Genomic DNA, 123,841 nt, shown 5'->3' on the forward strand with positions numbered 1-123,841 from the left:
CCTCGAGCAAAACTAATATTGAAAATAAAATCCTAACTCACTAGGTGTCCCTAGTGACCGAGTTAATCTCGGGAGGGTTTACCAGAGGTGTACCCACAAAACCAATACTCCAGACCCTAGCTATCTACAACGAACCTTGGAAGGAACTAAAGAATCTCCTTGGTTGGCATACTTATTGACTACAAGAGGAAGTACCCTGATGCGAAATTCCAATTGATGTACACGAGTTTGCACTCAAGCATACTAAAATTCATATATAAGTGATAGAGCTCTACTCAGATAGTTGCACTATGGACATCATATTCGGATTCAAACTAATCACATGGAAAGATTAAGAGATGGATATAGAAAAACATAGATGGTTTTGATGTTTACTAAGTGAACGGCGTTTCCCATATCTGTCTGAAGGCCTCTGCCAAAATGAACCTATCCTAATGGATTGAGATACTAGTCTGACTAATATCAACACACTGGCATATACAAGGGAACCAGTGGTCGACAACCTAACTCTAGGTCAACACAACTGGCATATACAAGGGTACCAGTGGTCGACTTTATTGAATTTTCCTTTTGGTCGAATGGTCTGGTCTCAATTTTTTTTTTTTTCAATTTTTTTTTTCAACTTTTTTTTTCTTTTTTTTTTTCATGGTATCTCAATCACTCTAATTCACCCTAGCATTGGTAACAACTTGAATCGTGGGCCCCACCTATCACTTATAGAAACATGGTTTAAAAAATAAAAAAAGAAGTGAAAAGGACTCAACGAGATATGGTGAAACTATCATGTTATTTATAACACCTGAGCTCTGTGCTTTTATGAATAAACTTCATAGATGTTTCCATCTAATCAGATTGGTTCAACTCCTACAACCAAGATGCTTCCATCCACTTAGATTAGTTAGTGCAAACCTTAATATGCATAAATTTCTAGGCTCTGGAGTTTAATAATTGCAACTAAAAAGTTTCTCCCATAGCCCCAAACTTAAATCTAACATTGTCCTCAATGTTCTAAAGATGAAATTAAAAGCATGAACAAGGAGAAACTGTTACTATTTGAAGCAAAAGAGTTAAGGAAGGATATTACCGTGTTGCATGAGATTGGGTTACCTCCCAAGAAGTGCTAAGTTTAAAGTATTCAGCCAGACTTAGAAAAGGATTGGTCAACTCGAACCATAAAGTAACATTCGAAATAACTGTGGGTCTTCAAAACCAAATAGAGCTGACCATAGGAAACTGCAGTGAACCAAGAAAATGGACAAGAATAGCATGCCCTTACCTAGTTTCCTGAAAACTATCGCTAATTGCGGTTCAGGTTCAGGTTCTATGAAAGGGTCTAAATAGAATATTTTCATTGGCTGCGTTTCTTTATAGATGGGATCCGAATCACTAGGTCTTAGAGTCTGTAAAAACTCAAATACGAACTTAGAATCACGAAGTAATAACCTAAATAATTGCGGATCCTCTAAGTCAATCAGATATGACTTACATAGTTGACCACAGTGAGAGTAGTGGTCATTCTTAGGAAAATGTGTCGATTCTATTAACCGAAAGTAATTAGGCTTAGTCTCAGAACTTAATATTCGACTCATTTGAAACGTTCCCACAGTTGGAAGAAAACTATTTGGTGGGAAAACAAAGTCAATATGGGTATCATAGCCTGGGGAAACCACATCAACCAGAGGATGGGTTTCTAATAACTGAACTCCTTCATGGACATCATTAGGCTCGGGAAAACGAGTATGAAGGTAATCTTGTAAAATGGTCGAGGCACAGATATCAAGTCCTAAGTGTGGGGACTTTCTGAGAGTTAAAGGTAAGGCACTAGGGAAGTGATAATCACCCCCAAACTTAGAGTTTTCAGTGTCTCTAGATAGACCTCTAATTATTTCTTGAATTTCCGTATCTTCAAAGTCCTTAAAATATTCAAGAGATTCTTCTAAGTTATTATCAGGTAGTGCATCTTTACTCATCTCTACGGGTCTATCTTCTTCTTCCAAGACTATTGTTTCTAAGTCGCTAGACTCTAAAACAGTATTTTCGAAATGAACCCGTTCCTCTAACCCACTATCGGCTTCGTAATCAAAAGGAAAAACTACATCGTCTAAAACGGTGGTATCCCTAATCAAATCCTCGTCCTTTTGAATAGGTGAATAATCATAAAAATTATTTGGATTTGAACTAGAAATAACATAATCACTATACAACTCAATTGGATTACTAGACTCCTTATTACTATGCCTACATATTTCAGATTCTTCATTATTGCCATCCTCATCATCATAGTACGAAGATGATTGAACCTTATCTAAATAAGTAGTGTATTTTATTCTAACCTCGTCCTCTAAATTAGGCAAATATTCTCTATTCACATCAAGGGTAAAATTGGAAACACTATTTTGGAAATTTAGATCTTTTAGAGAAGTTCTATTCTGGGTCTCTAACAAAAGCTTTTGGGACGACTCACATGAATTCCTGACGTAATCTAGGAAATCAGGTAAAGAAAGTTCACTCATTGCATTATTTTCGTCCATAACTAAGTTATTCATTTCACCGAACTTACGTGATGTTTCAGCTAACTTACGTGTCGACTCAAGTAAAGAGGAATTAACAGAATTTTTCTCGTATGACTGATGGTTGTGAGGATAGTGATTGGGCTCACCATGGTATGAACCATAACCTTGAAAAGTTTGGCGTTCCCAACCACTATTCCCAACATGGTAATAAAACTGATGATGTTCATATTCAAATTCAGGTCGATATTCATTGTATTGGCTTCTATCATACCATCTTGACATTCTTAATTGCAAGGGAATTCTACACAATCACAAACAAGGCTGAATCGACCAAATCAAACCTATAAAATCTAGCAAACAACAAGCATGATGGCTCCACTTAGATTGTTTGTATACCAGCTTCTATCTTTCGAAAGGGAATTCGTTGCAATTTGAGCAAACCCCTCTGGAATCAATCCGAGTCAAAGTAAGTTGAATTGAGGCGAGGGAAGCTCAGTGGAGCTTTGATACCCAAGGCCTCACCGCTATCACAAGGCGGCGTAGTCACGCATTCAACTCACAGAAACCATCATGAACTTCGAGGTGTGCTTAAGAAAGTAACCAATATCCTTCGAAAAAATTTCCTAATAAGCGCGTTACCCTATCGGTCTCGTTCTAGTCAAGTTTTAAGCTTGGGTTCGCGTTAGGTTTCGTTTTTCTAAGGCGGGCAAGAAGGGAGCGGTGATGAAATCCGAACCCTTATCTTGTATTGGCCAGGCCTTGCCCTTTACTAAGAATTTAAAAATAGTCCAAATTCGTCCTCAATCAATGAATCACCTTAAGGAATACAGTAACTTGCTTACAGGAGATTCGCGAGTGTTTCGATGGACTTACCTCCCGTACCAGACGGGGGATGAACCGTTGAAGTCGACTCGGGCCACGACTCCTATGTCATGTACGAACCCGAGGGGCCGAGACGATATAGTAATCGTCGTCCTTCCCTGCACACAGTTTATATAAAATTTTTTTTTTTAATAATACCGTTCCGTAGGGTTAAAAAAAAAAGAATAAAGTCCAGTTGTCCAGAATAAAGTCCAAATAAAAAGTCCAAAAATTACAAAAATTATGAAAAATAAAGCCTATTTACAAATCCTAAAAAAAAATTATGTCTTTTTTTTCTTCTCTTTTAGCTTTTAGCTTTTAGTGTTAATATATACAATAAAAATATTAACACTGGTGCGAGAAACTGGGACTAAAGATTCGGCCATTTTTCATTTTCAAGTGGTTCGGAATTTAATTCTAGGCGATTATAGTTCAAAACAAAACAAATATTAACTATGTTCTTTGCCAAAGTAGATTCTATAAAATATTACTTGTATTTTATGAGGATGGCGCATCAAGAATCCCTAGGACTAAGCATACTCCATCAAATGAAATCACAAGTAATTAATTTAAAATCTTAATTCAATTAAAATTAGTGCAAAAAGTAAATAAAAGAATTAATGAAATTACCACATGGATGAAATTCGACCTCCTCCGTCGTCCCAGTGTTGGGTTTTAGCTCATCATGATAAAAACACGCTCAAAATATTTATTTATTGCTCAAATGGTGTTTACAATGAAGAGAAGAAGAGAAAATGGTGTAAAACTGTAATCTGCGACCCACATAAGGCGTCACATAATGAACGATAAAAGACAAGTGATGTTGCTGGTTAGAACGCACTGCGACCCACGTTTGTGCGTCTTAGAAACTGTTGATAAACGACTGTCCTAGCGAGTCCGTTCTTCGTGTTCTTGGTGTTCTTCATCATCATCAGCAGCAGCAACAAAGTTTCATCAACTCTTGATTTCTGCTTCTCTGGACCTCCTCTCGACCCCAAACTCTCGACACCGCTTCTACATCACCCTAAGAGACTATTTATACCCATATCACGCATTGAATCTCGTCATAATCCAAATGATCTTCATTGAACACAAATATTTTCCACGGGCAATAATTTCTATATTTTCTTTCTCCACGCGTTTCTGAGATGTTTCGATCATTCCAATATCTTCTAAATATGTATATGAATCCTCAGAATTATTTTTCTTGCCTTTAGTCTCCTTTAATTTCCATAAATCAACTTGAAACCCTATTTTCCTTTTTTAACTGTTGTGAAAAATATCCGGCGATTGGGCCCAAATCAGGCCATTCCAACACTCAATATATATTCATATACCCATAAGGAGTCTATCCCTTGAATTTCATCTTTTTATTCTACTCATAAGCCTTTCAAATCATGCCTGTAAAATCTGCCAGTGTATGAAATAATTTTCCCACCAAAAATATTTTCAAATTCTGGGAAGAAAGTGACCTCCCCCTAATCCATTCCTGGGGTCCCTTTAGCAATTGGGGCGGAAATAGTAATTTTTGGGGCAGAAACAGTAATTTTTCTGGGGTTCCTCCGGGACATTTCTGGGGTTCTTCCGGTGCATTTCTGGAGTGTCTTTAGTACTTTATCCTAGGGTGTAAAACACCACTTTTTGAGCCAATTTTTGCCGCAAGAGCTTATTTCTCTAAAAATACCTATAAAGACATAAAATAACAAAATAAATAGAAAATCGAGTACTAACAATACATACAATTGAGACATATTAGACACATAAATGTGTCTATCAGAACCCAATCCGCGAACCGGCGAATTTCTCATACCCGAAAATTTCTGCTGGAGTTTGTGAACTCTACCCGGTAACTTAAGTCCGCGAACCTAGTCTGCGAAGTTGAGAAGGTTATATATCTGAAGATGATTTCTGAATTTAAACTTAAAAATACTAACGAATGCAGTTTGCAAAACGTGGCTATAAAAGTTCATGAACCGATTCGAGTGAATCAAATCATCTTTGCTTCAATTGTGTCTTGTATATTACATGAGATTTCCTTGCAATTGAACAACTCTCTAACTAGTTCATTTGAAGTCATTTGAACTAGTTATGGTGAAGAATAACATGGTTGATATGAAATGATCATATGGCTAACCATTTGGGTAACTATTGTTGAACCAACAAGTGCATATGTCTGGGTACGGTTAACAAACCTAGAAGCGTGCATTGTCAAGTGTGTGTAACAAGCTAAGCTTTCGATCTAACGGTTGAGAAATATTATCTTGAATCTAAATCAGGTTTTCATCTAACGGTGAATATTGAATGATTTGTGACTAAGCTAACATTGATTGCAAACCCTGCTTTGAAAGACTATATAAAGGAGACATCTAGTATTGTGCAAAACTAATCCCCATACCTTACGTGTGATACTAGTTTGCATACTAGAGTCGATTCTCCTTTAACCTTTGGTTTTCTTCTTCTAAAACCAGGTTAACGACTTAAAGACTTCATTGGGGTTGTGAAGCCAGGCCGATACTACTTTTATCTAGTTGTGCGATCTGATCTTGCATCTTCTATCGTACGAGTACAATCAGATTGATTGAATTAAGATTGATATCTCCGATAGGCAAGATATAAAAATTAATCACAAACACTTTTGTCTCATTGTTTCTGATTCCACAACATCTTGTTTCGCTACCATACGATTAAGATTGTTGTGAGGTGATTGATAACTCTAGGCTGTTCTTCGGGAATATAAGACTGGATTATCAATTGGTTCATGTTCACCTTGATTATTATCAAAAGATGGAACAAAACCTTTAGGGTTTATCTGTGGGAGATAGATTTATCCTTTGATAGACTTGTCTGTGTAAGACAGATTTGTTTATTATCAAAGCCTGCGATTTTGGGTCGTAGCAACTCTTAGTTGTGGGTGAGATCAGCTAAGGGAATGAAGCGCAGTATCCTGCTGGGATCAGAGGCGTGGGAGCATAACTGTACCTTGGATCAGTGGGAGATTGATTGGGGTTCAACTACAGTCCAGTCCGAAGTTAGCTTGGAGTAGGCTAGTGGTTGTAGCGGCTTAATACAGTGTGTGTTCAATCAGGACTAAGTCCCGGGGTTTTTCTGCATTTGTGGTTTCTTCGTTAACAAAATTTCTGGTGCATGTGTTATTTCAATTTCCGCATTATATTTTTTTATCTTTATAATTGAAATAATACAGGTTGTGCGTTAGATCATCAATTAGAGTAATCCAACCTTTGGTTGTTGATTTTCATTGATTGATCCTTGGATATTGGTCTTTGGTACCATCCAATTTATTCCTTGTATTTGATTAGAACTCGCAGTTCCTGCTTGAGTAAATCAAATCAATAAAAGAGATATAAACTCGTTGATATACTTTTAATTGATTGAGTCTTGTTGATTCTCTTTAAAGTATATTCGAGTTTATCCATACAGATTGCTAAGTGAAATATTGGGTGGTGTTGTTAGACCACCGCTTTTTCAATATCCCCAAAGCAATAAAAGATAGGTTAATACGCATAACCTATTCCTTAGGCACCATCTGTAATCTTTGATGGTAGCCTCTGCGATACCATTGGTATAAGATGCTCTATATTGATCCTAAAAACATGCAATATTCATCAAGTCCTTTTGATGTAAATTCTCTAGCATTAACAAGGGTGGTTAGCCTTTTCACTTTTCATTGTTTAATATGTGCTAGGATTTTTCAAACGCAAATTTCTTGGGAACTATAACTAGTCCAAAATATCAAAACATTCACCATATCCATCAGTCACTTTAATGGTCCGCATTCTGCATGAATATTTTTCTAAATTTCACCTTATTTTCTTTGTAATATGGAATTTTTACTATTTGCATCTTAGGATGGTCTCGATCATGTTTTACTGAAGACTTTGTAAAATGAGTGATATGCTCTCTTACTTAAAAGCATAATGGGAGAGAGGAGGGGGTTGTGCATCTGGTACTTTAGAAAACACTTATTGAGAGATATGTCGTTACTTCGCATTCTGTCAATCTTTTTCCCATTGTCTTGTCCACTCAAACACAATGATGTACGTATGATTCCTTTCAAAATTAAACATCATGTCACAGCCAAAGTGTCTTTATGGTTATGCCCAAAGCCTGTATGAGTCAATTCCCAACATTTCATCGTCGGAGCTAGTATGGATTCAATAATCCAAATACTAGCTATAGTGATTTACATTTCACTAGATTGACTCACTAGTTTCTCTAATACATTAGAGACAATAAAAGATGCATTCAATTACATTCTCATCACTGTGAGTTTCCACATGATATCTACTTGCATGGGTTTCTGTGAAATTTAACAAGGTGTAATTATCTATTGGTACATGTAGAGATTTTGTGACGTCTTTGTTCTATCTTGAAAACAAATTTTGAGCAATTCTGCGCTCGATGATCCAATCCTCGTAGTTACATTATAAGGAAATAGTTCAACAATTAGTTTAAATTCCTTAAGCTAGTGGAAGAAAAACAACTATGAGTTAGATACTTGGGTCTTGAGAGTTTTAATAAGTGGTGTGGATTATTACGTAATAAAAATGGGATTCAACTCAAGTACTTTAGAGTGAATATATATTACGTGTCACCAAATATACCTCAAGTGCTTTAGAGAATTTATGTCTCGTGTTTTCATTCCATAAATGCAGACATTGGATCTCGTTCAACTCAATAAGATAGTCGATTGGCCCGGCAAAGTTCTTGTTGCCGTCAAATTTGATGTGAAAATTGGTTGCTACTATGATACACACGTTACATTGTATATACCAATACCTATGACCAGGTGCATTTCCAACTCTTTCATTTATGATGGAAGATAGAATTAAATTTTAACTTCATCCCATGATATATATGTTCCTTTTCTCATGCTTTATGTCTAACTCTTATTACTTCGGGGTTCTTTCCATTTTCAATTTTGATGCATTTAGCTTCGTTGAAGAAATTTATTTATCTCAATAGGACAAGAGAATCTCAGTACACATGTCAACCACTTATTTTAGGTTGAAAAGATTACTAAAGATAGTTCTCTTGTTGTTATACTTCAACATATACTGGTTCTCTAATATCATGGGTGAAGTAGAAAAATGGAAATTTTCTGACTCATATCACCTTTTGTGAGTTCTTCCACAAAAAATTGGAATACACGTGATTTTATTTACAATGTATCTTTTGAAAATACCGACTCTTTAATAGTCGAGCAAGTGGATTACATCCCACGGAATTCAAATTTGGAGAGACAATATCAAGTTTGCAATAATGGTCTAAGTACTTCTAAAACCCAAATAAATATATTGGAATCGAGTTGGTACAACCAATTAAACAAAACTCACCATTCAACTATAGCCAATATCATATTCAAGAGAAAAAAATAGTATTAAGATCAAAATTCTTAATGATCGAGATCAACGATCATAATTTAAGTTGGCAGTTTATATATGCTATGGACTTATCTTAAAACAAAAAAAAAAAGACAGAACTAGCATGTTCTTAGGTAAGCTTTGGTACCCGGTGTATATATGCGGAACATGCTAGTCCTAGAACCGGGAACGGAACATGACAGGGCCCCAGAACCGAGCTGGAACAGGACAGGGCCCAGAACTGAGCTGGAACGGAACAGGACAGGGCTGGGACAGAACAGGTGATGGGACAGGACACCACCTGAAACAGGACAGGGGATGGGATATGACCCGTAACAGGGGTGGGAGGGGACCTCCTTCCTCTTCTTTTCTTTCGCATGGAGACTCCTTATCTTCCCCAATTTTGCACCGACCTAGAAACTTGATCCACATGCAAATCTAGGGGTATAAATTTGGTCGGGACGGGCAGCCCGACCTATTTATTAAATGGGACAGTATAGGGCGGGCCGGAACATCTCTTATCCATGAAATTAAAAGGGCCGGGCGGGCAGGATTATTTATCTACAGTTAGTACCCATGGCCTACCCAAGCCTATTTTGTAATTTGGGCTCGGGCGGGTAGGGTCGGGAGGGCCTTGAATATTACAAACAAATATATATATTATACATATATATTGTTAAAAATAAAAAGAAAGTAGTAATAATACACAAGTTTTACTTAAAATTAATAACCAAATACGAGAATTGAGATGGGAATAAGATAAACCAAACTTCCTATAATTTTTCCTGAATTGAATCATCAGAAAAGGAAACTTCCTTAGATTTTGCTCAATATTTTCTCTATATGGTTAACAAAATTAGACTCCAATGGAATAAAAGTTAAGAAATACATATGAAAACTATGAGGATTGACTGTATTAAGTATATGTACCAAGTATATTCTAGGATAAAACAAATGAGAACAGTCACTTAGGCTAGGTATATGGATAACACTGGCGGGCTAATACGGCGGGTAGCATTGACGGGATAATAGGGAGAGTATTGGGCCGGGAAAGAAAATTTGAATTGTGGCCTGTGCCCGCCCTCTTATTTAAATGGGCTAGGTCGGACCAGCCTGTAAAGGGCCACGGTCACCCATGGACTGTCATGGGACAGGACGGACGGTACTGGGCCTTGGGCTGCCGGGCAAAATTTACACCCCTATAGCAAATCCCAGATTAAAAAAACGACAAAGATTTGACCAACGTAAATCCTCATGGGGTACATACACAGTACGAAAGACAATCAATGACGATAACTAATATCACTCCCGAGGACGTATCAAAAATAATAATTCCTGATTGGTACACATACATAGTAGTTACGGAAATAATAACAATTAATCAAAATAATTCCAGATTTACAAACGAGATAAATCAAAATAATCCTAATTCGTGCGATTAAATCAATTTTTCGCCGCAGATTTAATAAACCCAATGTGATGAAAAGAAATAAAAATATTTAGGAGAAAATAGATCCAATTAATCTTGTTTGATTCCAACGTTGATGGAAATCATCCATGTAGAAAAAGAAAAGAAAAATCAATCGATTCCATATAGCTCTGCGGTACAGATTCGTGCATGATAACGTGTTGGAGTAACAATTAGAAAAGGAGAAGAACTTTTTATTGATAAAGAGGCATCATCTTTTACATACATACAATGTTCTTTATATATAGGAAGGGGAAAACCTAGAAATCTAATGGACCGCACATCCATGGGCCGTAGGCCCTATAACACTAATTGTATTTATCTGTTAGAACTTTTTCATTTGAAAGCCAATGTTTTGAAAGCTTTTCATTTGAAAGCCGGCCCGGCCAGTCAGCCGAGTGGATCGGTGATCGAACCACCTTTCTGGGTTGGGCTATTAGTGACCCAGTAAATTCAGTAAAAACAAATCGGGTAACTGACTGTGTCATTTCGACCCTATAGAAAGAATTCAACTCTCACGGGAGAGATTAAGCCCTTGGTCCTCAAGGCATCCTTAGTCACGATTTATAGAATATTCCCCGCGAGACACTGCTGGTCGTGATGTCGTGATTCCTATCGCACATCCTCAACGAGATATTGCTGGTCACATAGGTTCTGTAGAGCGTAAAATATCCCTGACAGACTTATGAACCATAACAACCACAATTCCAGCATGTTTTCGCGATACACAGCTAATTGTGATGCCATGATTCCTAGTATACGTCCTCAACGAGATGTTGCTGGTCATGTAGGCTCTGTAGATGCGTAAATACGTCTCATGCGGACTTATGACCCAGAGCGGATATTATCATATCTCTTATAATCACGACTCACCCTATTTGAGATGAAAGACTGATTCCTAGTACATCATCGCGAGATACACTGGTCATGTCTTCTCTAGGATATGACTCGACTTACTGAGGTTTCCAGATAATTCCTAGGACATCCCCGTGAGACACGCTGGTTATTCTACCCTCTGAGCCTTTTCGACAGACTCCTAGAATATCCTTTCGAGATACACTGGTCTTGTTGGCTCATCATATGGACACACAGTTGATTCCTAGCACATCTCTGCAAGATACGGTGGTCAAAGACAAGTGAGCCAAAGTCTCGCAGAGACATTAATCGGACGTACAAAGCTTTTTCTCTATCCCTCTCCAAACCGAGTCCCAGCTGACCACAGAGAGATACAGATCCGTCTACAAAATCTTGGAGAGATTCAAGTCTCTTTGCAAAAATCACGGAGAGATTTTGGGTCGTCCGCAAAAATCTCGCAGAGATTCAAATCTCTCTGCAAAAATCCCGGAGAGATTCAAGTCTCTCTGCAAAAATCACTGAGAGATTTTGGGACATCCGGAAAAATATCGGAGAGATTCAAATCTCTCTGCAAAAATCTCGGAGAGATTCAAATCTCTCTGCAAAAATCACGGATAGATTTTTGAGCTGTCCACAAAATCTCAGAGAGATTCAAATCTCTCCTCAAAATCTCGGATAGATTCACATGATAAGCACACGCCTTACCTAGTGTTCAAGCCTATTTCTTAGCCTCTCAAATACACTCAGGCTAGTAAATTGAGCCTGAACTATACATGGCTATCCAAAATGTGGATAAGCTCTCTTGAGATCTGCATGCTCAACAAAGGGGCCCACAAACGATAATACGATCTTCACATGGCATATGTGATCGGCTACGAAAGAGGGAGATCAGCCTCAGCTCCTCTCACACTCTGCACATGACTCCTAAGTAATTCCATGTCTTTTCGCGTGACTCATCCTAGTCATTCTTACAAATCATAGAATATCTCTCTATCTTGGCCAACTCGGCTAAAGAGAATATTTCTCATCATCACGAAGGCTGACTCAACTTCACACAAATGGGGGGATGTCAATTAGGGTTTTGGTCTGGCGGTCTACAACACGTGTGAGAAATACCTGACTTATTCCTCACCGCAGAAGAGAATAAAGGCGGTGGAATAATGAGATAAACTCAACCTAGTTTATCCCTATTCCTGAAGAGACGGGAGAATTGTTTTTCACGGCATGGAAAGAAATCCTTATCTTCACCGACTTGAGATTAGAGAATTCATCTATAAATAGGTCATCTATTTTCCAAGCTACGATCATCTTTATCATAACCTATGAGAGTAATAACTTGTTCTCTGATCTCTCTCTTCATCTGCTTCTCTCCCTAAGACCAGCCCTAAACCTCCATCCCTGTGACTGAAGCAGCCTTTGAACGGCTACTGTGCGTGGTTTAGGTGAAGATTGTTCGTGCTCAACCTCCCGAAACTCACTTTCAAAACCCTAGAATCCCATCTCTAGCCTCTCACTGATTTTAGGTAACTACAACAGCAAAAAGGAAATTGTTTTTGATGTGTTCTTCTGAATCTTTTTCATCAATTAACATATTGTTCAAATATGGAGGCAGGTTCATAAAAGACATGACTAAAAATCAGATCTCAACAAGTTACAATCCCGAAAAAGAGAATAATACACTATGAATAAACATGACTAAAAATCATATCTCATCAAATTATTAAGGTGCGGGAGCACAACTTATTGCCAGACTCCCAGCCATCTCTATGTAAATTCACTCTTGGTTTTCAATAAAAGCTTTCATGGTATCCTTTCAAAATGAGAATGAAAATAATAATAATAATAATAATAATAGATGAAGAACTTTATAAAAGATTGCAAAATCTATTAATACTAATATATTAAGAACGAATTTATCTCCATGTTGATGATGTTGTAATGTTGAGACGAATGATGTGGATGATGTTGTTGCTATATTTTTGTTATGATGCACAAACAACAAATTTATAATCAAGATGTTGTGAATACAGTGAAAATTAAACACAAAAAAGCGAAATAAGAGCACTAACTATTGTGTATAAACTGAAGGAGGAACCTAGGAACAGGAGCAGAGTAAGCAAGACGAGGAAGTGGGTGGTGGGGGAAGAATACTTTATTGATCCTTGGTGTGACAATTGGATCCCTGGAAAAGGGACTGACACACCAAAAATCAATACTAGTCTTGATACGAATCTTAGAGTAAATGATTTGATAAATCATGATTCTAGAACTTGCGACACAACAAATTTAAGTGTTGTTTTTGATCAACCCTTGAAAGAGAAGATTGAATATAGTACCCACAGTATTGTGCCCTCTAAAGATAGAAGGGTTTAAATACCTTCTAAGGATGGTATTGAAAATATTAAATCTGCTTACTCTGCCTTAAATATTAGTGGAGACACATCTAATTACTCCTACTGATGGAAGGCTGTGTGAAAGTGTAAACTTCTTGTTTGTTTGGAAAGATTTGGAAGGAGTCTTCCAGTAAGAGAAATTCTTCACCAACACATCCACATATCAGATTATAGTTATCCAAGATGCAAGTTTAAATCTGAAACAACTATTCACACCCTAGTAACTTTCAATTGTCTTACTAGAGTTTATAGACATGGAAATGTACAAGCTACTCATTTACATAAATTTACCTTTCACCAGTGGGTTAGATTTTGGCATCAGCTCCATCCTTAAAAAGATTTATCTGATATAGCCGAAATTTTTCCATTGATTGCGCGCTTGCATGTGGTCTGTATGGAAAAACTGGAATAATTTATAGTTCATAATGAGAAATAAGAATATTTAGCAAGAATAAATTCAATTACGCTTAGCTTTATTAGAACCCCATCATTACGGAGCATATATGCGATCTCTTCACCACAACCAACTTCATCTTGGATGGATACACAGAAGGATTGGACCAAGATAAGCGACGACGGTGCTTGTAGCCCAAATTTTCCTAATGTAGGAATGGGTTTCATTCTTAGAGATTCAACCCATATATTTTTTTATGCTTAGTCAAATTACTTTGCATGTTTCTATGCAGAAGAAGAAGAGACTCGAGCAATTAGAGATTCTTTGATGGTAGCTTAGGAGAAGATACTTGATCAAATCATTGTTGAAAGTAATGCACTAGCTATCTGGGAGCAAATAAACAAGAAGACCTTCACGGGAAATCAGAGAACACATTGTCTGTTACAGGATATTAAAATTATAATTCCCAAGTTTATCTCCTTTATCGTATTTGTTAACCGTGTTGCAAATGGAGTTTCTCACGATCTATCATAATAGGCCGAAACAAATGTCAGCCATATGGCTTCGTCTATTCCCCTATTTGGCTCATCCCGTCTTTATGTAAGGACCATAGAGCTAGTGAATTGTAATTTTTTGATTGTTGGTTCTTTAAAAAGGAAAGAATAAAAATAAAGAGATATGTGACAAAAAATGGGGGCACAATTAGTTTTGTTAAAAATAAAGAGTTAATGTTTAATTAATATAATAAGGACAAGGGCATTGTATTTGCGAATTTCCTTTACATTTGACCCTGTGAAACCGGGGTTATACACTGGCTGAACCATTTGATCCCCTACTCGGTAATTTTTCCGGTTCGACGCCCTGACTAGTTTCCAGAACATGGTTGAAAGCTCCTTAATGATCCAAATCACAAAATTAAATACTCATCGGTATCAAAATATAAATAAGGACAGATTGTGTCATGCACAAATTTTTTACAGAAGTATTTATCAGGTACACAAATAAAATAGAAATAAAAAAGAATAATAGTAAAAACTACACTAACATAAAAAGAAAATGAAAAAACTGTATGCCTAGAAAATTGAAAAAGTTTATAGTTAAGTTATTGAGGCCCGATTTACCTTTGTTTCACCAAAATTACACCAGTAACGCTACAAATCCCACATCAAACATAAAATACTCATTGGTAAAACTTTACACCATTTTAATGTTGATGTTTGAAGTACTAATGAAAATGTTTTCTCAGTTTTCCTACCGTAACACTTCTTGTGTTTTTTGTTTCTTGTCCACATCTCAAAGATATCCTTGTAAATTCTTTGTAGTTTGTATTTTGTTCTTTTCTTTGCAACAAAATTTGTCCATTTTTCTTCTTATCGATAAAATACATGGATATATAATTTGACACAACATTGTCTTTTTTCAATATATAGGGTGTTCCTTTATCTACCTATCTTTTTTCCGGTAGTTCTTTCAAGGGTTGTTGTTAGTAAAATAAGAGGAAGAAAATGTTATTTGGTGGGATCAAATTTTCTAAAAGTATGTGTTATATTAAATGTTGTAAATACAGGCGTTATCCTTGTATGTGCCTGATTCCATTAGAGCCAAGATGAGGAACTTTGTTTCACATAACCAAAAAACACATCAGGAGCTTTTTAGGTTAGATATAAAGAAAATGGTCTTTTTCTTTATATTCTTAATAGAAATAGAAACTCATGTGAGAGTAAGTGAGGAAAATGGGACTAGGGTTCTTGAGAGGGGATTTTGGGGGAAAACCTTGTTTGATACATAGTGAAATCATTTCGTTGTTTTCGCAAGTGGATGTACATCATATTGATCGAACCACTATAAATCCTTGTGTTGTATGCCTGCTTGATTTGATTTCATTTTATTTCCATTTCATATATTGATTGATTGTGCTATCTTGAGACATTTTTTATAAAAAAATTGGTGTCAGAACTCCAGGTGAGAGCGATATCCGATGGCGAAAAAGTATGAGACTGAGATGTTTGACGGAATGAATGATTTCAATGTATGGAGGCTAAAGATGAGGGTTGTTTTGGTGCAACAAAGTTTGGTGAAAACTTTGAAGGGGAAAACGTCTCTAGGAACAACATTGAAGGATGATCTAAATGATGAGCTCATGGAGAAAGCACATGGAATAATTTTGCTTTGTTTGAGCAATGAGGTCTTAAGAGAAGTGGCAAAGGAAACGAATTCGGATGGGTTATGGAAAAAGTTGGAGAAGAAGTATATGACTAAATCTGTAACTAATAGTTTATATCTTAAAAAGAAATTACATACTGTTAGAATGCATGAAGGAATTCTATTATAGATCATATTGTTGATTATAATAAAATTCTTTGGATTTGGCAAATATTGATGTCAAAATTGAAGATGAAGACCAAACATTGGGTTTGCTTTGTTCCTTACCACCATCTTATGAAAACTTTGTTGATACCATTATGAATGGAAAAACCACAATTTTCATGGAAGATGCTAAAGCGGCTTTAAACTCTAAGGAGCTAAAGAAAATGGGTATTGATGGTAAAGAGAATTTGGGTTGTTTGTAAGAGGAAGGGGAAACCAAAAGGGTGGTTTAGATGGATTGAAAAAGACTTAGACCGAAAAATTCTATTGCTTTCATTGTAAGGAACAAGGGCATTTAAATAAGGATTGTCTAAAAAGGAAAAATGTTGAGAAGCATACTAACCAAGATATTGCATCAAATGTTTAACTAGAAAATGATGATGGAACGGTTCTCACGATTTATACCAAAAGCTCGGATAGTGGGTAAATTATTGATTCGGGTGTACTTTTCACATGTATCCTCATAGAGAGTGGTTTACTACTTATCAAGCTAGAGAAGGTGAAATAATGTCACTTTTAAAGTGGTGAGTGTAGGTATAATTCAAATTAATATGTATGACGGTATGGTGATGACTTTAACCAAGGTTAGGCATGTTCCGGACTTGAGAAGAAATCTGATTTATTTGGGTACACTTGATTGAACTAGTTGCAAGTATTAAGGTGAAGGTGGAGTTATTCATTTCTCAAGGGGATGTCTTACAATTATGAAAGGTGAGAGATTTAATGGTCTTTATATGCTACAAGGTACTACCGTGACAGGTGATGCAGCTGTATATTCTTCAAGTTCTTAGGATGATACTACCATGTTGTGGCATATACGGTTAGGGAATATGAGTGAGAGGGGGTTGGTTGTTTTGAGCAAGCAGGGATTGCTTTGTGGTCATAAAACTGGTAAGCTTGATTTTTGTGAAGAATGTGTCTTTGGGAAGTAGTGTAGAGTCAAGTTCAGTACAACTATTCATAACACCAATGGTATTTTGGATTACATTCATTCCGAACTTTGGGGTCCTTCTCGGGTGGAGTCACATGGTGGCGGAATATATATGTTGACACTCATTGATGATTTCTCAAGGAAAGTATAGGTATTCATACTGAAGCGCAAAGATGAAACTTTTTTCAAGTTCAAGTAATGGAAGACTATGGTTGAGAAGTAAACTGGTAGGCAGATAAAGTGCTCTAGGATAGACAATGGTTTGGAATTTTGTGAAGGTGAGATCAATGATTCTGCAAGGATCAAGGGATTGTGAATTGTGAGACACTGCACAGTCTGAAAAACAACACAGCAAAATGGTGTTGCGGAAAGGATGAACATAACTATTATGGAGAAGGAAAGATGCTCTCCAATGCTGGGTTACCAAGAAAGTTTTAGGCAGAAGAAGCAAACACATCAGCTTATTTAGTACATAGATCTCCATCAATTTTTATTGAATGCAAGACTCTAAATGAAGTTTGGACAGGTTCACATGCGAAGTATGCAGACTTGAACATTTTTGGATGTCCATCCTATGCTCATGGGAATGAGGGGAAGCTTGAACCTAGAGTAAAGAAGTGTATCTTTATTGGGTATGCAAAGGGTATGAAAGGATGCAGGTTATGGTGTTCTTAAGAGATATTAAACAAGTTTCTTATCAGTAGATAGGTGATATTTAATGATCAATCGATGTTGAAGCCAAAGAATGAACAACTAGATGGAATAATTGAAGAGGGTGGTAGTGATAAGGTGAAGCTTGGTGACTATATGGAACTTGAGATGTAAGTTCAGGGAAACAATGAGACTGTTGTTTTTGATGAGGATGATCAAGAGATTGTGCAAGATCCTGCCAAGAAGAAGAAGCACAAGATCATCAGTATAATCTTGTAAGAGACGGAGAGAAAATGCAAGTTAGACCACCTTAGAGATATGGCCATGTTGATTTGGTTGTGTATGCACTTGTAGTTGGTGAGATCATAGATAAGAGTGAGAGGTGCACTTATGAAGAACTAATGAGTGGTGAAGAATCAACAGAATAGGGATCTTCCACGATTGAAGAAATTTAGTTTCTTGACAATAGTGGGACTTGGGACATAGTTGCAAAGCCTAAGGGACAAAAGATTATTGGAAGCAAATAGGTTTTCAAGAAGAAAAAAGGTACTTCAAATGGTGAAGGAACAAGGTACAAATAAAGGTTTGTCGCAAAAGGGTATACAAAAAGAGAAGGCATTGATTACAATGAGGTATTTTCTCTTATTGTTAAACATAGTTCTAATAAAAAATTGCTTTCTATAGTTGCTTTAAGTGATCTAGAATTGGAACAACTAGCTGTTAAGGCATCTTTCCTTCATGGTGATTTGGAAGAACGCATACATATTGAAAAAGCGGAGGTCTAACAACCACACCCAATATTTCGCTTAGAAATATGTATGGACAAACTCAAATATACTTTTAAGAGAATCAACTGGACAGTCAGACTAAATCTTATTAAAAGTATATCAAAGAGTTATACCTCACTTTCTCGATTCAATACTTACTCAAGCAAATATAAATCTGCGAGTCTAATTGAATACAGAAGAAATCACTTGAACGGTACCAAAGACCAATGTTCAAGGATCAATCAATTTCAATCAACAACCAAAGGTTGGATTTCCCAATTGATCGATTCAACGCACAACTTGTGATATTTCAATTATATAACAAAATATAATGCGGAAAAGAAATAACACAGACACCAGAAGTTTTGTTAACGAGGAAACCACAAATGCAGAAAAACCCGGGACCTAGTCCAGATTGAACACACATTGTATTAATCCGCCATAGACACTAGCCTACTACAAACTAACTTCAGTCTGGACTGTAGTTGAACCCCAATCAATCTCACACTTATCCAAGGTACATTTGCGCTTCTTACGTCTCTGATCCCAGCAGGATACTACGCACTTGATTCCCTTAGCTGATCTCACCCACAACTAAGAGTTGCTACGACCCAAAATCGAAGACTTTAATAAACAAATATGTATCACACATAAAAGTCTACGGTAATAGATAAATATGTCACCCACAGAAATACCTACGAGTTTTTTTTTCCGTCTTTTGATAAATCAAGGTGAACAGCAACCAATTGATAACCCGGAGTTATATTCCCTAAGAACAACCTAGAATTATCAATCACCTCACAATAATCTTAATCGACTAGCGAAAGAAGATATTGCGGAGTCACAAATGATGAGACGTAGATGTTTGTGACTTCTTTTATATCTTGCCTATCAGAGAAATCAATCTCAAGCAAATCTTACGATTGTACTCAAATACGATACAAACATCGAGATCAGATCACACAACTACAAGAAAAGTAGTATCGGTCTGGCTTCACAATCCCAATGAAGTCTTCAAGTCGTTAACCTATAGGGTATCGATAGAAACCTAAGGTTAAAGGAGAATCGAATCTATCTAACACAACTGGTATCACACAGGAGGTGTGGGGATTAGGCTTCCCAGTTGCTAGAGTTATCCTTTATATAGTCTTTCAAATCAGGGTTTGCAATCAATGTTATCTTAGTAACAAAGCATTCAATATTCACCGTTAGATGAAAACCTGATTAGATTCAAGCTAATATCTTTCAACCGTTAGATCGAAACTTAGCTTGTACACACAAATGAAATGCATGTTTATTTAGGTTTGTGTAACCGTACCCAAACATGTACATCTAGTTGGTTCAGCAGTAGTTAACCAAATGGTTAGCCATATGAGCACTTTCATATCAACCATATTCTTCTTTACCACAACTAATTCAAATGACTAGTTAGAGAGTTGTTCAATTGCTTACATCTTATAGAGGTATACAAGACACAATCGAATCAAAAACAATTTGATTCACTCAAATCGATTCATGAACTTTATATCCACGGTTTGCAAATATGCATTCCTTAGTTTATATAAGTTTAAGTTCACGAATAATCGTTTTTAGAAAATAACCAACCTAAGTACGCGGACTTAAGTACCCGGAATAAGTTTGTTTTCAGTTCACAAACTCCAGCAGATTTCCACGGGACGTGAAATTCCGATGGTGCGGGTACTGGTACGCGGACTTTAGTTTCGGTTTTCCTGATTAGCAAAGTACGCATACTTTGGTTCAAGAAATAAGGACTTACACGCGTATGAGTTACCACACAATGTTTATATCCAACCATGTTTATATATTCAAAACTTTCATTTCAATCATTGAAACGTTCTTAGAGGACGTTATATAGTTGTTGTTCACAAACCATTTTTCGTCAAAGTAATTTTCAAGTAATTGAAACTTGAGATGACTTTCATCACTAGTAAAGATGAACTTGGCCAAAGCGAAAGCTTACCAACACATATTTCGAGAAATAGATAAGCGAGATAAACTCGGCTCGAAATAGCAAATGTGTATAATCAAAGTCTATATACAAATACGACTTTTGTCTCAAGATAGAAGATAGAGTAGATTGACTTTTGAGTGATAGATAAGTTCAAGTCTCCATATACCTTTTAGTCGATGAATTTCCACCAGTTCCTTTAGTAGTTCTTCGTCTTTGTATGATAATCGCCATGGAGTCTAGAGCTCAACTACACTTTTTATCCTAGTCCGAGACTTAGCTATAAGTAGACTAGAAATCAAGACTTATAGTTTTGGAAACTAAACTTGACAACAAGCTTGAGATGGCAACGCTTAAGAGTTCGACCGAGGAATGCTCTAACAATCCCCCCCCCTTTGTCAATTTTAGTGAGAAAACTATCAATACATATGGAATACAAAATAAATAAATAAACTTTTGTAGCTTCTCTTCCACATGCCTGATCTTCTTGGTTCTTCAACATTACTCGAAATCTTTGTCACTTCCAAGTAATCCAATGATTCCAAAGGTTCTAAGTTTAGCATCATCGTTGTTGAAAATCCGTAGCTATAACAATGAGAAAACAAGAATTCTCAATCATTGTTACACAGTGTCATAGTATTATTACACATCATCAAAGTTCAATTTTATCACAACTTCGACAACAATACTATGGTGATATGTAACACTCCCCCTTAGTCAATACTCCATCTCACATGTAAACCACTCCCCCTTACATAATGATCCGAAAACCATATGTATTTGTAGTGTGAACTACACATTAATTCTCCCCATTTTTGTCAATAAAATTGGCAAAGGTACGAAAACTATGTGGGATCCTAATTAAATTTCCATAGAGACATTTCATGACCAAAAGAAAGCACATATCAACTTTTTAGATGAAATCATATAGCCGAAGCTAAATGCTTTCATCAGGGAGTGTATAAAGATACAAGATAACCCCTATAATATTCCAAATCTGCACTCGCCAAAAAGATTTGACAATTAAGCACAAGTTCAATTAAGAACTCTCCCCCATAAAATGTCATTCCCGAAAGAACAACAAGAGCGACCTTATTTTCACAAGAAAAAAAGGATTTCTTTGGACATAACAAATCACATACGAATATGAATTTGAATCAAAAAATACTCAATTAAATTGACCACAAGAAAACGTATGATTAATTTAATCGAAATTGCTTTACATAAGAGAACTTACGGAGCCGCACAGTATATACATAGAATATGGATCAGGGAAGATCAATACTGTAGAATAGACAAGGATTCATTCTATTTTCCATCACTATTTGCACAATGACATACAATAGACATAATCCTCTTAAAAAAAGTCCATCCTATCTTCCATCAATATTTGCATAATGACATACAATAGGCTAAAAACTTATGTAATGTCAGAAGTTCATTCATTCTTTTATCAATACATGCATATCGACATATGAAAGACTTAACTTTTGACAAGGTATGGGACAATCATAGTTCACGGACGCAAACCCACATATCCCATAAAAATTGTAATATATAAAACCATAAAGATTAATACTGCAAAAATCATCTTCGAAACAAATTTTTAGAATTTTAAACAAATAAACCTAAAAACAATGAAGATGAAAACGTTGGACATAGCTATGTGTAATCACAATAATGGCTATTCCAAATTCTAGTTATTCTTCTAAACAAAACAATAAATAAACTTCTCATAAGAAAATTTACTAGATGTTAAGACCTTTTAATAATTATTTATCGTCCCCGAGCTCCTTGTCGTCAATAGCCATTGGGACATACGGTTCATGAAGATAGGAGTTAATGTCAATAAACCTTCTTGTCTGATGTCGAACCAGGGCCTTCTGAATTTAATGAGTCTTAAGCACAACAACCTTTATTTGTTGAATCTCCTTTCGTATCTCCTTCAACACTTCAAGAACATCAGAAAACTTCTGAGAATTTGAAGGAACAACTCTTGGCTTCCTCACATTCCTTTTTTTCCTTTTCAAAGTTGGAGACAACGGAGATTTCTCTTTTTCCTTCGTGATTGATGGCTTAACAATCATATGAACATCTTTTCCAATTAGAAGACATGATGCTTGTAGTATCCATTAGCGTATGGGATTGTGAAAGGAAATCACAATTTAACTCAACAAGTAGCCTTAAGATAAAAGAAGTTTCAGGGAAGGAAAAAAGAATGTAGGGTTATGCAACCTTTAACAGGTTCGTGCACACATAATTCTGAACCCTAGGGAGAGTAGAATTGTCGAGAATAACCTTCCTTTATTGATAGATAGGGAATTTTAATTTTGCATCAAACAAAAGCAAAGCAAAGAAAAAAGAAAAACAAACTTTTCTTATAGACTGAGAGGTGCACAACCTTGTCTCTTTTGATCAGGAACATGAGACAAGATACACAAATCAACACAATCAAGTAGTGTTGCGGTGAACAAAAATATGTCCACCATGTTCCTTTTGAGAGGAATCCATAGACCTCTGTCTATCAAAACAATTGGAACATACTTTCTTCTCTAATGCTCTTGTTTTATCCTTGGAAACTAACTTCTTAGACGAAGATAAAATCTTACATACCTCAACGGTCTTTTGAGCAAGTTTGAGCTTGTTTGCTAATTGATTTTCTCTTCGTTGAAGTTTGTTGACATGTCTCAAATTGTATTTGTACTTGTAACACTTTGGTAGTTCATGACCTTTGAGTGAACAATACGAGCATGTCAACCTTGGATATAATTCAGGCATCTGAGATGTGTAGGCTGCTAGACATATCGTGGTACCTGAAACATTATACACAGAGTTTCCAATAGAAAGGTCAATTTTATCTTCCAGATTGGTTGAGTTTTCTTCTGAAAGACTATTAATATTGATGTATGTATTGCTACGATTATCAAAATCAATATTTTCACAAAGAAGTGCAACACTTGATTTTTCGTCTTCATTAGAATCATAGTTGTCAGACATTTCATCAAGAGTGCAGCTAGACCTTTGTTCCCAGTGTATTTCTTTCGATTAGGACCCTCATTTGCAAAATGACCAAAGCATTTACACTTAAAGCATTGTGGCATATCCTCGTCACCAGTTTCATCATTATCCCTATTTTTAGGAGGAACACAATTATGTGGTTTATCTGATGACTTGGATTTATCTCTGGAGAACCGTTTACTTCTCTTCAAAAGGAGATCCCTAAACTGTCTTATGATCAACGAGACTGACTTGTCAATATCTTCATCTGATGAATCAGCCTCAGAAAGATCATCTTTAGAGATGTAAACAATTTTACTTTTGTCAAGTAATTTAGTGTTCTTTAGTGCTTTGAAAGCAACATCCTTACTAGACTTGGATGTATGCTCATGATCAAAGATATTTAGCTTCCCAACCAGAGTATTTCTGGACAGCGTTGCGAGATTATTTCCTTCAACGATGGCATGCTTCTTAGAATCGTATCTAGATGGTAGCGATCTGAGAATTTTCATCACAATGTCCTTTTCAGGAATGGTCTTACCCAACGTAAAAGATGCATTAACAATTTCATACACTTTGTGATTAAACTCATCAAATGATTCTTCATCTGCCATACGAAGGTTTTCCCAATCAGAATTTAGATTTTGAAGCCTCGCTTCTTTCTCACTGGTATTTCCTTCAAATACGGTTTCTAAGATATCCCAGGCTTCTTTAGACTTAGTGCACGTAGTCATATGGTGCTGAAGATCTGGGGTAATGGAATGTATGATAGCATTTAAGCCGTCAGAATTTCGCTTTGCAGCAAGGATTTCTTCTGGACTATATCTACCAATATCCTTAGGTATAGATACATCGCCTTCCCTATTAACCGGAGGATCGTAGCCATTAAAAACACTTACCCATGTTTGAAAATCACGAGCTTGAAGAAAAGCACGCATAACAATATTCCACCATAGGTAGTTTGAGCCATCGAAGACTGGTGGTACGTTTATGGAGATAGAATTCCTGTCCATAGAGTCAGATCGCTACAAACACAGACTTGTAAGGTCTTTAAACATGTTTGCTTGCTATGATACCAATTGAAAAAGCGGGGGTCTAACAACCACACCCAATATTTCGCTTAGCAATCTGTATGGACAAAATCCAATATACTTTTAAGAGAATCAACTAGACAGTCAGACTCAATCTTATTAAAAGTATATCAAAGAGTTATACCTCACTTTCTCGATTCAATACTTACTCAAGAAAATAGAAATATGTGAGTCTAATTGAATACATGAGAAATCACTTGAACGGTACCAAAGACCAATGTTCAAGGATCAATCAATTTCAATCAACAACCAAAGGTTGGATTTCCCAATCGATCGATTCAACGCACAACCTGTGATATTTCAATTATATAACAAAATATAATGCGGAAAAGAAATAACACAGACACCTGAAGTTTTGTTAACGAGGAAACCGCCAATGCATAAAAACCCCGGGACCTAGTCCAGATTGAACACACACTATATTAAGCCATTACAGACACTAGCCTACTATACACTAACTTCGGTCTGGACTGTAGTTGAACCCCAATCAATCTCACATTGATCCAAGGTACAGTTGAGCTCCTTACATCTCTGATCCCAGCAGGATACTACGCACTTGATTTCCTTAGCTGATCTCACCCACAACTAAGAGTTGCTACGACTCAAAGTCGAAGACTTTAATAAACAAATTTGTATCACACAGAAAAGTATATGGTAATAGATAAATCTGTCTTCAACAGAAATACCTACGAGTTTTTGTTCCGTGTTTTGATAAATCAAGGTGAACAGGAACCAATTGATAACCCGGACTTATATTCCCGATGAACAGCCTAGAATTATCAATCACCTCACAATAATCCTAATCGACTAGCGAAAGAAGATATTGCGGAATCACAAACGATGAGACGAAGATGTTTGTGACTTCTTTTATATCTTGCCTATCGTAGAAATCAATCTCAAGCAAATCTTACGATTGTACTCAAATACGATAGAAACAGCAAGATCAGATCACACAACTACAAGAAAATTAGTATCGGTCTTGCTTCACAATCCCAATGAATTCTTCAAGTTGTTAACCTACAAGGTCTCGATAGAAACATAAGGTTAAAGGAGAATCGACTCTAACTAATACAACTAGTATCACACAGGAGGTGTGGGGATTAGGTTTCCCAGTTGCTAGAGTTATCCTTTATATAGTCGGTTTGCAATCAATGTTAGCTTAGTAACTAAGTATTCAATATTCACCGTTAGATGAAAACCTGATTAGATTCAAGTTAACATCTTTCAACCGTTAGATCGAAAATTAGCTTGTTACACACATGTACATCTAGTTGGTTCACATGAAAACCTGATTAGATTCAATGAAACACACGTTTATTTAGGTTTGTGTAACCGTATCCAAACATGTACATCTAGTTGGTTCAACAGTAGTTAACCAAATGGTTAACCATATGAGCACTTTCATATCAACCATATTCTTATTTACCACATCTAGTTCAAATGACTCAAATGAACTAGTTAGAGAGTTTTTCAATTTCTTAGATATTATAGAAGTATACAAGACACAGTCGAAGCAAAAACGATTTGATTCCCTCGAATCGATTCATGAACTTTATAGTCACGGTTTGCAAATATGCATTCCTTAGTTTATATAAGTTTAAGTTCACGAATAATCATTTTTAGAAAATAACCAACCTCAGTACGCGGATTTAAGTACCCGAAATAAGTTTGTTTTCAGTTCACAAACTCCAGCAGATTTTTACGGGACGTGAACTTCCGATGGTGCACGTATTGGTACGCGGACTTTGGTTCCGGTTTCCTGATCAGCAAAGTACGCATACTTTGGTTCAAGGAATAAGTACTTACACACGTATGAGTTACCACACAATGTTTATATCCAACCATGGTTATATATTCTAAACTCTCATTTAAATCATTGAAACATTCTTAGAGGACGTTATATAGTTGTTGTTCACAAACCATTTTTCTTCAAAGTAATTGAAATTTAAGATGACTTTCGTCACTAGTAAAGATGAACTTGGCCAAAGCGAAAGCTTACCGACACATATTTCGATAAATAGATAAGCGAGATAAACTCGGCTCGAAATAGAAAATGTGTATAATCAAAGTCTATATAGCGATACGACTTTTGTCTCAAGATAGGAGATAGAGTAGATAGACTTTTGAGTGATAGGTAAGTTCAAGTCTCCACATACCTTTTAGTCGATGAAGTTCCACCAGTTCCTTGAGTAGTTCTTCGTTTTTTTATGATGATCGCCATGGAGTCTAGAGCTCAACTACACTTTCTATCCTAGTCCGAGACTTAGATATAAGTAGACTAGAAATCAAGACTTATAGTTTTGGTAACTAAACTTGAAAACAAGCTTGAGATAGTTCCACCAGTTCCTTGAGTAGTTCTTCGTCTTTTTATGATGATCGCCATGGAGTCTAGAGCTGAACTACACTTTCTATCCTAGTCCGATACTTAGCTATAAGTAGACTGGAAATCAAGACTTATAGTTTTGGCAACTAAACTTGACAAAAATCTTGAGATAGCAACGCTTGCGAGTTCGACTGAGCAATGCTCTAAAACATATATATATGCAACAACAAAAATGGTTTGAAGTTCCTGGCAAGGAAGACCATGTATGTTTGTTGAAGAAATCTTTATATGGTTTGAAGCAATATCCAATGCAGTGTTATATAGATTTCAATACGTTTATGTTAGCAAATGGATATGATATGAGTAAGTATGATAGTTGTGTACATCACAGGAAACTCCAAGATGGTTCATTTGTGTATTTACTTTTGAATGTTGATGATATGTTGATTGCTTGCAAAGATATGTCAGAGATACAAAGGGCTAAAGGTGCAATTGAGTCGTGAGTTTGAGACGAATTACTTAGGAGCAACAAAGAAGATATTGGGCATGAAGATTCATAGAAACCGATCTGAAGGAAAATTTTACTTGTGTCATGATAAGTATATAATTCATATGATTTTAGTGTCCATTCCACACTTGTTTTAGTTATTATTTTGCATATTTTTGTACTATTACTCCTGTGTGCTCTTATTTGTCTCTATTAGGTGAATCATCAAAAAAGCAGCTACAAAGTGCTAAAAAGATCTAAGAAGAGAAGTATTCCAAGTATTCAAGTGCCCAAGTCGAAGAGAAATGGAAGAAGTGCGATGAAAATGAGCAAAACGCTCAAAATCAAGAGACGGGCCAAAGACCAAGATTAACTCATTAAAATTCATGATTTATCATCACCATCTTGAAGATAATTGAAAGAGGAAAGAATGAGGTTATTCCGAGTTGTGGGCAAAACAAGCTTTTAATCGGATACCGAAAACATGAAAGTTTGCAAACCAGTTTGCAAACTATGATTTTGTGGATTAAAGAGTTTGCATACTAGTTTGAAAACTAAATTCCTGGACACTTTTCTAAAAAGATGGTATGTGATAGGTGTCTAAGACACCTTAATATTTATCTGTTGTTTATGCTTTCTTTGCTAAGTTTTCTTGTAAATTATGTATCTTATGTTTACTTTTGAGTGTTTAGGTACTTTGGAGTCATTTGGAACAAAAGAGGAAGAAACGCCGCTTAAATGGTGCAACTGTTGTTGGAGGCGGATTATTTCTCATTATTTGCTTTTATTTCTTCATCTCTGTCTGAAAAGTATGTCGGCTTTAGTGATGCAAATTTCTGTCTGAAAAACACGACTACTTTAATGATGATGAGACATTGAAGAGAAGAAGTGAATCTGAGAAATAAGAGACGGTTGTTGTTGTTGGAGAAACTCGAAAGCATTATGTACTAGAGTTAAACTTCGTATAGGTTAGCTTGAAAGCATTAGGATATGAGATATTACAAGTATTGTGAATTCTTGAAGATGTGAAGAAGCAAGGAGCTACAACGACAACAATCATCCTTCAACTTGAGGTTAGTGATATTTGACTTGAACTGTTTCAATCCCTAACGTATCTTTCAATTCGTGCATATTGAAAACATAACTGCGAAATATATATGACTCTATATAGACATAGTATTAAGGAATATAACACGAGGTTTATTGCTTAATCATTAAACTTTGTAGATAAGACAACGCCATAATCATTTGAATGCTATTGTGATTATGTATGGGTATGAGGTGAGGATTTCATCCTAGGGAACAATGTTTACATGTGTTCTAAGGAAGTAAGTTCATAAACTTGTTTGTGGACCGAAAAGTAAATTGCCAGGAGTTATTGGTTTTGTTATTCATTGCATATCTTATGAACAACCAATACGTGTGATAGAGTATAGCAGCTCACAACTTGTTGTGTTCTTGGTAGAACTATTCACAAAGTCCTGACTTTTGTATTGGTATAACTTTTATTAGTAAAACTAATCTTAAGTAATCACCTGTGGTATGATCGGATTATGTCTGCCTTGGGGAAAGGGAACCGATCCTCGTAAGGTAAAGGGAACCGATCCTAGTAAGGGAAAGGGAACCGATCCTTGGGTGAAGTACATCAAGGGGAACCGATCCTTGTATGGGGTGCAGCAAAGTTTATAGCAGAAAAGGGAAACGATCGTATGGACATGTGCAACACATATAAGTTAGATACCATATATATGTGGGGAACCGATCCTAGTACCTAGTAAACCGAATCTTTGGGAAGCTAGTGTGACTATGCGTAGTACTCACATGGAGGTAAAACCGAAACTTGTTTTGGTAGAACCGTAAACCCATGATTTTGATTGAATGTTGGTTTGATCAATCACATAGTTCTTGAACGTCAAATGAACCAATTCTAAACTTGTTGGGGAGTGTGGAAAATCGGTTTCAAGGTTGTAAGTGTGAAAGAGAACTTACAAAGTAAAAATGTCGACAAACTTTGAACACGTGTTGTGAATGTTTATTTCTATAATTTTTCAAAGATATTCCTTAACGGCTAAGGGAAGAGAATCCCAGGATCGAAACGTAAGTAAGTTAAGAATCTTTTAATTAAGGTTATTAATTTCACTTTGTAGGGAAATTACAGAATTAGTAATGTGCATTTACTAATTAGATTTTCCGAGAGATTTCGATTGTTATTTTTGGACAGCCAATTTCCAGAAAATATGGAAACCGAATTCGTGCTTTAATGAATATCTTGAGAATATTTTCGGTTTTGGAAATTCCTTGGTGTCCAAACTTCCTTGTCTATAAATACACGAAGTTTGCCTTTCTAGCAAACTAATCCTTCATAACAACAGACTTTCTCTTTTGTCTTTGTTACTGGTGTAGCCGCCTATCGTAAAGGAGAGTAATCTAATTAGGTGAAATCTCTTACGGACGCTCATTTTAAAGTCTTCTTTGGGATTTAGAAGCTCTAGCGCGACCCGTTGGTGGGAAACTAGATAATTGCGGTTTATCCTTGTTTTCGATTGATTAATGGTGGTTGAAATCTGATTGCACCTAGTTTCTTTATTCTTGAGAATCTTCTCTTCTGATATAAGATTCACTCAAACTAGTTCAGAGTTTCGACAGGGATCTTTAGACTATTGTTAGTTCTAAAGATGATCTTGTGATAATCCATTGTTAACAGACTCCGTTCTGTGCGTTATTGATTACAAGAGATTCAAGTGATTGTGTGCAGTTTTTTATTGAAGATTTAAGAAGATTTGAAGACAAAGAAGATATTAAAGATCTGACCTGGGTTTTTTAATCTTTGGTTTGCACAATACTTGTTTGGGTAAAAGAGGATCCAATTAATAATCGGTTTATCCTTGTGGTAGATTGGATTGATTAATTGAGTAGATCGGCATCAACACGGTTCTTCGGATTAAAGGTGTTGTTGGCTTAATCTTAATCGATTACCTTTGGGTGATTGAACATAAGATAGATCTAGACCAGATGATGGAGTTTATGTTAAGATAAACGGAAGAGCCTTTATCCGACTCATATCACTTGGTTGAATAGAGTTGATACCAAATAGATTTCTTGTTCCTTTACTGTTTGGAATACGAACCAAAGGGACTGTTCCAAGTACGTGAGTTATTCATAAGTCGGAGGCGTGGGAATACAGAAGGAACTAGGTGAACTATAGGGTTAGTTACTTGGTATCAACTATATGAAGTTAAGTGTAATTTTGTGTAGCGGCTTAATCCTGAGAGTATTCAATTCTGGACTAGGTCCCGGGGTTTTTCTGCATTTGCGGTTTCCTCGTTAACAAAATATTGATGTGTCATTTACTTTTATTTTCCGCATTATAATTGTTTTATTATAATTAAAGTAAATTACACAAACTTTAATTCCTATTTACTTGATAAGCAATCTTGTTGTGTTTGGTTAAGTCCGAACCCTTGTATCAAGTAAACATACTTCGTTGTTGTATTGTCTCGAACTCGTATCCATAGATGATCACACGTAGTGTGAACCGATTAGTTGTATTATCTCGACTCAGTCCATAGACAATCACTTTTGGAGAAAGGACTTATAGGTAGGAAAAGTTTTAGCTTGAGGTATATTTGGGTACCCTCGCCTTTTCAATTGGTATCAGAGCAAGCAAACATGAAAAGATCTAACGATCTGTGCTTGGTGCGATCCAACCTATAAGAATTGAATCTAATGAATGATTCGGGTAACGTAAAGCAAGACATCAAGAGTTCTGAATTCACACTTGATGATGGCATCTACGATTCAATATATGAGGAAATCATCTCTAGAGATTCTACGAGACAAGTTAATCTTGTTAATAATTTAGAAACCGATGACGACTGTAAAATATGTCTACAAGAAGGGTTAGATGAAATTTCCGATGATGATGACTCAGATTTTGAACAAGAAGTAGAAGAGGATATCTCAGAATATTCTAAACTGCTGGAACCTTTGAAAAATAAAAAGCTGAGAACTTCGGATTTCTTGGTTTTATGACTCCTCTTTGTCGTGAGAACAAGAAATTGAAGAAGGTTTTTCAAGGATATTATATTGGTCACCAAAACAGTGATTATCTTCTTAAAGGTCGTACAAACGATCTAAATTCTAAGAAATTAGAATGTGAAAATACTCAAAGAGAACTGTTTTTGTCCTGAAAGAAACGTGTTGAATCGGAAGCAATGTTTAATTCCCGTCAAGAACAGGGTCTTGAAGAAAAATCCAGTGCTAGTCTCTCTCAAACAAAATTGTTAGAGAAAGAGTGTGTTGTTTCTCTTGAAAAAATTCACTTGTTGGAAGAGAAACTTGTTGAATCTGATGCAAGGATTAAATCTCAACAAAAGAATTTTGAAGAGAAAGAAGGTGTATATCTCTCACGAGAAAAACGCCTTGAGGCTGATCTAGCCAGTGTTCTTGATAAAATCAAGATGTTGGAAGAAGAAAATTTGGAACTGAAAAAATCTAATGAAAGCTCAACCAAGTTAATCTCAATGTTAGAAGCAAGTAGAAATCATCGTGATACACGAGGATTGGGTTATAAGGGAATATATGCTTCAAATATTCGCAAAGAGGTAAAATTTGTTAAATCTACAAATTCTTCTCAATCAGAGGCTTCCACTGATGACAAAGATGCTCCTATCTCTTGTAAAGAAGAAAATTTTGTCAATCCTAAGAATAGTGTTCAACCAGCAGTAATCAAAGAGAGCATTTCTACTAAGAAGAAAAAGAATAACACTCGACGAGGTAACACTAAAACTCATACTTCGTATATTTATACTAAGCATTGTTATTATTGTGGTAATATAAGACACTTGCAATGGGGATGCAAAGTTCGTAAGATGCAAGATGCACTTTATTTTGTATCTAATGAATTGTCTAAGTTTTCTCCTCATAAGAACTCAGATCAGTATTGTCCTAATTTTAAGAAAAAGAATTATTATAATGATAGTTCAAATTTTGCATATCACTCATAAAGGTCATTTCATAAAAGGTCCAATTATAGAAAGATATATGACTTTTTAAATGCAAAAACAAGATCTGATGTTCCAAATTGGAGAAACGGTGTTTCGCAAAATATTCAAAAGGAAAATGATCATAATGGTATGAAGGAGAAAGCTGCTCCTGCGAAACCTAACTCTGAATGGGTCCCACATTCCTCCATAGCCAAGAAGGGACCAAAATTTAGTCACAAGAATGACTCTCAGCTGCTAATTGTTGGTAACAACAATTACAAGAGTCTTCTTGAAAGACTAAAGAAAGACATTATGTCTGAATTCTCTTGTACTAGTAAAGTTTGTGATAATGACACTCTACATCACAAGTCAAAGAAGAAAAACAAGATATGGAACAAGAGAAAACAAACCAAGAAAGAGGTCAAGAATGATGATTCCGTCTTAGTCACTCGTGACAAACAAGACAAGGATCAACTTAATACAACCTAGTTGTATTAGAATGTGCATGCTCACCTTAGTGCTCAATATTTTTAAAGGTGAGGAATCACATGAAAAACTGAGCACATGATTTCTCAATTATTAAATGACTAATTAACATCTTTAGGGAGATTTATTTTCTTCTATACTCATACCTTCTCTATTTATTTTTGAGCTTATGATATAAACGGTAATTTTGAGTTGATTATGTTGATATCTACTGATCATATATGTGTATCTCTTGCTTTTGTGGTCAAAACGAACCAAAAATCACTGAATTCGGACATCGTATGCAAAAGTTATGTCAAAAAACAGTTTACTGTTGTGATCCGTCACAAGTAACACTTGGGGTACCAATCCTAGTGATAGGTACAAAAAGGGAAGAGATCCCATGCACATGTGTAGCACGGATTTAACTATAGGGAAGAAGTGTAAAACTGTTTTGCCCATAACTTTTTCGTCCGAACTCGGAATGACCCCATTCTTTTTGAGTTGTTTAGATAATTCAATTTACTACAAGAGTGAGGTAATTGCAATACTTGATTTTATGTTGAATATTTGTGGTGTAGTGCAAAGTGATTTATGGGATGTTTGTTTTCGGTTTTACTACCTTAACATTGAATCTCATATATGGTGAACCCTCATGGTTTGGGTGACTTTTTGATTTAGCGGGATTAAGTTCTATCCCTAGTAGGTACACTTTATCAAAGGATTATGAGGGGTTTTAATAGAAACAATATGTGAAAAAGTCACAATAATGTTGAATCGGTTTTGGTTTAGCATAAAAGCATATGTGTTTCGACGGTTTTCAACTTTTGCTTGCAATTGTTAAAACCGGTTCTAACCTTTCTCTGGTAAAGGTTGAGGTGTGTTGTTATTCTTTTGTTTATGCATAAGGATGACAACGTGGTGATATTTCGATATCAATTCTCCCTGGACGAAAATGCTATCATATTGGAGAAGTGGATGTGAAATTTGAGGTAACAATCTTGTTAGTTAATTGTGTTCCTGTTTAAGAAAAGCCTAAGTTTATATTATATATATTTGTTGCTTTTTCTTAACAAAATTTAGGTTCAATTGATATTTATTCCATGATGTGTGTGTGGATGTGTGTTTCAATTGGTTCCTGTTAAGAAAAATTATTTTTATCTTGCTTTATTGTGTGGTATCAATCGTTTAGGCTTACAAAATTTCGATACAATTGATGTGTGTGTGATTCAATTGGTTCCGATTAAGAAAAACTATTGTTATCTTGCTTTTTTATAGTTTCAATGGTTTAGGCTTACCAAATTACGGTGTAATTGCGGTGCTTTTAATGTCTATTTTGTTTCAATTGCTTCCGGTTGAGGTGAATAATTATGCAAGTTGATTTATGTTAGTTTGTATGAATTATTTATGGCTTAACGAAATAATATGTATATGGGATGAGTTGTTTAGTCCAATTCGATTCCGGATAAGAAACTAAGTTAATTCTGACCTTAGTTTGTCTTATCGAAGTGAGGTTTCGGTTATTCAAGTCTAATCGAATGCCTAAACAAGGAAATGCTAGTTAACTAACCTAGTATTTGGTTTGTTTAAAATCGAAAGGTCTAAGTTTATGGATAATTAGAACCTGATGAGAAAAATGGAGTCTATCTTTATTTTGGTCTTATCGAATTAAGCGGTTGTTTTTGAACAATCGGTTTAGCAAAGGGACTAATGTGATTGGTTTTTTTTGGTTTGCTAAACTAAATGGGAAAGTTTGTTTCGTTTCCTTGGTAACATATCAAAATAAGATTACTTGTAGTTTCGGTTTTGATATTGGTTATCAGAACATGATGTGTGGAACCCTCGTGCCTAACTCTACAAGTTTGCAAGTCTATTCTGAGATTTGTAAGATTCTTTTCATGTTGTCCTTTATTTTTTCGTTTCTTTGTCATTTTTGTGACAAAAATGGGGAGAAATATATTGAGTAAAAAAGTGTTACTGGCATTGATTTTATATTAATTGGTATCACTAAGGAAAAGAATATTAGTACTTGAATGTTTTATCTAACGAAAGAGTGAAAGCACATACTAAGGGGGAGTAACATGTCATATTGATTGGTATAACAAAAACGTGCAGATTGAATATGTACCTATTTTCTATAGGGGGAGTATTAGCTTTGTTATTATAATGTCAACATCGGCATTTTCAAGGATTGAATGTAAGCAGTTTTACTGTGTTGTTGAATCGGGAATCAAGCGGAGTATAATGAATTATTGTAATTTGTTTATCCGTATGATGTAAGAGTTTTGTCACTAAAATTTAAAAAGGGGGAGATTGTTAGAACATTGCTCGGTTGAACCCACCAAGCGTTGGTATGTCAAGTTTGGTTGTCATATTTTAGTGAATCAAAACTCATGTTAAGAGTTGCTTGATTATGTACTAGAGTTAAACTTCGCATAGGTTAGCTTGAAAGCAATAGGATATGAGACATTACAAGTATTGCGAAGTCTTGAATATGTGAAGAAGCAAGGAGCTACAACAACAACAATCATCCTTCAACTTGAGGTTAGTGATATTTGACTTGAACTGTTTCATTCCCTAACGTATCTTTCAAGTCGTGCATATTGAAAGCATAACTGCGAAGCATATATGACTCTATATAGACATGGTATTAAGGAATACAGTACGAGGTTTATTGATTAACCATTAAACTTTGTAGATAAGACATCGCCATAATCATTTGAATGCTATTGTGATTATGTATGGGTATGAGGTGAGGATATCATCCTAGGGAACAATGTTTACATGTGTTCTAAGGAAGTAAGTTCATAAACTTGTTTGTGGACCGAAAATGAAATTGACAGGAGTTATTGGTTTTGTTATTCATTGCATATCTTATGAACAACCAATATGTGTGATAGAGTATAGCCGCTCACAACTTGTTGTGTTCTTGGTAGAACTATTCACAAAGTCCTGACTTTTGTATTGGTATAACTTTTATTAGTAAAACCAACCTTAAGTAATCACCTGTGGTATGATTGGATTATGTCTACCTTGGGGAAAGGGAACTGATCCTAGTAAGGGAAAGGGAACCGATCTTAGTAAGGGAAAGGGAACCGATCCTTGGGTGCAGTACATCAAGGGGAACCGATCCTTGTATGGGGTGAAACAAGGTTTATAGCAGAAAGGGGAACCGATCCTATGGACATGTGCAACACATAAAAGTTAGATACCATATATATGTGGGGAACCGATCTTAGTACCTAGTCAACCGAATCTTTGGGAAGCTAGTGTGACTATGCGTAGTATCACATGGAGGTAGAACCAAAACTTATTTTGGTAGAACCGTAAACCCATGATTGTGATTGAATGTTGGTTTGATAGATCACATAGTTCTTGAAAGTCAGATGAACCAATTCTAAACTTGTTGGGAAGTGTGGAAAATCGGTTTCAAGGTTGTAAGTGTGAAAGAGAACTTACAAAGTAAATATATCGACAAACTTTGAACACGTGTTGTGAATGTTTATTTCTATATTTGTTCAAAGATATTCCTTAACGGCTAAGGGAAGAGAATCCTAGGATCGAAACATAAGTAAGTTAAGAATCTTTTAATTAAGGTTATTAATTTCACTTTGTAGGGAAATTACAAATTAGTAATGTGCATTTACTAATTAGATTTTCCAAGAAATTTCGATTGTTATTTTTGGACAGAGCATTTCCAGGAAATATGGAAACCGAATTTGTGCTCTAATGAATATCTTGAGAATATTTTCGGTTTTGGAAATTCCTTGGTGTCCAAACTTCCTTGTCTATAAATACACAAAGTTTGCCTTTCTAGCAAACTAATCCTTCGCAACAACAGACTTCCTCTTTTGTCTTTGTTACTGGTGTAGCAGCCTATCGGAAAGGAGAGTAATCTAATTAGGTGAAGTCTCTTACGGCCGCTCGTTTTAAAGTATTCTTTGGGATTGAGAAGATCTAGCGCGACCCGTTGGTGGGAAACTAGATAATTGCGGTTTATCTTTGTTTTCGATTGATTTGATTGACAAACGGTGGTTGAAATATGATTGCACCTAGTTTGTTTATTCTTGAGAATCTTCTCTTCTGATATAAGATTCACTCAAACTAGTTCAGAGTTTCGACAGGGATCTTTAGACTGTTGTTAGTTCTAAAGACGATCTTGTGATAATCCATTGTTAACAGACTCCGTTCCTGTTTAAGAAAAGCCTGAATTTATATTATATATATTTGTTGCTTTTGCTTAACAAAATTTAGGTTCAATTGATATTTATTCCATGATGTGTGTGGATGTGTGTTTCAATTGGTTCCTGTTAAGAAAAATTATTGTTATCTTGCTTTATTGTGTGGTATCAATCGTTTAGGCTTACAAAATTTCGGTACAATTGATGTGTGTGTGATTCAATTGGTTCCGGTTAAGAAAAACTATTGTTATCTTGCTTTTGTATAGTTTCAATGGTTTAGGCTTACCAAATTACGGTGCAATTGCGGTGATTTTAATGTCTATTTTGTTTCAATTGCTTCCGGTTGAGGTGAATAATTATGCAAGTTGATTTATGTTGGTTTGTATGAATTATTTATGGCTTAACGAAATAATATGTATATGGGATGAGTTGTTTAGTCCAATTCGATTCCGGATAAGAAACTAAGTTAATTCTGATCTTAGTTTGTCTTATCGAAGTGAGGTTTCGGTTATTCAAGTCTAATCGAACGCCTAAACAAGGAAATGCTAGTTAACTAACCTAGTATTTGGTTTGTTTAAAATTGAAAGGTCTAAGTTTATGGATAATTAGAACCTGATGAGAAAAATGGAGTCTATCTTTATTTTGGTCTTATCGAATTAAGCGGTTGTTTTTGAACAATCGCTTTAGCAAAGGGACTAATGTGACTGGTTGTTTTTGGTTTGCTGAACTAAATGGGAAAAATTGTTTCGTTTCCTTGGTAACATATCAAAATAAGACTACTTGTAGTTTCGGTTTTGATATTGGTTATCAGAACATGATGTATGGAACCCTCGTGCCTAACTCTACAGGTTTGCAAGTCTATTCTGAGATTTGTAAGATTCTTTTCGTGTTGTCCTTTATTTTTTCGTTTCTTTGTCATTTTTGTGACAAAAAGGGGGAGAAATATATGGAGTAAAAAAGTGATACTGGCATTGATTTTATATTAATTGGTATCACTAAGGAAAATAATATTGGTACTTGAATGTTTTATCTAACAAAAGAGTGAAAGCACAGACTAAGGGGGAGTAACATGTCATATTGATTGGTATAACAAAGACGTGCAGATTGAATATCTGCCTATCTTCTTTAGGGGGAGTATTAGCTTTTTTATTGTAATGTCAACAACGGCATTTTCAAGGATTGAATGTAAGCAGTTTTACTGTGCTGTTGAATCGGGAATCAAGCGGAGTGTAATGAATTCTTGTAATTTGTTTATCCGTATGATGTAAGAGTATTGTCACTAAAATTTAAAAATGGGGAGATTGTTAGAACATTGCTCGGTTGAACCCACCAAGCGTTGGTATGTCAAGTTTGGTTGTCATATTTTAGTGAATCAAAACTCATGTTAAGAGTCGCTTGATTATGTACTAGAGTTAAACTTCGTATAGGTTAGCTTGAAATCATTAGGATATGAGACATTATAAGTATTACGAATTCATGAAGATGTGAAGAAGCAAGGAGCTACAACGACAACAATCATCCTTCAACTTGAGGTTAGTGATACTGGACTTGAACAGTTTCATTCCCTAACGTATCTTTCAAGTCTTGCATATTGAAAACATAACTGCGAAGAATATATGACTCTAGATAGACATAGTATTAAGGAATACAATACGAGGTTTATTGTTTAACCATTAAACTTTGTAGATAAGACATCGTTGTAATCATTTGAATGCTATTGTGATTATGTATGGGTATGAGGTGAGGATTTCATCCTAGGGAACAATGTTTACATGTGTTCTAAGGACGTAAGTTCATAAACTTGTTTGTGGACCGAAAAGGAAATTTCCAGGAGTTATTGGTTTTGTTATTCATTGCATATCTTATGAACAAACAATACGTGTGATGGAGTATAGCCGCTCACAACTTGTTGTGTTCTTGGTAGAACTATTCACAAAGTCCTGACTTTTGTATTGGTATAACTTTTATTAGTAAAACCAATCTTAAATAATCACCTGTGGTATGATCGGATTATGTCTGCCTTGGGGAAAGGGAACCGATCCTAGTAAGGGAAAGGGAACCGATCCTTGTAAGAGAAAGGGAACCGATCCTTGTAAGGGAAAGGGAACCGATCCTAATAAGGGGAAGGGAACCGATCCTTGGTTGCATTACATCAAGGGGAACCGATTCTTGTATGGGGTGCAGCAAGGTTTACAGCAGAAAGGGGAACCGATCCTATGGACATGTGCAACACATATAAGTTAGATACCATATATATGTGGGGAACCGATTCTAGTACCTAGTCAACTGAATCTTTGGGAAGCTAGTGTGACTATGCGTAGTACTCACATGGAGGTAGAACCGAAACTTGTTTTGGTAGAACCGTAAACCCATGATTGTGATTGAATGTTGGTTTGATCAATCATATAGTTCTTGAAAGTCAGATGAACCAATTCTAAACTTGTTGGGAAGTGTGGCAAATCGGTTTCAAGGTTGTAAGTGTGAAAGAGAACTTACAAAGTAAAGATGTCGACAAACTTTGAACACGTGCTGTGAATGTTTATTTCTATAATTGTTCAAAGATATTCCTTAACGGCTAAGGGAAGAGAATCCCAGCATCGAAACATAAGTAAGTTAAGAATCTTTTAATTAAGGGTTATTTATTTCACTTCATAGGGAAATTACAGAATTAGTAATGTGCATTTACTAGTTATATTTTCCGAGAGATTTCGATTATTATTTTTTGGACAGAGCATTTCTAGGAATTATGGAAACCGAATTTGTGATTTAATGAATATCTTGAGAATATTTTCGGTTTTGGAAATTCCTTGGTGTCCAAACTTCCTTGTCTATAAATACACGAAGTTTGCCTTTCTAGCAAACTAATCCTTCGTAACAACAGAATTCCTCTTTTGTCTTTGTTACTGGTGTAGCCGCCTATCGGAGAGGAGAGTAATCTAATTAGGTGAAATCTCTTACGGCCGCTCATTTTAAAGTCTTCTTTGGGATTGAGAATCTCTAGCGCGACCAATTGGTGGGAAACTAGATAATTGCGGTTTATCTTTGTTTTCGATTGATTTGATTGACTAACGGTGGTTGAAATCTGATTGCACCTAGTTTGTTTATTCTTAAGAATCTTCTCTTCTGATATAAGATTCACTCAAACTAGTTCATAGTTTCGAAAGGGATCTTTAGACTGTTGTTAGTTCTAAAGACGATCTTGTGATAGTCCATTGTTAACAGACTCCGTTTTGTGTGTGATTGATCATAAGAGATTCAAGGGATTGTGTGCAGGTTTTTATTGAAGATTTAATAAGATTTGAAGACAAAGAAGATATTGAAGATCTGACTTGGGTTTTATAATCTTTGGTGTGCACAATACTTGTTTGGGTAAAAGAGGATCCAATTAATAATCGGTTTATCCTTGTGGTAGATTGGATTGATTAATTGAGTAGATCGGCATCAACACGGTTCTTCGGATTAAAGGTGTTGTTGTCTTAATCTTAATCGATTACCTTTGGGTGATTGAACATAAGATAGATCTAGACCAGACGATGGAGTTTATGTTAAGATAAACGGAAGAGCCTTTATCCGACTCATATCACTTGGTTGAATAGAGTTGATACCAAATAGATTTCTTGTTCCTTTACTGTTTGGAATATGAACCAAAGGGATTGTTCCAAGTACGTGACTTATTCATAAGTCGGAGGCGTGCGAATACAGACGGAACTAGGTGAACTATAGGGTTAGTTACTTGGTCTCAACTATACGAAGTTAAGTGTAATTTTGTGTAGTGGCTTAATCCTGAGAGTATTCAATTCTGGACTAGGTCCCGGGGTTTTTCTGCATTTGCGTTTTCGTTTTTAACAAAATCTTTCTGTGTCATTTACTTTTATTTTCCGCGTTATAATTGTTTTATTATAATTAAAGTAATTTACACAAAAGTTAATTCTTATTTACTTGATAAGCAATTCTATTGTGTTTGGTTAAGTCCAAACCTTTGTATCAAGTAAACATACTTCATTGTTGTATTGTCTTGATCTCGTATTCATAGGCGATCACACGAAGTGTGAACCGATTAGTTGTATTTTCTCGATTCAGTCCATAGACAATCACTTTCGAAAAAAGGAATTATAGGTAGGAAAAAGTTTTAGCTTGAGATATATTTGGATACCCTCGCCTGTTCACCCTTATCCAGTAGTGCAGGGTGGAAATATAAAGCTCAATCATTACAACTCCACAATCGGGAAACTCTTCTTCATTACACCTGAAATTAAGAAAGGGAGAGAAAATGAGAGGCGACCCTTGTTGTAAGAGAGAACTGATGAAGCTATTACAGAGGAACAGAGAGAAGGAGATTTGAAGATTTAATTGTTGCTGTTGAAGCTCTGATGCAGCAGAAATGAAGAAGGAAACTGGGGTTTGAAGCCGTTGTTGCTGTTGATTTGGGGATCTGAAATTTAAGGGTTTTTTGAATTCGATTCTCAAAGAAATAACAAAAAGATATTCACCGTATTATGAAGAATGGTTCGATGTTGATGTTTACAAAGGTTGAAGAAATTGATGTTCAGGGAGATGAATAGATGGGTTCTACTGCCGTTTGATGGCTGGATTTGGTAGAGGTTTGAGAATGGAGAACGAATCAGAAATGGGTTTTGCTCATTTCATGTTCTGATGCCAAGAAAGTTACACAGATGACTTTGAGCTGATGGATTTGAAATTAAAGGGTTTGGTATTGCTTGTTGTGCTGTTCTGAGCTAGGGTATGCATAGCTGCGGGGATGGATGGATGGTGTTGCAGTTGAGCTGAAGTGATGGAGGATGCAGAGATGTAAACTGTGGGTGTCAACAAATTGGATTTGAAGCTCAGTTGAAGCTACTGGTCTGGAATGAATATTTTACATGAGAAGGTGGTGGATTTGTGTTGATGTTGTGCAAGGAATTGAAATAATGGGATGCTGCTGGAATGTTATTGATGTTGCAATGGAAGTGATGATCAAGATGGTTTAAAACAAATTGGTTATGATGTTGTCAGGTAGAGGATGGAGCAGCTGAGACTGGTACTGTGGAGTTGCAGGTGAAGTAAAGTTGAGTTGAATTATGAAGTGGCAGGTACAGTTTGAGTGGAATAGCTGCGAGTATCAAGGTGTTGAACTGAGTTGGTGGTGAAGCTGAGTATTGGTTTGAATTGCAGAGAAGATGGACCTGATGAATGAAGTAGAATGTTATATGCAGCGACTGAAATTGATAGTGCAGGTGGCTTAATTTGTTGCTGCCATGGTCATAATGGTTAAGTTGGTTTAGATGAATGCTTAGGATCAGTTGGAGCTGATGTTGTTGCTGGTGCTCGGACGCTGGGAATGTATGAACTACAGCTGAACTGAAGCAATGATGATAATATTGATATTTTGCGAAGGAAGTGGTATTGGTAGAATGGTTTACAGGGAATTACTTTACAGGCAAACGTGCAGCTGCAGTTGCAGAGGTGGATTTGTGGCTCGAATGTTATGAGGAGGTGAACTAGCTGAGTACGGGTAGTAGCAGAATGGTTGTGACAGAGTGAATGAATGAATGCAGCTACAGATGATGCAGGGATAGAAGAACGGGCAGTGTTGAATGAACACATAGCAGGTGCAGGTGATGATAAGATTACAAGAAGAAGCCATAGGAAGTGAAATTGCTGGTGCTTGAGAAATGCAGCTGATTTGAAGGCAGGTGTTGTTTTTTTGAGGTTGTGCTGCGATGCAGTACTGCAGGCAAGGAAGGAACTGAAGCGGTTGAAGTGTTGCAATGTGTAAGTTATTAGCAGATGGTGTTGCAGCTGTGCAACGGCTAGGTATGATGATGCCATGGGATCTGAAGTTGTTTGTTGGTACTGAGAGGAACTGATATACATGGAACGATTGAATGGCGATGATGAATTGGAGCCGAAGCTGTAGCTGGTGTTGGAAATAATAGTGCAAGTGAGTTGCAGAACTATGAGCTGAATATGAGGAGTGAAGCGCCACCATGGCTGCAACTGAGGGTGAAGTGCAATCAGTGCGCAAAACAAGTTCAGCCTGTGCAAGACTGCAACTGTCCTAGGCCTAACTAATTCAGATCAAGACTAGTCAGCTGCCTACTCATACCTGACTCACCCAGTTAGCCTCTGATTGGACCTTAGCAGATTTTCACATGGGTTTTTCTCACACATGGGCTTGGTGGACTTCTATTTATTGGACCTTTGAAGACTTGACCTAAGAAGAGACATAAAAGGGAGGATTTCTACAACTTTATCACGTATTCTACTTGGATATTTTGGGAGATAGCTGCAACTAGGGTTTGCTTTCGTATTTATTTCATCTTCTTTATTTCAATTATTATGATGATGAACTCATTATTATGAGTAACTAAAACTATTTTTGATTAAGGGTGATTTCAAAGCCCGAAATATGAACTCTTGATTGATATGCAATAGCTCGTTTTCTCGCAAGTTTAGTTATTACTTGATTTCTACCATGTTAACAATGCTTATGGATTGTTCCTTAATTCTTTAAGTTCGAAATTAAATAGTTATTTCACAATCTTATTGCTAGTTTAGATTTTCTTCGACCCGTAATTGTCTAGAGAATTAAACACAAGTAGCAATATGTGGGTATTGCTGATGGGACGTTGTTAAGTACCCATATGTAGAAATTGACACTAGTAGGTGATTCATGCTTTTGAGTTCATCACTAGGAGCAACCTTATCTCATAAAACGTAAAGAATTTGTTTAAGTCACACCTGGTAAGCATACCTCTAAGGAACTTGGCAAGTAGAAACTGGTAGTCGAGCGCTTCCGTATCCGGTGAGCTTAGGAGATAATAACGGGATAGTTGAGCGTATTAATCATCCTAGGGTTGTTAGTAACGAGATAATGCAAAGAACGTAGCTTTATATAAATTTGATTTATATTCTGTGGCCGAGAATGAACCTTTAATCAATTCCATCTCATATTTGAATACAACTTTACAATTTCCAGAATTTCTACAACAAAATCTTCTTTGTTAAGAGTAATTTCATAACAACTTTTACTTCATACCTCCCTTGGGACGAATCTGCTTTCATTATATTACTTTCTAGTGTAAAGAAAAGTAGAAAAATATTATTTGCGAGTTGACACCTCGTCAGTCTGCAAACTGGTTTGTAAACTATTGGAGGCTAAAATTCACGTTAGGGTCTTTCTTTCGTAATTTAGGGTCGGCTTCCTTAACCGACGGAGATACTTGAAGGCCAAGCAAAGTAAACCTATATAAATAGGTATTAGGTCATGAATGAAATATCATCAAGCGATCACGAAATTGTAAGTCTTGGAGAGGAGAAACTACACACGGAGCGGAAGCTAGGGTTTCAGAGCGGTTTTTCAATCGTAGCAATGTCTCTAAACTTTTCTTATATGTATAACATGGATGTTACTATATCCATGAGTAGCTAAATCCATAATTGATTGAGGGTGAATTCTAAGTTGTAAACTTGATTTGATTTAATATATGAATCTATTTTGATTTCTTCATATGATTATCGTTGTTTCTAGTATGAGTAAATATTATGATTGATTGTTCTAGGTAGCCAACTAAATCAGTTTATTGATTAATATAAAGCTAATAAAGGGTTAGGATATCCATGTAATTGTTGAATAACCCCTACACAAGTACAAAACGTGAAACCTTGCAGAGGGATTATGTGGAGCAATCACGTGTACAAACAACATTAGAAAGTGGACCTTGCGCTAACAGTCTAATTACTAGGATTAACCTAAGTCACAAAACATAAAGCTTTCGATCAAGATACACCTTGAGTGTGGTACTACTTGGTGGTTTGGACAAATAGAATCTGGTATTCGAGCGCCTCGGTACCCAGAGACCAAAGGACTTTAGAGAATAACACTGCTCTAGCTGCTTTTCTACGGTTTGTGATAATCTATGATTAGTGACGAATAGATGAACATATTAACTCATTGACAGTTTATTAACGAAAAAGGATTCCTCGATCATATCTCTCTCTATTGCTTACAACTTAATATTTTCAATTGCTTTTATTTACTTTGTTTAAAATATAAAACGAAAACCCCGTTTGTGACACTTTGACAACTAAAACTCACTGTTATTCATGGGAACGATCCTTACTTCCATTATATTACCGGTTGATTGTGTGGAAATAAGATTATTAATTTGATTGCACTTACGACAGCCATCAAATTTTGGCGTCGCTGGCGGGGAGCAGTCGGTAGCTTTAGTTGTTATTTTTTTTAGTTTTATTTTGCTTTCAGTCTTTGTTTTTAGTTTTTAGTTTTGGTTTTTTAGATTTGTGGTTTTAGGTACTTAATATCTGGCACCGAAAGACTAGAATTATCATAGGTGCGGAATCCAAACTCGTAAGGGAACATTACTACAAGCACGTCAGCAAACGCAACAAGAATCTTCAAAAGAGATGGTAGACGGAGAAAATCCACCACCTCCACCTCTGGAGAAGAAGCTGCGAGAGTTGACATCTCCAAGTTTAGATTCATTATGTACTACTCTATCTGATACACTGGAGATGAAATCGAATATTATTCACCGTTTAACGAATTTCAAGGGACTTCCAGGTGAAGATCCGAACCGTCATCTTCAAAAATTCCATCACAAGATGACAAACCTTAGGCAAGGTACCGAGGACAGTGATACAACAATGCTACAAGTCTTCCCATTCTCTTTAATAGATCTAGCGGAAGAATTGTTGTATTACCTTCCTCCATGGAGTATTACAACATGGACTGAGATGAAAAAGCTATTTCTAAATAAGTATTTTCATGTTTCTAGGGAAGCCTCTATTCGTAAAGATATTAGTGGTATTCTTCAAATTATTGGCGAGTCCCTTTATGAATATTGGGATAGGTACAAAATATTGGTGGTGAGTTTCCCTCATCACAACATATCTCCAATACTCGTCATTCAATATTTCTACGAAAGATTACTTCCAGAGCAATGGAATTTGATTGATGCAGCTGCTGGTGGTTTACTTTCTGAAAACACAATATCCCAGGAAACTAGTTTGATTGAAAGTATGGCATAGAATGCTCAACAATTCTACACCAGAAAGAGCTCAAATGTCAGAAGAGTCGGCGAGATAGAAGAAACTTCACTGCCAGATCAACGGATGAACAATATAGACAAGGTGGTCCAAAGAATGGCATCAGTGATCATTCCTTCATACGAAGACGAAGCCGATGTAAATGTTATATTTCATAATCAGAGGCCAAGGTATAATCCATATTTTAATACTTATAACCCTAGTTGGAAAGAGCATCATAATTTCAGTTATGCTAACAAGCAAGCAGCAGCTCCTAATCTGTATGTTAGACAAGGTGGTTTTCAACAATCACAATTCCAATGACAACCTCAATCTCCAAAGGAGGACGCCTCAGAGAAGATGACTACCATAATGCAAGGTCTCACATCTATGTTGCAATGGAATCAACAAAAGAATGATGCGGCTATTAAAGAATTGCAAACTCAAGTTGGGAAATTGGCAACGGAAAATGAATATCATGAAATCACAAGCATCAACATAATTGCCATCTCAGCCTTTTGTGACTCTAAGAGAACATGTTAATGCAGTGCTTTTGAGGAGTGGGAAGCAAACAGGAGGGCCAAAACAACAAGAAAAAGGTTAGTCACGACTAAGAAAAGGAAGTAAAGGTGGAAATTGTTCCAAAGGAAAAGCCAACTTCAACTGGCCAACCTAAGGATACGATCCCCACTTTTACCATACCACCTCCATTTCCTAGTCATTTTCCCAAATCCAAGAAAGAATCTCAAGATAAGGAGATCATGGATATTTTCAGCAAGATACACATCAACATTCCATTTATTGAGGTAATCAGAACCGTACCCAGGTATGCCAAGGTTTTGAAATATTTGTGTACAAGAAAGGATAAATTAATTGCTAATGAAATTACTCAAGTGGGCGAAAGTGCTACAACAATGTTACTAAAGAAGATGCCTACAAAGTGTGAAGATCCTGGCGGTTTCACGGTACCCTTAACATTGGTAACCAACGATTTCAGCGTGCTTTGCCTGATTTGGTAGCTTCAATAAGTGTTATGTCAGCAGATATTTATGATTCTTTGAATCTTGGACCTTTAAAAGATACGAGGATTACTATTCAATTGGAAAACAAGTCCAATATATATCCTAAGGGAGTCGTAGAGGACGTGTTAGTTCAAGTGAATCAGTTAATTAATATTTCCGGTTGATTTCTACATTGTGGATATGCAGGATGGAGAAAACAGTTCATCTACTTCGTTACTTCTTGGGATACCGTTTATGAAAACTGCAAAAAAGAAGATTTTGTTGATAGTAGTGCACTCACTGTGGAATTTGATAAGAGATCATATGGTTCAATATTTTTGAAACCATGCGCTACCGTAGTGATGTTCAATCTACTTTCTTCATTGATGTTATTTGTTCGTTAATACAACAAATGTTTGATTTGAACGTTGAAGATGAACTTGGAGTTGTGTTACGCAATAGCATTGCTTTGGATGTTCACGGACAGCCGAACCTGGACGTTGAATTATCCAAAGAACTGGTGGAGATATGTGGTGCTTTAACGGCATTACAAGAAGCTAAACCGGGTAATATTTCTTATATTTTTTTTACCCGTAACTAATGAGGTTCCGTTACCTTTTATTGTGCAATAACCTAAACTAGAATTGAAGCCGCTTCCGGACCACTTAAAGTACGTGTACTTGGGTGATAAGGAAGAACTTACGGTGATTATTGCAAAGAACCTCACCCCAATACAAGAAGAACGTCTCCTTGGGGTTTTGAAAAAGCACAAAACGGCTATTATTTGGGAAATTACCGATATCAAAGGCATTAGTCCATCCATGTGCACGCACTAAATCCTAATGGAAGATATATCAATCCGGTACGTGATGCCCAACGTAGGCTTAATCCCTCAATGATGGAGGTCGTAAAGAAAGAGATCCTCAAATTGCTAAGTGTGGGGGTGATTTACCCAATTTCTGACAGCAAATGGTTTAGTCCGGTTCAAGTGGTACCTAAGAAATCAGGTGTCATTGTTGTTATAAATTAAATGATGAACTTGTTCCTACAAGAGTTCAAACAGGATGGAGAGTGTGCATAGACTACAAAAAGATTAATACCGCAACCCGAAAGGTCATTTTCCTTTGCCTTTCAGATGTTAGAGAGCTTAGCGGAACATTCATACTATTTATTTTTTAATGGTTATTCGGGGTGCAATCAGATTGTTATTGAAAAAGCGAGGGTCCAACAACCACACCCAATATTTCGTTTAGGCAATCTGTATGTATCAACTCCAATATATTTCCAACAGAATCAACTAGACAGTCAGACTCAATCAAGGAAAATACATCCAAGAGTTGTATCTCAATTTCTCAATGCAATCTGCAATCGAACAGAAAGAGTTCTGTGAGCCTGATTGATATGAGAAATAACTTGAACGGTACCAAATACCAATGTTCAGATGTCAATCAATTTATATCAACAACCAAAGGTTGAATTATCTAATTGATTGAACTACGCACAACCTGTGATATTTCTATTATATAAAAAATATAATGCGGAAAAGAAATAACTCAATCACCAGAAATTTTGTTAAGAAGGAAACCGCAAATGCAGAAAAACACCGGGACCTAGTCCAGTTTTTGAACACCACGCTGTATTAAGCCGCTACAGACTCTAGCCTACTATAAGTTAACTTCGGACTGGAATGTAGTTGAGCCTTAACCAATCTTTCACTGATTAAGGTACAGTCGCGTTCCTTACGTCTCTGAATCCTAGCAGGACTTTACACACTTTATTCCATTAGCTGATCTCACCCACAACCAAGAGTTCCTACGATCCAAAGTCGAAGACTTGATACACAAATCTGTCTCACACAGAAAAGTCTATTGAATAGTGTTGATGGTGTTTTTTAGTTCAGAGTTAAAACCGTAAAACTCCATACTTGTATGTCTGCTTTCTGCAAAGAAGTAGAGTTGTCAAGAAGTTGATGAGCGTCTATACCTCTTTGCTTACATATGAACTATGTCATTCAATATTTACGAAATTTATTGAATGAATTTCATTTAAGCTCCTGTCTGCATTATTCACTAATGGAGCTTGCTGAGTATCTATCTTATGCTATGTTCCCCAGCTGAACTCTTAATATTGACATGATATGACAATTAATGTTCACTCTCGGCTGAGTAGCATGAATTTCCTGAAGTGTCGGGATTAAGATGTCATGAAGGTACTCAATCAAAGACGCATAAGCTGTGCTGCTCTCCAAGATAAAAAAAAAATAGTGATTTTATACCAACGTGTAAAATTCACCAAAATTGATTAATTTTGTGTCATCTCACAAAGTTCAATTTTTCTGACCTAATTTTATCAATTTACAAAAATTAGATTTTTGCTAAACGGCTGCACAATATCTCGATCTCTATTGGTGGAGACTAAACCTAGGCAAAATATGAAATTGGTTCATCATGGAACTAGTAGGAGCAGCATCCTAATAAAAGTTGAAAAATAGGTTATAAAGGAAAACTGCGACAAATAGAGGCAGTGGCAAGAAAGGCACCGCCACGCTACTTGGTCGGTCGATTTTCCCTAACTGGCGCCGCGTATAGCCGACCGGACATGACCACATTGTTGTCTGCCGTCCCCCTTTCCCATCGGCCAATCAAATTGCTCTAAAGCTGCAGCCTACACTCTGGCCATTCCCATATTGATGTCTGCCAACCCTCTTTCCAATCGGCCAATCAAATTGCTCTAAAGTCGTAGCCTACACTCTGTCCATGCCCATTTTGTTGTCTGCCAACCCCTTTTCCCTTTCAACCAATCAAATTGCTTTAAAGCATCAGCTTAAAAGGCGAGCTAGTTCATGACTGAAAACTGACAGAATTCCTCCTGAATTCTTCCTGAGTTTTACTGTCGGACGGTTTTCACCCCTTAAACGAGCTCAAAACCTAAATATTCCCACGTTGGAAGATAGGAAATTCTTTTCTGATAAGAAAGGAAGGGCGAATCATCAAAATCCGAGTTCGTATGAAAATTCTACATCAGTTTTAGTACGGTCTCACACCTGAATTTTCTGATTACGAAATTTCACGAATTAACATAAACTGCCGCAAATCATCTCAGTCATCCAACTTGGCTAGCTGATCTAACCGGTTTAGATCTAATTTTAGGCCGACCAATGAGATGTCATAATGGCTTCCAGCCATTCCTTTCCTATGAGGACCGATCGCCTCGTCCTGAATCTACTCAAATAGCTCCTGACAGCTGCTCAAAGTAGGTTAGTCGCGCTCCTAACAGCGGCACTTCATATGCATCGATTAATTTCGAGCTGCTTACTTAAAAGCGATGCTCTACAAGCACCGATTACAAACAATATTTTTTAAATATTGGTCTCATAAAAGCATCGCACGCTATTTTTTGTGGCAAGTCTCGCGAATTGAGTTATCACATATGATTGCATGCCGCCTACTTTTCGTGTGATTGGTCGAAATAATTAGGTCTTGCAAGCAAGACTCACTCAGCAACTACCATGTAGGACTTGTTCCATTCCTCCTGAACTATAGGCGTATAGCGCCGTCATTGCAAAAAGAGGTAGTAGAGTTAGAAGGAAGCACGACTGAATATACATACTGAACTTCAGTTGTGTCCTGAATGTGTTGCAGACTTGTGAGCGACGGTACATGTTTGATCCATATCAACCGTAATAGCAAAGGAATTCATATCAACAACTAGAAAAAAAAAAAACAGTGATTCTATGAAAAATTGCAGAACATTTGGCATTTATTTATGATTTGCAGTGGCTATCATGGGGCTGCATTCCTTTAAACTAGTACTTTCTCATGTTAGATGTGATTCAGTTTGTTCGATTGTTCTCTCTAGACATAGTTTCAATATGTCAAAAGAAATCAACCCCTTATGTTGAACTAGTCCTCCTTCAAGCCCCATTCATATCAACATAGTTTGAAGCATGGATAATTGCTCTGAAGAGGTGGGCAAGCCCAGAAAAATTATAAGAAGCTTTAGAGAACCAGAAAGAAGCATAAAAATTCGAAAGTTGAAAGTTCAAAAACCAAAAACTAAGATACTTGTATTAAACAACAACAAAACAGCCAACAGTAATCCGTATTAACATCAGAATTAGGAAAAGCTAAACTGAACACAACCCATCAATATCAACCTTCCAAGAAGCAACACCCTGATCCAAGTTAACACTTAATCAACCTCCTCGATCTTAGGTCCTGCACCAGTACCAGCACCCATTGAAGGACCATCTTCATCCATGCCACCAGCACCACCCATGTCAGGTCCAACGCCACTTTGATACATCTTAGCAATGATTGGATTGCAAAGACTCTCCAGCTCTTTCATCTTGTCATCAAATTCCTCTGCCTCTGCAAGCTGGTTGGTGTCAAGCCACTGGATGGCAGCTTCAATAGCATCCTCTATTTTCTTCTTGTCGGCTGGTGCCAGTTTCCCGGCAATCTGCTCATCCTTAATAGTATTCCTCAAAATTGTAAGCATAGTTCTCCAAAGCATTTTTCGACTCAACTTTCTGCTTGTGCTGTTCATCCTCTGTCTTGTATTTTTCAGCCTCCTGCACCATCTTCTCAATCTCCTCCTTCGACAACCTTCCTTTGTCATTAGTGATAGTGATCTTGTTCTTTTGCCCTGTTATTTTATCCTCAGCAGACACATTTAGAATACCATTTGCATCAATGTCAAAGCAAACAGTGATCTGAGGTACACCACGAGGTGCAGGTGGAATTCCAGATAGCTCAAATTTCCCAAGCAAGTTGTTATCCTTGGTTCTTGCTCGCTCTCCTTCATACACCTGAATCAACACTCCAGGCTGGTTGTCGGAGTAGGTAGAGAAAACTTGCTCCTTTTTGGTGGGAATAGTGGTGTTTCTTGGAATTAATGTAGTCATAACCCCTCCAGCTGTCTCCAGTCCCAGGGAGAGAGGAGTAACATCCAACAGCAACAACTCCTGCACTTTCTGATTACCTTCACCACTCAAAATCGCTGCCTGCACAGCTGCTCCATAAGCCACAGCTTCATCAGGGTTGATACTCTTGCAAAGCTCTTTCCCATTAAAGAACTCCTGCAACAACTTCTGCACTATAGGAATCCTAGTTGATCCACCAACTAGAACAACATCATGAACACTGCTCTTGTCCATCTTAGCATCCCTCAAACACTTCTCAACAGGCTCCATACATTTCCTGAACAAATCCATGTTCATCTCTTCAAATCTTGCACGAGTGATGGATGTGTAAAAATCAACTCCTTCATATAAAGAATCAATCTCAATAGTGGTCTGGGCAGTGGATGAGAGAGTCCTCTTCGCTCTCTCACACGATGTTCTCAACCTCCTTAAAGCCCTGGGGTTTCCACTGATATCCTTCTTGTTCTTCCTTTTAAACTCTTGCACAAAGTGGTTAACCATTCTATTATCAAAATCTTCTCCTCCAAGATGGGTATCTCCAGCAGTAGCCTTGACTTCAAAAATACCCTCTTCAATAGTCAGTAAGGAAACATCAAATGTACCACCACCAAGGTCAAAAATAAGAACATTCTTCTCCCCAGTACTTGACACCTTCTTATCAAGACCATATGCAATTGCAGCAGCAGTTGGTTCATTAAGACCAGCAATCATACCAGCATCCTTTGTAGTTTGACGCTGTGAATCATTGAAGTATGCAGGGACTGTAACAACAGCATTCTTTATGGAAGAACCAAGGTAAGCTTCGGCAATCTCACGCATCTTAATTAGAACCGTAGATGAAATTTCGTCAGCTGCAAATTGCTTCTCTTCGCCTTTGTATGTGACAATGATCATGGGTTTTTCACCTGGTCCAGCAATAACCTTGAAAGGCCATAGCTTCATATCAGCTTGAACTGAAGGATCGGAAAACCTTCTCCCAATCAAACGCTTGGCATCTACAAATGTCAGTAACAAGGGTAATTCAGCAGAAGCACTAACAAAAACCAGAAGAGGCATAATAATTCAAAATCAACAAAAAAAAAATTAGTGGCATCTTTCTTAGCTGGACCTCTGACTCAACTGAGTCAGATTCATGGATACATATTTTGACAAAGCCAGAATGGATATCTCTAATACAAATAGGGTAAGTCGGTAAGGTCCGCATGTACTAAATCAGGCAAAATCTGACTGTTCATTTCAACTCGTACAAGTCGATCTGGATAACTCTTATTTAAATCACGCAAACATGCACATTGATGAATCTACTAACTTTTGAATCTGACTCGCTTCCACTCGACGACCATGCAAAATTTCCATTAGACAATTCCAACTCAACTCAAACCGAGTCAGGCTCAAAAATTCAAAAACAAACACATTAAGAGAAATCAAAAAAAAAAAAGACAAAGAATCAAAATCTTACCAAAAACAGTATTAACAGGGTTCATAGCAACTTGATTCTTAGCAGCATCACCAATCAAACGTTCAGTATCAGTGAAAGCAACATAAGATGGCGTAGTCCTATTTCCTTGATCATTAGCAATAATCTCAACTCTGTCATGTTGCCATACTCCTACACATGAATATGTTGTTCCTAAATCAATACCAATTGCTGGCCCTCCCCTTTTCCTGCCATTCTTTTAAATTACAAGTCACTCACACAGAAAAAGTTGCTTGGAACACAAAAATTGATTGAAAAAAGAATTGGTCAGAGTCTGAGAAAAAATTGATTCTGAGAATTTTTTGAGAAGCCTGTCTGTTTTGTTTGAATGGTTTGAATGAATTTTATGAGGGGAAGAGGGGTTTTCATTGTTTTTATATACAGGAACTGAAATTTGATTCGAGAACGTTCTGGTGGTTCCGTGGCCGTTGGATTGTAGGAACGTAGGTTTGGATCAGTCTAGTTGGTTCGAGAAGTTTCTTTGTTGGTGGGAGTTTTAACCGTTGGATTAAGTTAGGGAACCCAGGTGGTGGGGGTTCTGGTAATTTTTTTGTTGGGTGTGATACAGTCCCTGCCCTTGTATTGGGAGTTTCCATTTTGCAGGAAGAGGAATGATTAGAATAAGTTACCACCGAGACTGAGAGAATTAGATAGTTTGAGATGCAATGAAATAAGGGAGGCAATTCTTAGATGTACAATTGAATGATCCCGATCAAGGCCATTACAACAGCACATAATAATAATCAAGGATGTGAAAGCAAAGAACCCAAAGTAGTAAAGGAGCAGGGTACAGATATACATCCTACAGAACTGAAAACAGAAGAATTACTACGAAAATGAAGAGAAATTAAACTTTAATGATGAGATGCAATGGGATGATTATTGTAACACTCAACGGTTAGTTGCACCTATTCCTCGCGATTTTGGCAGCCTGACTGCGACCAACGGGTTCACTATGCCTTGTGAATCTCTTCCCAAGCCCATACCCTCGATGAATCCCATCTTTTCCATCATTTTGGATCCGAATCCTTTGGTGTGCCTCTCAAATGCTCCAATTCCAGGTGTGGGTTTTGACGCTCCAATTCCAGGTGCGGATTTTGACAAAGATGATCTTCTACTACTACTGGTAGTTCTAGTAGTGGTAGGGGTTCTAGCTTTAGTTCTAACCCTTGTTGCAGATGAAGAAGAAGGTTTGTCCTCAGTGGCATCTGATGTTGGGGAAAACTCGACACCCAAGCCGAGAGACTTGGGGCGTTTGACAGCTTCCACAGGTGCCACAATTCCTTGCCCATCCTTTCCTAAACCTCCACCTTCTACAAATCCCATCTTGGCCATCATTTTTGACCCAAAGCCCTTGGTGTGCATCTCAAACTCACCAACCTTTGTCATCATTTTTGATAAGCTGCTGCTGCTGATAATATCCTTCTTAACATCAACAACGGATGTTGTCGTCGTAATCTGAATCTCCTCCTCAATTTTAGAATCATCATCAACTTGCATTACACCACTCGAGACAAATGACATTGGTTGATTAGCGTCATAAATTACCACGTCCTTACCACTGTACCGTTTCTTCCATCCACTCTCACCACCACCACCGCGGTTCCTTGATCCAGATTTTCTTCTTGATGAGGGCTTATCATCTAATGAACCTGAACTGATAATTTCGGAGTTCTTTTGGATCTGCTTCTCTCTCCAGCTGCTAGAGGTTGATTGATGACAAAATCAGAAGGCTCGTCTCCTTCTCGTAACAGCTGAAATGTTTAGGAGAAAGAATGTAAAGGCTTTCAGAATTTCAAGACCCTACTTGTAACTCTCTTCTAATTTTCTATCTAGGATTGTTTCGATATGAGCTATAAGAAGAGATACTCCAGTGTAACTTAAATGGACAACAACAGCTTCTGCCGTTGTCGCGCAAGGAAGTTAACACCAATTTCAAGTGCAGAGAGCCGAAAAAAAGTCACCACGAGAAAGAGGCGAGAAGGAAGAAGCCTACCTTCTCCAAGCGGATTTTATCGCTCGAAGATGGCATACATGTTTGCGCAGTTCTCGACACAGTGACAAATCTGTAAAGGCAATTAAATATTAATCCATATTTTACAAGCATCAAGTGCGGAGAAATGTATAGTAAACAGCAAAAAAAGAAATGGAGCATCCAGTGCGCTGTCAGTTACTTGTGGTATCATCATCTAGAACTAAGATCAATCAGGAGTAGAAGTCAGATATACACACAAGGTAGCTTAAAATAAAGGGCCAAATGGTGTTGATACCTCTTATTCCCAGAACCTTGGCGACCACTGGATAAGCGATAAATTGATGCTAGGCGTTGCACCTAAGATATCGACATAATGACAATTATTAGGTGAAATAAATTTTTCTATACCCAGCAAAGAGGTATCAAAGTAATCAAACAATTAGTAAAAAAACAAGAATCAGGATGTGTTCTTCTTAGTTTACTGGTGGTTTCTGTGAATATAAAAAGGAAGCTCACATAAGGAGGAAAAAGTGAAGAGGAAGAATCAATGACTAACAACATACCTGGGTACAATCTCCAGAATGCATAGGTTGGAAGCATAACATATCAACCTCATCCACAACCATCTGCTTTAATTTCTACAATTTTGCAAGATATAACGTATCATATTAGCTCGTATGACTACCAGGCTGACAATAAATATATTTAATTGTACATATATTATAATTTGCAACCTGATCTAATCAAAAGGATGCTGACTTCTAAATGCAGGATGTATAAGCTGGGCATAAAGTAAGAGAAAACAGTATTCTCATGTTATATAATGTTTGCTAATTAAAGAGGCTTTTTATTGGAAAATCATATGACAGGGAATTTACTGTAAGCAAATGGACAAATTGAAAATCAGGAGACAAAACTGCACCACTGAAACCAAAAGCTAGAGTCAGCTTTTTGACTATCCTTCAGCCTTTCTGCTTACAACTTGATTCATCAAGTAAGTGCTTACTCTTCGCCCAATTGGATCTTCGAGTACCCTGATGATTATAAGCCTTGCTAATTGTACATGTATAATATTACATATGTTTTCCTGAGGGAACAAACTTTTACTCAATTCCTCTTTAGCTAAGGGTTGGTAGAAGCATGGCAATGTCATAATGACCTATAACACATTCCTACAACAGATGCCTACAATTCCGAGGCTTGACCTCTCCAAATGACTGGTGATCCATGAAGCTTCTTGTAAAGAACAAGATCCAAGGAAGCAATGACTAGTGTGAGTCTTACCAGATTTATTTCATCAAGATCAACACCACGGCGGATCATTCTGTCTCGACTCTTCACCGCCATCAACTCTTTGCGATGTTTCTTCTTGGCACCTGATCAAACAATACACGTAAGGACCCAATGAACTGAATAACTCAGCAAAAAGTAGGTTCAAGTATCACAGGTCATTCCCAAAAATCAAGACATTGTTAATAAAAACAGCAACATGTTACTACAAATAATTAATAACCACAGTGACTGTTTTACCTGGAATACCCCGGAAATTTTTGCTCTTTTGGCCCTCACTAGGCCAAGATCTAGGAAGATAAGATGCATGCTTCTTCTTTTTACCCGAAGCTGATCTGGGATCCTTCAGAAAAAAAAGATCATCCTCTGCCAGCGATCCAATGCTCACACCATATCCTTCACCTCTTTGAGACCCCAAAGAATCCCTCTTCTTTCTTAGTCGTGGCTTTTTCATACCATATTCTCTCGATGCATTAAGTAATGAAATCCCACCCAACTTCTTTGATCTCTTGTCATCACCACTCGTACTTGATGGAGAATCATCCAAAGCTAATTTCCTCAAAAATTCCACATCCATAAGTTCACTACTTCCTCCGATTCCTTCCAAGTAATCTTTCACCACTTCGTCATCAAGATCCAAATCACTACCATAAATATCATCTGTACTATCGCTGCCTGAAGACTCATCCACATCAGATGAATCAGAAGAGTCTAAACTCTCTTCAGGTGATTCTCCTTCATGAGCATTCATTAACTCATCACTTTCATAATCCGATATATCTTCCGTGTAAAATTTCATACCTCCAATAGATAAATACCCAGAATTTTTCTTTGGCGTCGAATCATTTAAAATAAACATTTCTTCTTCCTCCTTCCTTCTCCTTCGGGCACTATCACTAATTTTCTTCGTCTCAGCAGCAGATGAATTCAATTCTGAAGTCCCGCGTTCAATTTCTTCCTTCACTGACACATCACTTACCAGCCTTGGCGTCATCTCCTCCTCCTTCACAGCCTCTCCAATTTCCTTCTTCACCAACTCATCACCCATCACCACCTTAGGTGTCATCTCCTCCTCTTCCTCCTCCACAGTCTCACTACTAAATCCTAACCCTTTACGCTGAGAACACGAACTTTCACCCAATTCAGAACCATAATAATAATCATAAGTTATCTCCGAAACACCACCATGTGCGTCAACGCACGGTGTTTCATCAACATAGGCAACAATTTTACTCTCCTTATCATTAAACAAAATCCTCTGGCGAGATTCATCCACATCATATTTCAATGTCTCACCACTACTCCCATCATCCACAATCAACTGCAAATGCAAAAGAAATCACTAATTTGATTGAAACTCAAAATGGCGAGCTACAATGTTATCTCAATCTCTGTACATGTGGAGTACGTTAAGTGTAGGAAATATTATCTGGGGAAAATACTTGATATCTCCATTACTTTACCTCGGATTTGACGTAATCAAGACCAATTGCAGATTTACCATTAATCAGTTTCTCTAAAGGTTTCGACTTTGATTTGATTCCTAGAAAAAATCATTAAGAATAGGGTTATTTTATGTTTCCCCAAATATTTATTAGGGTAAGAAAACGAACTTACGAGATGGAATTGGAGTGGAACGAGATGAGGAAGAAGGATCATTTCTCCAATCTGCTAATACACCGCCTTTCACGAAGAGACCACCACCATCACTGCTACTGCCACCGCCACCGCCTCCACCACCGTTTTTGCTGAACCTTCTTTTTGGACCGCCCATGGCGTAAGTTAGTGACTAGCACAGAAAATGTAACGAGTTTGTATCTTATAAACAAGTAAAGAATATCCGAACTCTGTAGAGATTGATGCTATTCGCGAATATTTACTAGAATATGTGCGAAGTATGAAAATGTATGTGCAAACTTCAAAGGTTCCATCTTGATTCTTCGACAAACCCTAATGGTACGCCTAAAACTTAGGCACCGAACCGTACCGTTTAGGGACTAAAACCGACTCGAACCGTTAATAACAGTGATTTTAGACTATAGAAAACTGATATATTTCGGTTCGGTTATGGTTTATTCTTAAAATTGAACTGATCTCGAACTAGTCAGACCATTTTATATTCTTACAAATTCTTTCTGTAAAATAATCTATCGTTTATCATATTGTAATATGTTAAAAATATTCATGATGAGTTTTACCTTTCTAATCACTATGTGTATTTCTTCTATCCTAACAAATTCGAAAGTTTAGTTTTTTATCGATGTACCTAACAGTTACAAACCGACGGCTGGTCTTAGAACCGATTCAAATTTGATTAATAATATCGCTTTCAAATCATTAAAACTGAGCTTTTCGATTTCGGTTTTGTTGGAATCAAAAATTGACTCAAACCATATCATGTGCAACCTTAAATCCTATGCAGTTTCTTAGACTAACCACTATGGACCACTTATACCAAGTTCACAGCAGAAAACTATCGTTGTAAGAGGCGGCAATTCATGCATGAGTTCCACATTTATATGAAACTTGATTGTGAACTCACACGCGTAGGGATAAATGATCACACTTCAATTACACTTCTTCCTAAACTTTCATATTTTTCTCGTGCTCCTATTACACTCGATCTACACGGTTATATTTTCTTTTCTTTTTAAAAAAAAAATATAGTCGCTAGTATTTCTTTGTATAATCTACTACCTTATTCACCGTCCACACCCCAACTGTTAGAGCACTGCTCGGTCGAACTCGCAAGCGTTACTATCTCAAGCTTGTTCTCAAGTTTAGTTGCCAAAACTATAAGTCTTGATTTCTAGTCTACTTATAGCCAAGTCTCGAATTAGGATAGAAAGTGTAGTTGAGCATTAGACTTCACGGCATTCATCATTCAAAGACGAAGAACTACTAAAGGGATCTTGTGGAACTTCATCAATTAAAGGTATGTGGAGACTTGAACTCATCAATCACTCAAAAGTCTATCTACTCTATCTCCTATTTGAGATAAAAGTCGTATAGCTATATAGACTTCAATTATACACATTTGATATTTCGAATTGAGATTAACTCGCTTACATATTTCTCAAAATATGTGTTGGTAAGCTTTCGCTTTAACCAAGTTCATCTTATATTCTTGACGAAAGTCAAAAGATGATCGTGTGAAAATCTCCTTGTAACATCTTACATGATTTGTGTGAGACAGTCATTTGATGTAGACTCGGGATGTTTCGTATTGATCATTCGATCACTTAAAAATTGTTTTGAAGCTAATAATTTGTGTAGGACAGTTGTTGTCGTCTTCTAAGAATATTTCAATGATTGAAATGGGAGTTTAGAACACTTAACCATAATTGGATTATAAGCACAGTATGTGTACTTGCATATGTGTTGGTCAATGACCGAAATGTAGTATGCATGCGAGGTCAGGTAAAGTCCGGGAGCTAGAATATGTGTACTTATACGCGTAATGGTGAAGTCAGTTGAAGTCCGGGTATTATAGTATGCGTACCTGTAGGCGTACTGGATTCAACTGAAGTTTGGAAATGTACGACAGTATGCGTACCCGTTTGCATACTGGCGAACACAGTCCAAGTACGGCTACTTAGGTATGCGTACTTGTTTGCATACTTGAGTATGTTATGTTCTAAAATCGATTTTTCCATTAACTAATACATTTATATAATAAGGAATTCAATCTTTTGCAAACCGTGGCTATAATGTTCATGAATTGACTTAAGTGAATCAAAATGGATTTTTATTTAATTGTGTCTTGTATACTTTTATGAGAATATAAACAATTGAACAACTCTAAAACTAGTTTCATTTGAGTCATTTGAGCTAGTTATGGTTAAGATGAATAAGGTTGATATGAAAGTGTTCATAGGGCTAACTTCGGTTAACTATTGTTGAGACAACAAAGGTGTACACGTTTAGGTACGGTTACTCATATCTAAATGAAGTCACTTTTCATTTGTGTGTAACAAGCTAAGTTTGATCTAACGGTTGAAAGATATTAGCTTGAGTCTAATCAGGTTTTCATCTAACGGTGAATATTGAATGCTTTGTTACCAAGGTAACATTGATTGCAAAACCTGATTTGAAGACTATATAAAGGAGAACTCTAGCAACTGGGAAACCTAATCCCCACAACTCATGTGTGATATTAGTTGCGACTAGAGTCGATTATCCTTTAACCTTAGGTTTTTCTAAAACCCTATAGGTTAACGACTTGAAGACTTCATTGGGATTGTGAAGCCAGACCCAACTATTTTCTCTGTAGTAGCGTGTTATGATCTTGTTGTTTTCTATCGTGATTGAGTACTATCTTCTCTAAGATTTGCTCGAGATTTAATATCTGATAGGCAAGATAAAAAGTAGTCACAAACACATTCGTCTCATCGTTTGTGATTCCACAATATCTTGTTTCGCTACGATACGATTAAGATTATTGTGAGGTGATTGATATTTCTAGGTTGTTCATCTGGAATATACGTCAGGCATATCAATTGGTTCCTGTTCACCTTGATTTATCAAAAGACGGAACAAAACTCATAGGTATATTTGTGGGAGACAGATTTATCTTTTCAATATACTTTTCTGTGTGAGACAAATTGGTTTATCAAATCTTCAACTTTGGGTCGTAGCAACTCTTATTTGTGGGTGAGATCAGCTAAAGGATTCAAGTTCGCAGAATCCGGCGTGGTTCTAGAGGTGTAAGGAACGCTACTGTACCTTGATCAGTGTGAGATTGGTTAGGGCTCAACTAAATTCCAGTATGAAGTTAACTTGGAGTAGGCTCGTGTCTGTAGCGTCTTAATACAGTTTGGTGTTCAAATATGGACTAGGTCCCGGGGTTTTTCTGCATTTGCAGTTTCCTCGTTAACAAAACTTCTGGTGTCTGTGTTATTTCTTTTCCGCATTATATTTTCTATATAATTGAAATATCACAGGTTGTGCGTAAGTTCAATCAATTGAGATTACAACCTTTGGTTGTTGATTAAATTGATTGACACTTGGATATTGGTTTTTGATATCGTCCAAGTTATTTCTTATGTTCAATCGGGCTCGTAAATTCATATTTGTTTGATTGTAGATTGAATTGAGAAATTGAGATATAACTCTTTGATATACTTTTCTTAAGATTGAGTGTAACTGTCTAGTTGATTCTCTTGAAAGTATATTGGAGTTAGTCCAGACAGATTGCTAAGCGAAATATTGGGTGTAGACCCCCGCTTTTTCAATTGGTATTAGAGCAGGAAAACATGTTTAAGACCTTATAAGTGTGTGTTTGTAGCGATCTGACTCTGTGGACAATAGTGTTATCTCAGATAAATGCATCATCTGAAATAAAACTTATGTTTCCATGAAATCTATTAAAGATAAAAATTCGTCTATCTCGAATTTAGATGAACATTGTGTTCTAACGAAACAGGATTGCACTGATAATTGTTACCCCGATTACCTTTCGAACGGGTCTGACTCTGATGAATAAAGGGATGCAGCCGAAGAGAGTAAAATGATTCTAAATCTTGTTAGAATCCAGGCTGATAGAATCAATCGGTTGAAAAACAATGTCAATGCACTCATCGGTATAGTAAAAGATCGTGACTTTATATTAAAGTCTCTTAGCGAGGAAAACAACGAAGTTTGCTCCTCACTCGAGGCGAAACTCAAAAAGGATGCCTTGGAAATTGAACATCTTCTGAGTAAACTCTTTATTCGAGGATGTTCTAAAGATTCCACTATGCCAATCGCTTTTGTCCCAACTGAAAATTCAGTTCCAGAAGCTAAATCACAATCCCTTCCGATTAGAAAAGATGTGCATGTATCTTTCTCTTTTCTAATCAAGGAATCTCCACATCACACGGAAGGAAAAAATCTCCCAACAATTGTGTTAAGTCTGTTCACTCTAATCACTCAGGTGGTCAAAAAGTGTGTCTCTTTTGTGATTCAAAAGGACATGTTGAACAAATGAGGAAATCGAAGTTGAATGACAATTCTATTGTTCGACTTCAACACACCTTAGATTTAATTCCCAAAGTTATAACCGACATTCGTATGTATAAACCAATTGGTTTTAGTACCCACCCTATGAATCCTACCAGGAAAGTCAGTGCGATTTGTTCCTCGAATGTTCATGCATGTAACAGTAATCTTAACACAATTCGTCCAAGAAGAGTTCAAGGATCTTCTTCAGCTAATAGGGGAGATACTGTTGTTCTTGATGAGAATAAGGTTTCAGGAGAAGGAATGAAAAATGGAGGTATTAAAGACAACCTAAATTTGATAATTGAAGGATACAAAAAACTCATCAACAGGCTGTCGAATCCCTCTGATCAAAATCCTTCAGGTAAGAATCCATATTATGCGTCGTATTTTGATGATAGTAAGTTTTATGATAACTTTTCGCATCAAAACGGTTTTCCTCCAAAGATTAAGAAAAAGAGGGTTAACCGAAAACAACATTCATTTAATAAGGTCAAAGCTCATACTTGTGCTAATTAATCACAAGCTTTCTTGTATCTTTATAAACTCCTTGATGAATACACTAAGTTTCGACTATGTGAAATCATCGAAACAAAGTTGATATGTTCTCTTTTAGTCATGAAGTATCTCTATGAGAATTTCATTATGATCCCACTAGTTTTCGTACCTTTGCCAATTTATATTGACAAAAGGGGGGAGAATTAATGTATAGTTCACATTACAAATACATATAGTTTACGGATCATTATATAAGGGGGAGTGGGTTTCATGTGAGATGAAGTATTGACTAAGGGGGAGTAATACATGTCACCATAGTATTGTTATCAAAGTTGTGATACAATTGGACTTTGATGCCGTGTAATACTATGACACTGTATAATAATGATTGAGAGCTACTGTTTGATCATTGTTATAGCTACGGATCTTCAACAACTATGATGCTGAGTTGAACACATTCAGAACCACTGGAGTACTTGGAAGTGACGAACCAAGGAAATTGGGAGCTACAAAGTTTATTTATTTTGTATTCCATATGTATTGATAATTTTGTCAATAAAATTGACAAAGGGGGAGATTTCCAGAGCACCGCTTGGTCGAACTTGCAAGCGTTGCTATCTCAAGTTTAGTTTCCAAAACTATAAGTCTTGATTTCTAGTCTACTTATAGCTAAGTCTCTGATTAGGATAGAAAATGTAGTTAAGCATTAGACGTCACTGGATTCATCGATCAAAGATGAAGAACTACTAAGGGGATCTTGTGGAACTTCATCAACAAAAGGTATGTGGAGACTTGAACTCATATATCACTCAAAAGTTTATCTACTCTATCTCCTATTTGAGACAAAAGTCGTATAGCTATATACACTTCAATTATACACATTTGATATTTTGAGCTGAGTTTAACTCGCTTACATATTTATCGAAATATGCGTTGGTAAGCTTTCGCTTTAACCAAGTTCATCTTATATTATTGACGAAAGTCAATAGATGATCGTGTGAAAATCGCCTTGTAACATCTTACATGATTTGTGAGAGACAGTCATTTGATGTAGACTCGGAATGTTTCGTATTGATCATTTGATCACTTGAAAATTGCTTTGAAGCTAATAGTTTGTGTGAGACAACTTTTTTTGTCTTCTAAGAATGTTTCAATGATTGAAATGGGATTTTAGAACACTTAACCATAATTGGATTATAAGCACAGTATGCGTACTTGCGTATGTGTTGGTCAAAGACCGGAATGTAGTATGCATAACCATATGTGTATTGGCGAGGTCAGGTAAAGTCCGGAAGCTAGAGTATACGTACATCTACGCGTACTGGTGAAGTCAGTTGAAGTACGAGTACTATAGTATGTGTACCTGTACGCGTACTGGATTCAAATGAAGTTTGGAAGTGTACGACAATATGCGTACCCGTTTGCATACTGGCGAACACAATTCAAGTCCGACTACTTAGGTATGCGTACCCGTTTGCATGCTTGAGTGGGTTATGTTCTAAAATCGGTTTGTTCATGAACTAATACATTTATATAATAAGGAATGCAATCTTTTACAAACCGTGGCTATAATGTTCATGAATTGATTCGAGTGAATCAAAATCGATTTTTCTTTAATTGTGTCTTGTATACTTCTATGAGAATATAAACAATTGAACAACTCTAGAACTAGTTTCATTTAAGTCATTTGAACCAGTTATGGTTAAGATGAATAAGGTTGATATGAAAGCGTTCATATGGCTAACTTAGGTTAACTATTGTTGAGCCAACAAAGGTGTACACGTTTAGATACAGTTACTCATATCTAAATCAAGTCACTTTTCATTTGTGTGTAACAAGCTAAGTTCAATCTAATGGTTCAAATATATTAGCTTGAGTCTAATCGGGTTTTCATCTGACGATGAATATTGAATGCCTTGTTACCAAGCTACTATATAAAGGAGAACTCTAGCAACTGGAAAACCTAATCCCCACACCTCTTGTGTGATACTAGTTGCGACTAGAGTCGATTCTCCTTTAACTTTAGGTTTTTCTAAAACCCTGTAGGTTAACGACTTGAAGACTTCATTGGGATTGTGAATCCATACCCAACTATTTTTTCTGTAGTTACATGTTCAGATCTTGTTGTTTTCTATCGTGATTGAGTACTATCTTCTCTAAGATTTACTCGATATTTAATCTTCGATAGGCAAGATAAAAAGTAGTCACAAACATCTTGGTCTCATCGTTTTTTATTCTACAATATCTTGTTTCGCTACTATACGATTAATATTATTGTGAGGTGATTGATATTTCTAGGCTGTTATTCGGGGATATAAGTCTGGTATATCAATTGGTTCTTGTTCACCTTGATTTATCAAAAGACGGAACAAAACTCATATGTATATCTGTGGGAGACAGATTTATCTATTCAATATACTTTTTTGTGTGAGACAGATTGGTTTATCAAGTCTTCGACTTTGGGTCGTAGCAACTCTTAGTTGTGGGTGAGATCAGCTAAGGGAATCAAGTGCGCAGAATCCGACGTGGTTCTAGAGGCGTAATGAACGCGACTGTACCTTGATCAGTGTGAGATTGGTTAGGGATCAACTATATTCCAGTCCGAAGTTAACTTGGAGTATGCTAGTGTCTGTAGCGGCTTAATACAGTGTGGTGTTCAAATCTGGACTAGGTCCCGGGGTTTTTCAGCATTTGCGGTTTCCTCGTTAACAAAACTTCTGGTATCTGTGTTATTTCTTTTCCGCATTATATTTTATATATAATTGAAATATTACAGGTTGTGCGTAAGTTCAATCGAGATTCCAACCTTTGGTTGTTGATTAAATTGATTGACACTTGGATATTGGTTTTTGATACCGTCCAAGTTATTTCTTATATTCAACCGGGCTCGCAAATTCATATTTGTTTGATTGCAGATTGAATTGAGAAATTGAGATATAACTCTTTGATATACTTTTCTTAAGATTGAGTTTGACTGTCTAGTTGATTCTCTTAAAAGTATATTGTAGTTAGTCCAGACAGATTGCTAAGCGAAATATTGGGTGTGGTTGTTAGACCCCCGCTTTTTTACCAACAAAAGGTTATATACGATCAGTATTATCTATGAATCTGTTATACTAAGTTACAAAAGATAATGATTTGGTATGCAACTATTGATCTTCAACATTATCAAGCGGAAATGGGAATTAGTTTTGGTCACATGACTCAGAAGATGAACCACAGGGGAAATCACTAGTTCAAAAAGGTGCGAAGGCATCAATCAGCAGAATGATGATCAAAACCCATTAAATAAGATAGATTAAAACATAAAAAACTTGCAAATTAAAAGATAAAAACCTTGCAAAAGATCTAAAGATGGCAGAATACTTAATCTTACTAAATGAGGATCAAGCGTAATACAACACCAGAATGCGATGGTTTAATTAATAAATCTTGAAGCAGATCAGAGAAAATTAGCCAGTGAAACACGAAGCTTGAAGGCAAAGCAAGATCTTCAAGAAGATAAAAGAGGAGAATCGAAGCAAGAGAAGTAAATGAGGTCTCGAAAAACAACAAAAAAATCTAGTAGTCTGAAGAAGCATAAGGAATGAAATTAAATTCAGGAGAGCTAATTGGGCGTGGATATTTAGGAGAATAAAATACAAAATAGATATCATGTAAAAGTGGCAACAAATATGGTATATTTCCCAATTACCCACTACAATCACGACAAGGCAAAGGGCAAACTGTAACTGCAAAATGATCACCGTAGACGTGACACGATCACATGACGGTAACAACAGAGAATCAAACACATGCGAAGCATATTTGAATAAACATACCGTAATGAAGCCACGTCACATTGATGTGACAATACAAGGGAAAAAGTCACTAGTTCACCAATAAGTCTAGATTCACCGTGATTTTTTCACGGTGATATCCCCCAAGACATAAAAAATGGTGGGGCCCACTGAAAAACAAAAATCCACCACCCTTTGTGGAGTTCCCGGGGCTGTGAGTGTCGGTGAATCTCGGCGGAGAATTCACGGTGTATATAGCATTGGTGTTAGTTCACATGGTGGGTAGGTCTGCTCAAAAATTAATGATACCACGTAACTCAACCTACCACGTGGTGAGCACTTAGCGTAACAAACATGACTAGAGAAGAGCGCCAATATCATCTAGCAGTATCCGCTATATGCGACGACCGACAATGGAAGCATTTGGAGGGCCCAACTAAAGATTCTATAGATATACGCTTCGAGGTCGGAAAAAGGGGTTGGCAGATTTAAGAGAGTGATCTAGGAATAAAGAAGAAGAACTTGTAATACCGAGTGTAGCCCTTCACTTAGAGAGAGGGATACTTATAACCCTATTCGTAACTCCATTGATCAATATGGTAAGGACTCATACTCATTACCCCATGGGTGTAGTTTTCAGATTAATCATGTAAATCCTCTGTGTCATTGCATTACTTTACTTTATATTTGTCTTCCCATTTTACATCTGGTGATGATTTATATTAGATTACATTATGCAAATGCTAGATCCACCAGTTGGGTATTTAGTAGTTACATAATGATTAAGTTTTCACTCTTAACATGTATAATCGCCCCACTACGTCGCTTTCTCACCACCGTGACGCATAATAGGTTAGGCATATCTTTGAATCCTAGCTGATAAGAATTTATCACTTAAACCTGATTGAAAAGCATAGAATATTGGGGCTTTTGACGATATATACACCCATTTGATGCATAAAGGTACAGTCACCAGAAATAACACAACCTGTGATATTTCAATTATATAAAGAAAATATAATGCATAAAAGAAATAATACGGATACTAAAAAATTTGTTAACGAGGAAACCACAAATGCAAAAAAAAAACCCAGGACCTAGTCCAAACTTGAACACCACACTGTATTAAGCCGCTACAGACTCTAGCCCACTACAAGTTCACTTTGAACTAGAATGTAGTTGATTCCTAACCAAGTCTCACACCGATCAAGGTACATCCGCGTTCCTTATTCCTCTTGAATCTCGCAAGATTCTGCGCACTTGATTCCCCTAGCTGACATCCTTTACAGCTGATGACCCAAAGTGGAAGACTTATAAACAAATCTGTCTCTCACAGATAAGTCTATTCTTTTTTTTTTCCGTCTTAAGATAAAGATCAAGGTGAACAGGAAACACAACTAATAATCCGGCCTTTTGTCTCTCGAAGAGCAGCCTAGAATATTAGTCACCTCACAATAACCTAACTGATTAACAAAAGAAGTTATTGCGGAATCACGAGAGTCTGAGATGAAGAAACTATTGTGGTTACTTTTTATATCTAACATATCAGAGATAAATCTCGAGAAAATCTTAGAGAAGATCAAACCCAATACGATAGAAAAATTAAGATCATGATACGCAACAACAAATAAAATAGTTCGACCTGGATTCACGAATCCCAAGCGAAGTATTTAAGTCGTTAAACCTAGGAATGGTTTTCAGAAGAACTGAAAACCTAGGTTAAGAGAGAATCGACCCTAGTTTGCAACTAGGACACACGAAAATATCGGGATTAGGTTTCCCAAATGCTAGAGCTTCTCCTTATATAGTTTTTCAAATCGGGGTTGCTTAGAATCAAAGTTAAGATAGCTTATCAACAAAGAAATTAATATTCACCGTTAGATGAACACATGACTTAAGATTCAAGCTAAATTTGCTTAGATTATAAGCAATCAATCTCCATCGTTAGATGGTTTAGCTTGATACACACAAATGAAATATACCTATATTCAGATATGGATGAACAGTACCTAGACGTGTATAACGAGTTGGCTCAATAACCGTTAACCGAACTTAGCCATATGAATACTTTTAGCTTAGCTATATTCTTCTAACACTTCTAGACTCAATCTGATAATCAACCAACCATGATAGATAATCAAATGTATTTAAATGTTTTATAAGAGAGTTGTTCAAATGTTCACTATCTCATAGAAATATTCATGAACCATTTGAAACATATTCGGCTTGGTTTGTAAGTGTACAAAGTACTTACACAAGAACCAAATCATGAACATAATTCCACGGTTTGCAAACTGAGTTCGCATACCTTAAAGCATTAAGAATCCAGGGACTTCAGTTCGCAACCAAACCTGAATTCATAATTGTAAACAATAGTTTGCATACAGAGTACGTGAACAAGTTGTCATACTTACTGATTTTAAAACCCAACCACTGAGTTCGCAAACTGAGTTCGCGAACTACCGTTCTGGACCTTGCCTAGTTTTGTCGTTCGCAAACCACAGTTCCGGACCCAATACAGATAAACTCGTTCACAAACACAGTTCGCAAACAAAAGTTCCGGACCAGAACTAGTACTTCACAGTTCACATACATGGTACGCATACTGTGTTGTATGCAGACATTGGTAGTAGTTAAACTCTCGTTAACCGATTTGAAACATCATTAGAAGACAACAATGGTAATCTTACACATACCACTAGGTTGAAGTAATTTTCAAATGATTATTTGATTAATAAGAAACATCCCAAGTTAAGATCAAATGATTGTCTCACACAGATCATGTAAGATGTTCAAGGTAATTTTCACCTGATTATTTTGACTTAATATTTAGTTTCAAACAAATTAATTGTTTAAAACTAAAGTTGTCAAGTATATGATGAAGCACTCTAAGCTTTAAACTCATATTTCGAGAATTATATAAACGAGATAAACTCGACTCAAAATTTCAAATGTGTATAACACAAAGTCTATATAGCTATACGACTTAGTCTCATTAGAAGATAGAATTGAATAGACTTCTGAGTGATAGATAAGTTTTAGTCTCCACATACCTTTTGTCGTCGAAGTTCCTCCAAGCTCTTTAATAGATCTCTTCTTCAATTGGTGAACGCCGTGAAGTCTAATGCTCAACTACACACTTCTATCCTAATCCGAGATATAGATATAAATAGACTAGAAATCAAGATATAGTTTTGATCAAGTAAACTTGACAAAAAAGCTTGAGATAGAAACGGTTGCGAGTTCGACTGAGCACTGCTCTAACAAGAAGGAATACCATGTAAATGGTAAATCTCTTTAAAAAAGAGTTGAGCTACCATGACCACATTCGTTGTCTTTTTACAAGCAATGAAATGAGACATTTTGGAAAAACGATCTACCACTACAAATATTGGATCCACACCTCTTTGAGTACGCGTTAATCCCAAGATGAAATCCATGCTCAAATCTTCCCATGGACGAGAAGAAATAGGAAGTGGCATGTATAATCCTGCATTAGTGGCCGTTCCTTTAGATACTTGACATATATTTCATCTCTTCACATAACGATGAATCTCCTTCCACATTCCCGGCTAAAAGTATGATCTTAAAACCAAGTTCCAAGTACGAGTAGTCCCCATATGCCCCTCATCGTGAAGCTCCTTAATAATTTTCAATCTCAAGCTTGATTGCATATTGCGGAATGCTTCCGGTAAAGGTACCCATACAAAAGAATATAATCACCATTGTGGAGTAACTTTTCATCAACCATAAGAGGACCAAAATAAGTATCATCTTTTAAAATCCCCTGAATATTATCGAATCCCAAAACACGATCCCTCATTTGTGTAAGAAGAGAAGTACGTCGACTCAAGGCATCCACTACCTCGTTTTTTATACCCGACTTGTGCTTGATGGAAAAATGAATTTTTTCCTAATTAGTAACATTTACCTCGGTCTTTCTTCAAATATTTGTCGTTTCCCTTGTGGATGAACATGACTACCAAAAGAAGTGGTCTCCTCATACGTCACATCTTCTTCATAATGATGATGTTGAGTTCTAGATTTATCTTGATGGATATTTAAGTTACTAAGTCTTAAAAAAAATTGCATTAATTATTTGTTGCATTGCATCAAATACTTCATGCTTAAAGACTTCTAATTCTTCTTCAAAGAAGTTTCACCTTGATTAACTCTTTTTTTTTGGACCCATAATGAAATCACAACAAAAATGAACCCAATTTGACAATATTACACAAAATGATTCAAAACCCCTAATTACTTGACAAATAAAGAAGTAATCTCCTCTAATAATTAAAATCTTCACCACAACCTTCTCCGAAAAATCAAACCAAAACTCTTGATACCAATTAATGTAAAGTGATACTTCTATTTGCAATAATAATGTATAAATTGTAACAAAACACCATAAAATAGAATTACTAACCTTTCAATTTAAGCTTCTTCTACCCTTAGAATAAGGAAAAACATTAAAGATCATCTCTATACTTAGAACTTCTACCCAAGATTGGAAGTTACAAGCTTATTAAGGCATCTCTTCACATCAACTCGAACTCAAAGAGAAAAATTGAAGGAAAGAGGAAAACAAGGGTTATAACCTAGTATTTCTTAAAACAAAACCTGGGATGATAACATATACTAGAGATGAAGAATAGAACAAAAAATAAAACCAGAGAAAGGGGGAAAAAGAGAGAATAAGATTAACAAGGGTGAAATTGGTATGTAAGGAATACCACCATGCATCATAAAGGAATATTTGGATGTAGTTTTTATTTAAAAATACCCTAGAAAATAACTTTCTCCAATGACTGCTCACCCCATTAGATAGTAAATCTTAGGACAGCTTAGGGGCGAAAGTTAGATCAAGGGGTAAGGGTTATGAATCTGTGGAAACTGATGCGAAAAACCATTATTTTGATGGCATAATTAGTCCCTTCCTAGTATGTGTTCTGTTTCGATTTTTATTTTCATGTTTAACTTGATTATAACATGTTTTTGTCTTCTTTCTCTTTCTATGGCGGCCTTGTCTCTCTGTATCCATCTTGAATTGATCTATATAGGTTTTTTTTTTATATTTTTGCTTGAATTGATCTAATTTCTTTTCTTTCTCTTTTCCTTATTCCTTCTTCTTCTGCTTCTGGTCGGTGAAAATAGGGTATGTAAGTTGGGGTTTGAAAAGATGTTTTCAAAATTGAGTCTCTTAAAATAGGGGTTCTTAAAAGTGGTTTTGCTGCCAAAAGAAAAACAAAATTCAGAATAATCTTCTTCATGTTTCTTTCTCTCTGATTTGGGTTCTGAGTCTTTTGTTAGATGGGTTCTCATCTCTTGCCTTGCTTCTTCTCTCCTTTTGTATTCTCGTGCGATTTTATCGTATTGTTGTTGTTAAGATATGTGATTCGATTATGATGCAAAAGTATTCTGATTAAATCCTTGCTCTTGTTTTCGTACTCTAAATGTCAATTTCTTCTGGTTCTTCATAATGGTGCTCTATCTTCATATCCCTTAGTATGTGATTTGCTTTTTCTTATATCTAAAGTTTTGTCTATTCGTTTAATGAGTTGCTCAATAATATTTTTGATTGTTTTAGTTCATCTCTTCTTTATGTTATTGTTGTTTGTACTAAATGTTGTTTAAATCTGTCTCTTTGCTCCTTTTGTCTTGGTGCTCTCTTCCATTTCTTTTCTCTAGTATGAATAGGCTCTCTCTATGGGAATTGATCCTAATTTTTTCCCTTATGTCTTGCTTTTTCATCATGTATACCTCCTTTCTGTCTTTGATTTCTAGTTAAGTTTCAGATCTTCCCATGATGGAATTTTTGCTTGATGATTTTGTAGTCTGTTGTGTATGATAAATAGTGGCCAGAATAATTAACATAACCTCAATTTTGAAACCTAGCACCACTAATCCAACTAACTCCACAGGTAAGTCCATCCAAAGTAACCTTGACATCTCTATTTACCCTCATTGTTTCTAGTGTTCTAGTTTTCTTGAGTTTTTTCTAATCTTTTTGCGCCAAGTTTAGGAATCAAGTGCCTAGATAGAATTGCAAGTTGGTTTGGCAACTCATGGGCCTTTTTCTTCCACTTTTTTTTTTCCTTTCAATTGTTAATTTATTCCACTTTGTATATGATGCATGTCATTCAGGTTCACTAGCTTTTACAATTGCGTAGCATCTATTAAATACCTTAGCTTCTCTAACCACTAAGTTATTAGTTGTCTCTAGTTTTTCTCTTTGTGTTATTTGCCCTTCCTTCTCTCTTCTTGAGGTTACATACAATTTTGACCCCTGGAATATTAGTTGAGTTCTGGAAAATAGACTAAGCTTTTTAATCTGCCCTCATCTTGAACAGTTTTTTCCATCTTTTAGTTATAGTTTCTAATTAGGTTAATTTCGTGTTGGTGTTAGTCTTATTTACTAGTTATTTTCTATTCATTAGCTTTTCCTCTTAACATATATTGTGTCTGTAATGTTAGTATGTAATTTAACCTACTTTTGTGCTTCTTCTTGGAATAGGAAATTGAAGAGTCCTGTGAAACAACATGATGTTGAAATCAATACTAGCTATGTTTTATATGGTTGTATTTTTTCAGAGATGAAATTTTCACCATTAAAATCTTCGATTGTGGCGAAAACTTAACCGTCGTCCTCAATCATAAAGAAGAGATCTCTTTCTTGTATAGGCCGTCGTTACACTTTTATCAGAGTTGTTCGTGGTAAAAGGGATTAATAATCCATCTTGATAGTTTTATCGCGATCTAAGACTCTATATCTTCAAAACTTGTTTGGGAATCAATACATACTGCCAATATTAGAAGACTACTCATTGGGTACCGATGGAGAACGGATGCTTCCTAGTTTAACGAAGAATTATAAATGTGTGTGCTATCTTTGCAATTTTAGTTTCAGGGTCTTCTTTAAGACCTATCGTGTTGTGCTCTTTTCCTTCGTTAAGGTTTTATCCCTATGAGATTTCTTTTCAAGATTTTTAACGAGGCAACAAATGCGTGCCCAACACCTTTCGGTGGTTTTATCTTTCTCTTAATTCTGTTTGTTATTTATTTTTGGGAACATATTTACTTCTGTTTGTTATTGAAAAGACGAGGATACCCAAATATACCTCAATCTAAAACTTTTCTTACATATAAGTCATTTCTCCGAAAGTGATTGTCTATAGACTGAGTCGAGACAATACAACTAATCGGTTCACACTTCGTGTGATCGTCTATGGATATGAGATCGAGAAAATACAACAACGAAGTATGTTTACTTGATAAAAAGGTTCGGACTTAACCAAACACAATAGGATTCACTTATCAAGTAAATAGGAATTAACGTTTGTGTGATTTACTTTAATTATAATAAAACAATTATAATGCGGAAAATAAAGTAAATGACACGGCAAGATTTTGTTAACGAGGAAAACCGCAAATGCAGAAAAACCCTGGGACCTAGTACAGAATTGAATACTCTCAGGATTAAGCCGCTACACAAAATTACACCAACTTCGTATAGTTGAGACCAAGCAACTAAACCTGTAGTTCACCTTGTTCCGTTTGTATTTCCACGCCTCCAACTTATAAATAAGTCACGTACTTGGATCAATTCCTTTGGTTCGTATTCCAAACAGTAAAGGAACAACAAATCTGTTTGGTATCAACTCTCTTCAACCAAGTGATATGAATCGGAAAAAGGCTCTTCTGTTTATCTTAACATAAACTCCTTCGTCAGGTCCTTAGATCTATCTTATGTTCAATTACCAAAGTAATCGTTAAGATTTTGCGATCAACACTCTTAATCCAAAGAAGTGTGTTGATGCCGATCTACTCAATTAATCAATATAATTCTATCACAAGGATAAAATCGATTATTAATTGGATCATTGATCAGTGCCTAATAATGCATATTTCTAGGCCATTTTGTTGTCTTTTATCACATCCCAAGTGTTATAAGATCTCATTTTATATCAAATCTTGTATTTTGGTGCATATGTTCATTAGCGGGTAATATTGTCGGAATAATCTCATTTTTGCGTTGTGGTGTAGGTACTGATACTAAATGGTGAACCAAAGACTGGGGGCTGGTGTAGATAAAGTATGAGAAGTTGGTCTTGCTACTGACTCAAGTGAAGATTAAATGGCAAAGAGGCTAGCACAGTTAATATCCAAGGAAAGGTGTGCCATTAAATCATATCTACTCAAAACTAAAGTAAGCAACCAAACATGCCCTTGATGACTTCACCAACACCAAAACCAAGGCTTCCACGCGTGAGAAAAGAGGCTGTTTCTTATCCATTTTATCTGTCTGTTAACCCGATCCCTCTACTGTGTATTCTCTATTTTTGACTCCCACTTTACCATTTCACATCAGAACCATCACACCTGACACCACATCATCTCTCTCCCAAAAACATCTCCATCCATCTACTCGAACACCTAAACCAGAGCCTAACCCTAAGAGGTTGTATCTTCTCTATACCCTATTTCCATGTTTCACAAATCAATCAAGCTAGACCTAGAATCAGTAATTAATATGTGAGAAAGAATAGGTCGGCTAAATTGGTTCTCAAGAGTGAATGAATTGAAAAGCTAGGTCTGAAATTGTTGTTCCTTCAAACACCATCAACATCAGCAATCCAGTGAAGATAAGGTTGTGGTTGTGAAAGATAAAAAGAGTACTCTATCAGTGGTGAGTTCCAAGAAATCAAATCCCTAATTTTCTAATTGTATTTGTTGACTAGGGGGATTGTTAGACTTGAAGATTTTGTATAAATTGGGGAAGCAGGGATATTTTGAAGCCAAGCCCGGACTAGGCGGTGCAAGCTGTAGTAGTAATATTTAGGATTTAATTTCAATCTTCTGATGTTCTAAAAATCTCTGCTAGGGTAGAGATGAAACCCCTTTAATAATTAGAATTCCTTAGTGATTTTACTTGTTCTTCTCTATGGGATTTCAATGAAAAGCATGATTAGTTTCTGAATTTTGGAAAATTGCTTTCACCTTGTATGTCAACCATCCTAGGTAGTTGGATTAACTCTTTGTCAATATTCAATCCTATGTAAAAAAATTTAGTTCAATCTATGATTTCTTGTGCCTTAGAAAGACAAGTGATACTAGGGATTGACATCTTTTGCTGAGATTAAATCATCATCTTTGTTAGTGATTATATCACATCTTCAAGATAGTTTGAGGCTAGAAATTCTATAGCTCCTTGATTGAAGGGAGAGCTAGTATATCAAATCAGGGATTTTTATGCATTTATGAGGTGGATTCGAAGCCCTAGTTTACCATTTATTGCTCTGTAATCTTATTTCTTTTGTATAATCATCATCACTTTGTCGTATCGACGCAAAGAAAACCCCCTGTTGTTACTTCTCATTTGAATCAGTATAGAAAGACCTTAGAATCAACTCTACATCGCCCTAGTCTCTGTGGGATCGATCCATATTTTCCCTATTTATATTGTTGACACCGTGCACTTGCGGTTAGTATAATTGTAGGTATCACTTAAGTCCTACCAATCCTCTTTTTACCGAAATAAGTATTGTGCACACCAAAGATTATGAACTCACAAATCAGAAATCTTCAATATCTTCTTCATCTTCAAATCTTCTTAGATATTCAATAAACACCTGCACACAATCACTTGAATCTCTTGTGATCAATCACGCACAGAACGTAGTCTGTTAACAATGGATTATCACAAGATCGTCTTTAGAACTAACAACAATCTAAAGATCCCTGTCGAAACTCTGAACTAGTTTGACTGAATCTTATATCAGAAGAGAAGATTCTCAAGCATAAACAAACTAGGTGCAATCAAATTTCAACCATCGTTAGTCAATCAAATCAATGAAATCCCACCAACGGTACTGACTAGATCTTCTCAATCCCAAAGAAGACTTTAAACCGAGCGGCCGTAAGAAATTTCACCTAATTAGGTTATTCTCCTCTCCGAATAGGCGGCTTCACCAGTAGCATGACAACAAGAGGTAGTTTGTTGTTCCGAAGTTACAACTGTCTTTGCATCTAGCTGTCCTGTAGCTTAGTTTACATTGTGTAACTGGTTCTCATTTCAGCTTTTGTTTTAGTTAAAAATAAATAAATAAAATAAATAAAATTCTTTGCACTTTAAGTTAGGTTAAAATGTGTAGCTTATCCTGTAACATCTTAGCTGTAGTTGTAAAAGTTGTTAATCCATTGTTCTTTCTGTCATTAGCATAACTTAGATTGTGTTTTCAAGCCATCTGTATATATAATCCTCTGTAGTAGTAGCTCTGTAGATCTAGCTATCTATCCTCAATTAGTCCATTGTTAAATTAGCTGCATCTTTTTGTTTTATTTTTCTTTTAGATAGTTTACTTGCATCATTGTTTTTTTAAAAAAAAAAAAAACAAAAATAATAAAAAAAATAATGCTAGCTCTGTATTCTGTGTAGCATATTAAGTCATCTGCTATTTTCTCCATTTAATAGTTTACAAACATCTGTATTTTTGCTGCTGTATCATAGCTTAGTTAGTCCATTTGCACATGCATCTTGTTATATTGAAAGCTGTATGTCATTCCATTTTGTAGTTTGTTAATTTTCTGTGATCACCTGTAGCTTCTTAAGTCGCTGTGGTAACTATAGTCGTAATCATTCCTTTGTCAGTTGCATAATTGCATCTCAGTTAGGACATCTAAATCATTGTCTTTTACCATATTTGTAAATCAAATCTAACTAAAGTTTTCTGCATCTGTAGGCTGTATACATGCTTCCTTAGATTTTACTTTTATTGTTGTAGTATAACTTAGCTGTAGCTCTTCATTCATCTGCATTCTTTCAATTCTTTTGTTAAGATTCGGCGACTTTGCATCATTATCTTGTAATGTAACTTAGTGTAACGTGTGCCATTTTTGTAGCTGTAGCTGTAATTTTGAATTTCAGTCATTCTCATAAACTGCATCTTTTCATTCTTTTTGTTTACTATCATTGTCCTGCATCTGTTCGAGTCAGTTTAATCTGCGTCTAATGCATACTGTGGTTTAGTTTGTATATGTGTTAAATTTTCAGTGGGTTATAACTCTTTCAACCTGTAGGATATAGCATCTGTAGTTGTTGTAAGTTGCATTTAAGAATGTTTTGAAACTGTAGCTCCCAATTTTACTTAAATCATTTCTGTAGATCTAGTTGTACCCTGTGTTTCATTCTCACGGTTTCCCTGTAAGATACCTGTTAAGCATTCTCGCATAATAGCTAAGTTCCTTTTAGCTTATCTGTTCATCTTGCATCTCTTTTTGTCCTCATATATTGCAGTTGTTGGTTCTTAGTTGCGCCATCTTTCAGTTGCTTTTAACTCTTTTGGTTTGTAGGTCATTGCATCATTGATTCTGAAATTTTCCAGACCACTTAGATTGTTTCAGTAGTTGTAAGCATCATTGTAACTTAATTTTTAGCTTTTCATATTGCATCTTCAAGTAGAATTTGTCAGCATCCTGTATATATCAACCATTTGCATTTCATCTGTTCTCCTTGGCCCTTTTGGAGCTTGTCTATACTTGCAGTGCTGCCCTGTCATAAGCTGTAAAACTTCAGTTAATCCCTCAGTACAGTTCATGTCCTAGCATTCTAAGTTGTTAACTATCAGTGATAAATGACTATTGCCCTTGTTTCTTTGTTTTATTTGCACAATTCTGGGAACTGATAACTCCTTTCGAGCAACCAGGTACTTGTGAAGCTGAGAAGCAAGTCAAGAAAAAAGAGGAGTAGCAGCAGAACACAATTTATTATAGTGCCCAAACCCAGTTTTATACTGGCGGTAATGTATTCTCAAACTCGAAATCTGTCTTAAATAACTGCCGTGACTGCTGAAACTGTGCTCATTCATGATTGACAACCCTGATACCATGAGCTTAATTCTGTGATATCTGTGTGAATTGTTGGCTTTCTGTCCAACAGTCAACTTATGAAGTTTTGACAACTGTATGTATGCTTGCACAATCTAGATACCTCCCTCTTTCCCTGCTCTGTGCATTGCTTCTTTTCTAAGCAGTATAACATTTTGAATCTGTGTGCACAAATCCGAGAACTAGCTTTTGATTCCCAAAAACATGATTCTGTGATAGTTGAGTACATTATTTGCTCTCTGAACTTGTTATTTCGCTGTGCTAAGCCTGTGTCTGTGTGCTTGCATCTCCGAATCTGTTACCGTTCTTGTAAGCATCATCTCACACCTAGGATTATGCAATTGTTCTGGTCTCTATAACATGTGACTAGTTTGTCTATTAGGCTATGAGTGTGTCTTTCCGAGACCAAACAAATCGACTTGTCAGAATAAATCAAGAAGAAATTGTTGAAATACCCATCGTGGTAGTGAACAGCCCTGTAGACATCCCTGACCAAAGGAGACAATGTGTGAAGAATTGAATCAACCCCGTAGTCTCCAGGATTACATGTATCCTGCGAGATTAAGTTTGTCCTCATGCATTGTCTTACCCCAGACCGATGGACCATTTGAATTGGATTCAAGCATGATACAAATGCTTCCGATATTTCAAGGGGTTGATGCTGAAAACCCCTATCATCATGTAAGAGAGTTTGAGCAAATTTTCCAGACTATGCAATTTGAAAATATGTCCGAGGACTCTCTAAAATTTCGTATGTTTACATTTTCTTTAAAAGAAAGGGCTAAATCATGGTATTACAGTTTGAGAACACAGTCAATCACCACTTGGGACCAACTCACAACAATATTTTCAAAAAGTTCTTTCATATCATAGAACCATCAACATTCGTCAAAGTATTAATTGTTTTGTCCAGTTACATGGAGATACACTTTTTCATTATTTTGAACGGTTTAATGATTTGTTGTTTGAGTGTCCTCACCATGGATTTGAGAAGTGGAGACTGGTCGCAATTATTTATGAAGGCTTAGACTTTAATTCTCGAGCCATGGTTGAGTCTTTGTGTAATGGTGATTTCATTGACAAAACTGTGGATGAAGCATGGACATTTCTAGCTGAAGTTGCAGAGAAAACCCATTAGTGGGAATCCTATAGGGAAACTAGGACAATGTCACATGATATGGGTGATTTTCATGAGTCAGATGTCGAGTTTGACTCTGATACAAATATAGAATTCTTAATTAGGAGAGTTGAAGCTCTAGAAAGGTGCACAAATAAAAATTCTGATGCACCCAAGTTATATAGCCAGACTGAATTCTCTTTTTGCATATTGTGTGATAGCTTAGGCCATTTGATTGAGAAGTGATCTGAATTGCATGCCATTAAGCAGTCTAAATTGCATTGTGCCAATACTTCCCATCAAATGCATGAGAATAACCCATACTCATGAACTTGTGAACTAGGAAGGAGAAACAATCTGAATATTTCATGTACTGATGACCCTACGCAAGGTTTGCAACCTGCAGTGAGTCAAGTTGTCACTGTACTAAATGAAAATGAAAGAAGTGATAAGCATGTTGACTATAAATGTGAAATGTTTGTTTTTCCCAATGATCTTAATTCTGAATATAGTGTTTCATACCCTATTGCTGAAAATGTCAATCCATATTCACCTATTTTAGAGGCAAATGTATGGGCGGAAAACACTAATGGTCTTGACAAAGTAGGATTTTCATGTATTTGTGATGATGATGATGATGATGATACAATCTTAGAGGAGTTCTTTAACTCTGAAAATGAAATTTCAGAGTCTTGTAATTCTGAAATGCTAGACCATAGTGTAGAAACCTGAATTGATAATGTTTCTTCTAATATTGATATTCATCGAATACAATATCCGAATGATTTGGATGCTGATATGGGGCTTGTGCAACTGTTATGTGAAGGAAAGCATAAAACACAACTTGTGCCTGACTTAGGAAATGTTGAATTGTCTGTTGACACTAATGATCTTATGCATGAAAATATATTTGATGTGTCTGATTCCCTGCCTAGGTCGCAATATACTGCTTGTTCTGATACTAATTTGGGTGCTTTAGATAATCATGAATATGATTTTGGTCTTGTTAATTTGTTCAATGAACATGAGCATGATATTGTGCTTGTTTCTGACTTAGGGAGAGTTGAATCGTGTTATGATACAGATGAAAATAACTTAGACGGATCTGATTCCCTTCTCAAGTCACAACATGATTGTCTTAATGTCGGCCGAGAGGTTGTCAAACCCACTTTGTGGACAACTCCAAGCGTTAGTTTAGATCTGTGTGCTTCTCAAGTTCTTTTGAACCATTTTGCATCCAAATATAATGTGTTTAAGGAGCCACAGTTTGAATGTGTATGTCTGCCTGTCCCTAGCAAAATCCATTTTGAATTAGACTTTGTGCATGATGCACCCCTAAAATTGCAAGATTTTGTGTTCAAAAACACACTTGTTGACAACCTCTGGTTTGGGGGTAACTCGTTTACATATGCAGCCTTACTTTCACTCTCATGTTACATATGTGTAAGGTTGTTGGTGTTTCTGCGTTCCATCTTTTGGGTTGATCCTCAACTCTTTAGGATGTATATATATGGTGAATTATCTTTGTATATAATCCAGTAGGTTCACTATCTCTTTTTTGAGTTAGTTTGATTTTTCTTTTTCTGTTAAATGTGCTAATCCAATGTGACTATCAGCTGATTTCCTTGGGTTCTAGCGTTGAATAACGGAGTTCTAATCTTGCTTTCGCTGACATCTGGTAACCTCTTTCCTTTTGCTCTGCTCAGCATGGTTCTCTTGGTATGTTGTAGTACAATTTTGCTCATCTATATAAAAATCGAGGACAATGTTTAGTGTCGGTTTGGGGGTGAAAAGTAGATACCATCGACTGTCACTGTATTATATTTTGAAACTGAACTCTGCAATATATTTAAAAAAAAATGAAAAAAATGAAAAAGTGAGCTCATTTACTTTGATTTGTGATACCTGTGCATGTATGAAATCTTAGGATTCTTAGTCTAGATGATGAGGCACCCCTGATTCTAGCACAATTCACATGTGATTCAGAAATTTGCACATGCACGATCAACCAAGTGTGTATAGCGTCGGTGTTTCATAGGTTAAGTAGGCTACCAATCATCTAGAATACTGAATGGGACTCGACTAGCTTGTTCTTTGGTTGGTTGGGATAGAAGTTGGAGGACACGTTATGAATAACAACCATTGAATTTGACCGGGGTATCCAAAAGGGCTGCCTCTTGCTAAAAGTGTCATGTAATCTATTTTTTTCTGTTTTTGTGTAAAGTTTGTTGTGTCTTGTGTAAAGTCATCAGAAAATTCAGAAAGAAAAGAAAATTCAGTTGAAAAAAGTCATGAAAAAAAAAAAAAGAGAAAAAGTATCCACTGTCTGTTGTGTTCTGTTTCAGAGTTAAAGTTTCTCTCTTACCTCAAAATGAGAGTAGTCAATGTAATATGTTGTTATATGTTGCAAGGAGGGTGTAGCCATCGATGTACAACGCGGGTAAACTGACATATCACTAACTCTTAGGTGAACATTCACAATTCTCGTAAAGCCGGACAACTAGCTTGTCTTTGAATTCAGTTCTTAGCCTAAAAACTATCTTAGTAATTGACAGTCATAACTTCCTAGAGTAAATCATTCTCTATGCATGTCTAAGGCAGATATACTTTATACTCTTATCACATGTCCTTAGTTGTTTCAGTGCTAGAATTGTGCTTTTGAAAGCTAGATTAACATATCCAATTGTTGTGAGCTAAAACTGAATGCAGGTATGACTTTCATGGAATCTGAGCTTATAATTTCTCCTAGAACTTTTCTTAGCCTTTGTTTTACTCGTGGACGAAAAAAATTCAGGTTTGGGGGTTGATGTGTTTTCAAAGTTGTTGTAGTAATATGATTCGTTCAAGACTTGTGAAAGCGGATTTTTATATTTTTTGAATAAATAAAAATAGCGAACTAAAAGATTTTTTTAGACTTATGAAAATTATGGAGAGAATAGGGATAGGATTCCACCATTGATTGATATTAGTGATTTAATAAAACAATAATTATGCAACTCAACATTCAAATTGATTCTTATAGTATTTCCTAGACATGTAGATTTCCAAAAGAATAGATGTTAATCCAAGCATAGAATATCAAAACCCTAAAGCAAGCATATTCTATCAAGAGAAAATACACCTAACTTATCAAAATCATAAAAACGATTTTTAGTTCAATGCAAAAATCATAATAGAGTTGTTGCAATTAATTAATAGAAATATATCACTTTTACCAAAACAACGGCTTCCTCCATAGCCCCAAGGATTGGGTTTAGCTCATCATGATGTTGGAAACAGGCTAAAAAGTTGATTTCATTGCTCAAAGTAGGTTTACTAATGATGAAATGGAGAAAATGATGAAAATCGGGTGTTTGCAACGTTTATAATTGTTGAAAAACACTGTTACAAAGAACGATAAAAGAGAACTGTTGTTGTTGTATCTCTGCGACCCTCACGTGACTGTCGTTGTCACTGTTCATAAACGACTGCCTCTGGTGGTCTTTTGTTCTTCGTGTTCTTGGTGCAGCAGCAGAAACAGAGTTCTGAAAACTCTTGATTCTCGCCTCCTGAGCTCTCCTCTAGACCCCAAACTCTCAGTCCCCCTTCTATGTGATACCATAAGCCTATATATACCCACAGAGACCTTCGAATATCACCCCATTACTCCAAATAATCCTCATAACTCCGGAAGCAAAGAAAATATTCTCGGGAATATTTTCTTCCCTTTTTCTTCTCCTGCACGCATATGGATACGTGCATAGAATCTTTGTTTAACTCCTTCACGTTTCTGAAGCAACCAACGCGTGCGGTACACGTCCAAACTCGCTGTAATCCCGTGACTGTCTCCCTTGTGAACACGGTTGCCCTGTTTAGCTTCAATCCGACGATGCAGCCAATTCCAATCGAAACAATCAACCATACCACGCCTGTTACGCTCCGTAAAGTCATCCCGTGCAAATTCAGCCATTGAGTCTCACTGCAGCTCCTCCAAATCCGAAGAAGAATATGTTGCAGGTGAAAAAAAATATTTCCTGCCAAAAAATTAATTCAAACGAGGGCGAAGGGTGCTGTGGACAAAAATGGGATACATATAGCCGTGGCTGACACTTAGAAAAAATGGGGGTCCATATAGCAATTGTCCTCCGGGGTGCTCCGCGCAACTTTTCGAGCCGAATTTTCCAACAATATTTATTTTCCAAAAAATACCTACAAATGCACAAAAAACCATAATATGAACGAAATCGTGTACTAATAATACGGAACATTGAGGACAAATTAGACACATAAATGCGTCTATCAAATACCCCCAAACTTATTATTTGCTAGTACTCGAGCAAATCTAATATAGAAAATAAAAATGACTACACTTAGCACGTGCAGCAAGCCGTTAAACCGCTAGGTGTCCCTAGCGGCGGAGTGTTGTCTCCGGAGGGTTTACCAGAGGTGTACCCACAAAACCATTACTCCAGACCCTAGGTATCTACGCAGAACCTTGGAAGGCACTAAAGAATCTCCTTGGTTGGCATACAAACATTGACTATAGGAGGAAGTACCCTGATGCGAATTTCCAATTGATGTACACGAGTTTGCACTCAACATACTATAATTCATATATAAGTGACAAAGCTCTACTCAGATAGTTTCTAGACATCATAACCGGAGTCAACCAATCACATGGAAAGATTAAGAAGATGGATAAAGAGATGGTTAAAAGTGAACGGTGTTTCCCATATCTGTCTGAAGGCCTCTGCCAAGGTGAACCTATCCTAATGGACTGAGATACCGGTCTGACTAATATCAACACAACTAGCATATACAAGGGGACCAGTGGTCGATAAACCTAACTCTAGGTCAACACAACTGGCATATACAAGGGCACCAGTGGTCGACTTTATTGAATTTATTCCGGTTGGTCTAATGGTCTGTTTTTTTTTTTTTTTTTTTGCTGGGATCTCAATCACTCTATTTCACCCTAGCAAAGGTAACAACTTGAATCGTGTGCCCCACCAAATCACTTAAAAAATAAAAATAGAAGGATTAAGATTCAACGAGATATGGCGAAACTACCGTGTTTTTTTGTTTTAATTCTAACACCCGAGCTTTGTGCTTTTATGAATAGACTCTTTAGATGTTTCCATCTAATCAGATTGGTTCCTCAACTCCTACAACCAAGCTGTTCCCATCCACTTAGATTGGTTAGTGCCAACCTTAATAAGCATAAATTTCTAAGCTCTGCAGTTTATTTGTTGCAGCTAAGAGCTCACAAAAAGTTTATTCCCCACCCCCAAACTTAAATCTAACATTGTCCTCAATGTTCTAAAGATGAAATGAACAATAAGAAACTGTTACCACTTGATGGATGGAAAAAGAAATAAGGAAGGATATTACCGTAAGCATGAGTACCTCCCAGGAAATGCTAAATTTAAAGTCATTAGCTAGACATCAAATACCTCAAAAAGGATTGTAACCTTCCAAAGTCATATATCAATAATCGAAACAATTGTGGGTCCATAAGACCAAATAGAACTGACACCAGTATGAGACAACTGCACTGATTCATAAAAATGAAAAGAAGAAGCACGTCCTCATCTAAGGTTTCTGTCAAGATAACTGGGTTTATCTGCGACGCGTAATTGAACTTCATATGTGTGTCTCGATAAATAGATTCATCTGAAAAACGGGTCTCTAATACCTGGGTTACCTCCTGGACAGTATCAGGAGGATCGGGTTGCGGAGTCTGAAAAGACTCAAGTAATATCTCAGATGTACAAGGCTCGAGTCCCAAGTTAGGGACTCTAATTAGGGATACGATACAATCACAAGAACCATCACTACCCCAAACTTAGGGTTCACAGACAAACCTCTAACTATTTCTTGAATTTCCGGATCTTCAGAGTCCTTAAAATACTCAAGATATTCTTCTAGTTCTCTACCCCCAAACTTAGGGTCATCATTATTCTCATAAAAATCTAAAACTATTGCCTGAATTTTTGGCTCCATAGAATCTTTAAAATACTCAAGAGATTCTTCTAAAGATTGATCACATATCTGATCTAAGGGAATGGTTTCCTCAAAATCATCTAAAGAATCTACCAGTAAAGTGTTAAGCCAATTATCCTGAACCAAATCTTGAACTAAAGTGCTAATCATATTCACTTCTTCTAAATCATCGTTCTCAGAAGGTTGTCTAGTAACATTAAATACATTTAGTTCAGTGGTCATATTACCAAAGGATATGTTCATAATCCCAGTCCTACAGTTGATGACAGCGTTAGCTGTGGCTAAAAATGGGCGACCTAAAATCACTGGGATTTGACGACTTGGGTCCTCAACAGGATGGGTGTCTAGAACAACGAAATCCACAGGATAAATAAACTTATCAACCTCAATCATAACATCCTCTATGACACCACGACTTTGACATACCTATCAACTAATTGTAGTATCATTTTAATCGGTTTCAACTTACCAAGACCCAGCTGGGTGTATACATGATACGGGAGTAAGTTAACACTAGATCCTAAGTCAAGTAAAGCTTTATCGACCATGTGATTACCAAACGCAGAAGATATGGTGGGGCATCCAGGATCCTTATACTTAGGGGGTGTTTGGTTCAGAAGAATGGAACTTACCTGACCAGCTAAAAAAGATTTCTTATGGACATTAAGCTTACGCTTTCGTGTACAAAGATCTTTAAGGAACTTGGCATAAGCAGGCATCTTCCTAATTGCTTCTAATAGTGGAATGTTGATGTTCACCAACTTAAATGTTTCCATTATCTCGTTGAAAGTCTACTCCTTCTTTGTTGGGGATAACAAATGTGGATATGGGGCTCTAGGCACAAAGGTAGACCTATCAGGAATTTCTTGGGAATCCTTAGAGACTGTTTCAGTTTCCTCGTCTACGGGATCCTCTTGGGAAGTAGAAGGTGCAACTACAGTATGTCCACTAGGCATGGCTACCTTATTGTCTACCGTTTTACCACTCCTAAGGGTTGTTATCGAGTTCACATGGTTTGATGATTTCTCACCAGCTAAAGATATTTGATGGACTCCCCTAGGGTTGGGTTGTGTTTGACTAGGAAACTTTCCCTTTTCTCTTAATGTCTCATTTATCTGACTAACCTGGGTTTTCAACTCGGAAATAGCCTGAGAGTTAGCTTGTACCATCTTTTTATTTTCATCTAATCCTTGTGCAACCGATTGCTGAAATTCTAAACTGTTCCGAGTTAACAAGGCAAGAGACTCTTCTAAACTCATGATTTTCTTACCTGAATGGATCTGAAACTGTGTCGGAGCTGAAGGATTCTTAGTATAGACAAAACCTGGGGGAACCTGAGCATTACTAGACTGACCTTGATTCTGGCCCTTGGACCAAGAAAGGTTTGGATGGTTTCTCCAGCCAGGGTTATAAGTTTCTGAATATGGGTCAAACTTCTGTCGGTTATCAAACCTAGTGTTGTTATAAAGATCATTGTCTTGCTCTTCAATATCATGGCCTTCCCAAAAAGGCTCATTTCTTCCACTAATACCACTAGAATGACCTAATTCTAAGGCTTCTAACCTTTTGGCTATAACTGCTATTTTGGCATCTGACTCATAAGATCCTTCTATCCTATTAACATTTCCTCTACCTAGAAGAATTGTTTTCTGAGGTTCCCTACTATTTTCTCATTGTTGGGTCTTATCGGCGATTTCATTCAAAAATGTCATCGCTTCATCAACAGTTTTATTCTCAAACCCACCTGTGCATAAGGACTCAACCATGGTTGTTATTGAATAATCTAAACCCTCGTAGAGGATCTGAACTAACCTAACCTTCTCCAAACCATGATGAGGACATTGAGATATCAAGTCATTGAACCTTTCTAAGTACCTATATAAAGATTCTCCCTCTTGTTGGGCAAAAGTACATATTTGTGTCCTAATAGACGATGTTTTATGCCTTGGGAAAAACTTATGTATAAAGGCGGAAGTAAGTTGGTCATAGGTTTCAATTGACTCAGAGTCCAAACTATACAGCCAAGATTTGGCTTTATCTTTTAAGGAAAAGGGGAATAACCTAAGTTTCAACGCATCATCACTTAGGTTTTTAATTTTCAGAGTACTACAAACTTCCTCAAATTCCCTAACATGAAAATAGGGGTTCTCATTCTCCTTCCCTAAAAACATTGAGAACATCTGTAAAGTCCCAGGTTTCAGTTCATAATTTGCATCGGTTTCAGCTAACTTGATATAAGACAGACGAGAGGTCCTAGTTGGGTTTAGCATAGCTTTCAAAGTTGCCATTTCTGGCACTACCAAAGGACTAAGATTACTAGGGGTACTTTCCTCACGAAGAGACAGATTATCAAAACTGAAGTTTCCAAAAACGGGGCTCTCAAAAGAAGAGTCTTCGAGCTCCCCGCCTTCACAAGAAGAACTACTAGTTTTGTCACTAATCAAAGAACCTAGAGTGTTTCTTTTCCAAGCCCGTCTAAAAACTTCGGGCATACACTAGAAAAACAAAATCAAAAAGAAAAGTCCTAAAACGAAAGGGATGTTCTATGCAAACACAAACAAGGATGACTCCACCACAGCAAACCTACTGATTTCTAGCAAACAAAAAGCATGATGGATCCACTTAGATTGTTTCTAGACCATCTTCTAATCCTTCGAACGGGAATTCGTTACAATTTAAGCAAACCCCTCTGGAATCAAGCCGAGTCAAAAGTAAGTTGAATAGAGGCGAGGGAAGCTCGGTGGAGCATTAATACCCAAGGCCTCACCGGTATTACAAGGCGGCGCAGTCACGCATTCAACTTACAGAAACCGTCAAGAACTTCGAAGTACGCTTAAAAGAGTAACTAATATTTTTCGAATGACTTTCCTATTAAGCTCGTTACCCTATCGGTCTCGTTCTAGTCAAAATTTTAGGCTTAGGTTCGCGTTTGGTGTCGTTTTCCTAAGGCGGACAAGAAGAGAACGGTGATGAAATCCGAACCCTTATCTTGTATGGCCAATCCTTTCCCTTTACTAGGAAATTAAAGCAGCCGTTTTCAAGTACTCAACATATATGCATACGAAGGAAGACAGTAACTTGCTGACAGGGGATTCACGAGTGTTTCGACAAACTTACCTCCCGTACCAGACAGGGATGAACCTTTGTAGTCGACTCAGGCCACGACTCCTATGTCGTGTACGAACCCGAGGGGTCGAGGTGATATTGTAATCACCGTCCTTCTCTGCAAACAGTTTATATATAAACTACCCTTCCGTAAAGTTTTAAAAAGATAATGTCCCAGAATTTAAAGTCCAAAGTCCAAAAAAAAATATAAAGTGAAAAAGAAAAAGAAAGTCTAAAAAAAAAATCTACAAAAATAAAAATGTCCTTTTTTTTCCTCTCTTTTTTATAAAATAAAAAAAAATCTTCTTCTTTCACTCCTTTCGCTTTGTCTTTCACTCGAAGTCTTTAAGTATTCACCAAAAGCTTTGGCAAAATTTTCTTTCGCTCCAAATTCCGAATTCTGTAAAAAAAAGACAAAAAACCAAAAACGTAAAGAAGAACAAATAAAATAAAAACCTAAAAAGAAAAATCTAAAAAACTCTAGCCTAAAGACAAGTCCGCGTCGGCGGCACCAAAAATATGATGTGTTTTCAAAGTTGTTGTAGTAATATGATTCGTTCAAGACTTGCGAAAGCGGATTTTTAGATTTTTTCAATAAATAAAAATAGCGAACTAAATTAAAAAGATGTTGTGAAAATTATGGAGAGAATAGGGGTAGGATTCCACCATTGGTTGATATTAGTGATTTAATAAAACAATAATTATGCAACTCAACATTCAAATTGATTCTAATAGTATTTCCTAGACATGTAAATTTCAAAAAGAATAGATGTTAATCCAAGCATAGAATATCAAAACCCTAAAGCAAGCATATTCTATCAAGAGAAAATGCACCTAACTAATCAAAATCATAAAAACGATTTTTAGTTCAATGCAAAAATCATAATAGAGTTGTTGCAATTAATTAATAGAAATATATCACTTTTACCGAAACAACGGCTTCCTCCATATCCCCAAGGATTGGGTTTAGCTCATCATGATGTTGGAAACAGGCTAAAAAGTTGATTTCATTGCTCAAAATAGGTTTACAAATGATGAAATGGAGAAAATGATGAAAATCGGGTGTTTGCAACGTTTATAATTGTTGCAAAACACTGCTACAAAGAACGATAAAAGAGAACTGATGTTGTTGTATCTCTGCGACCCTCACGTGGCTATCGTTGTCACTGTTCATAAACGACTGCCTCTGGTGGTCTTTTTTTCTTCGTGTTCTTGGTGCAGCAGCAGAAATAGAGTTCTAAAAACTCTTGATTCTCGCCTCCTGATCTCTCCTCTCGACCCCAAACTCTCCGCCCCCCTTCTATGTGATACCATAAGCCTATATATACCCACAGAGGCCTTCAAATATCACCCCATCACTCCAAATAATCCTCATAACTCCGGAAGAAAAGAAAATATTCTCGGGAATATGTTCTTCCTTTTTCTTCTCCTTCACGCGTCTGGATACGCGCATAAAATCTTTGTTTAACTCCTTCACGTTTCTGAAGCAACCAACGCGTGCGGTACACGTCCAAACTCGTTGTAATCCCGTGACTGTCTCCCTTGTGAACATGGTTGCGCTGTTTAGCTTCAATCCGACGATGAAGCCAATTCCAATCAAAACAATCAACCATACCACGCCTGTTACGCTCCGTAAAGTCATCCCGTGCAAATTCAGCCATTGAATCTCACTGCAGCTCCTCCAAATCCGAAGAAGAATATGTTGCAGGTGAAAAAAATTATTTCCCGCCAAAAAATTAATTCAAACGAGGGAGAAGGGTGCTGTGGACAAAAATGGGTGTTGTGGACAAAAATGGGCTACATATAGCCGTGGGTGACACTTAGCAAAAATGGGGGTCCGTATAGCAATTGTCCTACGGGGTGCTCCGCGCAACTTTTCGAGCCGAATTTTCCAACAATATTTATTTTCCAATAAATACCTACAAACACACAAAACACCATAATAAGTACGAAATCGAGTACTAATGATACGGAACATTGAGGACAAATTAGACACATAAATGCGTCTATCAGGGGTGTGATCGGCGCAGCATATTTCTAGGCCATTTTGTTGCCTTTTATCACATCCCAAGTGTTATAAGATCTCTTTTTATATCAAATATTGTATTTTGGTGCATATGTTCATTAGCGGGTAATATTGTCGGAATAATCTCATTTTTGCGTTGTGGTGCAGGTACTGATACTAAATGGTGAACCAAAGACTGGGGGCTGGTGTAGACAAAATATGAGAAGTTGGTCTTGCTACTGACTCAAGTGAACATTAAATGGAAAAGAGCCTAGCACAGTTAATATCCAAGGAAAGGTGTGCCATTAAATCATATCTAATCAAAACTAAAGTAAGCAACCAAACATGCCCTTGATGACTTCACCAACACCAAAACCTAGGCTTCCACGCGTGAGAAAAGAGGATGTTTCTTATCCATTTTATCTGTCTGTTAACCCCATCCCTCTACTGTATATTCTCTATTTTTGCCTCCCACTTTACCATTTCACATCAGAACCATCACACCTGACACCACCTCATCTCTCACCCAGAAACATCTCCATCCATCCATTCGAACACCTAAACCAGAGCCTAACCCTAAGAGGTTGTATCTTATGTATACCCTATTTCCATCTTTCACAAATCAATCAAGCTAGACCTAGAATCAGTAATTATTATGTGAGCAAGAATAGGTCGGCTAAATTGGTTCTCAAGAGTGAATGAATTGAAAATCTAGGTATGAAATTGTTGTTCCTTCAAACACCATCAACATCAGCAATCCAGTGAAGATAAAGTTGTGGTTGTGAAAGATAAAAAGAGTACTCCATCAGTGGTGAGTTCCAAGAAATCAATTTCCTAATTTTCTAATTGTATTTGTTGGCTAGGGGGATTGTTAGACTTGAAGATTTTGTATAAATTGGGGAAGCAAGGATATTTTGAAGCCAAGCCCGGACTAGGCGGTGCAAGCTGTAGTAGTAATATTTAGGATTTAATTTCAATCTTCTGATGTTCTAAAAATCTCTGCTAGGGCAGAGATGAAACCCCTTTAATAATTAGAATTCCTCAGTGATTTTACTTGTTCTTCTCTATGGGATTTCAATGAAAAGCATGATTAGTTTCTGAATTTCGGAAAATTGCTTTCACCTTGTATGTCAACCATCCTAGGTAGTTGGATTAACTCTTTGTCAATATTCAATCCTATGTAAAAAAATTTAGTTCAATCTATGATTTCTTGTGCCTTAGAAGACAAGTAATACTAGGGATTGACATCTTTTGCTAAGATTAAATCATCATCTTTGTTAGTGATTATATCACATCTTCAAGGTAGTTTGAGGCTAGAACTTCTATAGCTCCTTGATTGAAGGGAGAGCTAGTATATCAAATCAGGGATTTTTATGCATTTCGGAGGTGGATTCGAAGCCCTAGTTTACCATTTGTTGCTCTGTAATTTTATTTCTTTTGTATAATCATCATCACTTTGTCGTATCGACGCAAACAAAACCCCTTGTTGTTACTTCTCATTTGAATCAGTATAGAAAGACCTTAGAATCAACTCTACATCTCCCTAGTCTCATTTGAATCAGTTAGAAACCCCATATTTTCCCTATTTATATTGTTGACACCGTGCACTTGCGGTTAGTATAATTGTAGGTATCTCTTAAGTCCTACCAATCCTCTTTTTACCGAAATAAGTATTGTGCACACCAAAGATTATGAACTCACAAATCAGAAATCTTCAATATCTTCTTCGTCTTCAAATCTTCTTAGATATTCAATAAACACCTGCACACAATCAATTGAACCTCTTGTGATCAATCATGCAGAGAACGGAGTCTGTTAACAATGGATTATCACAAGATCGTCTTTAGAACTAACAATAATCTAAAGATCCATGTCGAAACTCTGAACTAGTTTGAGTGAATCTTATATCAGAAGAGAAGATTCTCAAGCATAAACAAACTAGGTGCAATCAAATTTCAACCACCGTTAGTCAATCAAATCAATGAAAACTAAAGATAAACACAATTATCTAGTTTCCCACCAACGGTACTGACTAGAGCTTCTCAATCCCAAAGAAGACTTTAAACCGAGCGGCCGTAAGACATTTCACCTAATTAGGTTACTCTCGTCTACGAATAGGCGGCTTCACCAGTAGCAGCACAACAAGAGGTAGTTTGCTGTTACGAAGGATTAGTTTGCTAGAAATGCAAACTTCAGTATTTATAGATTAGGAAGTTTGGACACCAAGGAATTTCCAAAACCGAAAATATTCTCAAGATATTCATTAAAGCACAAATTCGGTTTCCATAATTTCTGGAAATGTTATGTCCAAAAATAATGATCAAAATCTCTCGGAAAATCTCTAATTAGTAAATGCACATTACAATTCTTATTTCCCTACAAAATGAAATTAATAACCTTAATTAAAAGATTCTTAACTTATTTATGTTTCGATCATGGGATTCTCTTCCCTTAGCTATTAAGGAATAACTTTGAACAATTAAATAATAAACATTCACAACACGTGTTCAAAGTATTTCGACATCCTAACTTTATAAGTTCTCTTTCATACTTACAACCTTGAAACCGATTTTCCACACTTCCAAACAAGTTTATAATTGGTTCATCCGACTTTCAAGAACTATTCGATTGATCAAATAACACTCAATCACAAATCATGGGTTTAACGATTCTACCAAACAAAGTTTTGGTTCTACCTCCATGTGAGTACTGTGCATGGTCACACTAGCTTTCCAAAATTCGGTTGACTAGGTACTAGGATCGGTTCCCCACATATATATGGTATCTAACTTGAATGTGTTGCACGTGTCCATAGGATCGGTTCCCCTTTGCCTAAAAACGTGTTGCACATGTCCATACGATCGGTCCCCTTTATGCTATAAACCTGCTGCACCTCATACAAGGATCGGTTCCCCTTTGTAATGTACTGCACCTCTTACTAGGATAGGTTCCACTTTTCCCAGTTTTGGTCAGACATAAAATCACAAACCCGATCATACCATCTCAGGTGATTACTTAAGATCGGTTTCACTAATAAAGTCATACCAATACATAAGTCAGGCCTTCGTGAATAGTTCTACCAAGAACACAAACAAGTTGTGAGCGGTTATACTCAATCACACATATTGATTGTTCAAAAGATAATCAATGAATAACAAAACCAATAACACCTGACAATTTCCTTTTCGGTTCACAAACAAGTTTATGAACTTACTTCCTTAGAACACATGTAAACATTGTTCCCTAGGATGAAATCCTCACCTCATACCCATACATAATCACAATAGCATTCAAATGATTATGGCGATATCTTATCTACAAAGTTTAATGGTTAAGCAATAAACCTCGTATTGTATTCTTTAATACTATGTTTCTCTAGAGTTCAAATATGCTTCACAGTTATGTTTTCAATATGCACGACTTGAAAGATACATTAGGGAATGAAACAGTTCAAGTCAAATATCACTAACCTCAAGTGGAAGGATGATTGTTGTCGTTGTAGCTCCTTGATTCTTCACATCTTCAAGTCTTCGAATACTTGTAATGTCTCATATCCTAATACTTTCAAGCTAACCTATACGAAGTTGACTCTAGTACATAATCAAGCGACTCTTAACATGAGTTTTTATTCACTAAAATATGACAATCAAACTTGACATACCAACGCTTGGTGGGTTCAACCGAGCTGCTCTAACAGTTATTTTTAGCTTATTTTTCATGTAGTATTTATAAGCTTACTGTTGTAATCATGGCTACTAATGTCTTAAGTTAGTCTTTCTAATGAAATATCAATTTACAAAAAAATAAAAAATAAAAACAAAAACTTGCAATCTTGTTATTGCCTTGGTGTTCTAAACCATAATGTAATCTAATTGAAGCTATAAATGAAAATAAATAAACTTTCATAAAAAAAGAAGAAAAAAAGAAATATTTGAGAAACATAAATATATATACGTGGTGGACTAAGCTAAATTAGAAATCTACTCGTTAACCAGGTCAAAAGCCGAATTAGAAATCTAGTCAAACATGTTGAGCTTGACCAGGGGCATGTGTCAAGTCTTTATTGAATGGACAAGAGTAAACAAGATGGTGCATTTCCCACGGTCTGGAAAATAGATGATATTACCAAACCACACGTACTAGCCCGAAACTAAGATTTTTAAGTTGGTGATTAATGCTATGTTATCTACCTCAAATTGAAACAATTGAATGGATTTCTATTACTTCCCACCAACATCTTCTTCCGGTTTCGGCGTCATCATCTTCTTCTTGGTCTTGCTTTTACGTATCGATCATTTACCCGTTTGCCTGTCGCAACAAAATAATTATACAACTCGGCACCACGATTGTAACCGCAATTTCCAGTGCGGGACGGATGTAAACATTAGCTTTCCATTTTGGGGAGATTCCCGGCCTAACTACTGTGGAAGTCTCGGTTACAAGCTGGATTGTATAGATGGAGATGCAGCTGAGATGAAAATTTTATCGCAAACATTTCGTGTTTTAGCGATCGACCCAGAAAACAAAATTGCGAGATTAACTAGAAAAGAGATCATGGGTGATGATGGTGATGCTTGCGCATCTAAATTTCTTAACACAACTCTTGATTTTGCCTTATTCAGTTATGCTCCTAGTGTTGTGAACCTGACTTTTACTTCCATTGTCCAAATAATCTAAGTGATAACTTCTCTTCGCATCCAATTCCCTTAAAGTTGAAGTGTGGAATCAACAGCACGGGAAGTAGTACTCCTACCACAACTGACGCTTATTTTGTTATTTCCAATACCTCGAGAGGTTCTTCTCCTATGGTATCATCATTTGGTGGTAGAAGTGTAGAAGTTCCTATCATGGGTTCAGCTATATCAGGTCTTACTGATAATCCCTCGTCTCTTCTTAGAGTTTTAAAGGAGGGTTTTGATGTGAGTTATGAAGCATCAGCTAGTCGAAACGATATGGAATTCTGTTTGAGTTGTAGTGCTTCTGGTGGAACATGTGGATACTATGACGACTCCACGGTCAAGAGCTTGACCTGTTTTTGTCGCAACGGTGGCAATGGAAACACTTGTGGTGGTGGTCCTAGTTCCGTTAAAGGTACTTATACATGCACTCTTTCTTCCTCTTCACGCCCTTACTTCCATGTGTGTCTGTGTTTGGTATGAACTATGAATAGAACATAGGATTTACTGCCGGGTTGGACCCTTGGAGGACTAACAAGTAGCAAGCAGTAGCTAATTCCAATGTCAGTTTTCTATCATTTTGCCTTTCGGTAAGAGGCGGTTGTTATAACTAGGCCAGTGTGTGTGATAACTAGCCTAAGGTATATCCATTTTGGTACAAAACCATGGCGCCTTCAACCTGTTTGTCAATTTGTCCCACTCGATAGAGCTGTAAGGAAGATTTTCAGTTAACACAGTAACAGATCTTTTTATTGAAAAAACAAGCTTGTTCGATGATTGTAGTCTGACTAGCCTGTGTGGGATTGGGTATTACATTGATGGAAGAACTCAAAGTTAATGTCAAAAATGTAGGGTTACAGTAGCGCCAGGTAAACACTAGTTGATCCTAAAAAATGTCTTCTTGATCTTCTTGTCTGATTTTCTGTTTTCAGGAATGGTGTAAATTGGTTAAGTTGGGGCTGATCTTGTCCTCATTACTTTTTTGAAGGTAAGGCGCCAAAAATAAGAAGAAAATTGATAATAGAGGTACAGTTTCATGACATCCCATCCCTCTTGTTCTTCACAAATTTTTACGGACTCAACTGTTTTTTTTCTTTTTCCCTGAAGCATTCTCAACTGTATTACGTTGTTACTTATAAGAGTTTAGTTATAGGGGAATGATTGGTGAACTTGGTTATTCTCACCCTACCTCACAATTTCTGCACCATTTTCTTAATAGAACTCAAGTGATAATCAGTTTGAAGTTTGGTAATATGTTCTTCTTATGGTTCTCCACCATCCTACCAAAAATTAGTCAATTCTGCTATCAAGCCTCACCGTCTACTAAATTGAAATTTATCCGGTTCTTTTCAAAGACTGCTTTTCAAAGTGGTAGATAGTGGTGTTATACATATCTAATTGTGCTCATCTCTAGTAAGAACGGGCACTGTAATAAGAACATATTATCTAGTAAGAATGAGCGCTGTAAGAAGAACATATTATCCAAAAAATTAGCTTCATTGTTTGGGTTTTATAAATAAAATCAGTGCCATAACCGTGAACTAGTGTGTGAATAAGCATGTCAAGGCAGAAATTGCCCATGTTCAACCTTGTGTATATATAAATGATGGACTAGAGAGGACTGATAATGCGTGAGACCCTGTATATTCTAATTTGTCTTATTATTATCTTATTATTTGGCTAATCACAGGAGGATCTACACTTGGTGTGCTGCTAGTTTCGGTCTTATTGATCATCCTAATCTGTTGCTTCAGGAGGAAATTCTCATTGGGTAGTCGTAGTTCATTCAAGTGGTTATGCAGGAAGGAGCAAAATAAGCATCAAACACGACTTATAGATGCCTTCTTCGAAAATTATGGATCTTTAGCTCCTAAGAGATTCAAGTATGCTGAAGTCAAGAAAATGACAAGTGATTTTAAAGAGAAACTCGGTCAAGGAGGTTATGGGTCTGTGTTCAAAGGACAGCTTCATGATGGTCGTTTGGTTGCGGTGAAGGTTTTGTCTGATAGATCCAAAAGTAGCAAGAGTAATGGAGAAGAATTCTTGAATGAGGTTGCAAGCATTAGTAAGACTTCCCATGTAAATGTGGTAAAACTTATTGGGTTTTGCTACAATGGTAACAAAAGAGCTCTCATCTATGAGTTTATGCCAAACGGTTCTCTTGATAAATTCATTTACCAAAACAAACAGTTAGCCGATCCAAGTTTTACATTAGGATGGGAATCATTATTCCAGATTGCAATTGGAATTAGTCGTGGACTAGAGTATCTGCATCGCGGTTGCACCACAAGAATCCTACATTTTGATATAAAGCCTCAAAACATTCTCTTAGATAAGAACTTCCGCCCAAAGATAGCAGACTTTGGTCTGGCTAAGTTGTGTTCTCGAACAGATAGCATTATATCCATGTTGGGGACAAGAGGAACTGCTGGCTATATTGCTCCCGAAGTATTCAGTAGAAATTTCGGAGGAATCTCCCACAAGTCTGATGTTTATAGCTATGGGATGATGGTATTGGAAATGGTCGGGGGTAGAAAAAACATTGATGTGCAAGTGGAATTGGATCATTCTTCTCAACTCTATTTTCCACATTGGATTTATGACCGTCTCAAATTAGAAAAGGATCTTGGATTGCAGGGGCTTATGATGGAGGAAACAGAAAAACTTGCTAAGAAGTTGACTATAGTGGGTTTGTGGTGCATACAGACTAACCCTTTAAGTAGGCCTTCAATGAGTGAAGTATTGGAAATGTTGGAAGAAAGCGTCGAATCCTTGAAACTTCCACCAAAACCTTTCCTTTCTTCACCACCTCCTAGATCAACTAGTTCCTCCTATCATCCGTCTAACACGAGGGAGGAGCAATCTTCCAGTATCTCAGGAGGTAATGATACCAGATTTTTTTTTTCTATAGAATCTGAAACTTTGAACAATTGGTTAACATTCTGCACCTCAACTATGAGGTTGAGATTTTATATATCCCAGGAAATCTAATAAAGACTTGGTTTCTACCAGGAGAAAACACCTTACATGGAATAGAAGCTATCCCAATTCTCTATAATGCAAAAGCAGGGAATGACAGCTTATCCACCATGGAAGTGTTCCGAATTCGCAGTGATGCAAAATCAGGGAATGCAAGCTTACCTGCCATTGAAGGGTTGCAAATTCATGGTGATGCAAAACCAGGCAATAGGCTGCGAGCATGCAGGTTTCCTAAATGTGGGACTACTTTATGCATGTTTCAGGTACTTCTCTCTGCAATCATTTCTTTCATGACATTTTCTTTGCAGTAGGGTGTCAGTCCTATTGCTAACGTAGTGCGATCTCTGATTATTTCTTGTGCTCCAAACGATTTTTAAATTTATATTTAGTGGACTCGACATCTTGATCCTAATGAAAACAGGCCTTCGTACATTGAAGGTAAACACAACATTGAGTTTTCAGAGTTACATTCAGCATTTTCACAATTTTTTTTGGGTTTGTGTTATGTAGAGGTTTCTGGTTCTGTTTTTGTGATTTAGGAGCTACAGATCCAGATTATGTAGTCACTGCTGATGATATCGATAAGCTTATTGCTGTCGATTGCATCCCAATGAATGGTGACGGCTGCCAGGTATTTCAGAATTCTCTATAATGATGTGAATCACATGCTACTAAAAAATTAAATAAATTTACTGACTCCCTACTGCTTGACTTTGTAGGGTGAATTGATGAGACTTTTCGCCAATAATCAGACAAAAATAACATGTGGTTAGTATATATATCTTGATACAAAATTGTTATATTTGTGTTTTTTGTAAGTTTAGAATCTTTTTATTTGGATAGTTCGCCATTAAAGAAATTTGTACTGGAAATCTAGAATACACATTATGATGTACAAACTCTCTGGAGCATATAGGAAAACTTAGCTACTTAAAGGTGTCCAAATCCATTATGAGTTTAAAACAAAGATATGGAACCGATATGCACCTGTTATGTGTTGCGAATCCCATGTTTTAATATCTTAGTGTGTAGTTTTAGTGGAAGGTATTGATAGTATAATGCAGGTAAATAAGTGTCCAAGTTTCTCGTATTTTACTGCAGATCTAGAAATGCAAATGAAGATTAAGACTCACATATCCGAAGGTCAAGCCAGATTTAATGTCCTACGGATACTATGGGTACATCTGGATAACCTTTCATCCTTTGCTTACCTGTCATGCTTAATTTATATGGTTTTGATAATTGTTTGAAGCTTTCATTGTCCTAAGTACAGTTTATCATGCCACATTTTCCACAGAAGGATACATCTAAAGTTTGGGACCCAAGAACGTTCATTTTGAACAGCCAAAGCTACCAAATTAGGAACGTAGATGATCTGATATTTCAGGAGGATTACTCAGATAACTCATATGTAAGTACTTTGCTTTTGATTGTCTACATGTGTCTAAGATCTTATTCCCAGATTTAGAGTTTTGGTGATTAACAAACATCGAAATATGAAAATTCCAAAAGAACTTTGTGACGTGTTTAGTCGTCCTTGATGTTGCAGATTCAAATTCCGTATGGGCACACGGCACAGCTTGTGTTAACATGCTCAGATGGGAGTTCTCATCTTTTTAGCACAGGCAATGGTGTTCGGTATGTGGGTTTTTTATATGGGTAAATTTATTAAATACCCTTAGTTTTGACACCCGATAAATATACCCTTATACAACAATATAAATACCCCTATCATTTAAATACCTTATCCATTAAAAAATAGATTACCTTAATATCTCACTTACAATATTATTTTCCATTTAAAAATCTTATCCATTAAAAAATAGATTTTCTATTATTTCACATCCGCCAGCAACAACATTTCACCACCACCAACAGCACCGCCGCCACCACCACTCCACCACCACCACCACTTACTAAATACAACCACCAATAATATTCCAACATCGCCACACACAACCACCATTGTTGTTGCCGCCGCCGCCATCAATATTAGGTGTCAACAACTGAAGTTGATCCAAAAAATCAAAAGTTCAAAAATATTTGTCAAATTTGGTTGTTGATTCCATTTTTCTATTGTTGATACACAAACATTGGCTGTTGACTCCCTTAACTAAGGTCAATTTCTATTGTTGATACACAAATATTTGTTGTTGACTCCTTACATTAAGATCAATTTCTATTGTTGATACACAAATATTGGTTGTTGATTCCATTTTTCCATTGTTGATACACAAACATTGGTTGTTGACTCCCTAAACTAAGGTCAATTTCTATTGTTGATACACAAATATTTGGTGTTGACTCCTTACACTAAGATCAATTTCTATTGTTGATACACAAATATTGGTTGTTGATTCCATTTTCCGATTGTTGATACACAAACATTGGTTGTTGACTCCCTAACCTAAGGTCAATTTCTATTGTTGATACACAAATATTTGTTGTTGACTTCTTACACTAAGCCCAATTTCTATTGTTGATACACAAATATTGGTTGTTGATTCCATTTTTTCATTGTTGATACACAAACATTGGTTGTTGACTCCTTAAACTAAGGTCAATTTCTATTGTTGATACACAAATATTTGGTGTTGACTCCTTACACTAAGATCAATTTCTATTGTTGATACACAAATATTGGTTGTTGATTCCATTTTTCTATTGTTGATACACAAACATTGGTTGTTGGCTCCCTAAAATAAGGTCAATTTCTATTGTTGATACACAAATATTTGTTGTTGACTCCTTACACTAAGATCAATTTCTATTGTTGATACACAAACATTGGTTGTTGACTACCATTTCTATCATTCGAGCCTCACCACCACCACAATCACCACCACAACCACTATAACAACTTCCACTACCACCAGTACAACACCAAATAAACACAATTCACTTAAACCATTACCAGTAAACAATTGAAACACAATCAAAATCACAAGATCATTGACACCAATACTAGTGCAATAAAATGTTAAATAAATGTACATTGAAAACAGATTCAGTCATTACCGTCAATAGTTGATGGAGCAGTATTCAACAACTTGTCGTCCAACTTCACCACCACCACCACCGCCGCCGCCAGCAGCGTACAACATTTCCAACACCACAAACAACCAGAATCACCATTATCTTCATGACCAACTTTAATTCATCATGCCAACCAGAACCAACACAATCTCCATCATCAAAATTCATCGTTCTAACCTCACCAGCATCACCAACACCACCAGCACACAGAATATCCACCAACACCACAACAACCATAACCACCACTATCTTCAAGACTGATTTTATTTCATCATTCGAACATGAACCAACAAAATCTTCATGACTGATTTTATCTACATACTACCACCACCAGCAGATACTCAAAGTATAGAAAGAAGATAATCAATTGATAGATTGAAATACATACCTCCTTCATCGCCGTCGCCACCACCATCATTGTAGATATGGTATCTTCCTTCACCACCACCACTATCACCACCATCATCTTCTTCTAATAAAACAACATATTTGATATCCTCCTTCACCACTGCCACGACCTCCACCTCTATTATTATCGTCATCAACAACAACTGACGCAATGTTTCCAGATCGGAAACTAGAATCGATTCTTTAGGTAGATTGTTCTTACCGATTTCGTAATGAAACGGTTGTGATAGCAGTGGTGGTGGCTATGGCTGAAAGAGAAATCTTCTTTCTTCGTTTCATGAATCCTAAGCGCAAAAACATCGATCTCTCTTCTTCACCAGTCGTCGTCACATGAGATAGCAGTGGTGGTGGCAATGGCTGGAAGATAATTTTCAGATTTGAATTTGTTTTTTCTTTTTTTAATTTATTTCCACTATATTCTCTATTCGTAGTGGTGGTATGTGGTAACGGTGGTGGTGGTGATGGCACTGGTGTTGGTGTTGGTTGTGATGGCGACAGAGATGGTGGTGGTAGAAATGTAGAAGGTGGTGGAGAGTTTAGATTTAGATTTCTCTCTTCTCTGAATGTTCGAAGAGATGGGATTCACAAACGAAGAAGGAAGTTTAAAGGAGGAAGGGAAAATGCGAAAAGAAGAAAAATGTTGAGGGACCCCTGATGGGCCTGTAGTTAGAGAGGGGTATTTTTATTGTCTCATGAGGGTATTTGTGAAGCCCGTCAAAATTGAGGGCATTTATATAATTCCCACTTTTTATATTTATGATTAATGCGTGATTTTATTTGCTGATGAATGCCAAATACAAGGAAAGTGATTTTTTAGCAATTGGTTCGTATACAGTAGTTACTTTCACCGCATTTCTTTTGCGGATTCATTCTAAAACAATGACATACAAGATTTTCTTTTGTAGAATGCGCGATATTCTTGTATTGACAATGAGAACCTTTCAAAGGAAGGTATTGCTTTCTTTCAGCACTGCGCCTTAACAAAAGGGGAAAGCAAGGTATTGCTTTCTTTCAGTACAAGAATATGTACTAATCTAGATTGTTTTATTGGTCGCAGGCATTATATGATAATAAAAAGGAGAAAGCCTAGCTAAACTTTCGGATTTTTTCACGAGATCAGAAACTTCATGATTCTTTGTGCGGAAACTAAAAAAGTTTTCAATGTAATCTATAAAACTCGAGGTTAGATCTTAAATATGAGGCCTTGAGGCTGAAGTATATAATCCTTGCCTCGACTTAGATTTGGTGTAGGTGTGTGTTTGAGACTTTCTTCTCTCCTAATATCTATTGCAGTATATATAAACTTTCCAACAATCTTAAGAAAATTCATCGTTCCTTACGAGTGCAAATTTGTGCACCCCTTCAAAACCGGGGTGCATATTACGGCCATCTTTATTAGTCTAAATCGTTGAATTTGGTCTGATTTTCTCAGATCTTCTGTTTGGATTTAAATACAATTATTTGTAATTATATGTAGGCCTATTTTGTATTTCCTCCCCTCCCAAGATCCCTAATTAGCGTTTCCTCCCCAAATAGATTGAAATTAGAGTTTCCTCCTCTCATCAAGCATTCCGTCTATTTTCCTGTTAGCTGAGTCAACCCCAGTGCATGTGTGGCAGAAATAAAAATCCTTTTGACAAATTGTCCAAAATAACCTTGTCTTCTTTGTTCACATTAAAGTTTCACTGAAACCTGATTAACAAAAATGAATAATCAAAAATCGTTGGTTCTTATTAGCACCTCATTTGATTTCAATATCAGCGAATTGAAGTTGCACTAGGTCGCAACACTCTGCGAGAAACGAAGTGGCAGAATCTGGTAATTTCTTTCCTTTTTTATCTATGAGATTAATATCCAAATTGTCAAAATCTAGGGTTCTAATAGTTTCTTTCTGAAATCTAATGGGAGGAAAGGGATGGTTTGATACTGTTCCGGTGATACTGGTTGAGAAGATGGTGAAGAAATCAGAAATTAGAAGATGGATTTGTTCTGGATCTAAATGGAAGTTAAGAATGATGTTGTTGGAGTTGAGACGCAAGAAATTAGAAGTTAAGAAATGGTGTTGGTGTCTCGATTTACATAAATTAAATCCGTGAATGAATGAAGCGAGCATGTTGCTGTTATGGAGGAGATGCAATAAATAAAGTAGGGTTTGGTTTTGAATCAATAAGAGAAGAAGCAGATGAATTGAAGTTGTTGATGCTGTTAATTAGATGGGTTCTACTCGAATTTGTGTAGAGGTTTGTATGATTGCAGTTACATAGCTTATCTTAGATGATTGGAAGGGAGTATTATTATTGCTGCTGTTAGTTCATGGGTGATTGAAGGAACTCACTGCCATGAATCAATTGATTGAAGCCATAAGAAAATAGGGAAGAAAAGAACTTTGATGCTGTCCATGAAAATCAACGATGAATGGAAGTGGACTCGGTTGCTGCCGTGATAGTTTAAATGGTCGAAGAAATTCTGCAAGGAGGATATATAGAACTGTTTGGAAATCAACATAGAAGTTTTCTCCATTACTGAAGTCACACATGGAAGGTGTTTGTATAAATTCCTAAACCATTTATCGTAAAACTCCATCGTTGATTGTTTTCAGTGTAGCTACTTCCGTCGGATCATATTAGCATATGAGGGTATTTCGGGTATTTCTACTGACATGTGTTTATCTTTTCCACGTGTACACTCTTGATGACTCATCTAACAGGAAAATGGACGGAATACTTGATGAGAGGAGGAACACTAATTTCAATTTATTTGGGGAGGAAACATTAATTAGCGATTTTGGGAGGAAAGGAAACACAAAATAGCCCTTATATGTATATTACTTCTAAATAAAACAATCGTTTTTATAAAACGATTTTAGGTTTTTAGTATGTATTTCTTTTATCCTGTAATGGTTTTTATATGCTATTTAGATTACTTCTTGTATAATTTCCAAGAAGAATTCCTTAGTCTTCGTGGCGATTCAATCGATTGCATCAATCGTCTCAGATATTTCATCCAGGGCAATCTACTTCGGCATGACATGATTTTACATCTATGTGAAGAACAATGGCTACCAAAATTGATTGTGGTAACGATATTTTGCGCAAATTACTCTCGATTGTGACACTTAAATCTTATGGAGAAGAAGACAATTTAAAATGGCAGATTACTAAATCACAAGCCATTCCTCCGGCATCATCAGATTTATCTTTGAAATCCATGTATTTTAATCGTTTTATTTTTTCATGTTTTTCATGGTTGATATATTTGAATATGATGTATGAATTATTATTATTTTAATAGAATCAGGAAGTAATCTTGTTCCTTCGGAAGAAAAAAAATCAAGAAAAAGTGGAATTGGAAGATGTAAAAGCAAGTATTCCCAATTTCAAAGTGATGCAATTGATTAGGGAAACAAATTCTTTCGTTGGTTTTGGCGACTGCCATATTCATCCTTCTTTTTATTTTTATACCATTCTTTTGAGATTCAAGATGATAAACCTGCTGAACGAATTATGAAACTGATCGTGTATATCGAGTATTGTTTTGGTTTTTCTTTTTTGCTAAGAAACACACCACTTCATTAACAAAGAAGAGAATTACACACTACATTCAAGTTCACCTTCCTAGAGAGATTGTTCAAAAAATAAGGAAGAGAGACCCACAGATCCTTAAGGTTGTTTTTTCTAGCCCGACAAGTAAGTCGGTCTGCTAGAGAATTATTAAGCCGCTTTACACACAAAAGATTAAAGGACACAGTACTAGAAATTAAACTCCGACAACTTTCAAGCATATACAAACTTCTCCAGTCCACATTAGAACTGTCTCCATTCACAAAGTTAACCAGCTGGAGACAATCGCTAACAAACACCACTTTGGGAAGATTCATCTCTTCTACCCAAGAGATATCCAAAAATAGAGCAGCAGCTTCAGCACCTACTGCATCTGGAATCAACCCAAAGTGCGACCAGAACTTTTTACATTTCCTGCAACATCACACCAAATAACACCAGCACCCAATTTAAAATCCTTAAAAGAACCATCAACAAACATAAAATGATCCACTTTAGTCACTGAAATCCTAACAGCACTTCTGCATTTAGAAGAGCCACATTGTGGAGCAATGTATGAGTTAATCATTCTCTTAATATCCAGAATGATTCTGTTCATATCAATAGAGACATTCCTAAACAGCACATCACATCTCAATTTCCAAACACATCACAAAACCACTGCACCGATACTAGGTCATGAAACTTTGAAAGGAGAAGAAACCAGATCAGAATCATGCCAATAAAGAAAAACATCATCAATACAATCCAAATATATTGTTATAAGATGTTGTAAGGAAAGCCCAAAACCAAATATGAGAGACTACCGGACAATTTATAAAAATATGTATAATAGTTTCTTCATGAGCATTACAGAGTGGACAAGAAACATCAACATTCGGGTTGTAAAGCTGCAATAAGGAGTTAACAGGAAGCATATGCGCAAAAAAAATACCACAGAAAGAACTTAATTTTCTGCAAACAATCAGTATCCCAAACTTTTCTTCAGAATGCAGAATCTACAGAAGAAGGAGAATCATTCATATTTATTCTGTAAGCAGATTTAATAGAACTTACCATTTTTGGTATGAGCCCACATAAGAGAGTCACATTGAGAATGGTTTATAGGGATGGAACAAATCCTAGTTACTGCATCCGGCGAGAATAAATCATTTAACAAGGAAACATTCCAGCAGTTAAGAGAATGACCAAAGAGTTCATTAAAAAATACATAATTAGTGTGACTAGGATGCAAAGAAACTGGAGGGATACTATACCCTGGAATCCAGTTAGAATTCCAAATATGAGTGGATGCACAATTATTGATTTTAATCACAGAATTATCTTTAATGAAATTTAAACCATTAACAATGCCTTTCCAAATCCAAGAAGAAGAATCAGTAGCCTTGTCAATTTCTAACAGATTCTGGTTGGGAAAGTACTTGTCTTTTAGGAAGGAAAAAACAAATTATTTGTATTTTTCAACAGTCTCCAACCAAGCTTGCAGATTAAAACCCTATAAGTTGCATGAGACTTTCTGATACCTAAGCCACCACTAGATTTGTATTTCCCAATATCGCCCCATGAGCGAAAATAGCCGCATGTTTAGGATTCTTTTTGGACCACCAGAAGGTTCTCTGGATTGAATCAATTTTACTGGCGACAGTTTTCGGAAGAGGAAAGCAGGCCAGATGATATATAGATAAACTAGATAGGACATGCTTAGTAAAAAAAGTTCTTCCAGCTATATTTAAGTTGGATTTCTTTGATGCATTCAATCTAGAGTAGAAATTCTCTATGAGAAAATTAAAAGAATTAGTCTTGTCTTTACCAATGAATAGAGGGGTACCTAAATACTTTTCAGAGTTACAAAGAAACTTCATGTTAAGAGTTTTAGATAAGATTTTAATGTGTCTATGATGCATTTTACCACTAGTAATGAAACCGTATTTCTCAAAGTTAATTGCCTGACCTGAAACCTTCGCAAAAACATTAATAACCTTAAGAATATTCTTAGCATAGGTGATCGAAGCTTTGCAAAACAGCATGCAATCATCTGCAAAAAAAAGATGAGAAATGGAAGGACTATTTTTCTTGAATTTGAAGCCCTGAATTAGTTTGTCATCTTTAGCTTTAAGGAGTAACTGAGATAAAATCTCCATACAGAGAATGAAGATATACGGTGACAAGCAGTCGCCTTGCCTAATGCCACGAGCAGGGAGAAATGTCTCACCCGGTGATCCATTGACCAGAACAAAGTAAGACACCGTGCTGATACATTGATAAATCATCTTACACCAATCTTCAAAGAAACCCAATTTTTTAAACACAACTATAATGAATGACTATTCTAATCTATCAAATGCTTTATAAAGATCAAGTTTTATTGCTAATTGACCTTTTTTTGAAGTTTTTTTTTTCTTTTGAAGGAGTGAAGAATTTCATGCGTTATAACAATATTATCATGAATATGAAAAATAATCATTTTGTTTTGGTATTTTGTTTACAATTGGCTTATGATTTTTTTTTTTTTGGGTTTGTAAAAAAATTTAACCTGGTAATTATACGAGACTAATGGTTTTCGAACTCCAATCGTGGATTTATAGAAGAAAAATAATCATTGATCTTGCTACTTCTATAAAACACTAAAATCAATCAGATATTGGTTTCTAAAGCCACCAGTTAATGGATTTTTAATCAATGGAAAAGATAAAGATGAAGAATGAGAAGAAAAACCTGACGAGATTGGGGTATACCCAGATTAATTGGGATATACCTAAGAGACAAAACCCGGGTCATTTTGCAATAAAACAGGACACCCCTCCATGTATTTTCAAAATGTCTAATCTACCCTTTTTTAATTAATACTAATAATGTGTTTAGGTTAATCAATTTAGTTAGTTAATTAGTTGAATTAAAATTCTCAAATTAGGTATTATTTGGATTGAACTCATGGATTATGTGTTACTCCCTCCGTTTCAAAAAGACAATCTGCTTTGACTTTGTCAAAATATTAAGGAGACCATAATACTTTACTTGATTACCCTCAATTATTTACCTATTTTATGCTAATAAAAATGCAAGTATTAAAACTGCATAAAATTGTTAAGAGGATTGTAAATAAGAAATAAAAAAGGAAAATTAATAAACTCTTTAGGGAATTTAATTCCTGGAGACAAATATATTGTCTTTTAAAAAGAATGAATGATATATTTGTTTCCTTAATTGTACAATTTCGTCAATATTTTGGATTAGGTCCCATTAATATGCATTTATGAATATAAAAAATTAAAGGCTATAATAGAGAGTTCATTGAAAAATACGCCTATAAACAGAAGCTGGACACAATTTTGAAACAGACGGAAATGGAACAGAGGACGGTCTTTTGAAACAGAGGGAGTATGATTTTTGAGGATTTTTTTTTGAGATTTCTTTGTAACGGAAATGAAACCACACTAGCCAAACACTTCTACAAAGGGGATTGCAAAGCTACTGAGGGGTTTCATACTCAAAATTACAGAAAAAGTCAACACTTTCAATTCTGAAAGTATGAAAAGTCGGCAAGGTCGACAAAAAAATACCCTGCCGACTATAAGATTTTTGACATACAGAGAAAGGTGTTACAAATGCATGATTAGTCGGAAATGTATTAATTTCATAACCTGCCGACTAAACTATAGTCGGCAAGGTATAAGGATGAGTATCGTGACAACCCTGTAAATGCTAATTTCAGAGATGAAAAGTCGGCAAGATCGACAAAAAAATACCCTGCCGATTGATACGAGTCGGCAAGGTCGACAGAAAAATACCCTGCCGAGTAAAACTAGTCGGCAAGGTCGACAAAAAGATACCTGCCGACTTTTGATAAAAATGTGGAATCATAAGGTTCTAAGATTGGGTATGATTTTGTACCCAATCTCAAAACCCCTATTCTTCTTCTTTTTTTTATTTCATTTTGATTTTTTTTTTTGATTTTTTTGATTTCATCATATAGAGTTTTAAAGAGGTTTTGAAAATTGTTCTGATATATTTTAGTTTTAATCGCCAGGGTTCAAAATTGGATGAAAATAATGACAATTTGGTCTTTTAGCATCTTTTAGGCACCCATTTACCCACTACCTTGGATGGGTTTATTTTGAAGACATGTCGATATCAGCGAAGACATCATCCTTCTACTTGAGGTTAGTAATACAAGATTTGACTTGTTTCCATTCTTACTTTCAAGCCGTTTAGATGGAAAACATAACATACAAGTTGATCATCTTATTATCATAAAACTGTCAAGGAAGAATATACAAGTTGTTTTACAAATTAGGTATATTGATTTACGAAGCATATTGCTTATCTTTTGAACTCCGTAATTGCGATATAAACATAATCTTTGTCACATTTACTAGATTATGTAACGAACTTAAGATTGATTTCATGCCCAGAAAAATGTGTTTGATTACATGAGTTTAAGGAAGTAAACTTACAAACTTGGTTCGCAGTTGAAATAAATCGACAAGATTGATGGACCGGTTTTCATTGAAGATCTAAAGAAGTACCAATCCCTACTTATGTTTGAGAATCATAATGGAACTGATCCTTATCTATCTTGGGAGTCAAGGTGGTACCGATCCTTACCTATGTTGGGAGTCAAGGTAATACCGATCCTAACTTATACGTGAATCAAGGTAGAGCCGATCCATACCTACATTGGGGGTCATGGTAGAACCAACCCCTATATGCGCAAAACCAATTTCTCTAGTCACATACACTTTAGGGTTTGTATGATTTTGGAAATTGTGTTTAAAAATTATGAAAGTTCAAAATGTCAACATAATGAGTAATTTAAACATGTGCATAAATCATATATTTTATTGTTCAAAGATATTCCTTGATACTCAAGGTGAGATCCCAAACACTTTTATTTGAGAATCTTTTTGTTAATATTTTTGAACGTATATGTTTTGTTTTTTCAGTAAGCAAAACATATTTTTAGAAGATATATTAGTTAATTTAATTTCTTAGATGCTAGCTAATACTGAGTTGTTTCCACGAGGGATTTCGGTTATATAATTGGATATTGGTTAGAATTAGACAAAACCAAATTTAAGATGCTTTGTTGCATATGTGGAGAATATTTTCAGTTATGGAAATTTGTTGGTGTCCAAACTACATTGGTCTATAAATAGTGGAGTTTATTCTTCTTACAAATTTATCCTAAGGCATGCACTTCATCTTTGTAGTCACCGTTATAGCTGACTAATAGTATTCTTCGTACACTATCTTGGAGATGAGAGTAAATTAGGTAAAATCTCTTACATATACTAGTTTAAAGACTACTTTGGGGATCAAAAGGCGTCTAATAATACTTTTGTTGGGAAACTAAAATACATTGTTATTTTAGTTTTTGATTATTGATTTGATTGACTAACGGTTGTTAACTGTTGACTGAACCTAGTTTGATTATTCTTGAGAGCCTTCTCTTCTGACATAAGGTCACTTAAACTAGATCAAGAGATTTCAGATATGTCTTTAGATCTGACGTTGACTTGTGATCATCCATTCTTAACATAATCCGTTTTGTTCATGATCTATCATAAGTTGGAATCAAGTTTGGTTGTGCAGGTATAGAAGAAGATTGGAGATTTGAAGACAAAAATATTTCTTATTGATTTTGTATCTTTGTGATTTTCTTCGTGCATAACCTTTATTGGCTGGGATCCGACTAGATCTGGTCTATCTATGATAGACTTGTTATTGCTAGTCGTATTAGATCGGCAAATTATCATCCGATGGTATTCTTTTTTGTTAATAAGAAAGAGATTTTTATTATTGGGTAGACTAAATCAACACATCAAGAATGAGAGATTTTAACCATATTGGAAAAACCAATAACCAAGACTCACTTAAACTAGACGATCTAGCTCTCTTTGCTTAACAGTTAGCAATTTCATTAGACCTTCTATGCATAAAAGTGCATTTCCAAGACTGAAAACTCGATAACAGGACTCTACAATCACTTATAATAGTATTGTTTTCCTATCTGACAGACCCAACTTTCCCATTTACTGCATCCACAACATTTGCTCATCTCATGCTATCCCAACTTTTGAAACTGCAGCCCCACATGTCCCTGCATGACAAAAAAAATTTAGTCCAATGCCCATGGTATTGTTATCTTTGAGAAATGTTAAGTGCATATTTTGCATATATTTAGTGTCGAATCCATGCTAATAATTGCTTTTATTCTTGCAAGTTATTGTATATTATGCTTGTTTTCCGTTATTTATATTTTGCTAGGTGAATCATCCAAAAGAAGTAAATCGGCACTTAATTGTGCAAAGAAAGAAGTTAGCCGCAAGCTGAGAAGGGCCAAAGACTAGATGGAACTCGTTGGAGTCTAGTAGTTCTTGTTATCATCGTGAAGAGGGCGAAAAGACAAAGACACCGGCGAAAGAATGGAGTCTATCCGACGTTTTATGAAGAATCTAGATGCATTTGAAGCAAGACGAGGTTGAAAGAAAGTGTTGCTGTACAGAGTTTATATAGGCACCCGAGTTTATACTCAGGGCAGCCACGTAATAGGAATTCTGTTGTCAGTCCTCTGACAGACAGTTGAATTGTGAAGTTAAATGCACCTTTCTTATTATTATCTCGACCAGTAACACCAGTTCAGGGAAGTTATCGTCCCTGTTATATTTGGATTCTCGACCAGTTCGTATTTATACTGGAGTTTGCTGTGGTTTTGTGATGAAGAAGAACTTAGAGACAACAGGGAAGATTCATGTGACGATGCCAGTAGACGTTAGCTGCCATTGATGGCCGTGGTTTACTCAAGCTTGGAAGTTCAACGGTGATTGGCAGCGACGATGAAGTTAGCTGCTGTGAATATCAGCTGGTCTTGTGATGAAGTGAATGAATGCCGGAGATAGAACGTAGGAGATAAACTCGAAGGAGGAGTTAGCTGGTAATTCATGGCAGTGATACTGGTGATGGCAGCGATGAAAGAGTGGTTGATTGGTTGAGTCCGATGGAGTTGGTTTCTGTCAATGGAGATGATTAAAGCTCGAGTAAGAAAAGGTGAAGCTGTCAATGGTAGATGGAGAATAAGATGCTCGTGATGAGAACAATGGTAGCTGTTGGTTGTTTATGGAACTGCTGGGATCAATGATGATGATCACGACGGAGTTGGCAGTAGGGATGGTGTATTGAAGCTCGAGATGTTGACTGTCAATGAAGAGAGCAGAGCTGTGACGATGGAATGATGGAAGATGGATAACGAGCAGGAAAGATTGAGTTACTTCCATTGGCAGTTGATGAAGTTATGCAGTGAGGGTCTGATGGTTGATCACGATGATTTTCAGCAGACATGAGATCGATGGAGTTTAGATAGATGGGAAGTGATGGAGAATAGAGATGTTGCTGCCAATAATAGAGTTCATGTTGGAAACAATAAAGAAAATTCACACAAAATAAATCTCAAACAGCTGAGTCGCGGACTAAGTCGCTATCTTTAAGGTATTTCGCGACTCTGCCTCTTGATTGTGCTGGCAGTCAAAAACTTGTCGAACACCTATGGGATAAAACAGCTGATTCTCTCTTGTTCGATTTCTCTGCACCTTGAGAAATCGAACCAACTCTTACTCTATCTTACACTTGCTTAGAATACAAATAGATGAAAAAACTCAGTAATTCATCTTCTCCAAAAACTTTCTTTTATAACTCAAAGGAAATCAATTCGGTTTAATGAGAATTAAATCAATAATAACTGCATACTTAAAATCCTCCATAACAGTAATAAAACGGCTAGAATATAAAATCGAAATTAATGAATTTAATTGAGAATATTAAGTTGACAAAAAACCGTTATGGAAATCAGAAGTTAAATCTGTAAAAAATAAACTTTTAAATCAGTAGACCTCCCAAGACCCCAAGGCCCCGCTCTCCCGGATTTTTTAAGTAATATAGATATATATAATATACTTAGCCAAATGCATGGGGTGAGACTTGAACCCAAGTCTATAGTGTGGGAGCCCAAAATAATACCACCACACTAATTCTATAAGTTTGATATAATATTACAAAACTATGTTTTTTAAATATATATATCTCCCAACAGTTCATGAAGCCGTGCTTCGCTGTTTAATGGTGATCGATGGATGTAAGCTGTTGTTGCTGCCATTGATTGACTGATGGTGACGATGACAATAGCAAGGAAGCTACGGTGGTGCTGTTGAGTTATCACGATGATGGAGACTGATGACGCTATCGAAGTTTGACAGTGGAAGTTGGCTCGATGGAGTTGGGTGCTGTTAAAGGATAGAATGAAGGAATGATGTTTGGCAGAGAACGATGCTGGCAGTGACGAAAAGAAGTGTTGTTGTGGTGTTGAGGCTTGAGGTGGGTTTCGCAATGATGGAGAAGCAGATTTTTTTCACGGACAGCCTGGTATACGCGGAGCTATTGGTTTAGGCTTGAAAACTCAGAAGATTATGAAACTCTCGATCACCAGAGTATCCGTGGATGGCTGTGGTAGAGAATGAAAATCCAGGGGAAAAATATTTTCATGGAGTGGTGTATGTCCGTGAGTTAGCGAGGAATAAAACTGAAAATTCCGTAAGTTTGAAAAATCACGGTGGCTTATCTATCCGTGAATCTGACGGGAGAAATACAGAATCCAGGGAAAAATATTTCTCACGATAACTCATGCATCCGTGGGAAGACTAAAGGGTATGCTGTCAGTTCTCTATATCCGACAGTTGTACAATGCAAGCCTAAGACTTAACGGGCTGGAATTTCATTACTTGCGGTGGGCCCAATTGGGTATTCTCATGAGTTTTGACACGACCAAACTTTGGACGTGAACTCTTTTGTAGAAATTGACGTTTAGTCCCAAAGTTACTGGCTTGGGACGCTTTAGTCCTCTCATCTCAGGCCTAGTACTCTCTAGTCCAAAAAAGCCATGTCTCAAACAATTTAACCCAAATATGGACGAGTTAGTCCAAAATTGTGACCGATCCCGATTTTCCTGTATTTACAATATCCCGTAACTAACCTTGGGACCATTCCATACATAAAACGAGGATTTGAAATCGAAAATTTCAGATCTCAAACATGAGTTCAAAACAGGGAGCCGGACAGAGAAGAAATTCGTAGGCGATTTAACAGTTTCAGAGAGAAATTTGGTTGCGATTCAACTTCAGATTACTGGTAAAGTGTAGTTGCGGGATTATTTTTGGACTAGAGATTTGAAGTCAGATTTCAGAGATAGATCGATCCAGAATTCAACTTTACAAGTAACAACGATTTAACAGTTTCATAGAGGTTATGTTGGATTTCACGAATTCCTGATATTTAACGGAATTCAAATTCAGGTTAGTTCTGTTTTTGCTTCATCGTTGAATCTCTTTTCTGATATTTAGTTTTTTTTTTTGATTTTATCAGTTGATGATATGAATTCAATCTGTTACATCTTATTGTTTGTATGTTATTGATTTGATTTTTGGTGTATTTTAGCTTTTGATTTTCGGGGAATGATTTTGATTACTATTTTTTGGTGATTGGTGTTATGATGCATGATATGAAATCGAACTGATATTAGATCATATGCTTTTGGTTTATTCAATTATGTGTTCTAGTAAGATTCTAAAGCTTTTGTTATATCTTCGATTAATCGATGGAATAGTTTTGATTTGAAGTTCACTGTTATTTGATTTTTGCCTTCGATTAAATGTGTACTTTCCTGTACACTCTTCAAGTTTTAGGTTATGTGAATATGAAACTATTATTATATATTTTGTTATATGTAGGTGTATCAAATATGTTTGAGAAGTTTGTTCATGCTGTTTTGAATCATGGTGAACATTCTTCTGCGTTTCGTGTTAATACTTTAATCACCGTTGATGAATTGAAGCATTTTGCATGTAAGCAGTGAAGGTCTTTGTCCCCTTTGAGTATACGTTTTTCCTATATGGATACTAATCAAGTAGTTTTTATACAAGGTGATATACAACTTCAAGGTTTAGTTGCTCTTGTTATTCAGATGGACAAAGAAGATTTCTATTTGAATGTTGATGTGATTCCGAAGCATACAGGTTGTAGCACTAGTTCAAGGTCTTTGTCTCATTCTAATTCTGGTTGTAGAAGTAGTTCTGGTGCTAGTACTTCAAACTCTTGTGTAAGTGAAAGTCCTAAGCTTGTAAGGGTGGTCGATTATGACGCGGACAAGGCCAAGCCTCTCATTATCGATGAATGACGTTATGTTTTTGACAATATTGGTAGAGAATTTGTGGGTAGTGTTAAAGCTGTAAGGATTGTTGTTGATCAATACAAGATGTGTACTGGTTACAAGATTCTTATTCTTAAAAACGACAAGACTCGTTTTACTGCGAAGTGCGAAGAAGATGGTTGTGGTTGGAGGATTCACTTTGGGCCTGTGAATGGTGACATTTCTCGGTTTGTGCTGAAAGATTCTAACGTTATTCACAGGTTAGTGGTGTTCACTTGTTTTTTTTGATCCATGTTATTGATTTTTAGGTTTTAATATGTAGACTTGTTTTAGGTGTACGTTGTGGTGCACATTACTTATTGTAGGCTTTTTGGGTGGCACTTGTGGTGTAAATTTCATATTCTTGCTTGGTATGTGCTTTCTTTTTTCATGTGTGTCGTTGTTTTTGAGATTTTATTAAGTGTACAATGTGGTGCACATTACTTATTCCAGATTATTTTTTTTGTAGCTGTCATGTTGGTTTGAGGTTGAAGAGTCCTGTGGTGACAACCAAGTTAGTTAAGCATTTGATCGCTGATAGTATACAGGGTGATCCCATTTTAAAACCCAAACAGATCATGTCACTCTTTAAGAAGACTTATGGGTCCAATATTAAGTATCACCATGCCCGTAGAGGGAAAGAAGATGTATTTGAAGATCAATATGGTGACGGTGAGAAGTCGTATAGCCATTTAAATTGGTATGTGAAATCCATTGAGCAAACTAATCCTGATAGCTTTGTGAAACTTGAAGTTTATGAAGAAACTGGAAGATTTAAGCGGATTTTCATCTGTTTCGGTGCTTGCAAGCATAGATATAGGTATCTCAGGCCCATGATTTACTTGGACGCTACTTTCCTCATTGGTAGATTCAGGGGTACTTTGATGGCTGCAACATGTGTCAATGGAAATGATGGTTTTTACCCATATGCCTTTGCTATTGTTTTATCTGAAAACAAAGACAATTGGTTTTGGTTTCTGGATAATCTTCAACAAGTGGTCGATGATCGTCCGATTGTTTTCCTTAGTGATCGTCACGAAGGACTTCTACTGGGCATTCCAAGAGCATTTCCGGATTCATATCACAGCTATTGCTTTTACCACATCAAGTGCAATCTCCCTATTGGAAAATGTGATGCGAATTAAAATGCCGTTATTGATTTTTTTTTTAGAAAGCTGCTTACTCTTACACGGCAGCGAACTTTGAAGAAGCTTTCCGGGGCATGCATGCAATTGGTTGTTGACATGTTGCTAATTATCTCAGGACCATTCCAAATGAGAAATGGGCAAATGCATTTTTTCCTGTGTGCAGATATGCTGCTCACTTTTCATCTATTGCCGAGTCATTCAATAACTGGATTCTTGAGTTCAAAAAGCTGCCTGCTTTTGCTCTTCTCAGTGCGATACTGTGAGTTTTATGTTTAGTGTTTCATTCATTTATTTTTTACTGTCGCACACATGGATTTGCTTGATGTGTACATACTTGTACACATGTTATATCTGTGATTCTGCAACTGTGTGTACATTGTTGTACACATGTTTTATTTGTATTTATTCTATATCATGTTTTGATTTTATGTTTTGTGTTTTTATTATCTTAGTTTGAAGGTTATGCAGATGAATTCTAAGACAAGGGTAGAAGGTCTTGAAATTTTTAACACTAGGCTCACTCTCGTATACGAGGATTTACTAAACGAGAACATCAACATTGGTCGTACTTGGACTGTTGTTGAGTCTATGGAAAGATTGTATGAAGTCAGGTCTCCCCGCACTCATTCTGTAGATCTGTTGGAGAGAACTTGTACGTGTCACAGGTGGCAAGTAAATGGTTTTCCCTGCGCACATGCTTGTGCTGCCATTCAATCTACAAGGGAGGACATCTATTCATTTGTTGAGCCATACTTCACCACTGAATGGTACAACAGGAAATACCAAGAGATCATCTTGCCAATCCCCAATTATGACAAGCCGCAGTCTTATAATTCTAGTAATAGGATTATTTTTCCTATTCCTTTGCCCCTCCCCCCGGTAGACGAAGAGAACAGCGTTTCAAGAAGGCTTGGGAGAAGCAAAAGAGGCCTATGATGTGGACAAAGTGCTTCACTCTTGGTCACCACAACAGAGCTACCTTCCCCATGCCTTGATGCTTTTTATTATGTTTGATTTGTTTGAAAGATTCTATGTTTTTTGGTTTTTACTTTTGGTAATGTCTTTTCATTTTTCTATTCTTGGATAATTAGTGTCAGGATCTGTGTACCATTATGTACACCTTCCTGTGCACTTCAATTTTCTTATCTGTCTTTTTACATGTGTAGCATTATGTACACCTTGTTGTACAATGGATGCTACTAGTTTATATTGTTTAGTAATATTCATTTTTTTTTAGTTCTAATGCAGTAATTAGTTTTTATTTTTGTTGTTTAATGATTGATACTAGGTTATTACTTTTTCTATTTTATGTTTCTGTTAGTACATGTGTACCATTATGTACACCTTCCTGTACCATTGCCTGTCATATTTTCTACTCTGTCAGAAACTGTGCACAATCATGTACACCTTAATATTTCCTAACCTGTAATACATACTTTAGTACTGACACAAGTCTATTTTCAAAACATCAATATTGAAACTAATAAAAAATATTAATTCAAGGTCTTTATAATAGTGATAAGTCTTAAACAGAAAGTTGAAAACTTAAATTTGTCTGAAGATTAAAAATGGTTAGAAGAAATTCAGAAAGTGATCTTGAATGAAGATTAAAAACTCTTCTTCCTCTTCAATGGTTGCTTTCCTGTAGTCTTGCGCCACTGATTATGCTCCTCGTCCTTCGCTATATCCCACACCTTTTCATACCATCCGACTTTTGTCAACATCTTGGCCACCAATTTTGATCTCAGTTGCTGACAAATGTCTTCGGCCCTCTGCTGACCTTTTTCCATACCTTTTGTTGTCTTCATACTTCGTTTCATAAAGTAACAAGTATATATAAGATAGTCCGGGTTGATTCCTTGTGAAGGGCATGTCATGATGTTTAATTCGTGATCTTTTATAGGTGGGTGACCCTTCAATGCTATCTTGTGGGTGACCCTTCAATGCTCTCTTCTTATTGAGTTCCACTTGTACCACATCTGCTAGTTTCTTTGCATCGTCTTTATATGACTGCTCATTTTCTGAGTGTAACGAGTTATACCATTTCCATTCCTTAGCTTCGAAATCAAAATTCAAAAGCGACCAGTGAAATCCCATCCTCGTTTGATCTGTAGAGTGATTGATAGGGATTACAAGAACTTCCAGAATCTCAGGCATGTCTCGTATGAAATCAACCACAAGCTTTTGCACCTTGCTGGTGACATTATAATTGACATAGTACTGCAATTAATAATTTGTTAGAAAATAAAATTAATTAGGCGCACTTTAATCAGAAAACTAACAAATCAAACATTGTAGGCCTGAAAACAGACCGTATATCCATGTATGATATACAGGTGTACACCTATGTACACACCTATATAAATCTAACAATCAAGAATTAGCAGACCATGTTCAAATCATAGATGCATATTGGTGTAATCTATGTACATAGCTTAATAAATCTAACAATCAACACTTAACAGACCTTGTGTCAATCATATATTCATATTGGTGTATATCAATGTACATAGCTAAAGAAATCTAAAAACACATTGAACACGCCATCTCAATTAGGTGTACAACTATGTACACAATATTAAAGTAACTATATATGACATTTCTTATTTGTTTTGAGAAACTTACACATGCAGTAGGACTCATAATTTCACAGCTCAGGTACTTTTTGTCATCTGGATGACGAATGCTATCTCTGAAAAGTGCTCTTCTACGTCGATGGATGTAAAACTGGAGTACCTCTTGGTCCAGATATTTTTTGAACATCATTTCACGAAGTACTCTTCCAACAATCAAAATATCTTCCTTGACTGTTGGATCATCCAGTCTTGTTAGTTGCCAAGCTACAGAGCTGCGGAAACATAAAGGAAATGTTAACATGGTGTATAAAGTTGTGCACATAATTTTTTTTATAAGATTCAATCATGGTGTTTTGTGAACTTACTCCATGCTTGCATAGTCGAAGAATTTTTGTACCCTTTTTTTGTCCTGTCCTGGTTGCTAGCATGGTATAGTGGTGATAGACGAACATCTGGAAATGGATTGTGAGGAAAATATACATCTCCATTTCACTTTATTGGGAAAGGATAGCCTGGTTCTTGTCCCACTTTGATCCCCTTGCCTTTTGGATCTGCTTTTATCACAACTCGTTTGGTTTTACCCTCGGCAGTGAATTCAGGATCTAGCTTTCTTTTTGCATTTCTCTTTTGTGGTGTCTTGGACAACTTGCCAGCGGCTTGTGTCTTCAACATCTCTGCTTCCTTCATCCTCCCTGCTCTTGTCCTCACTGGAGTGGTCTTCTCTTCTTCTACCTCTTGGCTGCTAAAAAAATTCACTAGGATTTTGTTTAATGAACTGCACTGCTTCTTCAATGATCCTTTCTCGTACATCTTCATTGGATAATGATTTTTGCGACGACTCTTCTTTTGGATCTTCTTGGCTCAATAATGCAAAGCTTGGACAATCGTGGCGGATCAGGGTTTCCATCTTTTCCTTCACTTCAGATGGTGCCGTTATGTAACAACCTTTTTCAAGCTTCACGAATATAGTTTCAGACAAGTTATCTAGAAGGTCCTCAATTGATGTATAAGTCTCATTCTGTGATTCTTCTCCTTGTGTGAGTAAAAGGACTTTTTTAGGATCCAACTGACATATGGCTTCAGCTGCAATTATAGTATCTTCATTAATTTCAACTGTTTGAGTGCTATCCATCACATTCTGGTCATCAAGGTTCACTTGGTCTTGTTTATCTTCATTGATTACACTTGTCTTTGTCATACAAGTACTGAAAAATGAAATTTTTATGAGAATTTTCAATGGTGTACAGAGTTTTACACCAATGTACAAGTATGTACACAAATTCAGAAGAAGTCATAAAGGTGTACATCCTTGTACACACGTACTGAAAACAAAACAAAATAAAATATATAAGTTGAGATCATTTTCTTTATACCTTTGCTTGTTAGCAGCTCCACACCCAGCTACTTTGTCAATTTCATCAGTTTGAGCAATATCCTGGTCATTAAGGTTCATATGCTCTTCTTGACCTTCAGGGATTTCAACTTCCTTTGGCAGAAGAGTGCTGAAAAAAATGCAATTTTTTTTAGAAAATGAGAAATCACTAAGGTGTACATATTGGTACACATATATAGAAAATGAGAAGAAATGCGAGCTACACATATACCTCGTCTTGTTACCAGTTTCAAACTCAACTCCTTGGCTTGTTCCATCCTTGCCATCCTCTTCTTCATTTGCCTCATTGGTCTTTGGTGAAGGAGTGCTAAAAAGATTCAAGTTTTGAGAAAAGGTATTAGCTTTCACACACTGGTGTACGACTATGTACACACATAAAAAAAGAAATGACTTGCAAATTTAAAAAAAGTGATGATGTACCTTTACTTTTCAGGAGTTTCAGACGGAACTTCATTCCTTTCAGATTCAGTTCCATGCTCGTCATCACCACCTTTGCTACCCTCTTTGTCATTGTCATGATCATGCATATCACCACCCTTACTACCCTCCTTTTCATTGTCATCACCATCACCATCATCATTATCATCATCATTATGATGATGCATATCACCATCTTCATTGTGCTCCTCCTTGTCATTGTCATCACCATCATCATCATCTTCCTTGTGCTCCTCCTCAACCTTGTCATCCTCCTCCTCCTCATCCTCCTCCTACTCAATCTCATCATCTTCCTTGTGTTCATCCCCATCCTCCTCCTCCTCCTCCTCCTCCTCCTCAATCTCCTCATCCTCCTCAGTTTCAAGCCGTATTTCCTTTGCACATTTAAATATTTCATGCAAAGTGTAATTACGGAAATCATTAGCTTCTATTCCTTCGTTATATCCCACACCTTTTCATACCATCCAACTTTTTTCAACATCTCTGCCACCAATTTTGATCTCATTTGCTGAAAAATGTCTTCGGCCCTCTGCTGACCTTTTTCCATACCTTTTGTTGTCTTCATACTTTCTTATCATAAAGTAACAAGTATATATAAGACAGTCCGGGTTGATTCCTTGTGAAGGGCATGTCATGATGTTTAATTCGTGCTCTTCTATAGGTGGGTGACCCTTCAATGATCCCTTGTGGGTGACCTTTCAATGCTCTCTTCTTATTGAGTTTCACTTGTACCACATCTGCTAGTTTCTTTGCATCGTCTTTATATGACTGCTCATTTTCTGAGTGTAACGAGTTATACCATTTCCATTCCTTATCTTCGAAATCAAAATTCAAAAGCGACCAGTGCAATCCCATCCTCGTTTGATCTGTAGAGTGATTGATAGGGATTACAAGAACTTCCAGATTCTCAGGCATGTCTCGTATGAAATCAACCACAAGCTTTTGCACCTCGCTGGTGACATTATAATTGACATAGTACTGCAATTAATAATTTGTTAGAAAACAAAATTAATTAGGCTCACCTTAATCAGAAAACTAACAAGCATGTACACTACTACAGAAAACTAACAAATCAAACATTGTAGGCCTGAAAATAGACCGTATATCCATGTATGATATATAGGTGTACACCTGTGTACACACCTATATAAATCTAACAATCAAGAATTAGCAGACCATGTGTCAATCATAGATGCATATTGGTGTACATCTATGTACATAGCTAAATAAATCTAACAATCAACACTTAACATACCTTGTGTCAATCATATATTCATATTGGTGTATATCAATGTACATAGCTAAAGAAATCTAAAAACACATAAAACACGCCATGTCAATTAGGTGTACAACTATGTACACAATATTAAAGTAACTATGTATGACATTTCTTATTTGTTTTGAGAAACTTACACATGCAGTAGGACTCATAATTTCACAGCTCAGGTACTTTTTGTCATCTGGATGACGAATGCTATCTCTGAAAAGTGCTCTTCTATGTCGATGGATGTAGAACTGGAGTACCTCTTGGTCCATATATTTGTTGAACATCAGTTCATGAACTACTCTTCCAACAATCAAAATATCTTCCTTGACTGTTGGATCATCCAGTCTTGTTAGTTGCCAAGCTACAGAGCTGCGGAAACATAAAGGAAATGTTAACATGGTGTATAAAGTTGTGCACATAATTTTTTTTATAAGATTCAATCATGGTGTTTTGTGAACTTACTCCATGCTTGCATAGTCGAAGAATTTTTGTACCCTTTTTTTGTCGTGTCCTGGTTGCATAACATGGTATAGTGGTGATAGACGAACATCTGGCAATGGATTGTGAGGAAAATATACATCTCCCTTTCTCTTTATTGGGGAAGGATAGCCTGGTTCTTGTCCCACTTTGATCCTCTTGCCTTTTGGATCTGCTTTTATCACAACTGGTTTGGTTTTACCCTCGGCAGTGAATTCAAGATCTAGCTTTCTTTTTTCATTTCTCTTTTGTGGTGTCTTGGACAACTTGCCAGAGGCTTGTGTCTTCAACATCTCTGCTTCCTTCATCCTCCCTGCTCTTGTCCTCATTGGAGTGGTCTTCTCTTCTTCTACCTCTTGGCTGCTAAACAAATTCACTAGGATTTTGTTTAATGAACTGCACTGCTTCTTCAATGATCCTTTCTCGTACATCTTCATTGGATAATGATTTTTGCGACGAATCTTCTTTTGGATCTTCTTGGCTCAATAATGCAAAGCTTGGACAATC

The 123,841-nt window shown here is 36.4% G+C and overlaps 2 protein-coding genes and 2 pseudogenes across 2 annotated transcripts; 2 read left to right on the plus strand and 2 right to left on the minus strand.

Moving 5' to 3' along the window:
• Nucleotides 1–51,141: 51,141 nt before the first annotated feature.
• LOC113334835 lies at nt 51,142–53,861 on the minus strand (annotated as a pseudogene).
• A 334-nt stretch (nt 53,862–54,195) lies between these two features.
• On the minus strand, nt 54,196–58,709 carry LOC113334824 (annotated as a pseudogene).
• Nucleotides 58,710–95,947: 37,238 nt separating this feature from the next.
• Nucleotides 95,948–100,909, plus strand: LOC113334584 (LEAF RUST 10 DISEASE-RESISTANCE LOCUS RECEPTOR-LIKE PROTEIN KINASE-like 2.1). Its single transcript, XM_026580806.1, has 10 exons — nt 95,948–96,233; nt 96,812–96,844; nt 97,509–98,699; nt 98,831–99,060; nt 99,187–99,235; nt 99,337–99,428; nt 99,517–99,565; nt 99,899–99,975; nt 100,095–100,208; nt 100,347–100,909. Exons 1-10 carry the CDS (start codon nt 95,948–95,950, stop codon nt 100,458–100,460), a joined length of 2,235 nt encoding a protein of 744 aa, XP_026436591.1. The 3' UTR covers nt 100,461–100,909.
• A 15,704-nt stretch (nt 100,910–116,613) lies between these two features.
• LOC113334586 lies at nt 116,614–118,119 on the plus strand. Its single transcript, XM_026580807.1, has 3 exons — nt 116,614–117,143; nt 117,299–117,442; nt 117,636–118,119. The coding sequence occupies exons 1-3, from the start codon at nt 116,614–116,616 to the stop codon at nt 118,117–118,119; spliced, it is 1,158 nt and encodes a 385-aa protein (XP_026436592.1).
• Nucleotides 118,120–123,841: the final 5,722 nt, after the last annotated feature.

This window comes from Papaver somniferum, unplaced genomic scaffold (genome assembly GCF_003573695.1).
Source record: "Papaver somniferum cultivar HN1 unplaced genomic scaffold, ASM357369v1 unplaced-scaffold_137, whole genome shotgun sequence".
Classification (NCBI taxonomy): domain Eukaryota; kingdom Viridiplantae; phylum Streptophyta; class Magnoliopsida; order Ranunculales; family Papaveraceae; genus Papaver; species Papaver somniferum.

What these genes read in the sequence shown, in the direction of transcription:
- LOC113334584 (XM_026580806.1), top strand. Translation starts at nt 95,948, where the DNA reads ATGGTATCATCATTTGGTGGTAGAAGTGTAGAAGTTCCTATCATGGGT. An exon ending in GAAGAAAATTGATAATAGAG is followed by an intron (nt 96,845 to 97,508) that starts GTACAGTTTCAT and finishes GGCTAATCACAG; the next exon opens with GAGGATCTACACTTGGTGTG. An exon ending in TCAGACAAAAATAACATGTG is followed by an intron (nt 99,566 to 99,898) that starts GTTAGTATATAT and finishes ATTTTACTGCAG; the next exon opens with ATCTAGAAATGCAAATGAAG.
- LOC113334586 (XM_026580807.1), top strand. Translation starts at nt 116,614, where the DNA reads ATGTCACTCTTTAAGAAGACTTATGGGTCCAATATTAAGTATCACCAT. An exon ending in TATTGCTTTTACCACATCAA is followed by an intron (nt 117,144 to 117,298) that starts GTGCAATCTCCC and finishes TAATTATCTCAG; the next exon opens with GACCATTCCAAATGAGAAAT. An exon ending in GCTCTTCTCAGTGCGATACT is followed by an intron (nt 117,443 to 117,635) that starts GTGAGTTTTATG and finishes TTATTATCTTAG; the next exon opens with TTTGAAGGTTATGCAGATGA.